General features: G+C 49.7%; 10 protein-coding genes across 20 annotated transcripts in view; 7 read left to right on the top strand and 3 right to left on the bottom strand.

The window, feature by feature from the left end:
- Window positions 1–4,820: 4,820 nt before the first annotated feature.
- XYLT2 (xylosyltransferase 2) lies at window positions 4,821–25,469 on the top strand. 4 transcript variants are annotated; one of them, XM_039846307.1, is made up of 11 exons: window positions 4,821–5,038; window positions 10,331–10,823; window positions 11,101–11,276; window positions 11,556–11,758; window positions 12,191–12,271; window positions 12,439–12,655; window positions 12,744–12,920; window positions 13,174–13,436; window positions 13,721–13,916; window positions 14,575–14,908; window positions 23,112–25,469. In XM_039846307.1, exons 1-11 carry the CDS (start codon window positions 4,904–4,906, stop codon window positions 23,114–23,116), a joined length of 2,280 nt encoding a protein of 759 aa, XP_039702241.1. In that variant the 5' UTR covers window positions 4,821–4,903; the 3' UTR covers window positions 23,117–25,469. The 4 variants fall into 4 exon arrangements, with proteins under 4 accessions (XP_039702241.1, XP_039702239.1, XP_039702240.1 ...); XM_039846305.1 differs by lacking the exon at window positions 23,112–25,469 and adding an exon at window positions 22,573–23,098; XM_039846306.1 differs by lacking the exon at window positions 23,112–25,469 and adding an exon at window positions 22,420–22,566.
- MRPL27 (mitochondrial ribosomal protein L27) lies at window positions 23,578–28,689 on the bottom strand. The gene is made up of 4 exons (XM_039846311.1): window positions 28,537–28,689; window positions 26,349–26,480; window positions 25,869–25,936; window positions 23,578–23,991 (listed from the first exon to the last, which is right to left on the bottom strand). The coding sequence occupies exons 1-4, from the start codon at window positions 28,574–28,576 to the stop codon at window positions 23,785–23,787; spliced, it is 447 nt and encodes a 148-aa protein (XP_039702245.1). The 5' UTR covers window positions 28,577–28,689; the 3' UTR covers window positions 23,578–23,784.
- On the top strand, window positions 28,574–35,231 carry EME1 (essential meiotic structure-specific endonuclease 1). Of its 2 annotated transcripts, XM_039846308.1 has the most exons (9): window positions 28,574–28,684; window positions 29,974–30,785; window positions 30,871–30,998; window positions 32,348–32,437; window positions 32,531–32,652; window positions 32,857–32,983; window positions 33,219–33,334; window positions 34,089–34,278; window positions 34,524–35,231. In XM_039846308.1, the coding sequence occupies exons 2-9, from the start codon at window positions 29,999–30,001 to the stop codon at window positions 34,698–34,700; spliced, it is 1,737 nt and encodes a 578-aa protein (XP_039702242.1). In that variant the 5' UTR covers window positions 28,574–28,684; window positions 29,974–29,998; the 3' UTR covers window positions 34,701–35,231. The 2 variants fall into 2 exon arrangements, with proteins under 2 accessions (XP_039702242.1, XP_039702243.1); XM_039846309.1 differs by lacking the exon at window positions 34,089–34,278.
- Window positions 34,990–47,881, bottom strand: LRRC59 (leucine rich repeat containing 59). The gene is made up of 7 exons (XM_039846310.1): window positions 47,551–47,881; window positions 45,770–45,829; window positions 43,936–44,094; window positions 43,603–43,707; window positions 40,413–40,485; window positions 38,120–38,293; window positions 34,990–36,964 (listed from the first exon to the last, which is right to left on the bottom strand). Exons 1-7 carry the CDS (start codon window positions 47,653–47,655, stop codon window positions 36,720–36,722), a joined length of 921 nt encoding a protein of 306 aa, XP_039702244.1. The 5' UTR covers window positions 47,656–47,881; the 3' UTR covers window positions 34,990–36,719.
- An 8,276-nt stretch (window positions 47,882–56,157) lies between these two features.
- ACSF2 (acyl-CoA synthetase family member 2) lies at window positions 56,158–79,652 on the top strand. The gene is made up of 16 exons (XM_039846312.1): window positions 56,158–56,410; window positions 66,652–66,847; window positions 67,210–67,338; window positions 67,608–67,661; window positions 67,995–68,113; window positions 68,250–68,415; window positions 68,985–69,080; window positions 69,221–69,378; window positions 69,674–69,765; window positions 70,050–70,126; window positions 76,430–76,537; window positions 77,733–77,884; window positions 78,682–78,823; window positions 78,919–79,029; window positions 79,173–79,241; window positions 79,502–79,652. Exons 1-16 carry the CDS (start codon window positions 56,301–56,303, stop codon window positions 79,550–79,552), a joined length of 1,830 nt encoding a protein of 609 aa, XP_039702246.1. The 5' UTR covers window positions 56,158–56,300; the 3' UTR covers window positions 79,553–79,652.
- CHAD (chondroadherin) lies at window positions 70,333–75,260 on the bottom strand. Of its 2 annotated transcripts, none has more exons than XM_039846314.1 (4): window positions 73,426–75,260; window positions 71,439–71,602; window positions 71,032–71,177; window positions 70,333–70,763 (listed from the first exon to the last, which is right to left on the bottom strand). In XM_039846314.1, the coding sequence occupies exons 1-3, from the start codon at window positions 74,197–74,199 to the stop codon at window positions 71,036–71,038; spliced, it is 1,080 nt and encodes a 359-aa protein (XP_039702248.1). In that variant the 5' UTR covers window positions 74,200–75,260; the 3' UTR covers window positions 70,333–70,763; window positions 71,032–71,035. The 2 variants fall into 2 exon arrangements, with proteins under 2 accessions (XP_039702248.1, XP_039702247.1); XM_039846313.1 differs by having other exon boundaries at window positions 70,333–70,855.
- A 1,327-nt stretch (window positions 79,653–80,979) lies between the features above and the next one.
- On the top strand, window positions 80,980–89,759 carry RSAD1 (radical S-adenosyl methionine domain containing 1). The gene is made up of 10 exons (XM_039846316.1): window positions 80,980–81,294; window positions 81,713–81,846; window positions 81,946–82,150; window positions 84,227–84,592; window positions 84,796–84,859; window positions 85,279–85,426; window positions 85,628–85,682; window positions 86,405–86,508; window positions 86,697–86,848; window positions 89,633–89,759. The coding sequence occupies exons 1-9, from the start codon at window positions 80,995–80,997 to the stop codon at window positions 86,812–86,814; spliced, it is 1,494 nt and encodes a 497-aa protein (XP_039702250.1). The 5' UTR covers window positions 80,980–80,994; the 3' UTR covers window positions 86,815–86,848; window positions 89,633–89,759.
- Window positions 89,760–100,353: 10,594 nt separating this feature from the next.
- On the top strand, window positions 100,354–117,692 carry MYCBPAP (MYCBP associated protein). Its single transcript, XM_039846315.1, has 19 exons — window positions 100,354–100,662; window positions 105,880–106,007; window positions 106,678–106,837; window positions 106,980–107,083; window positions 107,941–108,124; window positions 108,376–108,491; window positions 109,043–109,193; window positions 109,467–109,582; window positions 109,668–109,783; window positions 110,277–110,388; window positions 110,918–111,107; window positions 111,584–111,771; window positions 112,828–112,974; window positions 113,465–113,875; window positions 114,255–114,376; window positions 115,036–115,151; window positions 115,615–115,757; window positions 115,888–116,058; window positions 117,513–117,692. The coding sequence occupies exons 1-19, from the start codon at window positions 100,590–100,592 to the stop codon at window positions 117,612–117,614; spliced, it is 2,850 nt and encodes a 949-aa protein (XP_039702249.1). The 5' UTR covers window positions 100,354–100,589; the 3' UTR covers window positions 117,615–117,692.
- Window positions 117,693–118,812: 1,120 nt separating this feature from the next.
- EPN3 (epsin 3) lies at window positions 118,813–129,692 on the top strand. 2 transcript variants are annotated; one of them, XM_039846340.1, is made up of 10 exons: window positions 118,813–119,273; window positions 122,362–123,062; window positions 124,019–124,137; window positions 124,831–124,911; window positions 125,120–125,245; window positions 126,182–126,269; window positions 126,695–126,964; window positions 127,115–127,231; window positions 127,359–127,586; window positions 127,783–129,692. In XM_039846340.1, the coding sequence occupies exons 2-10, from the start codon at window positions 122,501–122,503 to the stop codon at window positions 128,115–128,117; spliced, it is 1,926 nt and encodes a 641-aa protein (XP_039702274.1). In that variant the 5' UTR covers window positions 118,813–119,273; window positions 122,362–122,500; the 3' UTR covers window positions 128,118–129,692. The 2 variants fall into 2 exon arrangements, with proteins under 2 accessions (XP_039702274.1, XP_039702276.1); XM_039846342.1 differs by lacking the exons at window positions 118,813–119,273; window positions 124,831–124,911 and having other exon boundaries at window positions 122,501–123,062; window positions 127,783–128,117.
- Window positions 129,693–132,382: 2,690 nt separating this feature from the next.
- Window positions 132,383–136,473, top strand: part of SPATA20 (spermatogenesis associated 20) — a 7,867-nt gene continuing 3,776 nt past the window's right edge. For 2 of the 5 annotated variants that reach the window (XM_039846335.1, XM_039846339.1), the window contains exons 1-12: window positions 132,388–132,500; window positions 133,039–133,336; window positions 133,454–133,633; window positions 133,730–133,794; window positions 133,981–134,135; window positions 134,212–134,355; window positions 134,437–134,638; window positions 134,997–135,127; window positions 135,228–135,332; window positions 135,548–135,622; window positions 135,720–135,929; window positions 136,020–136,212. In XM_039846335.1, coding sequence (XP_039702269.1) covers window positions 133,260–133,336; window positions 133,454–133,633; window positions 133,730–133,794; window positions 133,981–134,135; window positions 134,212–134,355; window positions 134,437–134,638; window positions 134,997–135,127; window positions 135,228–135,332; window positions 135,548–135,622; window positions 135,720–135,929; window positions 136,020–136,212 — 1,537 coding nt within the window. In that variant the 5' untranslated portion in view covers window positions 132,388–132,500; window positions 133,039–133,259. Of the gene's footprint in view, window positions 132,501–133,038; window positions 133,337–133,453; window positions 133,634–133,729; window positions 133,795–133,980; window positions 134,136–134,211; window positions 134,356–134,436; window positions 134,639–134,996; window positions 135,128–135,227; window positions 135,333–135,547; window positions 135,623–135,719; window positions 135,930–136,019; window positions 136,213–136,473 lie in introns of all 5 variants that reach the window. The other 3 variants (XM_039846338.1, XM_039846337.1, XM_039846336.1) reach the window with 3 other exon arrangements.

The following is a 136,473-nucleotide window of genomic DNA, read 5'->3' on the forward strand; positions in this document are numbered from 1 at the left end:
TTGGAATATAGAGGGTGCGTCAAAGCATGAACTGTCCAACCTTCCTTTCCTTAGTGTTTAAGTCACTTGGAAATGAAGTGTCTACTTCTCACAGTGGAAAGCATACTAACAGAGTTTGGGGATGAAAGAGCTGAGCGCTGAGACTACGACGCTGGAAGTTCAAGTAATGGGCTTCGTAGGCTGGGCAGGGATGTAGACGGGACCAGTAAAAGCCCGTTTGGGCAACTCCTAATGATGTGCAAGCTTGCTACAGCGACCCCATGTGGCAGTAAGATGATTTGCAGGAGTAGAATATTCCACCCTCAGTGCTCGCGTACAGTACTATTGAAAGCTCCTCTGAGGCCTTCTTTGTGAGTGCCATGTGTTCACCACAGGCTTTTTAGACGACTCAAGAGGACCAAAGTGGAAAGCTAATACTGCATAAAGGCTCCCAGTGGGCTAAATAGAAAAATAAGCAAGATGTGACCCTTTGTTTTCAGAACAATTCATACTATTGACACATAATATAAACAAAATAACTGAGAAAGAAAAATAAGAGAGACGTAGTAGCATATTTAAATTTTTCTCCAGAAAAATATTCATAAATTTCAACATTCACCCAAAAAAGCGCAGAATTCCGAATAGACCAATAACCAAGAAGGGAAAAAAAAAAAAGAGGTTACCAAAAACATTAGCTCCCTAAAGGACTCCAGGGTTAGATGCTTTTGCTGGCAAATCTTTTCTAATATTTAAGGAACAGCAGTGTCTATTGTTGTACAAATTATTTCAAAACACAGAATAAAGAAAGAATATTCCTCAATTTGGATTGCAAATTGGTATAACTAATTCTCAAAGCTGCTAAAAAAAATGAGCAAAGAAAACCATAGACCCAGGTTTACAAGTGTCTATAAGAACTAGAAAGTAATACAAATGGATGAAGCTGATTGGGTGTGAAATTACAGGAAATAGTGGGAGCTACAGGAATTGAGAAGTGTGTACCCGCTTTTCACTGGGAATTCAAAATCAAGCACTTCAAACCCTAGGCCGATCAAATAAATAAGTCCCATGAGTCACCAGTTTGCAGCCTCTGGTGTAGGTCAATCTTTATTGTAAACATAGATGTAAAAATCCTAAATAAAATACTAGCAACTTCAATTCAACCTAAACTACTATGACCAAGTTACATTTACCCCAAGGGTTGCAAAAATGTTTTAATATATGAAAATTATTTTTTAAATTATCCATCATCTCAAAAGATCACATCAGGAAAACCCATATGATCATTTCAATAGATGTTGGAACTTACTTCTTGACAAGCAGAGGCCCAGGGATCCAGAGCTGGGTTGGGTATGGGCTGGCAGAGGGTGTCCCAAAGGTAGCATCTAGGGGTAAAGTCAGTGCCAGGCCCGGCAGACAGCCCAGTGAACTGTCACTCCAAGGAACTGAACAGAGAAGCAGAAATCAGATAATCAAATAAAAGTGAGAAGACAGAGCCTGGGGAGATATTTGGAGGCACAATCTTTGGGCTGACTGTGGGGGGGCCTCTATGTCCTCTGGTCCTGAGCCAAGTTTGAGCTCTAGCTGCTGAAAATGCATTTGAAAACATTCAGCATCCATGCCTCATGAAATAACTCTAAAAACTAAGACTCTAAGGACAATGCTTTCACATGAACCATTTTGTATTTTCAAGACTTTCTACAATAAAGGGGCGGGGGGGGGAGGAGTTGTCAATTAAAACACAGGGTTTGAATAGTGTGGGAGCAATGAACTTGACTTTTATGTGTGGTCAAATCAAATCGTCTATTCATGTTATAATCAATGACATCAAATTTGTTTAAAACAAAGTAAAATTCCCAATGAAAAGCCAGAGGACTAAAGCTCATAAGACCTCCACACCCCTGTCATAATGAATGCAAACAAATTCAGAGTTGATTTAAAGACTTAAATGTAAAACTGTAAAACAAAAATTATAGGAGAAAATATATGAGACCATAAACCCCATGCAAGATCGGGAGATATACTAAACCAAGTCAGAAAATGAGAAACCATAAAACAAAAGAACTATTTTATTTCCAAAAAAAAGTTTAAAAATAGAAAGGCCTTAAGTCAAAGTGCAGCGATAAATTGAGGGAAATTTTAAAAAGATGAAAAACTCTTAAAATCAATAAGAAAAAGACAAATAATGCAAAAGCAATAGATAAACTCTTGAAGATGGTGAAGAGGCCGTTCTTGCAGGAGCAAATCCAGTCAAGAAACCAATTAACAGACATTCCCCAGCAGAGAACCGCAAATTAAAAAACCAAGGAGGTCACTTCTCACCTATCAGATGAGCAAAAATTAAAAATGGCAATAACACCTGCTGATGGAAGGGATATAGGAGAATAATACTCTCATACGTTGCTCTTAGAAATGTGAATTGTCACAGCATTTTGGGAAAGCAATCTGGCAATAGCTATTAAAATAAAAAAAATTCCCTTTTCCCTGGTAATCGCATTGCTGGGAAACTCTACCATAGAAATAAAGGCTTCAGTGTATAGGACTATGGGTAGGACCATGTTTACCAATAGCCTTGTGGTTGTAGCAAAACCCATTCAAGAAGGGAGTAGAATGTTATGCAGCCATTAAAAAGAATAAGTTAGATCTGCACCACTCAACTTGGGGGAATTTCCACTACGTATTCTTGGTTAAAGGAGACAAGCAAGATGCACGGTAATGTTTGTAATATGATTCAACTTTTAAATATAATGACATCTATCCCCCCGCCCCAAAAAACTCTGTGTGTGCATGTGTGTGTGTGTGTGCATGTGTGAATTGTTGCAGAGAAAGGTATAAGAAAGCTAGGAAGGAAGAAAGCAAGCTAGCTAGCAAAGGCCATTAATATGAATAAAAGGGGAAATACTTAAAAATAAGTTTCTATATTTAAAAACCATATGTGTAATGTGACCTCATCCCTGCAAAATTGTGTGTACATATAGATATGGGGGAAAGGAAGGTCACCAGAATATTAATAATGATTATTTCAGGGGTGGGCTTGTAGGTGACTTACTTTTTTCCTTATTTTTTTTTCTGTGTTTGAAATGTTATATAATAAGTGTATATTGTTTATATAATCAGTGGAAAACGAAGCTATTTTCATGGGTGGGAGGTATTGGCAGGTAGTGGTCCCCAGGGGACCTGATTTAATGAGCACAGAAGATCGATATTTAATTAACATATCAATTGCCAGCATGTCAACTGAAGTTTTCCAAAATCCTTGAAGTGTAGGTTCTCTTAAGTAGCAAGCTGAAACATTGTTCACAATCCTCTCACCTAACTAAGACTGAAGAATGGAGCAATTGCAAATACCAAAGGGGCAGAAGACATTAAAGGAGGTTTTATTTAAGTGCCATCAAATAACTGGATCTCCTCTACCGGTCACAGTGCAGAATTCCCTCTCCAAGCTAATTTCCTGGCAACTTCCAAATCCTTTTATCATCGCTTTCCTTTTTTTTTTTTTAACCATTTTTTTCCAGACCTCTCTATAGCTGTTCTTAAAGTTCTCGTTTTAAATCTTGAGTCTTGGCTTTGCTGTTTGTATTACTTCCTTCTCACGCTGCTTGGCTTCCCTGGACTGTGCATGCGCCTTGCTTTTGGTGGGCACTGCTTTCTCTCTTCTCCCCTTCCCTCTCTTCACGCACCTGCCAGGTTCGGGGGAGGGCTGCAGGTGTTCAGACCTTGTCCATGCTGAGCTTGAACATGCCAGGCTCTCAAACAAAAACAAAAACAAAAACAAAAAAAACCATTAGGGTCAGCTGATTAAACAGGACATTTGGCTTCTCATGCTCTTTCTTTCATAACACTTATTGAGCATTGCTGGATGTCCAATGCCTGGCTAAGGATTCAACGGTGAAGAAGGTGTGAAGCCGGAGAAATCACTACCGGAGATGTGATCGGTGCTCGACTGGACAGCGCTGGGGAAGCACTTTGAGGGGATGTCGTTGGCAGGGAAGGGGAGGGCGTTGGCGGGGCGGAGGGGGTGGGGTGGGTGGAAACAGCTGCTAGGACTTGGCAAACGGAACAGCATATGCAAAGGTCTAGTGGTTCTCCAAGTGTGGTCCCAGATGAGGAGCGTTGGCATCACCAGGGGACTTGCTGAAAATTCTGATTCTCGGACCGCACTTCCGACCTACCAAAGCGAAAGCTCTGGGGGTGGAAGGAACCCAGCAATGTTTCGTAAAGTCTTCCAGGTGATTCTGACGCACCCTAGAATTTGAGAACCGCGGCTCTAGTAGAGGCCTGAGTGAAGGTTCTTAGATGAGAGGGCGAGGAGAAAGGAAAGGAGGCTTTGTGAGGGCCTCCGATGCCAGTCAAGAGAGTTAAACTTTGCCCTTTAGGTGCTGCCTCCAGGGTCGCGACAAAAGCAGGGGCCTGTGGCACTTATACAATATCTCCCAACTCGGCGTTTCTAAGAGCTCTGGCATTCTCTGTGTACCCTGGAGCCGAGGGCTTATCCGCGCGGAGCTGAGTTCCCCGCCCACCACCACCCCAAAACAAGGCAGTGCGCAGGAGGTCAGGCCTCAGACCTCTCCGCACCGCGGAGTCATCGGTTTACGATCCTGGAGGAGGTGAGCACACGCAGGAGCTGGGACACGCATGGAACCAGGGAAGATGCGCCGGGACCGAGTCCGGAGGCAGGAGGGCCGCGCCCCGCCCCTCGCCCCGCCCCTCGCCCCGCCCCTCCAGGGCCTGGCCGGCGGCCAGACCAGCCCAGGCTCCGCCCCTCGTCTGCAGGGCGCGGCGATTCAGGCCCGCCGACCCCGCCCTCGGCCCCGCCCCTGCCCAGCGCGCGCCGCGCCCGCCTCCCGTAGGGGATGCCGTTTGGGCCTGCGCGCGCCCGCGGCCGGGTTGCAGGGCTGGGTGCGCGCTCCGCGTCCAGGGCAGGAAGATGGTGGCGAGCGCGCGGGTGCAGAAGCTGGTGCGGCGCTACAAACTGGCGATTGCTACGGCACTGGCCATCCTACTGCTACAGGGCCTGGTGGTGTGGAGCTTCAGCGGCCTGGAGGAGGACGAGCCAGGCGAGGTGCTCTGACGGGCGAGCAGGCGGGCAGGCCGGGCGCGGGGGCGCGTCGGGTCCTGGCGGGGCTGTGGGCGGCCCCGGCTGGCGAAGTGGGGCACTGGCCGCGTGCATGCCGGGCGCGGGTGGGCGGTCGATTGAAGCAGGGCCCCCGACGCGTGGCGCCCCTTCCTAGGCGAGCCCGGGGGCTGCACGCGGGGCCAGTGCGTGACCCTGAGGCCCGAGCCGCGGGCTAGTAGGGGGCTGGAGCGGGAGAAGCGAGTCTTGGTGGGTGGTCTCCGGCTCAGGGAGCAATGAAGGTCAGGCTCCGGGAGCGAGGCCAGGAGGCGGGGCTGGGCCTGAGCCTGCCGCGGGGTGGGGAGCCCCAGGCCAAACTTTCTGAAGTTGGGAGGGGGCGGGGGTATGCGCGCCTTGGGCAGAGGAGTGAGGCCGAGGGACCCCAGGCACCACGTTCAGCTGCGCCTCACGGGCAGCAGCTGGTGAGGGAGTGGTGCCCCGGGTAGAACACAGTCCAGCAACTGAGGGAACAGGGAGTGACCCTGAGGGAAAAACCTGAAGTGTCCTCGAGGCGTGGCTTTTTTAGCCAATCCACGCCAGGTGTCTGAAGAACCTGTACGGGTCTTCAGGAGGAGATGGCAGGAGGAAATGAACTGGCGAGTTGGCCTCAGGACATTAGGGAATTGAGGAAGGGGCCCCCTCTGGGTCCAAGGGAATGGGGACAGCAGCAGCTGGTTTAGCAGAGCCCCAGGTCCTGGAGCAGACCCTCATCCTGCTTAGTCTCCAGGTGTCTGCCCCAAGGGTCTCAGTCACTCTTGGCCGACTTTGGTTTCAGCTGGAGGCCTTGATATGTCTTCCCCAGTGTGGTCAGAAAGAGTCCATTGGGGTCTGGGACCATCCTGGAAGGTGGGGAAGGGTAGGCCTAACCCTGGCCCTAAGCTGTTGGCCAGAGGGCAGGGGCTTTCCTGTGCCCGCCCCACCACCATGAGTTCCGATGCCTCTAGGGCTCTTAGTCAGACGCTCTGCTTGCCATGTCCTCTTGGGCCTCTCCACCTAGCAGGGTGAAAGTCGAGGGAACCCTGATGTCTACTTTCCTTTTCTGCTTGCATCCGGGCAGTCTGGAAGGCCTGGTGTGGAGACTGGCAGAAAAGCTACATTTGCCTTTTTTGGGAGAACCAAGAGGTTGTGATGGTGCGGGGAGCTGGAACATAGTCACGTGAGACCATAACTCCTCAAGGAGCTGGGGGTGGGGTTGTGGGAGGCTGGCTCTGTGTCATCTGAAGGGAGTGAGCTTGTTCTGTGTGGACCACTAAGAAGGAGGAAGAGAGTGTTTTGGGCTCGGTGTAAGAAGACTCTTTGGGCAGATGAGACATTCTAAGATGGAATGGGCCACCAGGACAGTTAGGGAGCCCTCTGACCCTGGAGTATGTGAGCAGAGGCTGGTGACCTCTGGGGAGGAGCGAGGCTTCTGAGAAACAAATGGCCCTATCTGCTGTGTGGCTTCGTCTCTGGATGGGCTGACTTTTGTCCAGGCCTCAAGGTCCCTGCTGCCCTGCCCATAGCATGGGGTGGAGAACTGGGGCAGTAGGGTGGTTGGAATCCCATCCTAATGGTTGGAAAATCCATGGACTGGAATGGAAAGTGATTCTTGATGACCTAAAGATTGTGCAGTACAAGCAGCCTTCAGTGCTTGGACCCCCTCAGCAGCCACTCCATCAGACCTTAGGGTTGCCAGGCAGCATAACAGTGCTTAGGAAGGTGAGCGCTGAAGGTGGACGACTCCACTTCACCATCATGTCCTATTCCAGTACTGCTACTAAGTAGCACTGTGACCACTGACAAATCACTTAACTTCTTTCCATGTACTCCTCAGTATCTCCTCCCTGCATAATGGGGATAATAATAGCACCCCAATCACCTCTCTTGGTCAGTGATTGTAAAGATTAAATGAAAATGATGTCTGTGAAGTGTTTGCAGGACTTCCTGGCATATGCTAAGCCATCAGTAAATAACTATTATCTTAGCGCTCTGCATTGGGAATAGAGATTAATTAATTCATTCTTTCAGTCATTCATTCAACAAATATTTAGAAAGTCCTACTTGGTACCAGGCCTTTTGCTAATACTAGGGATACAGAAATAAATAAAATAAGGTCTCAACCCTCATGGACAGACAGTCTGCAAGGAGAGACTGACAGTAAAGGAAACTCAATAGAATAACAAGGGGCTGGTTTAGATCAGGTGGTTGGCGAAGGCTTCTGCAGAAAGTGGCATGTGAGCTGAAGGAGCCAGTCAGCCTGGGGAAGAGGTGGGCAGAGTTCCTGCAGGAGGCCCTGAGGAGAATGGGCTCAGCTGGGTGCCTTCAAAGAACGGAAAGGAGGCTATGGTATGTTCCTTGGAAGAAGGTTCAAGGTTTAGTCTGGGGCAGTGAGGGGCAAGGGTTTTATTCTGAGTGCAGTGAGAGAGCACCAGAGGGGGTCACACAGTGATGGGACCAGATGTGCATTTAAGATGCACACTCTGCCCCATCTGTGGAGGGGGCTAGAGTGGAGACCAGGGATGATCAACATCCAGAGAGCCACTTTATCGTTTTCAAAGTTTTCACGCTGTCTTACCACTTACGTTGAATGCAGTCTGAGAAGTCCAAAGGAGGTGGGGTGTGGTTCTGTGTTCTCTGTCTCCCCAGCTCAGAGGGTTCCGAAAAGTTGCCGTAGAGCCAAGAGGTGGCATTGGACTTCAGATGCCTCCTCGGTGGGGAGGAGGGTGCATTGGAGGCCAGAATATATCCAGGCCAGAAGTCAGAGGGCCAGTCCCCACCCTCAGTAATCAGAGGGGACCCTGACCTCAGGGACTACTGGGGGCAGCTCCTCCAGGGGCACAAGTATGGGGCCCTGCTGCTTCTCATATGAATATGCTTGGGAGGGGGCAGAGCTGAGGACTGGCTGCCCATTAAGGACCCTCCCATATCACCCATTCCTCACTGCTGCCTCCTGGCCCCCCAGCCTCCTCTGGGATTGTCCTTCTCAGGGTCAGCCAGCTCCCTGCTGCAGTGCAGGGCACCAACATGCCATCTCCTCCCACATCCTGTTCCCCACCGCGGCCAGCCTGGCCCTGTGCCCTGGACCCTGCCCTCCTGACCAGCTTCCTGACTCACTGATAGTGGATTCCACCCCAAAGGCCCACAGCTCCTCTGCCACCTCTACTCACCTAAGCTTGAGAATGTCTTTCTTTGCCTGCTGTGTGGCCAGGTCAGACATCACCAGGTTGGCATACACTCAGCTCAGTGGAGCTGTATTCATCTCTCCCTGGGGCTGACTAGTCCAAGGTGCCCTCTCCTACCCTGCCTTCGCTCTTGCAGGCGTCTCTTCTCAGATGGGGTTAGACACACCCAGCTCTCATTGGGTGTCTCTCAGGAGAACAGAGGGCTAGGGTGGAGGGGTGGGGCTCTGGCCTTAAAGTGGCTGTCAGCCTGACATGTGAGGTGCCTGCCATGCTCTGATGGGGGAGAAGAAGAAGGTCCTAAGGAGGTGAGGGGCAGAGAAAACTCAACCCAACAGAGTCCAAAGTGTCTGAGGGCCTTAGACCCTCACTTGATTTCACATTTGACTGGTTTCTACTCCCCTTCCAGTAGTAATAATAAGGATGTCAGCATTTATTGAATGCGGAGCCTATGCCAAGAGCTTCACATCCATTCATTCATTCATTCGTTCATTCATTCATTCAATACTTATTGAGTGTCTACCATTGCCAGACACTCTTGAGCTCTTAGAATACATAAGTGAACAAAATAACAAAAACCTGGAACATTTGAGATCTTGCTTCCTGGCAGTTGTCTTCAGTTTTGACTCAAATAAACCCTTATAAAAAAATTTTTTTTAAAGCCTTGTCCTCATGGAGCTTACATTCTTGTAAGGAGAGAGACCCAGAATAACACAATGTAAATACACTATAGGATGAGAGAAGGCGATAAATGCTGTGGGGAAAATAAAGCAAAGGGTGAAGGAGGGCTGGAGTTTTAGTGTTGCGGTGGGCCTTACTGAGAAGATGCGATCTGAGCACAGAATTGAAGGAGACGAGAATGAGCTGTAGGGACAAAAACAAAAAAAACAAAAAAAAATGGACATCTCGGGGAGAGCCTTCCAGGCACAGGGGTCAGGCAGGAGTGGCAGTGATGGAGGCAGTGAGAAGTCATCTGATTCCAAATGTACTTTGAGGGTAACCCCAGCAGGATGTCCTGATGATGGATTGGATGTGGGGTATGAGGAAAACAAGAGTCAAAGATGACTTCCTAAAAGTTTCGACCTGATCACCTTGAAAGATCGAGTCACCATTCACTGAGATGGTGAAGACTGGAGTAGGAGTGGTGGAAGAGGAAGGTCAGAAGTTCGCTTTTGGACTTGTGGGGTTGAGAGGGCTATCAAGGGAGAGGTCAAGGGGGCAGGCAGTTTAACACCTGAAGGTTCAAGGGTGCAATTCACGCCAGATGGAGAAACTTGGGAGTGGACGGAGTTCAGAGACTGAGCTAGGACCAGGAAAGGCCCAGGGTCGTCTTGGGAGATGAGGAAAGCTTAGCCAAGAAGGCTGATGAATGGCCACAAGGCAGTGGAAACACCTGGAGGGCATTCTGGGAACTAGGTGAGGAGGGTACTTCAAGAAGACGTTGGGGTTCAGTAAGTCATGCTGCTGAAAAGCCAGGCCAGAAAGGACTTGTGGTACTTGTGGAGTGGAGGGAGTGGCCTGTGGAGGGGGTTCGCAGAATGGTGAGAAAGGAATGGGGACCACCGAGGGAGACAGCTCTTTCAAGCTGCCTTATCTCATGCCCTACCCCATTGGAACACTTCTGTATTTTCCAGCTGAGGGAACATGCTCAGAGAAAGGTGACTGCAGTTCCTCCTGGCCTCTTCCTAGTCATGCCAGGGTGGGGGTGCTAAGTGGACACCCTCGTGTCCTCTGCAGGGTCTGCGCACCCTTTTCTTGTGATACATGTGAACATTTATTTTCATATCTGCTGAAAAGAAACTTGGTACTGAGTCCAAATCACAAAGGAGACACAGTGCCCTATGATTTGTGCAGTAGTGGGGATGTGGGTGCGATGGTGCCATGGGGGGAGGGTGACGCTGCTCAGCCAGCTGGTCGGGGAGCACTCCCGGCAGAAGTGCTGTCTGTGCAGAGACCTCATGTGAACAGAACTTCTGTAGGTAAACGATAGCAGAGGCTTCTAGGCCTGAGGCCTGCAGGGAGCTAAAGGTGCAGTAGGAAAGTGACTGTCCCAGTGACCTGTGTGTCTGCCTGTCTTTTACAGAAAGGAAGGCAGAGGAAGCAGAGGCCACTGGACCCCGGCGAGGGCTCCAAGGACACAGACAGTTCAGCTGGGCGGCGGGGCAGTGCTGGCAGAAGGCATGGGCGCTGGCGGGGCCGCGCTGAGAGCCCAGGCATGCCCGTGGCCAAGGTGGTGCGGGCAGTAACCAGCCGTCACAGAGCCAGCCGGAGGGTCCCACCTGCCCCACCCCCAGAAGCTCCCGGCCGCCAGAACTTGAGTGGGGCGGCAGCCGGAGAGGCACTGGTTGGGGCGGCTGGCTTCCCACCACATGGTGACACAGGGAGTGTGGAGGGCGCCCCCCAGCCCACAGACAGCAGCTTCACACCCAAGTGCGAGATTGTGGGCAAGGACGCACTGTCTGCACTGGCCCGGGCCAGCTCCAAGCAGTGCCGGGAGGAGATCGCCAACGTGGTATGCCTGCACCAGGCCGGGAGCCTCATGCCCAAGGTTGTGCCCCGGCATTGCCAGCTGGCTGGTAAGAGACAGGCATGGGTGGAGAGATAGCAGTTCCAGGAGGTGATATGACAGGGATCCCACCCCCGTTTCTCAGTGGAGGACAGCTTAGAGGTGCCACCTCTCTTGCTTAGTTGGTGATAAGTGCACTAAGTGGCAGAGGCGGAGCTGGGACCCAGGGGCGTTGGGCTTTGACTCTAGGATTCTTCCTTTTGAAGGCAGGCAGCCCCCTCTTCCCATGTGACCTCCACCCTGTGGCCCAAGGAGGGGCCTCACCGATACCTGTTTTCTTTACTCAGGGAAGATAAGTCCAGGCATCCAGTGGGACGAGGCCCAAGCCCAGCAGCCCATGGATGGCCCCCCAGTACGAATCGCCTACATGCTGGTGGTTCATGGCCGCGCCATCCGCCAGCTGAAGCGTCTCCTCAAAGCTGTCTACCATGAGCAGCACTTCTTTTATATCCATGTGGACAAGGTACTGTGGGGTGGGGGAGGAGATCAAGGGGGTTTGAGTGAGCAGAGCAGAGACCCAGGTCACAGATAGGCTCTCTGACCTCAGGTGGCCTAGAGTTAGGGAAACAGGCCTAGAATGGTGGAGCAGCCAACACAAGGTGACATGGCTCTGCCTTGTGCTCTCTCCATTCCATGTCACTTGTACTCTGTCCTGAGTTTGGGATAGGGTGGGGAGGTTGTAATGCTGAGGGTCCACCTTCGGCTGATGAGTATCTCATCCCCACCCCCACCCTCCGCACAGCGCTCTAACTACCTGCACCGGGAGGTGGTGGAGCTGGCCCGGCAGTATGATAATGTGCGAGTGACGCCCTGGCGCATGGTCACCATCTGGGGCGGGGCCAGCCTGCTGAGGATGTATCTTCGGAGCATGCGGGACCTCCTGGAGGTGCCTGGCTGGGCCTGGGACTTCTTCATCAACCTCAGTGCCACCGACTACCCAACCAGGTGTGGGATGGTGCTCTGAACCCTCCAGATGAAAGGGGGCCCATCTAGGCACTCAGGGTTGGAGGGTCCTGATAAGATTCCTTCCTGTCCCGAAGGCCTCATTCTGGGACCCAGACATGGTCCCTTGGCCCCAGCCATGTTTTAGGGGAGGGGTTGGTGAAAGATGATGTAAGGATTGAGAGTGGCAAGAGATGGGAGAAGCCAGAGGTGTGTATCACAGGTGCTGGGTCAGACAGCAAGGGGTGGAGGAAGGATGGGGTGGTCTTCCTCAGGGGCCTCTCAGGTGCTCACCACCCTAGAGCATCAAATGGGGGTAGAGCACATGGCCAGGAGGCCAAAGAGTATAGGTGAAGTATGCTGGAGAGAGTCTGCTCTGGGACAGTGACTGAGCAACCCCTCACACACCCTGCCCACACCCCATTCCCTCTCTAGGACCAATGAGGAGCTGGTGGCTTTCCTGTCCAAGAATCGGGACAAGAATTTCCTCAAGTCTCATGGCAGGGACAACTCCAGGTGAGGGGTTGGGGAGGAGGCCCTGACCCCGGGGTTTCATCACAACCTCTCCCACATAGGGGGCTCAGGGACCCGGCCAATCACAGATAGAGGAGTGCTGGTTCCTAGGCAGATGGGAGAGTCTGGACCCCACCCTGCATGACCCTCAGCCTGTCTGCCACCCACAGGTTCATCAAGAAACAGGGCCTAGACCGGCTCTTCCACGAGTGCGACTCGCACATGTGGCGCCTGGGTGAGCGGCAGATCCCAGCAGGCATTGTGGTGGACGGTGGCTCCGACTGGTTCGTGCTGACACGGAGCTTCGTGGAATATGTGGTGTACACGGACGACCCACTTGTGGCCCAGCTACGCCAGTTCTACACATACACGCTGCTCCCAGCTGAGGTGGGTGACCCAGGCCCTCACCGAGGCCTGGGAGGGAGCATGGTTGGGTACCCACAGCTCACCCTCCACCTTGCCCTGCCACCTGCAGTCCTTCTTCCATACGGTGCTGGAGAATAGCCCCGCCTGCGAGAGCCTCGTGGACAACAACCTTCGGGTCACCAACTGGAACCGCAAGCTGGGCTGCAAGTGCCAATACAAGCACATTGTGGACTGGTGCGGCTGCTCCCCCAACGACTTCAAACCACAGGACTTCCTACGGTTGCAGGTGCTTCCTCCTGACCCACCCAATAGCTGCCTCACCCCGGCCTTTCACCAGGGTCAGAAAGGATTCAGGGTGGGCCAATTAGGGAATCTGGGGCCTTCACTTGGAGCAGTCCTCAAGGCTCTAGGGCTGCAGTGGCAGCAATGAAAACCCTGGAGGCTGATCTCTGGGCAGTGCTGGGAGGGACCCCTATCCCCCTTCCCTGCCGTGCTTAGACCTCCAGACCCCTCCATCCTCCTTGCCTCTCTCACTCCAGCAAGTCTCCAGACCTACTTTCTTTGCCCGGAAGTTTGAGTCAACTGTGAACCAGGAGGTTCTGGAAATCCTGGACTTCCACCTGTATGGCAGCTACCCTCCTGGCACACAAGCTCTCAAAGCCTACTGGGAGAACACCTATGACGTAGCCGATGGACCCAGTGGGCTCAGTGATGTCATGCTCACCGCTTATACTGCCTTTGCCCGCCTCAGCTTGCGCCATGCCTCCACCACTGCGTCCCCGTCAGCCATCCCACTCTGCAGGTGAGACCTCCTTCTGACATACTGCAGGCCCTCAGGGTGTGGTGTCCTAGGGGGAGGCTAATCAGAAGGAGACAGCTCCTGCCCCCCAGGGAGCCCAGAGTCTGAAGCAGGGGAAAATGCAAATAAAACAAAGATGGCAAGAGCCAGGCACATAAGTGCTATGGGTGTGAGATTTGGGGCAAAGGAAGTGCTTTGGGACGTGACTCCTCAGAACCCCTCCCTGGGACTCCAGGCCAAGTTAGATGTGCTGATGGCATCTCCATTTCTCCCTGCTGAAACCTTAGGTTTGAGCCCAGGGGCTTGCCGTCCAGCGTGCACCTGTATTTCTATGACGACCATTTCCAGGGCTACCTGGTGACGCAGGCGGTGCAGCCGTCAGCCCAGAGGCCAGCAGAGACGCTTGAGATGTGGCTGATGCCCCAGGGGTCCCTGAAGCTGTTGAGTCACAGTGACCAGGCCAGCCGGCTCCAGAGTTTGGAGGTGGGACAGGTCTTCCCCTTGCTTTCTCCTGACCCCCAGCAAGACTCAGGGTAGTGGGAAGGAAGGGACAGTCAACAAGGGAGGGCCAAGGACTGGGTTAGGCCTTTCAGGACTGGGTTCATGGGCTCTTCTTTCCTAGTGATGGCAGCTTTGCCAATGCCCAGTGCACATGCCTTATGTCACCCCTGCATGCACATGTAGAGGAGCACCTCCCACTTGGGGTGCACAGAGGACATGCAGTGACCATGGAGAGGACTGTAGTTCCACTACAAGTCAATCCTATCTTCTACACTTCAGGGATTCTCTCATAGAGAGATGTGGACATTCCATTCTGGCCATAGGCTAGGCTTTTGAGTGTCTTCTTGATCTCCCTCTCAGAGGCCTTGACTTCATGTGGGGATGGTCTCTGGGCAGGATCTTTAAACTCATCTCTGCCTTTCTGCCCCCACCACTACAGAGCAGGTCAGAACGGAAGCCCAGAATTAATCTCAGGGCTGGGATATTAAAGAAATCCTAATCCAAGCCTTTCATTTTGCACATGGGGAAACTGAGGCCCAGAAGGAAACTAACTCGAGGTCACACAATGAGTTAGAGGTAGCAGCAGATTAGAGAGGATTTTCCCTCAAGGCTCCTGCCCAGCTGCCTCTCCTCCCTACAGGTTGGCACCGAGTGGGACCCCAAGGAGCGTCTTTTCCGGAACTTTGGGGGATTGCTGGGACCCCTGGACGAGCCTGTGGCTATGCAGCGCTGGGCCCGGGGCCCCAACCTCACAGCCACTGTGGTGTGGATTGACCCCACCTTTGTGGTGGCCACATCTTACGATATTGTGGTAGACTCGGAAACTGAGGTCACGCAGTATAAGCCCCCACTGAGCCGGCCCCTGCGGCCAGGGGCCTGGACTGTTCGACTGCTTCAGTTCTGGGAACCCCTGGGTGAGACCCGCTTCCTCGTGCTGCCCTTGACCTTCAACCGCAAACTACCTCTCAGGAAAGGTAAGGATCTGGTTCCCAAATGATGGCCAGAAGGCAGACAGAATGCAATTTGCCAGGCAGGTGATCTAAGAAACTGAGCCGACCCCTATCACTAGAGTAGGGGAAGGGGTAAGGTTGGAAACTTGATCGTCTGTCCCTTAGCATCCCAGGGCCCTGCACTGTGATATGGGAGAAAGGGAAGCTTTGGAGTCAGGCAAACTTGGCTTTGGAAGATAGTACTGACACTTTGGGCTTTTATCCTTGGCAAGTTACATGACCTTTTTGAGCTTCAGTCTTATTAGGTATAAAGTAGGAGTAATACAACTAATGGAGACCTTGTGAGTGCATCGAACACAAATCCATTCAAACTAGCTCAAATAAAAAAGAAGGTAGTGGAAGAATGAGGGCTCTGCCCCACAGAACCCAGGAAATGTCTCAGGTCTCACTGGGAACCAGAGGCGCTTTTTCTCAGTCTCTCAGGCCACCTTGTCCTTCATCCTGTCCTCTCTTTTTGTCAGCCTCAGGCTCTGGCTTTCCAATACATGATACATGGCCTCTCAGTGCAACAGAGACTAATGAGGGCCTCTTGGTCTCCAAGTTCCACATTCTTGGGACAGCAAATCTGATTGGCCATCCTAGTCCACTATGTGGCCAGGTGGGCAGGGTCACCTGGCCCTCCACCCACTTGGGTGAGGCTGAGGGAGCAGACTCTGAACACAGGCATAGGCTGAAGGTCTCTGAAAGGTAGGCCTAATACAAGTTACTAGCCCCTGGGAGACATTCGGGCCGAGTTATGTGGGTAAAAGAGGCTGGCATGCAATAGGTACTCAGTAGGTAGAGAAATGTTTCCTTCCTCTAGTTATATCCTATCACAGAGAGGGTGGGTCAGAGCGAGTGGGACCCAGAGGAGGATGGGGTATGAGGAGGAGGCTGTGGCAAATCCAGAGCAGGCAGCCGCACCTCTCCTCCCCTAGGACTCACAGCCCGATGGAGGGAACGGGAAAGAATGGAGGCCAGCTTTATAGCAGGCCGGTACTGGAGCTGAGCCTTGAATGAGCTGGATTTTTATAGAGAAGGGTATTCTAAGCTGAGAGAACAAAGTTGGCAGGTGTCTGGTGCATGAAGGGAACTGAGGATGGAGGGAAGTAGGATGCAGGGGATTGGCAGGAAGGGAGGCTGGCAAAGCAAGCAGGGCCCCACAGCTGGCGGGTCTGAGTACGAGGTTTCTGGAAGCTCTAGGAACCACTGGAGATGGGCATGGGGGACACAAACCATACCATTACAGGAAAGTTACCTTATTTACTAAAGTGCCTCAAACCCAGTGTTTTGCTTCATCCTCAAATTGGGAATTCAGAGATTACTGTGTTGATTTTATAAAACTAATCATTTTACAGGCACAGAAAATTCTGCGCATTAGCCCAAGATCATAGGTCACTTGGCAAGATGTGACTCACTGGTAGAGTTGGGACAGGAATGGGTGCCCACACCTGACGCCCTGGCCCTGGCCTTCATGTGATCAGTTAGGCAGGGTATGCTGACTGCCTGCTCTGTACCCCTAGATGATGCCAGCTGGCTACATGCCGGGCCCCCCCACAACGAGTATATGGAGCAGAGTTTCCAGGGCCTGAGTGGCATCCTGAACCTGCCTCAGCCAGAGCTTGCGGAAGAGGCCGCCCGGCAGCATGCGGAGCTCACAGGCCCTGAACTTGAGGCCTGGACAGATGGGGAACTGAGCAGCTTCTGGTCTGTGGCTGGACTTTGTACCATGGGCCCCTCCGCGTGCCCCTCCCTGGAGCTCTGCAGACAGACCAGCTGGAGTTCTCTGTTCCCTGACCCCAAATCGGAGCTGGGGCCTGTCAAAGCAGACGGGCGACTCAGGTAGCAGGGCCCCAGGCAGTACCTCCGGAAGACCCGGGGAATTGCACCTTACAGACAATGGAGGGATGTCCCCACCACAGGCAAGGACCAGAGGCCCAGGCAGCACAGCCATGTCAGCCATCAAGAACCCGTACAGATGGCAGGGAAGGTGGACATAGTGTTTACTTCTGCTAATGGCTCTGCTGGAGACCAGAGGGTAGTAGGAATGTGGGGAGAAGGGCTCCAGCTTCCACGTCCTGCTCTTCCAAACCTTCCCCTCTAGTTTTGTTTAAAAAAAAAAAAAAGGGTGATGGGGGGAGGAAATGGAAACAAAAGATGTGCAATAGGGCTCAGAGCAGCCCCAGGAAGTGGGCCATGGCTCTGGGGAGTAGGGGCCTGATAAGCCCATCTGCTATTACTCTGGAGGAGGCTGGGGCTGCCTTACTCTCCAGGGTCTCATCCCCCAGCCTGGGCCTGTGGTGCTCATGACTGAGACTCTGTAAGTGCCGTGCCAGGCTCTGAGTTCCAGAGAACAGGAGATTTGGGGGAGCACTGCAGAGCTGGACTCTCATGGGACAGCCTCTCCTCTTGTAGCCAGGGGACTATAGAAGAAGGGGTGAGGCTGGCTCTGGGGCTTTCCAGCATACCCTGCCCCTTGATGGGAAAGGGAGAGCACCAGGGCCTACTGAGACCGATGCAGAGTCTCCCAGGTACTCAGAACTGCAAGCAGGGTCTGGGCTCCCACCCTGGAGGGGCGAGCCCTCATGAGCAGCGTGGGAAGAAGACTCTGTCAGGGCTCTCAGAAGAACCTGGAGCAGCATTGTGCCTGAAGCTCAGTGTGAAGTCTGAAATATGCAACAGAAGAAATATATCTCTATCTCTCTAAGCTGAGCCGGTGTTTTTCCTCCTGGGTGTTGGGAGCCATCACCTAAAAGTCTTGGCTGGTCCTTTGGCAGCCATGAGGTGAAGGTCTCATTCCAGAGTGGCATCAGTTTAGAATACATTTAAGAATCAGAAGTTGATGCAAGAACCCATCTAATCCAGCTCCATCTTTCTGAGGGGTAAAAAGGCCCAGAGAGGCTCAGATTTCCTTGTTGCCACCCAGTAGGCCAGCAGGAGAGTCCTGATCCATCACTTCTCTCCTGCTGCCGTGCCAAGGCAGATGTTGGCTGCTCTGCCTTTGGCGTCCCAAGGGCCTATCCCAGAAGCCCTCCTCACTCTGCTTTCCGCCAGCCCTGAGTCCCAGAGCACCCTCATAACAGTGGTGATCCCGAGGCCTTCTGGTTACCTTTGGAGCTTGTATCTTTAGGGGAAGGAGCAGCGGTGGCTTCGGTCCCTGGCCACTGCCCTAGGACGTGGGAGAGCTATGTTGGAAAGGGTTATCCAGCTTCCCTCCTTTTCTCAAACCACTTTTCCGACTCTCCTGCCATTGTCAGCAAGGACTCAGTGTCAGTCCTTCACACCTTACTTCATGTGGTAAGGGTGAAGGGTTCTTAGACTTTTATCAGCCAGTCACACTGGCCTGGTCAGCTCAGCTTGGAGAACAAAGGGCTCAGTTCCTGTCTAGGCTGCCACATGTCGTTTTCCTGGCTGCCAGGAGAGGGCACCCCTGACCACCGATAGCATTGGATGTTTAGCCACTGAGCTGACCCTGCAGGCAACATATCTCATTTAATCCTCACAATCCTTTGAGGCAGACACTTATTCTCTTCATTTAGCCCATCAGGATGCTGAAATGATGAGCCCAAAGTCACAGCTATTAGGTGGTAGCAGCAGACTCCAGATGGAGCAGGACTCCATGTCGCTGTCACTGTATTCTGCTCTCTAAAGGGCAGGGACCCAGGAAAGAGCTTACAAAACTCCAAGGAAAGCATGTTTGGGTTCAAGGGCTAAGATGACTGTTTCTTCTGGCTCCTAGTTTAGTGATTGTCAGAAGTTCTACTCTGGTCCCCTAGAATTTTGTTTTTTACATCAACTCTTAGGTAAATAAAATGAAAAATTAATAACTGGGTTCAGCATATTAGACCAAGGCAGTAAATATCAGAATATTTAGACTGCTGGTTAAGAACTGACAGACCAGCCTTCAGGTTTAACCCAGCTGTGGCTATGCTATTGTTAGGCTAGCATAATAGTTTTCAGTCTTATTTTTTGAATTTGGGTAGGACATGCACTATCTGGTTCAACTCCTGCCACTCTTACCCTGTCATACTAGGTCCTAGTTACTCATTGCCACCTGCTGGGAACACTGCATTTGCACTTTTAGCCCAGTGGATCATGATCCTGAGAGTCCTGAGTTGGAAACTCAATTGGTCTGAGGTAGAAACAATGGTATGGGTTCAAACCTCACCCGAGCGATTCTAATTTGCAGTCTCTTGAAAACTACAAGTCCAGCCCCACTCCCACTGCTCTGGCTGCACATCTTGGCCCCATGAGTTAGAAGCACTGCAGACCAGGGAGCAGGCTCCACAACTCCTGACGGGTTCAGAGGGCAGGCTTGGAGGGGGAGGCCCTCTTCTCTCCAGGTCACTGAGGCAAGTGTTGAATGAAGCTTTTCTGCTGACAGTGTTCCTTCTCCATCCCCATCCTCTGTACACTTAGCTCAGCCTAGGGACTTGGGCTTTTTAAGGCTTCTTTGAAATCCTCCCCTGGCTGGGCCTTTGGGGTCAAGACCAGGATTTTGACAAAGCTAGAAGTGCGACAGGAGTAAGGGGCTGGTTGGGGAAGGCTGGGCCCCTGGAGCTGCACAATAATTCCTTTGGAAGGAGAGGAGAGCCTGAGTGGAGAGGCTTTTGTATTTTGTGGCCTGTGTGTGCCCAGTTTCCAGGGCAACCATGGGCATCTCGGTTCCATTAGAGGTGGGAGCCAGACCAGAGGACAGCCAATTGGCATTCAGAGCCCAGTTACCTAGGCCAATGGGAAGTGGAGAGGGGCAGAGTCTGGCTGTAAGTAGAGAAGTACAGAGATCTGGGAGAGTTGGAGCTCCCCTGGCTGGCTGTCGGGTTTAGCAGAAGCTAAGCCTGTTCTCACCAACCCCTTCTCCTGAAGGTTCAGGAGGGAACCTCGTGGCTGCCAGGCCTGCAGAGGGGAGTACCGTCTATGGGACACACTAGGTCATGGCGTTCTATTAACCAGGACAAGCAGGGGCAGAAGCTGAGAAGCTGGAATGCTGCTCACAGATATTCAGACTCTGAATGAAGTTGCTCCTTTGGGCCAGGGTTCCTGGGTTGGGAGGTGTGGGGAAGAGAGCCAGTCCTGTGGCCCTGGCTGTCTCCAAGGTTGCTCAGTGCTGATGTCCTTTCTTGGCACTCCTCTGCCACTACTGCTCCACATACAGAGACCACCATGGACAACAAACAGCCTCATAGCCTTAGGTGTGGCTACTGCTGAGTACCTACTGCCATCCCAAGTCCCACTGTTGGGGCAGATGCCCCTTGGCCCCTCACCATAGACCAGAAGCCCAGCTTCTTTATAAGAGCCAGCCACTTGAGAAGAATGCTGTATATGGTTGGTTTGTGATCACTGAGGTCCCTGCCCTGTTGGCACAGAGTTCTGTGATGCTAGTCTGTGAGAATGGAAGAGGGGCTGGCACAGGAGTCTGAGTTCAGATTCTTGAGTCCTCCCTGCCTCCTCAGATCCACTGTTTCTAAGGGTGTCTGCCGCTGCCACAAGGTCCTTCCCCTCCCTAAGTCTGCCTCTCTGTAAACTCCCTCGCATACATCACTCCTTCCCTGGGCTGAAAGAAGAGATGGGGTAAAGCTACTCTGCTTTCCCTCACAAATCTCTGCCACTGTTTATACAGCAGCAAAGAGGGATCTTTCTGCACCTCAGTTTCCCCTGCATGTCAAGCTGACACTAGACCCAGCCAGGTCATTCCTACCCAACTTCTGGAGTGGAATTCCAACCTGGGGAGGTGAGATGGGCCCAAACAGGCCAGATACAGGCTGAAGCCCTGCCTCTGCCTCTGGGGGTGATGGTAGTTTCCTCCCTGGTGTTCATCCTAGCTATCCTGCTGCTGCTGCTGCTGCTGCTGCTGCTGCTATATCAGCATGAGCCCAGTGCTGCCAGGTCCTCTGCTCCTGCCACTTCTTCTGAATCCCCAGCCAATACATAAGCAACCTGACCCAACAACTTCCCTATACATGCCCCTACCCCATCCCAACAAAAGGACACCTGCTTTCCATTCAGTATAGAGGGGCCTTTGGAATCTACTCTCTCAACTGCATCTTTTAGCCTCAGTTCCCTCTAGGCCGGGGCAGCAGTGTCGAAAGGGTTAATAACATCCTGGCCGGCATCCTCCATGGCCATTGTTAAATAGGACCCAGTAGTGGGAGCTGCTGATGAAAACAATGGTCGTTTCCAAGCTCTCCAAGCAACTGGAGGCCCACCCTCTCTCCCTAGCTCCCAAGGGATAGCCCAGAGCCCTGGCTTCTGTGTGTGTGGTGGGGGAGTGATTACTACAGTACTGTCAGTCCTCTCCCCAGGCATGGGCACCATGTGGAATCCTGAGTACAGAAAACAAAATCAACCTTCTGACCTGCAGCCTCCCCAGGCTCTGACTCCCTAACTTGGCACCAGACAAGAGGATGGAGTGGGAGTAGAGGGAGGTCTTCTCTGACTCTTCCTCCAAAAGTCATTAGAGCTAGTGGCCAGAAAGGAGTGGAATCTCTCTAACCTGACTGCATTGCAAATGCTGAGGGTCTGAGCTTTGGGCCTTGGACTCCGTGGGGGGAACTAAAGGGATGGGGAAAGGGACATGGGGACAGGAGATTTGGGCTCTGCTCTCTTGCTCGCTGACCTTAAATCCTGAGTCTTACTTCATGGTCCCCAGAACTACCCTCCTCCCTGCTCCAGCACCATAGGATGCCCCACTGAGGTCCAGACAATGCAAAGGTGCCTAGAATCCTGGGGGATGCAGGTGAGGGAAGACTCTTGGGGGCTGCCACCTGGGAGTTGGGAGTGAGTTGTGTGCCGGGGGCCAGAAGCCAGGCTAGGGGCCTAATGTGGCTAGGGGAAGGATGGGGTGAAGCCTAGAGACTTCTTGCAGAGGAAGGCATGTGGTACCCCAATCTTAGCCTCCCTCTGGGAAGAGGGTCCAGCTGGAAGCTGGAGAAAGGTGTGTGAGACTGCATGGCTCCTGTGGCTTTTCTTGGTCACAGGGCTATCCCAAGGGGGCCAAAGTATTATGTGGGGCTGCCCAGCAGCCACCAGCCCCTCTGTGGCAGCAAGCTCGCCTGTTTAGCTATGACAGTGTTTGAAAGAATCTGTAGCAGCAGATTCACTGGCTGACTGCACAGTGCTTCAGACTCTGGCCTTGCAGAGAGGTGAATGTTCAGTCCTTTCAGCACTGAGTGCCCTTAAGAACTGAGCTTTTATCTTAATACTTTTACACACAATGCCCTTGGGCCAGGACAAGGAAAGGGCCACTGATGGAGCCCCCCAGGAATTGGCTGGAGGCCCCACTGTACTCTTTTGTGTAGAGGGAAGGATGGTAGACCCAGCCCAGGGAGGCCTGCCCCTAGATTCAAGACAGGTTCTTGCAAAAGAGTTTCTGTGGAGCCGACAGCTCCAGGATTCAACTTGTTCTCAGAAAAGGCTGTCACTGGGGGAAAGGAGACATGGAAAGAGGGTGTGTTTGTGAGGAAATGGCTAATGCCTTTGCTTTTCTACCCCTCCAGCTGCCACTGAGCTATGAGGAGGCCCTAAGGTCACTGCCTGAACCACCACCTAACCGTAGCTCTGTTCACCCAGCCTAGGAAGCAGCACCTTCCCTGCTCAGGGAAATACCCCTGTGTAGGAGGGAGCAACTTCCTCTATCCTGCCCCTTCCAGCTTCTCCAGAAGACTGGCAGGGATACCACTGAGCCTGTGGTGATGCCCCCACCGACCCTCCCCAGCTAGGCCTTGATATGTGAGACTTTATGAGAAGGAAGCCAAAGTGAACCTCAACAAACCATAGTCACCTTTGCCAAGGATCTGCTGGAGGTGAGGAATCTAAGGTCATCCCCTGAGAGAACAAGGTGACTAGTTCAAGGCAGAGGAAAGTCCTTAGAAAGAAGCCACTGGACTCTACAGGTCCCTCTGGGGCTGCAGCCAACACAACCTACCTCCAACGGCCAGGACAACCATCGGCACCAATTGAGACTTCCTTCCTGGCCCTTCCACTTGAAGCCAAACCTCTAAAGGTCTTAGGTGAGGTTGACAATGAAGGCCTGCCCCAGCCCACTCTAGGTCCAGACTGAGATTCCTAAAGCCAGATTTTTTTGCTGCTGCTTATGGTTTGAGATAAACCAAGAACCAGAAAGGAATGTGAGCTTGGTGTACCTCACATTTCTGGTATCACCCACTCCTGTTACTTGGTGTCTTTCCAGGTTAGCAGGAAGAAGCCCATTTGTCACCCACTCTGCCTCATCACTGGAAAGACCTCAGTATTCCAGGGCAGATGGGGCCTCTCTGCCAGGACCCGCAGAGGCAGGAAGAGTTGTGCCATGCAGCCATTTCTGGGGCCGCTGCCCCAGCTTCCTCTGAAGAGGAACATTATCTTTTGCTTCCTCTGTTGGCCCCTCCCACCTACTCCACAGAGGGCCCAGCTGAACTTCTGTGGGATCCTAGAAGGGAAATAGCAGCAGCACCCATAAGCATAAGCTCTCCCCCTTCCTTCCCCTCTGGGGGATGGTGCTAAAGCAATCTTCTCCTCAAAGTCCCCTTTTATCATTTCCTCTGACTGGATTCTTTTCCAGCTTGAAGGCTCTCCCCTGATGTGCACTAGAGAACATGCAGAAAGACCAACTAATCAGTAGGCAGCTCCATCTAGGTTTGTCCTCAAAGAGCACAGACTCATGACTCTAGCTAACTTTATTTCTGGCCCCAGGTCAGGTCTCTCCAAGGGTTTCCCAGCCAGTCACTTCACAGAATCTCCTGCAGTCACCATTAAGTAGACTTCTTCCTCAGGAGGCCTTGTCGTCAACCCAACCCTTGATTTCTGGTATCACCCACTCCTGTTACCTGGGCTCTACTCTCTGTCCCATGGCCTCAACCAGGAGCTTAAAGCATAGCTACCAGTTTGAAGGTGCCCTCAGGCTTGGCAGGAACCACGTGGACAAAAGTCTTATAGAGCACAGCACCCTTGGGAAGCTTGGTGACCAGATCCACAGCTTCTGAGTTGCTAGGGTGGGGCACGTAGACTTCTTTCGTGAAGCGGACGACCCCCTCTTCCAGAGCATACAGATACTTCTTCTTCCCTAGCCCCACCTGCAACATACAGAACTGCTCAGCTGCAAGGAAAATCAGGTGGTCCATCCTGGGGCTACAAGACAGATCTCTCACAAGAAGTCAGGCCCTGGGACCAAAGGGGAGGGTTCAGAAAGCTCCATTTTGAGTTCCCTTTCCCATTGCTTGATACTGCCTTGCTTTCTACTTCTTTACCGACTCTATGACAGAGGAAAAATTTAACAGCCACCCAGTTTGGGTGGTTACTCAGTCTCCAAGAACAGTTACCAGCTTCTCCAGGAGACTGTGCAGCTGGCCAGAAGCCACACCAGACAGATCCCCACACCAGGCCCGGAAAATGCCCCTACTCACTGCCCCTAGAAGCTTGCTTCATTTAGATTTCAAAAACACTGCAGTTGTCATATTAAACACTAGTTTGAAATATATTTTCATTTATACAGTGCTCTATCAAGTTTAGGCTCTAAGGAAAGTATAGACCAAAGCTATTTGGACAATGTGTATGCTAATAAAACAACAATAATGATATTAGATAATACTTATATAGTGCTTACTGTGTGTGAGCACTGTTCCAAGCCCTTTTATAATACTGATATATAATAATAAAGCCCTTTTATATCTATCAACTCATTTGATTCTCACCTTGTTTAGTAGGTACTATTTCTAACCCTGTTTTTCAGATATGAAACACAAGCAAAAAGATTAAATAAACTGTGTGTTGTGTATACAATTTTTAAACTGTATATGTTTTAGCTTTTTTTCTTTTAAAACTTGAGATTGGATGTGTGGTGATTTTTACCCAGGCAGTCCAGCAATAGCCAATATTTCTCTGATTAAAAGAATGGACTCTGGAGCCAGGTTGCCTACTTCAAATCCCAGCACTACTATTTACTATTATGTGATCTGAGCAAGTTACTTTACTTTACTGTCTGTTTTTTTCATCTGCAAAATGGGGATAATATGAACTACTATATAGGGAGGGTCACCTCAAGGATTAAACGAGTTAACAATCATAAAGAGCTTAGAATACTAATACTGTTAGCTTTTATTATTGTCATCATTATTATTTTAGCAAGTCCCAAGAGTTAACACAGCCACATAGCCAATGTCTCAAGTTCTAAAAGATAAAACTACTACAAATGCAATCAATTCTCTTACAGATTAGCATTTCTGAAATAATTATAGGTTACTATCAGTCTTTCTGTTCCTACTAAAATTGCCCAAAAAGCAGTGGGGTATAGGGAGTATGATTCTAAAAGAAACTAAACTAATAGTTAAAATAATGTGAAGACTACAATGTAGATCTGTGTTAACAAAAAACTTTCCTACCTCAGAAAGTAACCCCAGCTTGCTGAACTGAAATTCCTGCCTGGTATAGACGTAATTTCTGATATACACACTCAATTCTATTGTATTAAATTCAAGCTAAATTTCAACCATCTAAGAACAACTTTATGCAAAGAAGGAATTCTTTGAAATAAAGAAAAATGAATAAATTGAAATTAGTTTCCCAAGACTCAAAAAATATCTTAAATCACTAGGCATCTTTTCCTACAAGAACTGGAGTTAGAAAGGAGACCTAGGAGAACCAGGTTAATACTATACCAAGGCAAAGCACAGTGATTTTGGGGGTCAGACAGACAAGGTTCAAATCTCAGCTCTGTTACTTGGGCCACAATAAGTCTCTGGCATCTTACCTTAAAAACAGATACTTACCTTCCTCACAGGGATGCGGTAAGGATGAAATGAGATAATGTAGGCCCAGGAATCAGCACAATGCTTGGCATTTGGTAAGCACACAATAAATGCAAGTGTTTTACTATTATCACTAGGCTTAGGAGCATGGAGACATGGTCCTAGAAAAGAAATAATGGGGCGGGGGGAGGCACAGAACAACTCACATGGGCACCTGGGTGCCAGCGGAAGTGGCGCTGAGTCGCAAGGATGTTACCAGCATGAACATAGTGGCCTAGAAGAGAAGTCCGTAAGTGCACTGACTCTGGGCCCCAGTGATGCGACAGCAGAGCAAACTGCTAAGAAAACAGCTCTTGCTGTCCTGGCCTGAATGCTGCACACCAGCCTCTAAGCCTGCCCCTGGATAAAACCAACTCCCAGAGGGTCCAACATAAGCAGCCACCTGTCCCCACCCAGCAGGCTCCTGTCTCCAGTCGCATGCCCAACGTTCATATTATCTGCTCTTGCAAAGGTCCCTGACCCCGCTTCAGGTATTATCTTCCTCTTTAATCCGGAGCTAAATGCTCTAGTGAGCTAAGGAGAAAGCACAGGATTGGGCATTTGCATGGTTTTCCTGCTCTTCAGAGAAATGCCAGGGGCAGAAGGTAGGGTACAGCTGAGAAATGAAAGCCAAGGCACACCCGTACCCTCCATTTTCCTGAGGCCAAAGCGTTTGCCTGGTGACTTCCCACCAAGGTTTTTGGAGCTGCCACCCGTCTTCTTGGATGCAAATCTGACGGCAAGAGCTGCAGCCTGAGGGGGGCTCAGCAGGGCTGCAACTGCAGAGAGAATGGAAAAATTATTCAGACAGAGAGCCTTCCCAATCTGCCTCAGTGGGCCATTTGCTAAGCTAAGAGGTGGCAGAGGACAGTGACAGGGGAGAAGATATGCGAGCAGAAATGCCACTTGACTGTGCTGGTTTTCAGGGAGTGTCTGGAAGTCCCTGGCCTTCTCCCATGGCAGGGGACAAGTCATTCCTTGTATTGTCCAGGGTATAAGCACTGCATGAGATGTGTGTGGCCAGGGGACTGGGTGGGAGGTGAGGCAGTGAAATATTAATGGAAAATAAAACAGAACACCATGTGCCCTGGGTCCTAACACATTCAGCCCTGTTGATGGAAAACAAACACCACAGAAAGAGAAGCCAGCAGGAAGACACCACAGAACTGCCTGTTTCAGCCTCACTCACCATCATGCCCTCAAGGCTCCTGGCACTGTGGAGGGGCCAGACCACAGAGCCCAGCAATAAGACAGCCAGAGAGGTTCCCCATCGACCACTTTTTTTAGCCATCCACTACACACCAGATACTTGTAAACAAAAAGGGCAGCTTCTCTGAGGGTGGCTCCCATGGGCTCTAGCCATTTCAGAAGGCCCACCAAGCACAGGTCCAACCAAGAAGACTTGACACCCTGTCTCGTTAATGACCTCTTTATACTTATTCCCAAGTACTCAATGGAATTTATTTTAAAAAGGAAAGTGAACCAACATTCACACTAACCAAGATGGTAGCACCTTGCTATCCAAGCCCAGGGCTGGCAGTCCTCACCTTCAGGTCTTCAGATAGCCATGGTTAATCAGGGCCATCCCAGGGTCTTTAGAGAATCCTTGAGGGTCTCTGAAGCCTATAAGTTCAGAGTTCCTGAAGCCTAGGTTTCTGAAGTTTTAATGAGAATAGAGACTAGCTGGGGCACAGGACCAGATATAAGAACCTAGAGAGACAATGTATTAAATGCCCAGCACCAGGGTCTACTTACTTCTAAACACCTATTAATACATTCATTCACTCACTTATCGAGCTCAGGAACCAGGCTTTTGCCTTACCTACATTATCTCATTCACAAATCTTTGCCTTTCACCCTACTCCCTAGTATTCTCCTCAAAGTGACACTACCACATATGCAGTTGCTCAGGCAGAAATCAAGGAGTCATTGCAGATCCTGTCTCTTTGCTCACCTCACATAGCCAATTATCCAACAAGCTCTGTGGGTTCTATTTCCAAAACAGATTTCAAATCCATCCACTTCCCTCCAAGTTTACTAACACTATTAACATCTTGGTAAATCATCTCTCATCAGAGGTACTACTGCAGCTTCCCATCTGGTTTCCTCATTTCCACTCCTATCCCCTTTAAATTCAAATAAGAGCAACAGTTTGCTTCTAAAAACTTAAAATTGAGTCAAGTCACTCCTACAATGCTAAGCCTCCTGTCATCTTTCAGGTCCTAACTTAGCTGTTGTTACCTCCTAAGAGGGCTTCCCTTGACCATCTAAACTAAAAAAAGACACACACGCACACACACACTTTCAAAGCACTTGTCACAATTTACAACCATTTTATTTATGTGCTCATTTACTGGCTTATCCACTAGGAAGATCCGTCCAGGAGTTAGAGACTGTCTTCTCCGCTGAGCCCCCCAACAATGACTGGCACAAAGTAAAACTTCGATCTGTTGAGGTTAACTCGAACAAATTATGTTTTTGAGCTCCAATGTTAGTAATCCATTTTTATAGATGAAGGTATCCAAACAAACCCAGAGAAGGAAAGCCGCGAGCCCACTTCACCAACCGCTAGGGAAGCTGCACTTGCAAGCCAGGCAGAGGAAGGGTATATGTTCTTAGAGTCACCCACGGTTCGGCGCCCTAGCTATGTCACCGCATTAGCGACTGCCGTCCCTCAAACCTCGTGGGCTCTTCACACTGTCTCCCACGCCCCGCACCCGGGGTCCTCCACAGGGAGCGGCCGTCAACCCCCACCCCTCACCCCCCCAGGCTCCCTGCGGGGTCTCCACTCCGCCTCCCGCCCTCGCCCCTCCAAGGCCACCGCGTCTCGGTTACCAGCTGCCTGCGTCCTCAGCGTCAGCGCCGCCAACGCCATATTTGCCGTGTGTTCGCTTCCGGTCTCAAAGAGCTTCTACTTCCGCCACCGGGCAATTTACTTCCAGGTCCTGCGCGGTAGTTGAAAGAGTAGCGGGAGAAGTTGCAGGTGAGTCGAGCGAGCTGGCTGCGAGTGCGGGTGCGGGTGCGGTTGCGGATGCGGGCGCTGCGCGGCCGGGCTTCACTTCACAAGGACCTGGTGGCCTGGGCGTCTGGGGCCTCTGCCGCGGGATGTGGACAACTGAGGAGCGCACCTTGCAGGGCCCGCCTGTCCCACTCTCTCATTTTGCCGGAGTGTACCAAACTCAGCGAGGGGACAGGGATGAGATCTCTTCCTAGTAATTTAGCTTAATTTCTGGAGCTTTTACTCTGTGCCAGATACTGTTCTAAGCGCTTTAGATGCATTTCTTTTACTTCTTACAAATGAATAAAGTATTATCCCTGTCTTACTAAAGAAAAGGAGACCCAGAAAGGTTACATACCTACAATGTTAGTAAATATTCACTCAAAGAATGACTCTTGCACACCATCGCTGGGTATATCCTTACACTCCTAGGACATATGCAAGAGAACTGAAAACATGTCCACACAAGAACTTGTATATGAATGTTCAATGGTAGCATTATTCATAATAGTAAAAAAATGGAAACAAACCAAATGTCCTTCAGGTGATAAATGGATAAACAAAATGTGGCATATCTATACAATAAACTATCGTTCATCCATAAGAAACAAGTACTGAAACATATAACATAAATGTTGCTTGAAAACATGCTAAGCGAAAGAAGCCAGTCACAAAAGACCACATATTGTATGATTCCATTTATATGAAATATCTGGAATAGGCAAATCTATAGGGACAAAAGTAGATCTGTAGTTGCCAAAATCTGTGGGGTTGGGGTGGGGTAAATGGACAGTGACCACTTAATGGCTATAGAGTTTTTTTTGGGGGGTGGAACGTGATGAAAATATTCTGGAATCAGTACAACCAGATTGTACAACCTTGTAAATATACAAGAACTGCTGACCTGTACGCTTTAAAAGGATGAATTTTATGGTATGCAAATCTTTTAGTTTTTTAAAAAGGATAACATTTGTCATCTCCATTTCAAATGCAAAGATCAATGGGGGAGGGCTGAGTCTTGTTACTATCCTGTTAGCATTTTGTATTATTAAGCACTACTTTGTTTGTATCTCACCTTGACCTAGAAAGGATTTGAGGAGGGTTCCTATTAGACTACAGGTGTAGCTGTTCTGAGTTCCATATTGAATATGTTGGGGCCATGTCCTATTTCTCTGTTTCTCTGTGTCATATTTATCTCCATCAATCTCGGCCATAGAACATGTCGAGTGGACTAAATTGAATGCTAAAATATGTTTCATCTTTCTTTGTTTTAGGGAATTAATTTGATAGCACATATTGATGGCTCTAAAGAAATCATCACTCTCACTGGATTCCAGTGAGAGTGACTCTGAGGAGTTGCCAGTATTTGCCTTTCTGAAGAAGGAACCATCTTCAACAAAGAGGAGGCAGCCTCAGAGGGAGGAGAAGATTGTAGTGGTTGACACCTCAGATTCTAAACCCTCCTGTCTTTCATCACCAAGGTTAAGAGATCCACCACCTGTTCCATACACAGGTGAAACTGTTACACAAGCACAGCCAGTTAGGGTGCTAAGCAGTGGAAGTGAGGATGAGGAGGAACTTATTCCTCTGGCTGAGAGACTTACATGTAAGTTTCTGACCCACAAGCAACTGAGCCCTGAGGACTCTGGCTCCCCAATTAAAAGCATTTTGGATCATCAAAATAATGAAGGAGCATCATGTGACTGGAAAAAACAGCCCTTTCCAAAGATCCCTGATGTTCCCCTCCATGACACCTCAAGGAGGTGGGCATCAAATAACAAGGACCTTATGGTAAACAATCCATGCCATCAGCTTCCAGCCTATCAAGCTACCTGCCCTGTCCAGAACAATGGCTTGACAGTAACCAAAACAAATGCTGAGGTCCCCCTGCCTCAGAAGCGAACCCAGCACAATCAGAAGGTCCAGAGGAGAGACTCACAGAGATGCCAGCTGCGAGGACAAGCAAGCCAGAAGGAACGCACCCTGAGACAACAGGAAAGGAAGAAGGTGGCAGCACTAGTTAACAGGCCAAAAGCCCAGAAACCAGAGGAATGCTTAAAACACATCGTTGTGGTGCTGGATCCAGGTCCTCCTAGCATCTGTCTTTACCCTGTGCTGAATTATCTGCTTTCCTGGCCACCCACTGACTGCCCCTTTCCCATCCATTGCAGTGCTTTTACAAATGGAAGGTGGAGGCCAGATCCTCGGAGCACTGCAGTCCATGGAGTGCTGCTGTGTGATTGAGGCGCAGGCCGTGCCATGCAGCATTACTTGGAGGAGAAGGGCCGGGCCGGCTGAGGTAGGGATTTTCTGTGTCTCTACTCCCCCACGTCCCCCTAGTATAAATCAGTCAAGGCCCTAGCAGGAAAACAGATGGTACACTCAACTTAGGATAATTTGAGGAGGATTTAATAAAGGGTCTGTTCCAAACGTGGGCACAGTACAAAGAAACTACAAGAGACAACACAGTCCTTCAGGGTAATAACAGCATTAACTCAGGGTTTCTTCACCTCAAGTACTGTTGCCATTTTGGGTCAGATAATTCCTTGATGTGCTGGGCTGTCCTATGCATTGTAAAATGTTTAACAGCATCCTTGGCATCTATCCACACTATATGCCAGTAGGACCCTTCCCAGTCATGATAATCAAAAATGTCTCCAAATATTGCAAACATCCCTCGTGGGGAAAAATCGCCTGGTTGAAAACCACTGGTATAGCCATTATCATGCCTAGGCCTGAAGGGATGAGGGGAGAAAGTAGTTACTAGAATCTGGAAGGAGAGAGAAACGTAGCACTGCCTTGAGAGAAGCTTGACCTCCAATATAAAAGTGTGCAAACCCTAGGTGACCCCGTTGGGAGGGAGCCAGGGAAAGAAATATCCTGACTTCATTCTCATCCCTCCCTCTAATCTCCTGCTGGGTTCCCCACTGGCCCTACTCAACCAGAGGGCATGCGGACATTGTGATGTGGTCTGAAGAATGGATCTGTGGGGCAGAAGGAAGATAATCTGCACAGGATTTCTAGTTCTCTCTAACTGGGCTTTGGGAATGGGCGGAGCTGTTTGAATCCCAGCCTCATGGCTTTATTGCTGTGATCCTGGACAAATTATTTTGTGTGTTTGTGCCTTGTGTATAAGATGAGGACACTGTTACATTCTTTTCAGCACCACCACCCTCCCTCTACCCCCCCACCCCCGCCCCATTCTGGAGGCTAAATGAGATAACCAAGCACTGAATACATAGTAGGCACACAATAATTGTTCCTTCTTGGCCAGGACTCCCCAGGTTACTACAGCTCCTGTACCTTTCACTCTTCTTATCTGCAAATCCAAAATACTCCTCCCTGCAGTTTTCAAGAGTCTATAGATGGAACATTAAGATTTTTTTGTCTCATTTGGACTTCATGATTTTCTCAGTACATTTCACCCTGCTAATGTTCCTTCCTTATTCATCACTCTGAGGCGTAGTACACCAAGGCTGAACAGTTGAAGACAGGAGGGGCAGAATCATGGGTTATTATTTCTTGCCACTATGACTTCATTCCAGAAGAAAAAGCATAATACAAAATAGACTAGGCCTGGGTCTTTCTCGCAGGTGCTGAGCACCTACTGACCTATTTCCCTCTACTGGGTTCTGGGTGCTTTGGCAGGATGGAGAGGAGGGCTGGGTAGAGGAGCCAATGGCCCTGGTGCTGCTCCTGGAAGAGGTTTTTATGTCCATGATCTACAACTTCAAGAAGGTAGGCAGAGCCAGAGGGGTGAGTGCTGAGGCATGGGACAGAGGGCTGACCTTGGGGAGCAAGCATTAATGCAGTTTCTGCCTCTTCACACAGGGGAGTCTGGGCAGCATCGAGAAAGGGAAGGAAACACTTCGAAGCTTTGTAATGGACATCACAGCAAGGACAAGGGGAAAGGCTCTGTCACTGGTGATTGTTGAGCAGGAGAAATGCTTCAGGTTTGGATTTGTCCTTGACACTTAGCATCCAAAGGGGCAGCGCTTGGGTCAACAGGGGTGAATTTATTCATCCCAGATCTGGGTCCCTCTGCCAGATAGTGTCCCTGCCAAGCCCTCTGGGATGCTCTGGTCCAGTCTACTTGCCCCTCTTCTGCCTTAGCTTAGCCTGGAGCTGCTGCCCTTTGATTTCCTCCCCTGCTCCAGTGCTCGAAATCCTCCAAGGAGAAGGAAACAGGGAGTGGCAAACAGAGACCAGGCCAAGGAGAAGCAGCAGCAGAGACCACCAGAGGCCAACACAGGGCCCGTTGTGTCCAGGGTAGACATAGAGGAGGTAAGAATGTTCTGTTGCCTGAATCAACTTGGGCACCCACTCTCACTTAACCCGATTTGCTATTAAGAAAGAGTAAAATGCCTGCTGGCCAGTACTATGTGTCTTGGTGGTGAGTAGGAGATAAGGGGCCAAACAGGAGTTAAGGGGCTGGGGTACAGACTCAATAAACAGGAACGGGAGAACAACTTCAGACTAGTCTCTCCACCCTTCCCGTCCACCTTCCTTTGGGTTTTAGGCATTGGTGGATCTGCAGCTACACACACACGCCCAGGCTCGAATTGTGCAGAGCTGGAAAGAGCTGGCTGACTTCACATGCACGTTCACGAAGGCCGTGGCTGAGGCCCCTTTCAAGTGAGTGACCTGGCAAGTCGCGGCTCCACTGCTGGGTCTTGCCCTTTACAATGGTTCTGGTACCCAAAAATGTCCTGAACTCTGCTGTTGGTCCATCATCTCTCAAGCTTGAAGCCGGAGCAGACCTCACACGGGATTCTTGGGAAGACCTTAAGCCCAGTCCCTTTAAAATGTTCTCCTTTAGTTTGTGTTTGTGTTCTGCAGGTTGGTACTGGGTCACCAGATGGCCAAGGTACCAGGATTCATTAGTCAGGTCACAATGTGATAAGCCCTCAAAAAATAAAAATTTTAGCCTACTTAGCTCAAGGAGTGTTCATAGTCAGAATTTAAAATTAACGAGACCTCAGAGACAGTCCAGCCTAAGTCCCTCATTTTATACCTAAGGGAACTGAGGCCTGAAGAGACTGACTTACCCGAGCTCTTAGTAAGTTAGAACCAGAACTAGACTCCGCATTGCCTGATACCCAGTCCCTGATGTCTGACCCTATTCATGACTCTGGTCAGTACAACCCAATGCCAACAGAAACAAGATTCTGGTACTTTTCTGGTAACTTCTCTTTTAACGAAAAGGACTAAGTGTCATATTTAAGGGAATCAGTAACTAGCACTGCTTGACATCAAAGTGAGCATTCAAATAAGCCAGACTGTAACATTGTGCCCACCTCTTCTGAGGTCACTGGAGGGTTTTTAAGTTCCAGTTAAGGGGCAGGTACAGGACAGGTGACTCACAGCTCTTCATCTGTGCTGTTTGCAGGAAACTCCGAGATCAAACTAGTTTCTCTTTCTGCCTGGAGAGTGACTGGGCTGGAGGGGCAAAGGTGGATCGTGTTGGCAGGGGACTTGCTCAGGTCTGGAGGAGACAGATTCAGCAGCTGAACCGGGTCAGCCTGGAAATGGCCAGTGCTATTGTGGCCACTTATCCCTCCCCACAGCTCCTAGTCCAGGTATGCTGCTCTAGAGGCCACTGCCCAGCGCCTTTAGTGGGACTCCCAGATGGTTTTCATGGGCAGCACTGGTGAGAGCCCAAGAATGCCTCATAGGTCAACCGTGCAGGTCTGCTAAGATCCAAGTTAATGCTTACCCAGGGTGGGACAGGTTCTCACCCCCCAACCTAAGTTTACCACTTCCTTGTTCATGGACAAGGGATGACTGGATGGTATGATATTAAGAGAACATATACTACTTTTAGGCTTATAGGCGGTGTCTTTCGGAGCGAGAACGCCAGAATCTGCTTGCAGACATACAGGTGCGCCGTGGGGAAGGAGTGACATCTACCTCCCGCCGTGTTGGACCAGAGCTGTCCAGGCGTATCTACCTTCAGATGACTACTCTGCAGCCAGATCTCTCTTTAGATGCAACAGACTGATGCTGGCCCTCAGGGACAGAATGAAAAACTGGAGACTCCTACCTCACTCACCTCGGAGCATGACTACAGTGAAGAGAGTAAAGTGCTCCCTGAAGCACAAACCTGGGTTGGGCCCACAACAGGCTTTCCTGGGTGTAATTATTTGTGAGTCTCCCTGTCAACTGACTGAGATACTGGCATTTATCTTCACCAGCATTGTGTTCCTCTCCTGGCAAAAATCAACTGCCATGCACGAGCTACCCCCACCCCTGCCCCAGCCAGCCCTCAAATCACCAAAGAAGCACACACAGACCACTCAGACATGTATTTAATCATTGAAATCCAAAAGAACCTCAGCATCAAATCTAGGGATCATGAGTGAACTGCCCTCAGCGGGTTGGCTTTACTAGGCTGGGTGTGCTCCAGCCTTCCTCTCACCCACTGAGGCTGCCTCAACCAGCTAGGGAATGGGGTTTGATCACTAGGCCAACTTCTGTATTCTCTTATCTTACGTACTACAGGTTTAGTTTCAATAAAGCATTTGTACCAATGGCTCTGGAGCTTGGAGGAAGACAAAAAGAATGTGTAGTGATTAAGGTGTGGGCCTGTGCAGCAGATATATCTTTGGGGGGAGTCATTTTTTCCAGTATTCAGGACAGTCATGAGTGGCAGTCCTATCTCATTGGGCTACTCTGGCTAAAAAGCTGGACTCCATCCTTTTTTTTCTCTGAACCATGACAGGTTCTTTTTCTCCTAGGGGAGAGGCAAGGAGCTTGCAATTGGGAGATTTCAGAGAATAAGCACCATGACATGGCCATTTCTGATCCTTTCACCCAGCTGTTGTGAAAAGATGAGGCAAAGGAGCCCACTGAGCAAGTCAGCGTTTACTCTGGCAGACGGAAAGGCAGTTATGCCCTTATTTGCACTAGTCACTAGTTCCTGCACCATTTTAAATGTCATGATACTACTTGTTACCCTTCACTGCACAGGTGTAGTTCTAGGTTTAGAATCAAACAATTCTAAACCTGTCTATGACGCTCAAGTTTTCAGGTTGCCTTTGAGGTATTTAGTCATCTCAACTACTAACAGAGCTGTCACAGACTGGCTTTGCAAGGGTCTGCCTTGTTTATTGATAGTTGGGGAGTTAATGCTCTAAAATTAAGGATAAGAGCCTGGACCATTCCTGTTTTATGGAAACCACATAATTTGGGGTGGGACCCCACAGGAGCTGACCAAGACCCTCATGGCTGAGATTTCTATTTGTGGGTCATGAATCTGTCTACATGAAAGATTCTATACTCTGGCTGAGGGGTACTCAATTCTCATGTGAGCTGTTCTCTCAAGACATTATAAGGAAGGCAAAATGATGGGAAGAAAAGGATGCTGGAGTGGGAGTCCAGCTCTACCTCAAACTAGCTGGGAGACCGTAAGCATGTCATGGGAGGCCTCAATGTCCACATCTGCAAGTGTTCTATTGGACTGGATTGTCTCGAAGTCCCTTTCTGAGCCTGAGATTTTGTATGTTCATTAAAATGTCTGAATGTCTAAGGTCCTTAAGAAAATAGGTATGCCCCTCCCCCCCAATTTAGGCTGGATTTGCTGAGTATGGTGTTCCCCTTGTCCCCAATAACACACTGCCTCCTGATCTGCCCCGGCTACCCAGGGGGGAATGAAAGGGTTTGTGACATACAAAAGTATAAATGTAGTGACAGCTGACCATTTAGTAGAAATGAGCCTTCCCTTTACACAGCTTTGTATAACAACTAGAAAAGGCTATGTATTTTCCTCTCCCCACCCCCAAGCCTATTCCTTTAGGCATGCAGGTTTTTTTCCTTTCCCCACCTCCTACTTCTTATTCCACCAGGGAACCCTGACTAAGGAACAAAGAAGTCCTACAAAGAGGAGGTCTCAAGTACCAATCAGCAGCCATTTGATGATGGCAGGTAGGCCTGACGCTAAAAAGAGGTTGTGTCCAGCAGAACCCAATTCCATAGGAATCCAAGCTCCAAGGCTGGGAGGCAGCAGGTGTTGAGGACAAGCTCACTGCTGAGAATCGGTCTGCAGGACCCACTGGAGGATGTCGTGGCTGCGCAGACCCTGGACTGCATTGTCGTAGATGGTGTTCACGCTGGTGCAGAGTGGCTGCTGCTGCAGCTCTGTCACCCGGCAAACCACCAGCCCGCTAGCCACACACAGCAGCAGCAGCAGCAGCAGCTTCAGCACAGCCCAAAACCGGGTATGTTTTCGGGGTGGCGGCTTACGGGGCCGAGAGCCGGACTTAGATTCTGGAGGGAAAAGTCAGAGTAGACAAAAAAGTTCAGTCAGTTTGAAGAGATCTACACTCTAGCAATCAATGCTAGTCTCTTCCATGCAGATCCACTTACACTCCTCTTCTCTAATGAAAAGTCCCCAGGCCCTGAAGGAAAAATGTTTTAAGAACATCTGAGCTCTTAAAAACTTTGCTATGCAAAGACTGAAATATATACACCTTCTCCCGAGATCTCAGAGGAGGACACTGAAAACTAAAACTCATTCTGGACGTCTCACACGGCACACACAGTCCCCAGGGTCCTAAGTTTTCCTCAGTAACATGGCGATGATCCAGGCCCCTTGGGATCAGGGAAAGGGCTTATTAGGAGGCATCAAGCTATGAGTTCTGCCCATTTGGGGAAACAGTTTTGAGATTTATTGTTGCTGTCATTATTATTATCTAAGATGCAAAAAGAAAAGCCTGGAAGGTAACATACCATATCATTAACAGTGATTACTGCTGGGAATGGAGAATTAGAAGTGACTGCCATTTTCTGATACATATAGAGAGAACATTTCTAAATTCTCTGCAATGAACGGATATATTACATTTATAATTAGAAAAAAATGGTTTTGAGATTTTGAGGCAAAATATTAAAAACTTGATGAGCACCCACATGCCAAGAACCACATGATCCTGTCACATAGATTTTCTCAGTCCTATCACTACCCTGTAAGGAGGTATGATCCTCATTTTATACAAGGAAACGAAAGGTAGTAAAAGGTTAGGCAACTTGATCAGGGCCAGCGAGGGCAAGCAAGGACAGGGCCACAGGCCTCCACCTCACTCCGGACATCCTTCCCTCTCAGGTGCCTCTCCCTCAGAGGCCTCTTTTGCCCAGAGGGTATATAATCCTCCCCTGTACATGGAGCCACATCACCACACAAATTCAACTGGACACAGGCAAAACACTTAACACCTGCACACAGGCATGCGGCTCTGGGAAAACAAGCCAGGCCGGCACTGACTTTCTAGGAGAGCCCCACATTCCCTCCGAGGTATTCCCAGGCCTTTCACTGTATCTGAGCAACGTGCGAAGTTGCTCAGTTGCTCACTCATCCATGCTGAACACATACTTGAGTCTCCCCACTGCGCCCTGTTGAAACCTCACAACTGAGAGAAAACTTACTTGGGGCCTGATTTGTTTCCTTCTTGGGTTTCTTCTCCTGCTCCCGCTTGGACGCTTTCAGGGCATCATACTCCTTTCTGCGGCGCTCCTTCTCTTCCGCCTTCTCCCGCTTCCGCAGCTCCCGCTCCTGAGCCTCCTTCGCTCGCTGCTTGGCCTCTCGCTTCTTCTCAGCCTCTACAAGAAAAGAGACCCTAAAATGCCTTCCCTCCCCACATACCTTCCGGTGTGCTTTCCTGAGTAATTAAAAGCATGAATTCAGCCCCTTTTTCCCTATGCCATGGATCACATAAGATACAGAAGAGGAAAAGAGCTTTCTGCCTTCCCTAAAATACAATGAGCTGTTCTCGGGGTTTGCTGAATGGATCCTTATTAAGGGGTTTCTAGACACAAGCAGCAGGGAGATTAGGGTGAGGTAACAAGAGGAGCACAAGAAAGGGATGGGTGATGAGTCTGGTGCTCCTCTAGAACTAGGTACTGATTCAGAAAGCACAGCAACTGACAGCCTCGTACAACTAAGCTCTGAGAAGAAACAATGGAGGTGTTGAGTCTATGGGATTCCTACCTTCCCAAGCTTCAGAAATGAATGTGACATGGGGAGAGCAAGTCAGAAGAGAAAGTGAGCACTCAGGTTCAGGGTTGGAGACGATGGAAATGTTTTCCTGAAAAAGCGAGACTAATAGTTTGTAATGTCTGGCCTTAATGCAGGAATCGTAACACACTGGGATTTACTTCACAGTTCAAGGAAGTTTACACGCAGTACCCAACCTACAAATTATTGGGTTCTAAAAATGCATTTCCAAATTAGTTATTTGGAAGTCTGAAGTATATTTTTCCAAAGCCAGAATGCCACAAATGGTGGTTAAGTGTCCTTTAGGGCTTAAAAGCCCATTTGAACCATCATGTAGCTGAATAGTAGTACTATAAGTACTGTAGCTTTCCACTGCTTCTCTATGAACAAACAAGCGCCAAGTTCCAGCTGGGCACTGAGGATGCCAAGAACAGACTACACTTGGCCTCAAGAGAACATGTGCCATCAAGAAGTAAAAGCAGCAATGATCAGAGTAAACACAGGCATCACGGTAGCTGTGCACGTATAAGGGACGACTGTAACTCAGGAGTTCTGATCTCAGGGACTGTTTGTAATCAGTATCACATAAATAAGTCCCCCCTCTAACGACAGGAGCCCTCCGGTAAGGGGCTCAGGAGTCAGCCAGCCAGGTGATAGGGTGCCTAGTGTGTGCCAGGCCTTGATTTAAGTGTTCAGGATATAGCAGTGAAGACAAGGCAGGTTCTAGTGCTCGAGTCATTTACTTTCTAAAGAAGGAGACAAACAATAAACAAGTGAACAAATAGTAAAATAGATAATGATGTGTGCTATAAAGGAAAGAATAGAGGATGTGATGGAGAATGACAGGTGGGAAGGCTTCTAGTTTTGGTGGTTCTGGAAGAGTTAAGGTTACCCTGAGGCAACATTTGAGCAGAGACATAAGGGATTACACAAAGCCAGCCATGGAAAAATCTGAGGGAAAAGGAAACCAAGCAAAGCCCTGAATTTGAGACTGTACTTGTTGTGTCCAAACAAAAGCAAGGCTCGTGTGGCTGAAGTCAACTGCATTCTCCCCTCTTGTGTGGGACAAGGCCAGAGAAACAAGTATGCTTCGGCCATGGTGAGCCTTGTCGGCTATGTTACTAAGTTTGGATTTTATTCTACATTCAATTAGAAGCCATTAGAAGGTTGTCACCAAAGAGCAACATAATTGACTTGTGTTTTAAAAAGATCTGCCTGGCTGTTGTGTGAAAATTGACTTTGAGGAGAGGGCACAAGTATAGAGACAGGTAATATGACAGTCCATGAAATGGAAGCTTCGTTATGGCAGCAGCACAGAAGTGGAGAAAGTCATGTTCAGGATGTGCTGACAGACTGGATTTGGGCTTAACAGAAGGAAAGAATCATGGACAGCTTTCTAATTTCAAGCTTGAATGGCTACAGGGCTGGTGATTTCCTATTATGGAGAACACTGCAAGGGGCTGAAGGGGATCTGTTTTAGTCATGCTTAATTTGAGGTGCCTATTAACCCTCCAAGCAGACAGAAAGATAAGCAGTTGAACATGACTTGGGAGCTCAGTGGAGAAGCCAGGCCTGGAGAGATTCATAAGATGTAGATGATACCATCTAATACCACACTGTTCCCCAGTGCTCTTCATGACCCCTCTACTGGATTCCAGCTCCTGAAGCATGAGAACCAGCTGCTGGGATAAGGACCAGAAGATGACTAGAGGGATGGCCACCCACCTCGTTCTACTTCCAGCCGCCGCTGCCTCTCTCGCTCCTGGTCCGCCTGCATGGCCTTCATGTGCTGTAACACCTGCAAAGGCAGAGGAGGGTGCTGAACTACTCCATGCAGCAGTCATCACAGCTCACATGTTTGCTCAGGGGAGTCTCAAGAGACTGTTGTCAGGATCCCAGGTCACCACGGGGCCCAGAAGCTGTGCAGAGCTAATGGAGTTAATCCTCTTTGTATGCTAACTTAGTGCTGAAGCTCAGTTACAGAAGTCATATGAACCCAGTTCACTGAAGCTGTCAAGAAAAAAAGTTTGTGAACACAACACCAACTGGAGTCTGTAAAAATCCTGCCATTTATAGTCACTCCACATGCACGATTGCATATAATTCTCCCAGCAGCTCTGTGATGAGCAGGAACAGCATTTATTCCAGGACGTTTTCCTGACCTCCCTCCTTTGGTTATCTCAGGTTCCTCTCACCCCAGTCCTAGGGCGTTTTCTTATCTAGCTCAGTTAGGAGACTGTGAGGTAAGGGCAGGGGCTATTGCCCTGTCTGTAGGCGAGCACAGAGCTTAGCCAATTATAGGTGCTCAATACATGTTTGATGAACAACTGACTGGATTCTATTTCAAAAGAAAGAAAACTGAGACTCTGATCGGGCGATTTGTCCATGTCACATGGCTAGAAAGCAGCACAGCTGGGAAGGAGGTCTTCTGAGTTCCCAGAGCTGGTTCCACTCCTCTTCATGCAGAGGCAGGAGAGCGCTAGGAGAAAAGGGAGGGGCCATCTGCCAAACACCACAAGACACACGGGCGCCCTGAGTCCCTCGACTTCTCATCAACTCAGTCACGGTTGGCCTCTAACTAAAACAGCCAGAGATTCTCACTATGGGCATGGTTAGGATAAGATGTAAGAGACTCTTTCAGTTTTGTTTGCACTTTTTAAAGGCTGGTATTCTTTGAATGTAGAGGACAGAATGTAAGCTCGGAGCCCAACAATTCTGATTCTACCACTTACTAACAGCATGAACTTAGAAAGTGACTTAACCTTTCTGAACCAATTTCCTCATCTGGAAAACTGAGGTAAGACTTCTCTGGCCTACTGCAAAGATTAAATTACATAACTTGTACCAGCTGCTTAACATAATCCCTGGCATTATATAAAATAATCTGTTTTTTTTTTTTTTTTTTTACTTCATTTTGACTGCATTAACGAGAGGAAAACCTAAACTATTCTAAATTACAACAGCAAATTGTGTTTCGCTACCTCACTAGACACCCTGCAGGACAGAAATGTATTCAGATGGAATTATTTTACTTCATGGAAACTTCAAACATGCAGACACCCACCATGAGAAGTTCAGCAGCAGGCCTGCAAAAGCAGCTCCAAGAGCCTGGTTTGAAGCCACAAGAAACCCTGTCCTGAGTAACCCAGGATTTGAACCTGCCAGCACTTCTTCAAATGGAGTTAAGCTTCCTAAAAAAATGGCTGCTCAACAAGAAACTGCCTCCCTCCTTTGGAGGAGAGTCAAGCATGATGGAGACAGGCAGCCCAAGTTCAAAGTCCCTGTGTCACTCTGAATTTTAAACAAGCACCAACCATTCAGTTGGTTTTAGGGGGTATAGAGCTGGCTAAATAAAGAGCTGGGAGGTTTAAGAAACATCCCTTTTTGCCTTGGCTATAATCAGGAGTGAATTATCTGCAAACACAGCAAACTCAGACGTAGGAGAGACTCCTCTAGTCTAGACTGTGAGCCCCTGGAGGGTAGACTTTGTCTGCCTATCCCAGCCCACTGCATATAGTAAGCACTTGTTGAACACCACTGAACTCACAAATTATTTTTAAAAGGTGATTTACTATGCACCAAGCTGATCAGTTACTATGACTAACCCATACATGGTCAGAGCTGGTGAGACCTAAAATAACTCCTGGAGACAAGTAACCTCATTCTGACTGTCTCATGCCACTCCTCTACAATGTCCGAAGGTATGCTGCAGGAGACAGCTCTAGGGAAATGGTACCAGGGAGCATAACTTTAGTTGCCACATGTGCTACCTGGTCTGTCTAGAAGATATATATGAGTACTAAAGACCTTTGCATGCAATGAAAATTATTCTGATAGGACAATAACTATAGAATATCAGCAATTTCGTATGGTTCAACATATTAATTGTTGAATGAATAAATAGATAAATGAAAGGCCTGTGAACAACGAGGGTTTCTCGTGTCAGAGATATAAATACCTACTTCCCAGGGTTATGAGGATTATGAGATGAAACATGTAAAGCATGTAAGACAAAGGGAGAGGAGCGGTAGCTACTGTTGGTCACTCGGAATAGACATCGCTCCTAACACTACAGAATTTCACTGATCACTCGTACTGTTCCCAGCTAAGGGCAAAGTGTTGCCTTGACTTTGTTCTTGGATTCTTACAATGGGTGACACAGATGAGACTATATAGAAAGCCCTGAACTAATGATAATAAAGGCCATTACTTTTGAGATTCATGTAGAGACCCAATATACACACACTTCACTTACATTAATTCTAACATCTAAAGTCCTTTTTGTCTACCATGGTCCCTAAACATAGCCAAGTAAGTCAGCTGTTACTCTGCTGAAGCAGCAGCTATCTGTTCTAAAGCTCGAGGAAAAAAAAAAATGACTATCGTTAGAGTTTTTGAGAGATGGGTATAGTGCTGTTCTTAAGAACAATGTAAGGCACCTTCAAGGTTACTGGTTTGCCTTCCATGCAGACTTTATTTCCTCATTATGTCACATGATTCAAATGAAATCAAATGCCAGATCTGCAAGGGATGTATCTGTTTAGCTATAAACTCACAAAATATTAGCACCTTTATTATCTAAATTCCTACAATAACTGTGACTCAGAAAGGCCACAGACCCTAACCCTTTTGTGCCATCCAAATGGTTGACAATGAAATGCTAGATCACGGAAGGTCCTGGTTTCTTGAGAATGGAAGTCCTGTAGTAGAGCAGAGATAGTATTATTCCACTAGTTGTAAAGTAAACATAGAAACAAAAGTCCCTTTGCTTGCCACGCTCATGGTAGACATATGTCACTGAGACCTTAGAGCCTTAATCAACACACAGCCATAGGTGCCCTGGGAGGAAAAACAAGAGGCAGAAGCAAGTCCCAGGGAGGCGTATAAAGGAGACCCCGGGGAGCTTCGTGCTTACCTTGTTGGCACACTGCTTACATTGCTTTTCATCCAAGCAATCCCCTGCCACTTTGGCCAGGACAGGATCCAAGGGGTTATCCTTCAGGTCCAGCCACTTCAGGCTCTAAAAAGAAGGGGCAGAGAGGCTGGCTAAACTCAAGTTCACACACACAGTCCTTCAAATTGGAACCAAATGAGCAGGAAGAGAGCCCCTCTATGTCCCAGCCACAGGTAAAGCATGAGGCAATGCCAATAAAGTAGTATTTCAATCAGCCTTTCTCAAAGCCATGCTCCATCAGTTCGTGAGACCTCTGCCACATCTGGCCATGTACACTGGTTCATGAATTGTTACCTTGAGCTGGGCAAAGCTGACAGGCAGGGTGACCAGCCTGTTGTTGAGGAGATCCAGGTGCTGGAGGTTGACCAGACGGCCAAAGTCAGCCGGCAGTTGCTGCAATTTATTCTTACTCAGGTCCAGCTTCACCAGGTGTGTAAGGCCACAGAAATCCGACTAGGACCCAAAGAGAGAACACCTAAACGTGGGGCTCACACACTTTAATGGAACAATCCAGTAGCCCCAAGTCAGAGGCACCTGTGCATAAATCCTGACTCTACCTCTTATGAGCTATATCTCCTCAAATGATAACAGGCAAAACAAGCATCACTCCTGGTGGTAAATAGTTAAATGTGCATGCAAAAGGGCCAAGCACAAACTAGGCGTAAATCAGTGTGGGTCTCTTCACGCTGTTCTTCCTCCAATCCATTATTCACATTGCTACGGGTGTGATTACGGACCCATTCTGTCCTCTCACACTACCCTATGTCCACCTTTCATAGGAGCTGTCAACATAGTGAGACCATCCATTTTCCTAAGATCAAGTGCCCCTTGAGTTCTCAGTGTTATTTTTTGTTCTTTGCAGCACCTAGCACAGTACTTAGCACAGGTGCTTCATGAGTGTTCTTTGAATGACTGACTCACTGCATGGGCTGGGGCCTACCCTACCCACATCCTGGCTCTTCTTCAGCACAGTCCAAAACAGCCTTCTTGTCATTCAGCCTTTGCTCAGCACCCATTTAAAGTGAAGCTCCAACCTGAGCTAACGAGGCACTATTTGTGTTCTCTGGAGACTTGTAAACGCCAGTGGATCTGCACTGCAGATGAGGCCATACAACTGAACAGACTGAAAAGTACACGGCGAGGGTCGGGGGGAGTACTGAATAATTATCTGACAATGTGTGCAGCAGATGTCAGGCTGCAAGGAATTGCTGCCCTTCTTTAATTAGACACAAAATACTTCCTGAAAGAAGTAGAATCTCAGATGCTTTTCTTCAGTGTTAGAAATGGTTCTCGATGAGCTGCGAGAAGATGCTACAGACAGTGAGTGAGGTCCAGAAGAATACTGAGGGGGGAATGGACTAGTGATCCAGTGAAGAAACTGCCAACTTCTGAGACTCAATCCCTAAGCCAGAGCCCAACAGAGAATGGCAAGGAGTGATCTGACCAGGATAATGGACAGGAAAGGCAACAACAACAAACTTAGGCCTGACAATGAAGGAGCACTACTATGGAGGGGAGAGCAGCTCTTATCCAGAAGAGGCTGAGGGGGCTGAATGACTCTAGCACCTACACAGATGGAGAAAAAGGAGAATTGAGAGAAGTCGTGCAAGAAAAATAAAAAAAATCTGACCGTAGATTGGATGTGCTGAATAAAAAAGTATCTCAAGTAATTAAAGACTGGGAGGATAATGATACAGTGGAACATGAAACCACATTTTTTCCTGTTCCCCATCAAACGATGTACAAGGAGAGTTTATAAATAGCTTTCTCCCTGAAATCCAGGGCAATTTACGAAGGTCTCCTGCCTCTTCCATGCAATACGGAGGTAAACTATTTTTCAAATTAATAAGGCAGAAAAAGAGATGAGCCCAATAAGTTGACTCGGCCAGCATCCTATTGACTTTAGTTTTCTGTGGTCTGACTTTCCCACTGTTCTAAAGAATAAGACCTCTACCTTGCTTCCTTTCCCACTGAGACAAACCACCCACTCTACCCCAAACACGCTCAGATTTAGCTGAAGCTTGACTGCAGGCCTAACATGAAATTACGCCTTATGACACAACTCCCCCAAAGAGGAAGGAGAAGCATCAGGGCTCTAGAAGGAATTGTGTTTGCTTGCCATTCTTACCGGTAGAGTAGACAGTTTATTGCAGGACAAATCCAGTACGGTGGCCTTTGGGAGGGCAGCCTAGGAAAGAGAATGAGAACGAAATGTCAGACCAACACATGGAATGATTCAGTGACATCTGCTAAGGAAGCATTTTCTAGTTCCCACAATTAGGAAAGGACTTTTTAAAAAAATAGCATTAAAGTGTAATGTTTCTAGGCATAGAAGAAAAAATGAGCCAGTCAACCACAAGATAGGGAAGAATGCAAAGAGTAGGGGTTTTGCTGTGGAACATCCAATAAAGGAAAACAAATTCTTAGAAATTCTCCCTCGCACTTCTAATATTTTCTCCAGCACTCCTCCTTATTAGGTTTCAAGGCAGGGGCTGTATCTAATATAGCTTTGCGAGTTCCATATTCCCCAGTTCAGGCTTTCCAGGCACTCAATATACATGTTGGCTGATTCATGACTGACTGAATGAATAAATGAGTGAATAACAGAGTGAAAATAAGGCCCTCATGGCCCATTTCCATTTCCCCCTGGTGTTCAGGGCTGGAGGCTCAGCAAAACTGACCCTTCTTTCTCCCTAGGGGCAGTGCTGTGCTGACCAGATGCCTGGAGTAAACGGTTTCGGACAACGGTCCTAGAGCTGGGTATAAACAAGGCTGGCCGTCTTTCTGGGATAGAGAAGAAGCCAAAAATTCAGTTAAGGACCCTGGACCAATCTGCACTTGCCAATTATCAGAAAATCCCAAGAATGGAGTTTGAGCACCTAAAAGAGTTATTATAGATATTACAATAGGAAGAACGCCATGAACAGCTAGATGCACCAGCATTTGCTACCTGCCAGATGTTTCGCATTACAACTTTATTAAATCTTCATAACAACCCTATGAGATGGAAACCATTATCATCATTCTATAAATGAAGAACTCTAGAAATAAAGGTTAACTAGCTTCCCAAGGGCACTCAGCTATTAAGCAATGGAGCTGAGATATGAACTGGGAATTTCTTGCTAACCTCCAGACTACACAGCCAAGGAGGATGGAAGGCTGGGCCAAGTGCCAAAGGCAGTGAGAAAAGTATAAGTCATTCAAGGCAAGGGCAGGGGTGGGGAACCAGGTGGGAAAAACATAGATGTACGATCTTACTGCACCTGTGCAACAACTAGTTATCTTCCAGGGGCCTCAGGCTTCAGTTCCCTGGGTGCCAGTGTGGTAATGTGAGAATACTGGCCCGGGCAGTGTGGGATTCCTGCCAGTTTCAGACAAGTAGGCAAGAGGCCTTGCCAACCAAGCAGTGAAACTTCACCTTCTCCAAGGAAGGACACCTCAGGGTTGGGGTGCCCAGCTGGGATTGATGGCTTCCTAGAAAAGCCGGGTTCTGGGCCATACCCAGGCCTACCCTAAGGCCTACTTCACAGACCTAGTCATTCATTCATTTGTTCATTCATTCTCCGAATACATCCAACAACCGTTCCATGGGAGCCTACTTGGGATCAAGCACGGAGCTGAGCGCTGTGAAACGCCCCCAAATGGGGGTAGAGGGAAGATTCACTCTTGACTCCTAAAAAGCCCGTGGCCGGACAAGCAGCTAACCCCATCTTCTGGAATTGCGCCAAAATGACACGTGTACATCCCAGGAAGAACACTGAGGCCGGACGCGGCGTCCCCGGAGACTTGGTCCCACTCTCCCCACCTTATTTTAAGACGTGGAAACTGAGGCATGGGAAAGGAGGCGGTCCACGCAAGAGCTAGCGCCAGCCGCGGGTGGGCGCCTGGGCCTCGCGGGACTGTACTGACCAGCTCCTTGACTGGGACCTCATTCAGGTCGCTGAGGCTCAGGTCCAGCTCGTTGCCGTCCAGCTTGTCGCGGAGGTTCCCGCCCTTGCTACCGGCCTTGGTCATGGTGACGCCGCCTAAGCGGGGCCCGGCTCAGGGACTCCGACCGGCAGGAAGCCTGAGAAGCCGCTCGTCGGCTCAGCGGACTCGCAACCAACCGACAACACCTGCGTCCTCCGCCACCACAGGTGCGAGACCTCTGCCGCCCGCCGTCCACACTCTGATCCCCGCGCCCAGCTCCCACCAGTGCCGCCGCGACGACGACCACTTCCGTGTCCACGTCACCTTCCGCGATCACTGATACAGGCTGGGCCAGAGCGGCCAGAGCGGCCCGAGCATGTGCCGGAGCGCCCTCTGGCACCAAGGTTGGCGCACTGCAGTCGCTGCCCGCACCGGAGGGTAAGAGTTCAAGGCTCCGAGTCCCTGGTGACGTTAAGGGGCCCTACCGCGGCCATCGTCTCTGACAGCGCCAGTAGGCGAAAGGGCAGGGGACTACGAGCCAGAGACCTAAGTTGCATCAAACACTGATCTCATGAGATCACCTCCTGGATTAGGAGAAGAAACTGCGTGACCTTCATAATTGCTCCCTTTTCTCTATTTAACAATCTCCAAGCCAATATCCGGAAAACTTAACCTCTGAATCTTTCTTATCTCCTCCTCGCCGCCCCATCCCTTGTCTAGCCCACCATTTACTCGTACCTGAGATTACTCTGAGTTTCTCTTCCTCCCACCCATCTCTACCCAACTGCTCAGGTGATCTAAAAATCTAGCCAGGTCTCTCCTCTGCTTAAAACCCTTCAAACTTCCAGCTACCTCTAGGATATGGACCACTCTCCTTTCTAGACCCTTCTGCAGCTTCCTCACAAGTCCCAGTCCCTGCCTGGGATGCCGTGTAGACTTCCAGGTGGCCTCCTCACCTTTCCCTCTCCTGAATGGCCCTGCTTTGCCCACGCTTCTATTTAGTTAATTCTCAGTCCTTCGTGAAATCTTCCCTGACTACAGTGAACCCCAGACTGTTAGGGGTCCCTCCTTGGGGCTCTGACGATCCCCTGTGTCCTGCTTATTATCAGAGGTGGTAAAGCTTGGTGGCTAAGGTGGGGCCTCTGGCACTGGGCCGATTGGGTATTAAACCTGGCTCTGCCTCTTGCTACTTATAAAACCATAAGCAATCACTATGCCGTATCTATGGATTCATGAGAAGTGGGCATAATAATAATGGGGAGGACTGTGTTTTATTTAAACACAGGAAGAACTTGCCACAGTGAATGGCACTTAGTAAGTACCCAGTAAATATTAAGCTATAATTCATAATCTGCCTTGTGTTATACTTATTTTTGTGTCTACCTTTCACTCTGGACTATGAGGGGCAAGGATTTTATCTTTGTAGCTCCAGTGTCTCAGTGTCTGATACATGGTGGTTGCTCTTTCAAATGTCTGCTGCATGAATGAATAATGCACTTACCCCACTCCAAACCTCACTTAGCTCTTCTTTGAAATGGGGATATTAAGGCTTATCTCAGAGGGGAAATGTGAAGACCGAATGAAATCGGTGCAATAGCCTACTCATTTAATAACTCTGTGTGCACACTCTTTCTGCTCCCAGCAAGGCATTGTGCTAGGCTTCTGTGGAATAGACAAAGGCAACTGAGTAATAAGACATTAGCACTTGGCAATCTCTAAAGCTCTTGAGCATCTTACTTTGATAAAGTACATGAAGAGACTAGAAGGCATAATTTATTGTGTATCTCTCTTTTATGAAGAAAGAAACTCAAGGAGAAAAACCTTGTCCTCAGTCACATAGCTGGTTGAGGGTCAGACCCAAATCTTTTGATTCCAAATCCTGTTTCTTTTCACTACACAAATAACTATTATAAAACATAGAAAAAATAAGCATCTGAATCCATACAAGTAAAATCTGTGTGTGAATGTACACGGCTGTATGGGTGTATGTCCGAGTGTGATAATCTCAGATTAACGTATGTAGGCACATTTTATGTCCTAGGACTGTGATTTACATATATTATTTCTCTTAACTCACAACAACTGTGTAGGCAGATATTATTTCAGTTTTACAAAGGAAGTAATTGAAATTCAGAGAGGTCATTCATTTTAGAACAGTCATGGCAAGTAAGTGAAAGCATTCCAAGGAAAGTGAGTCATACCTGGCATGGTAGGGAGGAGGAGCCTAGGAAGAAAGAAGAAATCAGGAAAGCCTCCATGGAAGAGGTGGAATGTAAGTTGGGCTTTGAAGAATGGGTTCAATACAGACAGGCAAAGGCACAGCCTTGGGAAGCTGGGCAGTGAAATGAGGGATTAACAGTAGCTGTTCACTTTGAGAAAGATTTTTTAAATCCCTAAGGACGGAAACTCACGGCTTCATGAGAAAGTGAAACCTGTCATCCACTGGCAGCTTTTTCCTTGGGAACAATAGACTGGCCCTGTGCTGCAGCCCCCAAACCAAGTGCCACCTTGTACCTGGATGTTGAGGTTGTTTGGGGAGCTATCAAAGAGAACACAAAGTACCACAGCCCTTGAGAAGCCAAAGATCAGGACCAAGACATGATACAACTGCTTCTTGGGAAAACCTTGGGCAAACCTTTATCCTTGTAGCTCTAGTGTGATCGTGGCAAGTCATCCCACCTCTCCAAACTTCTGTTTCTCCTTCTGCAGAATGGGAATAATAAAATAGGAAAGCGTGTCAAGGACTCACAGAGAAGGAGCCGACTAGCACTACGCAGCATGAGTCAACCTTTCTAATGACGCTGGGCCCTGTTCACAGTTTGTCATTACAGCCAGAAGTGGATTGAAATACAGCCTCAGATAGTCCTTGAAGATTGGAGCCCCCAAAGTACTTTATAATGCAAATGATCTGTTTATATAGTTTACTTGTTTATATGGATTTGCTTTAAATTATTCCGAATGTAGAGAGATATACCATGCTTCTGTAAATCGGCCTGTCTCAAAGTAAACTTCAAATTTAAAGCAACTGCAATTAGAAATCCCAACAAGATTTTTGTTTTGTTTTTGGAACTAGGTAAAAATGATCTTAAAATAAATATATGAGGAAAAAATCTAATTCACTTGAAAGGATAACTGTACAAGAATTGCCAAGAATACTTCATGAAATTTTTAATAAATTGCCACAGATATCTGCCCAATCAGATATTAGTCCTTATAATAAAACTTAAAACAGTCTAGCATTGTCATAGGCAGGTATCAATGAAACAATATAGTTTGGAAACAGATACAAATATATGTGAGTCATTAATATATAATTGAGATTGCATTTAAAGTCAAATTCATCACAAGGGGTATGGCTGAATAAATTAGAATATGATTAAATTAAGGATATTGAAATGGAGAGATTATCCAGGATTATTCAGGTGGGTCCTAAATGCAATCTTATAAGTTTCCTTATAAGAAAGGCAGAGGGAGATTGGACATAGATGAGGAGAAGGCAATGTGACCATGAAGGCATAGATGAGAGTGCTGTGGCCACAAGCCAAGGAATACTTGGAACTGGAAGAAACAAGGACTGATTCTCCCCAGGAACCTTTAGAAGGAACCAGCCCTGCCAACACTTTAGTCCCATAAGGCTCCTGACTTCTGACCTCCAGAACTGTAAGAGCATAAACTGTTTTAAGCCACTAAATTTGTGTAACTTATTTCAGCAGTAATAGTAAACTATTACACTACTCATTTCTCAGGGCTCAGCTCAGACCTCTAGGAGACCTTCTGTGACATGCTTAGAGTAGGTAGGTGCCTATCCCCTGTGCCCCCTCTCCCACAGCACCGGCCACACCATACTCCATTGTCAGTCTCAGGGTTGGTGTTCTCTATGACCCAATGAGGGCAGACTCCCTGTCTCATTCATATCTCCATCCTGAGCACCCAGCATTGTGCCTAGTATCAAGTGAGCACTCACTGAATATCTGTTGAACCAATGAATGAGGACAGAGAGATAAATTAGATTTGGTCTAAATTACCAAAACACTGGGTCTTTATCCAAGACTTTACAGTTGACTTTGGCTCTTGACTTTGACTCAAGAAAAGTTAAAAATGACATCATCCAAAGAAGGATTTTTGTTTTACACTCTTTACAAAAGCAAGGCTTTTACAACGTTTGGCAGCTGCTGGGAAGCTTATTTAGTTTTTCAATTTGGAGCTGTCAGCAAGAAAATATTGATTAAGATCACATCTGCCTGTGTCCACCATCAATTATTAGTTGCGATCGAATAATTTTACTCTACACAGCAGTTCAGAAACAAGTTCCTTTTTTCACTTTCAGTTTGAAAATCAGAAACATTCATTTTTAGAACAACTTTTGTCAGCCTTGGGTTTTTGGGTTTTGTTTTGTTTTTGATGTGGGCTACTGTTTTGTCTTATTTGTCCTTTTTTGTTTCGTTTTAGTATTGGATCTAATTGGCAAAGTATAAACATCATGTTCTAAGTCACTGTCATCTCTTTTTTCAAAATTAAAATTCCCTTCCTCGTCCTCCTCTCCTCTCTTCTTCATATGGCTGCCAGCAGTCTCCTTTTTTCCTACCTCTCCTTCATGACTGCTGCATTTCTTATTAGACAGCCCCCTTCTCAGACATATAATGAAGAACATTTTTTTTTTTGAGAATTCTTTAAAAGGGACGTTTTTCATATACTACTTGGAAACAATCAGTTACGACAGAGCGTTAAGAAAAATTACATCAGAGAGAAAATATGTGCTCAAGATCATTGAGAGAAAAAGAAGCAGAGCTTGATTCTTCCCAGACTCTGAGACTGTAACCCTTTGCAATCGTTGCTTTACAGTGAAAACCTTACAAAACACACTAGTCCCTGTACTCGATCAACGGTGCTTGTCAGGATGCCTCCCTTGTCCAATTAACAAAAAATTTATTAAGATAAAACATGTACACTGTCCTAGGAAAATAAAACAAGGTAAAGGCTTTCTAACCAAAACTAGTTCTCTGCTCTTCCCCTCCTCCCGGTCCTATGCTTCAAAGAGAACCATGCTTTTTGATTGTGATAAAATAGACATAAATAAAATTTATCATTTTAATAATTTTTAGGTGTACAGTTCAGTGGCAGTAAGTACATTAAGTGCAACCATCCATCTCCAGAACTTTTTCATCTTTCCAAACTAAAACTCCATACACTTAGGTCCCTATTCCCCTAGCCCTTGGCAACCACCTTTCTACTTCCTGTCTCCATGACTTTGACTACTCTATGTGCTTCATATAGTGGAATCATACAATATTTGTCCTTTTGTGTCTGGCTCATTTCACTTTAGCATCATGTCTTCAAGGTTCATCCCTGTTGTAACATGTGTCAGAATCTCCTTCCTTTATAAGACTGAATAATATTCTATTGCATATATATACCACATCTTGTTTATCCACTTATCTGTGGACGAACATCTAGATTGTTTCTGCCTTTTGGCTCTTGTGAATAATAGTGCTATGAACATTGGTGTACAAATGTCTGCCTGAGTCCTTACTTTCAATTCTTTGGTGTACATACCCAGAAGTAGAATTGCTGTATCACATTTCGGAATTTGGTTTTTAATTTTTTAAGGAACTGCCATACCATTTTCCATAGCCACTGCACCATTTTACATTCCTACCAACAGTGAGCACACAAATGCTCCAATTTCTCCACAACTTCACTAACACTTGTTTGTTTGTTTTTTTGATAGTAGCCGTCCTAACAGGTATGAGGTGGTATCTCACTGTAGTTTGGATGAGCATTTCCCTAATGTTAGTGATGTTGAACATCTTTTCATGTGCTTATTGTCCATTCACATATCTTCTTCAGAAAATGTCTATTCAAGTCCAAAGGGGACAATTTTGAACTATTTTAACCATATCCGTTTTATCTTCTGTTATTTACCTCTAAACGAAATACTTTTTCAGCCATTTTTTTATTTTCTGTTCAATAGGTAAGGATATGCACTCTCGTCTCTCTTTCCAAATCCTCTTAAATAGTTTCATTGTTATTTTGTGCATATACTGGTTGTCTTTGTAACTTTAAATAACATACTCCTTTAATTCATGTTTCATCATTGGTAGATGGATTTCTTGACACCTCGATTTACAAGGTAAGGATATTTGCCTTCACTCTCCATCTCCTGTCCCTTACTTCTCAACTACAGCCAGGTGTGATGTCCCAGGTTCGTAGCATTTACTTCTGTCTCCTAACTTCGATGAAGTCTTCTGAACTTTTGTCATAAGCTGATACTAAGAATTTTTAAAAATCAGTAAGTGGTACTTACAGTTTGAGCACATTTTTGAAGCACAGATAGGAAGGATATTGGTGAAGGGGAAGGACTAAGGGCTTTCCTTAGGTAGCCAATGGCATGAGCAAAATCACAGGGCCCGTGAACCATGAGAGTCATGTGCAGCACAAAACAGATGTGTTCGAGTGCAGTTCAGGCAGAAACCTCTTGGAGAAACTATGAGGAACTGAGTTGAAGAAAAAGGAAGGCAAGTTAAAGAGCCTGGATGGCCCATGTGCCCTGTTCCCCACTCCTTCAAAGTGACCCAAGAATTCCAGTCAATACGATCTGATACCCAGATTCAAGGACTTCCACATCAGGTATCTTCACTATTTTTTCTCCCAATCCTTCTCCCTCTCCATGGAACCATGCCTACCTACCAGGACTCTCAAGGCTTTGCAGAGTGAAAAATATTTCCTCTTCCTAAAAATGGTTTCCAATACCTAACACAGAGGAAGGTCTCAGAGTGTAGACGCAGGAGGAAGGAGAGGATGGAGAAAGAAACTAACAATCACCAAAAAATGATCGAGTACCAGTACTGTGCCACAGTACTCAATTCTTACCCCACTCCTCTGCATGAGGCTGGTACTATTACCCCCATCTTAAAGAAAGAAGACAACTAAAGATGGAGAGGCTCTAAGACTTATCCAAAGCCACAAAGCGAGTATAGGCAGACACCTGGCCTGTGCTCACTGTGCCCTCCTTGGCCTTGGACAAGTAGCTGAACCTCTCCGGGTCTCAGTGTCTTCATACATAAAAACAGAGACACATTCCAAGGCATGACCGTTCCTTGCAGAGTAATTGTGGGGGTCAGAGATAATATCCTTTAAGAGTCAGGCTTGCGGGAGGTATCCTGAAACTGACAGCTATGATTCCATTGCACCTATGTTTGGTAAGGCAGAGTAATCCACTATGTGGAGGGCCAAGGCTTGAGCGAAGTTCAAGGAGGAATTAATCCTTCTCTTCCCCTAAAACTGACTCTCAAACTAGTAAAGAAAGTGAAAGAGTCTGCCAGACCAGTATCCACCCCTCACTTCACAGGCCCAGAAAGGGGTCACCAGACTTGAGGTACTCGCCAGTGCCCCACATTCTTGGCTGGGCTATCAGAGTCAGTGAGTTGGTCTCACCAGGAAGGCATGACCTCGCAAGCCTGGCTCCTCATAATCTCTCTGTTCCTCTGTCTTCCTTCCTGCTCCATCCCCACACAATCTGAAGTGTGGAGACCTTCCCTACAAGCCAGGGTTTCAGGGGGATCTGAGATTGCTCTCTCGCTCTCGGCATCATCAAGAGGAGCTGCATAGTCTCCTTCTCATGACTTTAGTTGAGCCAAAGTTCCCGGATAAGGGCGAAGGCCTTGTCAGGCCGGACCCCACCCTTAGCTGCCTCTTCTCTCTGGCCCAGCTTTCGTCACTGCCTCTAAGCCATGAGAGAGCAGGTTACCCTGCCAGGGCCTTTCTCTCATTGCTCTCCCCCTCTTCCTCTGGAGGAAGGGTCAAGGCTGGAGACAGACAGTGTGGACCTGGCACACGTGCCACTCTGGCGCCTATTGCCACCTTTTCCAGCCAGGACCAGAAATGAGCAATGTCACCCTCTCTCCCTCCTGCAGCTGTACCTGGGGTTCCGGTGACCATAAAGAGGAGCTAGAGAGAGAGTGAGATTGCTTTCCATATATACCTGGGGCAGCTCACGGAAACTGTGCTAGGGCAGGCAAATAAGGGACGGTGACGCACATGTTCAATCCTTGAGGCCACCTCACTGTACCGGCAGGTGAAAGCAGAGGCCTAGGGGGAGCCATGGGAAGCTGCCGCTTGGAAGATGGGGGTACGAACTGGTCTCTCTTCTGAAGCTGACATCTGGCTTCAGCTGGGACTCTCTCACCGGTGGCACCCTTCGTCCCAGTGGCCTCCCCGCACCCTAGCAGGACCTATGCCCCAGCTGGCTTGCCTTGGGGGCACTTTGTATCGGCTCCCTGGTCTCTGCCTCACAGCCCTGCGGGGGTGGGGAGGGGAAAGGGACGGCACATGACGCGCGTCCAGGAATGGAGGCTTCTGGGCTTCGCCATCCGCACCGCATTCACGTACTACTGGCTTCCTTCTACGAAATCAACAAGCTCTTGCGCCTCAAAACCTAGGGGTCTGGTGGTTGGGAGTGGAGATCTGCCAAGGGAGACGTGCAGCCGAGGACTTCAGATCCAGCGGGAAACCAGGGCAATTCTTCGAGGGTGGAAGGGGGCGGGCCGCGGGTCGCAGGGGAGGGTGGCCGCGCGCAGAGTGGCCTTACCCTACCCCGCCCCGCCCCAATTGTCCGAGTCGGTCTCACTCCACAGGCAGAGGCGAGCTTTACCTCCTCCCCGCTAGCTTCGCGCTCGCCCCGCTTCGATTCACTTTAAAAGTTTCCTCCGACCAGGACACCTGCGTGGAGAGCCATAGCTGTCTGCATCGGGATGCTGCGTCTCGGGAGGCTGTTCGCCGAGAGTCTGGGAATGCTAGGAGTCCGCTCCATCCTCTCTCGGGGTTGTCGGGAAGTGAGGTTGCAGGGTGTCCGTCCCCTCAGGTACGGGGCCTGGGGAAGGGGCGGGCGCGACGGTCCTGCAGAGCTTCCCTGGCGGCTGATCCCACTGCGGCTGGGAGGCCCGCAACTGCTGCACCTCGGGGTAGTAGGTACCCTGCACTTAGCACTTAGGCAACAGGAAATACTGGCTTAGCCGGCTCAGAATGGGACTTGGCTGGTGGCTGGCAGTGACCCCGCACTGACTCCAGGTTCTGGACTCTATAGATTCTTACATTCATGTGCACGCAGAGGACCAGCATTGGGGGCCTTTAGCAATCTAGCCCCAGGGAGAGGGGCAGGAGCAAGGTCTGGACTCTGTCCCCAGAACACTGCCTCTGAGCTGCACGCTCTTCAGGGAAAAACTTGGGGGATTTTCAGCCCCATCTTGCCCACCTCAGGCTACTAAACTCCGCAGTCTCCCCTCTCCTCATTAGCTACTGACAAACACTGCTTTTGCTCCTTGTATCTACTGGGCCTGTTTCCTTCTGTCCCCATTGCAAAGGATGGAGTGGGGGCCGGCAGGTGAAGGCTGAACACCTCCAGTTGCTTTGCTCTCTCCATAGCTGTACAATGCTGTTGTTATCAGTGTTGTTATGGTGGTTATTTTCAGCAAGCAGCAGGGCAGAGGTCTGGGCACCACTGAGCCTGTCCTGCCACCAGCTGGGCTGGATATTAAGTCTGGGGTAGGACCTGGTTTTGGATACCAGATGGGATGTGGGCCTGGACGTGGAAAAGGGAGGAGGAGCCCAAAGAAGCATCTCATATGAGAGAACTGTTTGGTTAAAAAATTTTTTTGGATGATGAGAGTTAGAAGAAGATGCAAACTCCTCTTTTGGCTGGAACTCCAAGATCACAATGTTTTGAATTTGCTTTAAGATTACCATACCTAATTTTCTGAGGAAACCCACTGGCTCAAGACTGGTCGGATGGGATTCTGGTGAAAAGAGCTGGGTTCTCTACTAGCTGTGTCCTTCACTACCTCCCGGTGCTCCCTAGGCAAGTTCTACCATCACTATCCCCTGGCCTCCAAGCCCCACCTCTGGGCTCCTGGGTGCCCTCTTAGACTGTGAGGCTTCTAAGGAAAGTTATCCCCCCAAAAATGTACATGTTTTCTAATACTAAATCAAGCCACCTCTGGCCACATGGCAACAATCCTGACTTTTGAACTTTTTTGTATGTAAACAAAACAGGTCACTCTCCTGCTACAGGTCTGTGACCTCAGAGAAGGGCCACCAGGCCTCCGAAAACTCTGTGTCCCGAAAAGATCTATTTTTCCAGAGAGAGAAGATTTCCTGAGCATCTGTCCTAATTCCCTCCCATCCCTTCCACTCCAACTTTCCCTTTCAGAAACCCTCAGAGTTTCAAGCATTGAACAGACATTTCTGAGAATGTCATGTCAAGCACCTGGTGGGTGCTGTGACTATGGAAGCCGTAGGATCTTTTCCTCCAGAAGTTTGCAATCTAGTGGGCAAAATATAAATCAGGATGATCGTGACTCTGTGTTCCAAGTCAAATGTGTGCAATGTTCTTGAACTTTTTTTCTTTCCTCTTTCCGATCTGGTCCCACACGGCCTGCTTTCTTGATGCCTAACATTCCAAGCCTATTAATTATTTAGGAAGCTTTGAGTTACAGCCCTGAACTCCACCTACTCGCTGCATGACCTTAGGTACATTACCTAACCTCTGAGTCTGGTGACATTGTCACTAAGGTACATATTTGTTGGATTGCTGAAGCCTTGCTCTTCTCAGACTTTCCTTTGGGGCAGAGCTGGTTTTCGAGAACCTTCAAATGGTGTCTGGGAATTCCAACTGATTTGAAAGTAGGAGAGGATCTCCACTCAGTGGCCTTTTTCTTGCACCCGAGTCTCTCTCCTGGCCAGTCCTTGGATCTGCTGGACACTCCCTTCTCCATCAAAGTTGGGGCTGTCCAGAGCCTTTTTTTTCCCCAGAAGAAAATAAGAAACTGTCAATTGCTCTCCAGATCTCCCGAACCACCAACTTCTTCCCCTTGTCCACATATTTCCTTCCCCAAGGAAGACAGATGGGCTAGTCTGGGACTTTAGGAAGCCCTGGAGGGAGAAATCTAACACTTTCTCCTTGATGAACCTGAGATGCCCAGGCTTCCCCCAGATCTCTAAGGCTTACCTGTGATGTTGTCACATCCATCTGGGGTGTTGTAGTCAGTGAATCATACACATTGGTTTTAGTTACCCTTTCCTGCCTTGCAGGAAGTAGGTATACAATCTACTGTGGAGGGTGCAGTGGAGAATACAAAGATGAATAAATCTGTTTTCACTGAGTTCTTTGCCTAAAAGGAATCTGCAGATGAAGACTATAGACCCACTGATTCAAAGCAGAAAGGGTGCTCCCCCTTAAAGGATGTTAATCAAAGCAGGAGAGAATCTAATTGCTGGAAATGAGATTAGGGAAGGCTTCCTAAAGAGGCCAGAACCCTTCGGCCATAGGACTGTATTGTAGTTTGAAGTATGACGCCTATAGACTTATATGAAATCTTGCTTGTGCTTGAACTCTTTTGAATCCTGGATATGGAGCCCTCCTAATCTCCCCAACATTATTTATTCAAGCTACAGACAGAAACTTTAGAGTCTACCAGATCTGGATTCAAAGGAACCACTTTCTACCTGTTAGCTCTGGGGCCGAAGTTGAACTTGACTTTTTTCATGTGTAGTGTTGTTGTGAGGGTTAAATGAAGTTACATGAGAAAATTCTTAAACCACAGCCTGGCACCAAGGAAATCTTTGCCAAGCAGTAATAAGCTTTTATACAGGTAGTGCTTGTGTAATAATGATTTCGTATGTTCTTTCAACTCCAACAAAACCACATTTTAATATTTTCGTGTGGAGAGGAAGAAGGAAGCAGTTCTGGCAGGGCAACTGCCTAAACCAAGGCAGGGCTGCTTGAGATGTATCGACAGGTCTGTGCTTATGCTAAGTGTTTGGATTAAGGACTGCTTTTTTTTTTTTTTTCCTGGTAATATGCTGAACAAACCAAAATACAGGATGTTTTATATCCTGACTGGACTTTGCTAGGGGAGTATAGTGCTAATATGTAACAAGTACCAGCAACCTTGCCAGGTTTGCCTCCCTTCAGAAATAAAACAAATTGTGTTTCTAGCTGACGAAACATGTTTTTTGAACCTTGTAGGTATGCTTGTATTTCTCAGTTTCAGTGTCAGATGACAGGAAAGCAAATCCTAGCCCACTCACTTCTAACTCAGTATAGCTTTAAGGAAATCACTCAACTTCTCGAGACCTTGGTTTCTTTGTAAAATAGGCCACTTGGAAAAGAAGCACTCTACATTTCTGCAGATATTCTGTGATTCCTAAGGTGGCTGGTGTTTGAACCTGATTCCTGAATCCAAGAGGGCTATGGTCGAAGTATGAAGTATTCATACTTACATGAAATGTTACTATGTGATTCTCTGTAGTCCTAGGTGAGTGCATACAAAACATCAAGGGTTTTGACCCTAGAAAGCTAAGATCCAGACCTATAGGTACCTTAGTGATCCCATCAAGGGTTGGGTATCCTGAATCAGCCCCCCACCCCTACCCCGATTCCTGTGTGCTTTCTCTGGGGGCCCCATACAAGTAGCCCAAGGGAAAATCTGAAGCATGGATGCCTCCCCACCATGAGTAGTTCAGGCATTCGACAATGTTCTCTGTCTTCTTGAGTTTCCTGGACTCAGTAAGTTCCTGCATACTTTCTCTACATAAGCATAAACACAGATATACCAGTGGTTTTATTCAAGATGCTAAAAAATGAAAGTTTCCACCAAATGTAGAGTACCCTGCTCAAATCTTATTGTGACTCTTACCACTTGGGAGTTCTTTGTAGTCTCTGTCCTTTGCAAGCTGTAGTCTCATTCAGGAAGGATATGTTAGGTGGTGAAAAGATCATGGGGCTTTATGGTATAACTATATACAGTAAAATGCCCAAATCTTAAGTGTACAGTTCAATGAATTTTAACAAATGTACATACCCATTACTCAGCATCCAAGGATATGGAACTTGTCCATCACTCTAAAACAGAATAGAAATATATTGTGAGTCACATATGTAATTTTAAAATTTCTAGCAGCCGTATTTAAAAAGTAATAAGAAATAGGCGACATTAATTTTTTAAATTTTAAAATTTTATTTATGTTTATTTTCCAATTACAGTTGACATTCAATATTATATTTATTTCGGGTATACAGCATAGTGGTTAGATATTTATATACTTCATGAAGCGATTCCCTTGATGTGACATTAATTTTAATGTTATATTTTCTTTAACTTAATATAGTCAAAATAGCATTTCAGCACGTATTCAGTCTTTTAGAAATTGCTAATGAGATATTTTACACTTTTTTTTTCATATAATCTTCCAAATCTGGTATGTATCTGACACTAACAGAACATTTTGAGTCAGACTGGCCACATTACAAGTGTTCCACAGCTGCATGTAATTAACAGCTATACCGTATAGACAACACAGTTCTAGAAATTTCTCTCATGCCCCTTTCCAGTCAATTCCCTTTCCCAACCAGAGGCTACCACTGTTCTGATTTCTAATCTCCTAGATTAATTTTACCTGTACTTGAGTCTCTGTGCCGGGCTTCTTTTGTTCAAAAACCAAGGGACACTTTTGAGAGGAGCGACGCATTAACTTTGACAAAAATTCATGAAAGAGTGTGTTATACATAAAACAGTTTAGCTTTCCTTGATAACCGTGGGCAAAGGACACTGTCTCACCTGCGCAATATTTCACCTCTGTGGCAGCAAAAAGGCAAGCTGAGAAGTGGGGACCCCAGAATAGGTCTTTTTTTTTTTTTCTAGAGTAGGTCTTATAAAAGTGTCAAGGGGCTGTCCCAGCAGAGAATGGTGAGGACAGTGTAACTTCCAGGCCCATTAAACTGGGCGGCCTGGTTTTACCTTGTGGTCTCTATATTATATAATTTAAGAACTTTTAAAATTAAACTTTTATTTTGAGATACCAACATTTACATGCAGTTGTAAGAAATAATAGAAACAAATCTCATATACTCTTTATGCCAGCGGGCCCCAATCCCTGGCTCCACTGGCAAGGATGAATGCTCATTTAGCTGAAACTGCTTTTTGGTATTGCCTATGAACAGTCTTTGACAAGAATACCTGTCATGGAATTTTGAAATTAAACGTGAACTCTAGAAAGACAGCAGTCTTTGGTTTGGGCAGAGAATTTCTGATTTGTTATATTTTCCCCTCTAGTGACTTTTAATTTATTAGAGTATCAAATAGAATTTGATATTATAATTTTTGGAATAACAGCTGTTGGACCCAGTTACATAACAATCCAAATAAATGACCAAAAAGATTGAATTTGGAGTATCAGCTGCTAAAGGGTCAGAGAATAGGTCTCTCCCTCTGCCTTACTCTATCCTTTCTCTCTACACACACACACACACACACACACACACACACACACACACACACACACTTTTGGCCACCATTTGAAAATAAGTTACAAACATCATAATACCAGAATTTTCCATCTTTGCTGATCTCTTGGAGAACAAATTCCTCGTGATCGTTTGGCTTTGATTTGTGACATCGACATTGCTGGCCATTCATCTTCCTTCATCTGTGACTTTGTGGCAGATTAGGTCATTATTGTGTTTCATATGTCAATATTACTTGATCTGTTTTACTGGAAAGGTTTTTGTGATCTGATTGGTGAGGCTGTTTTAATCAGCTTTTATTGTGGTATCTCGGACAAGTTGCTTAACTGTGTCACTTTTCTCCATTTGTAAGACAGGCATAAAAGCACCTGAACAATTTGCCTGTGAAGGCTGCATGACAGCTTTACAGAGAAACTGCTCAATGTTCCCTTTCTTCCTTCAGTGCATATACCGTGCAGGGGATTACCCACCTCCACCCTTCACCACTGAGAGTCCCCATCTTGTTCATAAATCAGAATCATTACATTCCCAATTTGTCATTAAAAGTCTCTATAGACATTCCCGGAAATGACTCGTAAAGCAGATAGTTAACAGGTGGATTCTAGTTTCCTACTGGAGCAGTATTCCAGTCGGGGCTGCCTTCTGGACCAAAGCCTCGTATCCAGTATGACATGTTTTAAACAAAAGCAAAGTGTCATGAGCCGCTCTGTGCTCTTGAATCTGGAGAATATGCATCCATGTATGAAAGGGGTTGGTTGAGCCAGTAATCACAGGATATCATGAACTGTACAGAAGGCGCATAAACTATTTTATCCATTGGAACCCTCAGAAAGAAAAATCCTGCTACATTCAAATTAGAGATTATTTCTTTTTTAAATTAAATTTATTGGGGTAACATTGGTCAATGACATAAGTTTTAGGGGTACAACTTTATAATACATCATATGTATATTGCATTATGTGTTCACCACCCAAAGTCTAGTCTCTTTTCATCACCTTATATTTAACCCCTTTTACCCTCTTCATCCTCCCCTCACTCCTGTTTTCCTATGGTAACCACCATACCGTTGTCTGTGTCTATGAGTTTATTTGTTTGTTTTGTTTGTTCATTTGTTGCTTTTTGTTTATATCCTGCATATAAGTGAAATCATATGTTTCTTATCTTTTTCTGTCTTACTTATCTCACTTAGCATGATACTTTCAGGATCCATTCATGTTGTTGCAAATAGTAATATTTCATCCTTTTTATGGCTGAGTAGTATTCCATTGTACACCGCATATTGTTTATCCGATCATCAGTCAAAGGACGCTTAGGTTGTTTCCATGTCTTGGCTATTGTGAATAATGCTGCAATGAACGTAGGGGGTACATATATCTTTACAAATAAGTTTTCAAATTTTTTAGGTAGATACCCAGTAGAGGAATTGCTACCTGGGTCACATGGTAACTCTATTTTAATTTTTTGAGGAACCTCTATACTCTTTTCTACGGAGGCTGTACCAATTTACATTCCCACCAACAATGTATGAGGGTTCCCTTTCTTCACATCCTCTCCAACACTTCATTCCTTTTTTATGGCTAAATAATATTTCATTGTATGGGTGTTCCACATTTTGTTTATCCATTCATCCATTACTGGACATTTGGGTTGTTTTCACTTTGGGCTACTGTGAATAGTACTGCTGTGAACTTTGTGTATAAGCCTTTGAACACCTGTTTTCAATTCTTTTGAGTTTATATCTAGGAGTGGAATTGCCGAGTCATATGGTAATTCTATGTTTAACTTTTTGGAGAACTGCGAAAGTGTTTTTCACAGTGGCTGCACCATTTTACATTCTCTCCAGCAATGCACAAGGATTTCAATTTCTCCACATGCTGGCCGACACCTCTTATTTTGGTTTTCTAGATTATAGCCTTTCTAGTGGGTGTGTAGTGGCATCTCATTGTGGTTTTACTTTGCATTTCACATGCTTGATGTCCATTTGTATATCTTCTTTGGAAAAATGTCTGTTCGAGTCCTTTGCTCATTTTCTAAATTGGGTTGTTTTATGTGTTATTAATAATTAATTCACTTGATTATTCAGTTGAACATCTCTAACATTCCAGGCACTGTGAAGTACTGGGTATAAAACCAGGAGCACATTAGTTGCCAAAGTGAGAAATCAAGAGAGTTCTTTTTAAAAAAAAAAAAAAAATCCTTGTGTCTTGAGTTATGAAATCAGATTTAGCAGCAGATCTGGGCCTGAAATCTCATGTGCAGATTCTCTGAGGGCACCCCTGCGCGTGGGGCTTTACTTTGTCATGGCTCTCACCTGACTGATTTACACATATTCATTTCTACCTGGGGCTTGTATTTTGCACTATCTAAGGCCTTACTAAATATTTATTTTAATTATTTGAGTTAGGAGCAACTGGAGCTGCTGGCTGTCCTCCTCCAGCTTCAACACATTAAACAAACAAACAACTTTTCCTAAAACAAAATCTTTTTTATTGCCTTTTTCATGTTTAAATGGAATACCTACCACTTTAAGAATAGAAAAAGAAGTGGCTGCCCTTTTTGGCCAAGGCCTTTGGGTTGTGTTGAAGGAAGGAGAGAGAATCAGTTCTGTTTGTGCTTGGACTTTCAAAATGATAGGTGGTTCTGACATTTATGAGCAAATTGCATTGATATGAATTTCTAGAACTCTTAAGTTCTTTGAAGGAGCCACCTGATTCCACCTCAGCTCTGCCCTACTCCAGTCCTAGTTTCTTGGTTTCAATTAGTAAACAATGGTGGAAAAAATAAAATTGAGATTAGATAATCTCTCGTGACCAGATAAGGGATAAACCCAAAATCTAAAGAACAGAATTACCTATCCCACTCCTTTTGCCCCAATCGAAGTGGGTTATGTGGCTGTAACTTTGGGCTCAGCTCTTTACCAGCCCAGCAGTCCACTAGGCTTCTCCATACTTCAGTTTTTTTTTAATTTGTAGAATGAGAGTTCACAATTCCTACCTAGGAATTTTAGGATTAACTTCATGTGTATCGGAGAAACCCACTCTCTCGTGGCTTAAAGGAGATGGGAATTTCTTTTTCTGGGAGATAGCTAGTCTGTAGTTGATATGGTACATCCTGCTATCAGACACCAACCCCCTCTGTCCTGCTGCTCTGTGGAGTCCAAGTTCACCAAGTGGTCCAAGATAGCTGCCATTCTTTTCCTGTCACAGGCAGCATTCTAGCTGGCCCAGAGAGGAGAAATCCTGTGTCTTGATTTGGATTCCCCTGAGAACAAGGACTTGGGTGCAGGTGCTTTTTTTGTGACCCTAGGAAGCAGAAGTGAGGGAGTGGGAAGAGGAGACAGAAAGAGCAGCCAATATTGGCTGTTACTGAAGTTGTCGCCCCAGGTAACCAGGGTTTTACCCGCTAGAACCTCTGAGGAGGTATAGCTGCTAACCAGAACTGTCAGGCTGCAGAAGAGGAGGCACGAGACGTCCCTGGCCAGACAGACCTCCCCACAGAACTGTCCCAGCGGCTGAAACCAAAGGTGCTCTGAGGAGACATAACGTGGGGCACTAAAAGTGTCCGCAACGGTCACCCTCCCAGCAGCATGCCAGCGATGAGACCTCAGAACCCCAATCCCAGTCTGCTGCTTGCTTGTTCCCTACAGAGCTTCAGCAGTCCCCCCACTATGTGAATCATCCTGGCCTCCCCAGCTATAGCTTCAAAGTCAAGTCAGGGCCACCTCCCCATCAGCTTGCATTGTGACTTGCCCACCTACAAGACAGAAGCAGTCTCCTCTCTCATTTACAGGGAAACCCAGTTTTGCTCTCCTTTGCCCTGCAGACCATGTTCTTCCCAGAAATTCTCCCCTACAAGCCATAAACAATAGGCATGGTCTTTTTAGCACAGCAGCTGCAGAATTGAATTATTAGAATTGGCCCTTGGGGGACCTACTCTACTCCACCCAGTGGTGGCCTGGAGGTGACCTGGAAGGCTGGAACCTGGAGCATATGTTTTCTGATGGGAACAAGGTCTGAGACCTGTTACACAACCATGTGGCCTGGGTGGGAGCCTAGCAGTTGTCCAAATTGGGCAAATGAGCACAGATAGGCCTAAGCGTGTAATACCTGGACTTCTGGAGGCCTTTTCTGGTTTTGCTTTTTTAAATTAATAGACTTAAATTTTTGGTACAGTTTTAGAGTTTCAGAATAACCGAGCAGGTGGTACATAGAGTTCCACAAACTCCTCCCACCCCACATGCAGCTTCCTCTATTATTAACATCTTGAATTAGTGTGGTACATTTGTTACAATTAGTGCACTGACATTGACATATTACTATTAACTATAATACATAGTTTACATTAAGATTTAGTCCTTGTATTGAACTATTTTATAGGTTTTGACAAATACCCAGGGGCTTTTTATCAGGAGGATGCAGTATCTAGGATGAGGCCATTCCTAGCCTTCCTAGGCCACCTGTCTGCTTAGTCAGAACACCATGATTTGCCTCGGTTTCCCTTTCTAAGGTTTCTGCACCAAGCCTCCTGGCCACTGGCACTGAGTGGAAACTGGGGAATAGGTTGGGGAAAAGAAACTTCTCCTATTAAGGATAAGAAGTCGGCCTCTGGTCTGGGTCTCCCAAGGGTGAAGTAGCCCCTGAGTTTAACAGCTGTGGTTCCTCGGGATAGGGCAGGCTCAACAGTTTCTGGAGTAGTCCCTAATCCATTGTAAGCAGGCTGCCTCCCAGCTGGGTGTGCCAGGCCCTTAGTGCCAGGGAGGCCTGGCCTGGTGCAATAGAGCCCGTGGCACCTCTCCATGCAGTTCCGAAGAGGTGGATTACACTGCTACCCTGCCCATTGGAGGCCTCAGCTATGTCCAGGGCTGCACCCAATTGCCTCTTATCAACAAGACTGTAGGGAGTTGCCTGGATGCTACAGCACAAAAGTTTCCGGACCGAGAGGCCTTGGTCATCGTCCATGAAAACATCAGGTTGACCTTTGCCCAGCTTAAGGAAGAGGTGGGTGCTAACCTTGAACCCTCAAAGTGGGCAGGTACCAGCCCCAGGCTGTGCTAGCTGGGCGGAGCTACAAGGGGAGCAACTGACTGTGGAGCAGGGTGCTGGGGCTGCCCGAGAACCCGAAGGGGTGTCAGGAGATGAGGACAGGGCTGAGGCAGAGGTGACCTGGATGCCTCCTGCATCAGTCACTCCTAGGGAACTTGTTAAATCTGTATATTTTAGGCCCCACCCCAGATTCAGAGGCCTGTCCCTTGTTCCCAGGTGGTTCTGATGTGAATCCTCAGGCCAAGGGCTGAGGTGGGAGTCATGGCCCCTTCCTGCTTGCCCTCATCTCATTCTTGTGCCTTGTATGTTTATACCAGGTGGACAAAGCTGCTTCTGGGCTCCTGAGTATTGGTCTCCGCAAGGGTGACCGGCTGGCCATGTGGGGACCCAACTCATATGCATGGGTGCTCATACAGCTGGCCACAGCCCAAGCAGGCCTCATTCTGGTGAGGAGGGGCTTGCCTGGCAAAGCTGGGTATATGGGGGGAGGGCATTATTCAGAGGAAGCCCCCCCAGCTCCTTGGCCCCAGAGCAAAACCAGTGCCTGCCTGGTTTCAGACTGGGTAGTGATTTCTCCTGAAGCCACCAAGGGGCTTTGCAGGGGCAGGCCGCTGCCTTTGTCTGCACCATGTTTCTGAACCTCTTGAAGGAAGAGGGGCAGCAAGAGGGACAGGGTCTGCCCAGGACACTGACATACCCTTGCTGTCTCTACCAGGTGTCTGTGAACCCAGGCTACCAGGCTTCGGAGCTAGAGTATACCCTCAAGAAGGTAGGACCCATTCCTGGGGTGTGGGGCCAGGTGAGCACCTGGCACAGAGGGCTGATAGAGTGGGGAGGGCATGCACAGATGGGTGATACCCAAAGTCTGTCATTCTTTAGGCTGTGGGAGGGGGTGGGAGGAGGGGGTGGTTGGGCAGATACAAGGCTGGTGTATGTATGGGGCTGGTGCATGCATGTGTCATGGTGGTAGTGTGTGTGTTAAAGAGTAGTGCATGTATATGTCAGGATGTACGAGAGAGAGCAACTGTTAGTGTGAACTCCACCAGATTCCCAGTCTGGGGCTTCCTGCTGACTGTGGATGGGGTGGACTCCCCTTCCACAGGTGGGCTGCAAAGCCCTCGTGTTCCCCAAGCAATTCAAGACCCAGCAGTACTACAACATCCTGAAGCAGATCTGTCCAGAGTTGGAGAAGGCCCAGCCAGGGGCCTTAAAGAGTCAGAGGTGGGGCTATCCCAGATGGAAAAGGGTACATCGTGTGGCATCCTGGCTTCCTCATTCCCTACTCACCCCCAGGATGGAGGCTGGTGTCTCTCTGGGCCCTCCCTCAGCCATCCTTCACCACCCTCCCTACCTCCAGGCTCCCAGATCTGACCACAGTCATCTCAGTGGACACCCCTCTGCCTGGGACACTGCTCCTGGATGAAGTGGCGGCAACTGGCAGCAAAGAGCAGCATCTGGCCCAGCTCCAGCACACCCAGCAGTTCCTGTCCTGTTATGACCCCGTCAACATCCAGTTCACTTCGGTAGGGCAGAAGTCTCCAGGCCCCAAGCTCAGGCTGGCATGCTATCCCCTACTTGCCCCTGTGACTCTTCCGCAAGAATAAGGACACAGCTGAGGAGGTCAGGAGTACAGACACTTCTCCTGCGGTTTGCCCTAGCTGTCCTCTCTGGCCTGGAAAACATCAGCAACTAGTTTCCTTGTCACATACCCCCCTCCCCTGCCCTTCTTGTCCGCAGCACAGGCAGATGTACTGTGCCACCACAGGTCCGAGCTGGTAGAGCCTGCCCCCTCATTTGGCAGATGAGGAAATCGGGGCCCAGAAGGAGAATTTGCTGCTGGGCCACAGAGTTCTCTGAACCACTTTACGAGTGGCATGAGGATAGAGACCTTATCTCTTGCATCTGCATCCTAACACCTGGCACCATGCAAGCACGTGGTAAACCTTTGTGAATGCATATTGAAAAAAATGAATGGATCTGGGGCAACAGTCCCATTCTCCTGACTCCCGGTCTAGTGCTCTTTCCTGCAGTGGCCCAGGGAAGAAAGGAGATAGGGAGAAAGGGGCTAAGTGTCACCTGTTTGTCTTGTCAGGGGACGACAGGCAAAGTCAAGGGGGCTACCCTTTCCCATCACAACATTGTCAACAACTCCTACTTCCTAGGGAAGCGCCTGAAAATGGACCTGAAGGTGAGAGGATGCTGGTCTGGGATTACTGGAACCCTGCATGGGTGGGGGTGGGGCTTGCTGGGCTCCCCTGCTGGCTAAAGGAAGTAGCTTCTAGGGCTTCCGGCTCCTGTGTTGACCCAGCCTCCTGCTTCCATCTCCAGACGCCAGAGAAGTCACGGTTAGTCCTGCCCAACCCCCTGTACCACTGTCTGGGTTCTGTCGGGGGCGCAATGATGAGCGTGATGCATGGTGCCACCCTCATCGTGTCCTTTCCAACCTTTGATGGCAAGAAGGCGCTGGAGGCCATCAGCCGAGAGAGGTGGGCATCAGTGGGCAGCTACCCGCAGGCTCATGAGACCCTCCTATTTCTCCCTCCTGGGCCTTGATTCCTCTCCAAGATGTCTCCTCCCTCCAGCCAGGAGAAATGGAAACAGAGTAGTGGGGCACCCAAGGAGAGCACCAGTTCCTTCTCCAGGACTTTCTCTTGCCTGTTCCCCACTGTTGTAGCCTTGGCCCTTACTGCAGGTTCAAGGTGGGGTGGGTGAGAAGAGGAAGTTCTCTTATACTTCCAAACCTGAATTTGAGATGCCACCTTCCCAACCTCCCTTATACAGAGGCAGCTTCCTGTATGGAACTCCCACAATGTTCGTGGATGTTTTGAACCAGCCTGACTTCTCCAGTTACGACATCTCAGCCATGTGTGGAGGTGGGAAGGGGCCAAGGGTGGCCAGGCCAGGACTGGCCTGGGTGAGCTAGATGTACATCCAATCCTTTATTTAGGGGGCAAGAAGTTCACTGTAGAAACATGGGTGGGAGGGAGGCAAATCCCAAGCATTCCTGGACACCAGCCCAAGGCCAGCTGCCAGGTGTAGGAGTGGATCCAGGGTCAGGGGAGGGAGCAAATGTTCTACCCTAAAAAGAACTGCAGGCAAAGGGGGTCCACTGGGCCTGGAGGAGGGGGAAGCCATGTCAGCCCTCTCTTTGATTCAGCTGTGATTGGCGGGTCCCCTGCACCTTCAGAGCTGATCCAAGCCATCATCAAAAAGCTGAACGCACGGGAGCTGGTGGTGAGTGGTGGCCGGAGCTGGGGCTATGGGTGGGTGACAGGCCAGGACCGGGATGAGAACAGGTGGACGAAAGTGGGGATAAGCCCAGGCAAGATCTCCAGGGAAGATCCTCTCGGCCCACCCTCCTTCCAGAAATCAGATGTGAGAAAATGCAACCTGACCTCATCAGCAGCTGGCGAGTCATAGAGATAGGGAATGGGGGTAAATAGTATACATACATAAATTTATTTTCATAGAAATCTGGGGAAGACATGCAGCATGGAGAGATATGCGGCAAAGCACCGGTGTCCTGCTAGAACATCCAGGCAGGGGGGAGCTGGCGGAGTTGGGGTATGGGCTTAAGACCCTTTCTGGAAACAGGGGGTGGGGGCAAGGATCTGATGTTGGTTTTCAAATGGCAGGGCAAGGGGAGCAGAGGGAAGGAGGATTCTGGAAGGTGGCCATCCTGATGCCCACCCAGTTCTGGTTTTAAAGGACTTGGGGGGAGTCTCAGAAACAGCTTCTCTGAGAGGAGCCAGGCGGAAGGGCCAGGCAGATGGAGACCTCACCATCAGGTGGACCTGGGCTGGTGCTGGAGTGCCCGAGTCTCCCTGCCAGGACATGTCTAGGTGTGGACAGCTCTGTGCATCAGCAGAGGCTGTGGAAGAAGATGGGGGTCAGAGGTGGGAAGGTCAGTAGTTTCTCCGGCAGAAGGCAGAGGCCAGTCACCAGGACCGGCTGGGTCAGGATCTGCAGTGAGGCAAGAATCAGTGTCAGAACTCCAACAACCCAGGTCCTCCCCTCTTCTCCCTGCAAAATTGGAGAGTCTGCATGTCTCTCCGTGAGCAGGGAGGACCTGGGACACCCTCCTCACTTGCCAGAGTCTCCAGAGAGGGGAATGAGGGACATGCCTGCCTTGCTCCCACCTGTTTAATGGTGTCCAGCTTTCTTGGACCTCTTAGTGGGGAACTTGCAGCTGCGGAAGGCGTCTGTGTCACGGATGTGCTGGCCCTTGAACTTGGCGGGTGAGGCACAAGTTGCATCAGGACGAGAAGTCTTGGCTTCCAGCCACCTGGAAAAACAGAGAGATGCTAAGGTTGGAGAAGAGATGTGTGAGTACTAGAGGAGGGGACAGTGAGCCATGAGGCCAGGATTGCCTTGGCTCTAGGATAGTCTGGAACTGTCATCTTCATTTTATAAATATGAGAGCTTGCAGGGTCCCACACCTGTTAGGGAGCAGATCTAGGACACATGACAGATGTCTTAGTGCAGGGCAGTGTCTCGCTGCATCACAGGAAGGAGGGTTCTGGGGGTGGCATGGGGGTGCACTTACCTCCGGAGGCCACGGAGCTGGCAGGTACACTTCCAGGGGTTGTTGGTGAGAGTGAGGGTCTCCAGGTTGTCAAAGGGGAAGTTGGAAGGCAGCTGGTTCAGGCGGTTGTTTTCCAGATGGATGTGTTTTAGTGTGGTAACACCCAGGAAGGAAGCATCGGAGAACTGAGGGGCAAGGTGGGCATCAGTGAGCACCCCAGTCCCGGTGTCCAGCCTCTCTCAGCTCTATGGCCCCAGAGGGGCAGGATCCTTCCCTGGACACAAGCAGCAGCGCCTTGAGGAGTGTCACAGTGTGACTAAGTTGTCTCCAATGATTTAATCCATACAACCACATTTCGAGATAGCTGGTATTATTTGCGCAGATGGGGCCGGGGGAAAGTTAAGTCCCTTGTCCAGGGTCATACTAGGGAGTGAACAGTAGCTAAAGGACCACACCCAGCTCCTCTGCCCTGGCACAAAACTCCCTACACAAACACTGTGACTGCGAGGCAGCCGGAGTTCGGCTCCAGTGGCCCAAGCTGGCACATGGTAAACCTGATCAGTGTTTGGTGGGATGGGCAGTGGGCCCAGGCTTCCCACAGCCCCAGGGGCCTGGGACTTTTCCCCAGCTCTGTCCTCACTGTCTGCCAGAAGCTATTTGTGGAACCTCCTTGGTGGAGGCTTTGGCCAGGTTGGATGGCTCCAGAGGAAACATTCTATTGGTGCCCACATCTTGGCCCAGGCGTCACAGATCCTGCTTGGCCTCCCCTGGCCCAGATCAGCTCCTGCTTTCCTGCTCTGCTTCCCACTGAAAGGCTGCTCTGGCACTGGTGGGCTTAAGCTGGGGAGGGGCCAGACTGCAGAAGGGCAGGCTTGGACAGGCTCCATCCATGCAGACAAAGGTTGGCTGCCTTCCAGGTACGATTCTGCCCTCATCGCCATGCCAGTGGCGAGAAGGGGTATGAAGTTCTCTGGTAACCAGACTGTTCCGATGACCATCTCCCCCACCTTGTCCTGGTCCCTGCCCAAACCTCCTGGCCAAAGCCCTCATACCAGAACGATTTTTCCAGCCCCAAGGAGGGATTCTGTGCAGACCTAAGGCCGAGCACTGGGCATAAAAGGGGAGGAAGGACTAGATGAGGTTGCAGCCAGGAGATGGGTCTGGGGTGGGCAAAGGGCAGTCAGTGGTCTGTCTGTGGGACAGCGAGGTACAGCCAGTCTTCCCTGTGGGGAGACACCTGGCGACCTGTGCCAAAGATTGATACGAGTGTGTGGCTCTTGCCTTTGTCCCTTCATAGAGCTCATGGGTGCCATGTCTGCAACCCATGGAGGAGCCTCTGGTCCCTGGTCCCCACTCAGTTGAAATGGACCTGAGAATGCAGTGGAATGTGTATGTGGACTGCAGGGGTGGGGTGGGGCACCTACCATGGCCTCTGGGGGGCATAGAGGAGGTTTTCCTTTGGCATTTCCTCTACTACTCCTCCCAGCCCCCCACTCCGCATAGAGCACCTGTAAATACCTGCACCCCCCCAACCCCCCAAACCCTCATCAGGAACAGGGTCTCTTTGTGGACCTGATTCGCCTGGCTCCTCTGGAAGTCTCCTCAATAAACAAACCTTCCTTTATGGGGTAGTAGATTTACTGGAGACGGGGAAAAAAAAAAGCAGAGGAGAGGCAGAAGGCCCGACAGGAAGAAGTGGCCGCTGCCCACAGCAGAGGGTTTGAGAGCACTGGAAATGCCTCCTAGGGGCCATTGGTGGGGCCAGGGTGGCCCCGGCTCTGTTTATAAGTAGGAATGCTAGGAGGGCAGTGGCTGAGACTAGGAACAGGGACAGCAGGGCAGGGATTAGGGTAGGATGTGACGAGACAGACAGCTAGCTCATCACCTCGGAGATAGCCAGAGGAACAGAGGCAATTTTAGAGAATGGCGCCCAGCCGTGGCCTTGGATCCCTGGGCTTCCAGGCTGAGAAGAAGGAGCCAAGACAGAGCTCTGCAGCCAGGAGCTCACCTTCTCCAGGTTGGTGTTGTCCAGCCAGAGGGTCTCCAGGTATCTGCCGAAAGACTGGAAGGCATTGTCGGGAATGCTCTTCAGGGGGTTGTGGGACAGCTTCAGCTCCTCCACCACCCGCAGCTTGCTCAGAGCCACTGAGGGGTAGCTAGACAGCTGGTTCCTGTCCAGATGGAACTTAGCGAGGTTCTCCACATCGTCCAGAACTCCGGGCTGCAAGGAGCTGAGTGCGTTTTCCGACAGGTAGAGCCAGCGCAGGTCCTTGGCGCCCTGGAAGGCGCCTGCACGCAGCTCGCGGATCTTGTTGTTGTTGAGCTGCAGGATGAAGAGGTTGACCAGCGGGGAAAGCAGTCCCCGGGGAAGCTCGGTCACCTTGTTGTGGTCCAGATAGAGGTAGGTGAGCTCGGTCAGGTCCTCGAAGGCACCGACACGCAGCACGCGGATGTCGTTGTGAGACAGGTACAGGTAGATGAGCTGCTTGAGGCCACGGAAGGCCCCGGCAGCCACCTCCCGGATCTGGCAGTGCTGCAGGTGCAGCGACACAAGGTTTGGCATGGCCCGGAACGAGTTGGTAGCCAGCACTGGGAAGTTGTTGCGCTGTAGGTTGAGCAGTTTGGTCTTCTCTGACACCTTGGGGATCTTCTGCAGCCCCACCTTGTCGCAGATGACGTGCTGCAGATCGCCGTGGCAGTGGCAGTTCTGGGGGCAGGCGGCCAGCGCCGGCAGCAGGCCGGCCAGGAGGCCAAGGCTGAGCAAGAGCATGGGGTGGGCCATGGCCAGGATGCCTGGGGCCAGGCAGGGGGCAGCTGCACGACGGCAGCGGGGCGCGGGCAGCGGGAAGTCCTCGGCGCTTGGGTCTCCTGCCCTATTTATACGGTGGCCCTGACCACAACTAGCAGCCAGAGCCAGCTCCTACGTGGAGCATCGAGGCCACCGGGCTTAACTTCCTCCCGCCCAGAGATGCGCCCCCGCCCTAGACAGGGAGGCGGTGGGGCCCCTCCCCCAGCTGGCGACCTTGTAGGGGCTGGGACCGTGGCCCTCAGCCTTGTCCCCTGCTCTCAGATCCAGCTTCCCTGAAGACCCCTAGCTCCTTTCCTCATGCTTTTATTTATTTTAGCGGGGGCAGGGGAGGGGGCTGCGGTGAGGCGCGTGTCTAGAGCCCTGAGACTACACCGCAGAGCGGGAGGCGTTCCATGAAAGTATTTGTTTGCTCAAGATGGAGCCTCCAAGCTGCCCCCGCCCACCATTACACACTGGGCCGGGTGCCCTGGACCCGGGGAGGGAGGAAGCCGGGCCGGACAGCCGGACGCGAGTCTCGCCGCGGTTGGCCAGGCGGCGGCGCTTTAATGGGGCTCCTGTGCGGCGCCGGCCCTAGCGTGCTAGTCGCCCTGACGTCGGGCTCCCCCTTCCGGTAAGACACTCAGCCAGCCCCAAGGAGATACGAGCTCCTTCCCCACCCTTGGACTTGCCTCTGGCCCTTCTCTCCCAGCCCGAAGCTTGCTTGAGTTTCCCTTGCAACCACTCTCCCCTTTTCCCGTGGCTGAAGACTAACCAGAAAAGTGGGTGGCAGGGAAGGGAGTGACCCGCAGGCCTCGCAAACACATCCGAAGACCACAGGTACCAGAGTCAGGGCAACTGAACAACCATAGTCCCACCTCCCTCTTCTTTAATCTCCCTAAAATATCCCATCCCCTCATCCCCACCCCCAGTGGTCAGGACCCAACCCCGAGGGGTCTCTCAGGGTGGTGGCCAGAGTGGCGCCAAGATGTACTTGGCAGAGGCCACCCCTGGGCAGTGGCCCCAGGACTGGGAGGGTGGGTGAGGGGCCTGGGTCTTGGCTACAAGGGACAGTTCTGGACAGCTCAGGTCCTGTGGGCGGCCCCTGTCCCAGCCGACCAGGTCTCTGTGTGTCCACTTGCCAGTCACTGTGCCCAGATTCCTGTGGAAAAGGGAGGATGGGAAGTCAGGGTCTCAGCTCTGGGCTGCCTAGCAGGGAATGTCCTCTGTGTTGGGAGGTAGGTGATGAACCGGACCCCAGGTCTCACCAGACCACAGCTGTGCCTGAGCTATGCCAGCTGACACAGAGGAAATTGGAGGAGGGTGTGAAAGACAAAAGTCTAGTATCTTTGCTGACTGGTAGGGACCTAGAATACAGAGCAGCTAGTCCCTCTCCCCTCACCCAGTGCTCAGATGTGGAGGCCTGCCCTTCTCCTAAGCCCCTTTCACCCTAGATGAGGGATGCCTCTAAATGAGGGTCATACTTGGCCTAGAACATTCCCCGATGGTATTTAGGCTCCTCCAAGGCTGGCTTCTGGTTTTCTATTGCTCAGGATATTCCAACCACTAGAAGTGGTGTGGGGGCAGGGAGGCACCACTGGCTTTTTAAAATCCTTGCTTTGGCTGTATTTTTATTTTGATGGAAATAAAATTTACAGGAAACTCTCCAGAGCTTGGGGGCACTCACCCCAATGCCAGGCACTTGTCCCAGGTTTCCGTGGATGGGGTGGGTAGGAGTAGGGGTGGGGGCTGTGTCTATGCGGCATCCAGATGGGCCAAGGCAGGCTGGCTTTCTCATTAAGTTTATGGGACCTTCCGCTTGGAAGGGAGGGGCAGGGGATGTTGTGGCCTGAAATCAGGAAATGGGGGGCGCTAAGGCAGCCTGGGATGGGGATAAGAAGGCTGGGCATGGTTAACACTGGGAGCCACAGGCTGAGGGTTGTGGCTGCTCCAGGGAAACAGAGAGACTGAGAGCCTTGGCTAGAAGAGAATGGCTTCCCTGCTCCTAATTTTATTTCACAGCCGGGGCCCTTGCCAGTTGAGTTAGTCAGCTTAATGTCCCAGTGCCTCTGCCTCCTGACCCTTGACCTCTAACAACTGTGTCTCTTTTCCCACCATTCGGTTGCCCTCCACTTTCCCCTGAGTTCCTTTTATTCCCTCAGGGTAAGTCACCCCATCCCTCTGCAGTCCCCCAGCTCCCTCCAAACATCCTTTCTGGACCCTCTAGGTTCTTTATGGAAGCACAGAGAACAGTCTTGTGACCTTCATGAATTTTCCCACGGACACTTTGCAGCAGAAGGCAGAAAGTGTGGGTAGAATCATGCCTCACACAGAGGTAAGCCCCACAGCAGAATCCCTAGACCCCACCTCCCACAGACGCCTCTACCCTTCCCTGCTGCAGAGCTTTCCCTGGGCCTGTCTCGGGACTTTCTCCAGGGGCTGAGGCCTGAGGGGAAGAGCTGAGTGGTGGTCAAGGGCAGCCGCCAGCTGAACTTCTCCACAGCCTTCCTTCCTGTCTGAGGTGTGTTTTTGCCAAGCCCCACTGTCTGTTTCGGCGCAGCCAGCACAGCCTCGAAGAGGAGCCAGAGTACAGAGATGTTTCCTTTGCAGCTCTTTCTCTCCCATAGGCCTCCTATCCTCATTTCAGCAGAGTTCCACCTTTTGCTTGGTGTAAACACTGAATCTCCCAAGCAGCCTGTCCCTTTGGGGGTCCCTTGTACCTGAAGGCTGACCCAGATCATCTCTCACTCTCAAATTCTCAGCTGTGACTCCTTTCCTGCTCCAACGCTGATGCTTTGTGCCAGCCTGCACCTGGTTTCCCCTTGCCCCCTTGTGCCTTTGCTTCTCAGGGTCACTGCCAGTGTGCCCAAGCAGCTGCTTCCCCTGGGGCCAACCACCATCCTGGTTCAGATTTTTCCTGTCTTCCTCCCTGGAGTGAGTGTGCATTAGCCCCCTCTCATGTGTCCAATAGCCTCACTGCCACTTTCTGTGGGATGCCTCACTATGAGGTAGATAGGGATTAGCTTAGTTCTCCCCATTTCACAGGTGCAGACACTGAGGCACACAGAGGCTAAGCCTGCCTTGCATGTGGGCTGCAGCTCATTTCTCCTCTAGGCTTTCAGGCTTTGCCTCTCTGCCGCCTCTCCTCTTCAAATGGCCCTGCCACATCACCCTCTTTGGCTTCTCTGTTTGCTGCTTAATAGGAAGAGGACACTCCCTTTTCTTTCACACAATTTGTAATTCTTCAGCCGGCCTGGTCCTCCACAGCCCTTCTCTGCAGCAGCTCCCATCCACTCCATTTCCTCAGCACCCCTGGCCTGGGCCTCACCTTGTTCTTGTGTGCCCAACTCAGAAGTCTGACTGATGATGAAATCACTCTAGTCTTTGTCTCCCTTCCCTGGCTCGAAATGGGCAGAGCCAGGGGGCCTTATTATTGGGAGGAGGTAAGGCAGAGCTCTCCCCCATTCCTGAGGGACCCCATCCTGAAGTGAGAGGGTGGGAGGCATTAGCCTGAAGCTGCCCTGTCCCAGGCCCAGATTGTGAATATGACGACGGGGAGGCTGGCAGAGCTGAATGAACCTGGAGAGGTGTGGACCCGAGGGTACTGCGTCATGCTGGGCTACTGGAACGAGTCCAAGAAGACTGAGGAAGCAATTACCCAGGACAAGTGGTATAAGACAGGGTGAGAGGGCAGAGTGGGGCAGAGGTTTTAGCTGCTGAGGGGAGACTGGGGGTCCTGAGGCTGAGCTGGGAACATTAAACCAGAAGAGGGAAAACATGTGTGTCAGGATGGCCCCCTCACATCTTGGAGACTTAATTCCACATTGTGAAAAATGGGGATGTTCAGTCGGTACATAGGGCTTTGGGAGAATCAGACGCGGTACTGATGAGAGTGCCTAGGCAGTGTACTCCACCAGTGTCTGCAAAATTGGAGCCAAGATTCAGTCATTCATTTGTTAATTCAACAAATTTGTATGTACCTGCGATGTGCCAGCACTACTCTAGATACCAGTGGTCCAGTGGAAAGCAAAATGAGAAGGATCCTACTCTTACTTCCCACATGTCTGGAGACAGATACAAACAAGATAATTTCAGACATTGGTAAAAATGAAGAAAATAAAATACCATCAGAGGAGAGAAAGCGGCTGTCGTAGGGAGGGGAGCTTCTCTTAGATTGGGTGGTCAGAGAAGACTTCCTTAAGGTGGAAACGTTTGAGCTGAGACCTGAACTACAGAAAAGAAGCCAGCCGTGGAAAACATATGTATAGATATATTGACAGAGAGAATATGTTATAGGTATTGGTTTGCTTTTGTCTGCCTCCCCTGCTAGACCGTAAGTTCCAGAGATTATCTTGTTCATGCTGTATCGTCCAGAGTCTAGAGCAGGGCAAGGCACGTAGGTGCTCAATAAATGTTTGATGAATGGGTGAGTGAGCCAGCCAGCTGAGGCAAGAGGCCATTCCTGGCTTTTCCTTGCAGAGACATCGCCACGATCGACGAGAAGGGCTTCTGCAGAATTGTGGGCCGCTCCAAAGATATGATCATCCGGGGTGGCGAGAACATCTACCCCGCAGAACTTGAGGACTTCTTTTACACACACCCGCAGGTGCAGGAAGTGCAGGTGAGGCACCCAGTACAGGTAAGCACAGGTGATCCCCCAGGAGCAGGAAATGGGTGGGGATGGTGATGTCTGATATCTACCTGGGATACTCGAAGGTGGTGGGAGTGAAGGACTACCGGATGGGGGAGGAAATCTGTGCCTGCATTCAGCTGAAGCAGGGGGAGGAGACCACGCCTGAGGACATCAAGGCTTTCTGCAAAGGGAAGGTAGGAGCCTCAACTCACTACAAGCTGATGGTGTTTGGTTCTTCAACTTCCTTTCCCTGCCAACTACTCAGCCCACTGTCCCCTCACTCAACCCTATGACCCCTCCAACCCAACCTCATGCTTTATCTTCCTCTGGTCTGCAGATCGCCCACTTCAAGATCCCCCGATACATCGTGTTTGTCACCAGCTTCCCCGTTACTACCTCAGGAAAGGTATGTAAGGTGGAAGAGAGTAGGGAGGGGCAGGGTAGCCTGAGGCCCAGGTGCAGAAGGCCAGGAGGCCCCACCTCTGTCTCCCTCAGTGATGGGTAAAAGTCTGGCAGTAGAGTGACCAACCAGTCAGCTCATCCTGGTTTGTCCTGAACTTTCCCAGCTTTAGCCTAAGAAATTCCTCAGTCTCAGGCAAACCAAGACACTTGGTCACCCTAGCTGGCAGAGGCCCCAAGCCTGGCTCTCCTTTCTCTTTCCTCTAGATCAAGAAATTCGAACTTCGTGAGCAGATGGAACAACGTCTAAACCTGTGAATAAAGGGGAGGAGTGTCCTCCAAGGCCCTCCCCGCCCTTCCCCCACATTCTCCTCCTCGGTCTGTGATTTGGCATAAAGAGCTGTTTTCTTCGGCTGGTCTCTTGCTGGTGTGCATTTTCTATTTAATGTAATCCTCACTCAATCCCTTTGAAATATCGATAGTCCAGTGGAGAGCAAAATGAGAAGGATCCTACTCTTACTTCCCACATGTAATCCTCACTCAGTCCCTGTGAAATATCAAAGGGACTGAGTGAGGATTTTTAAGACTATACTCATTTCTTTTTCACATTGTCAGATTAGTCCAACAAGACTACAAGTACAAAAAAAATACAAAAAGTATTCTTTTTTTATAACAGCTTTATTGAAATATAATTCACATACCATCCAATTCATCCATTTAAAATATACGATTCATTGATTTTTAGTATATTCACAGATATGTGCCACCATCATCAGTCAACTTTAAACATTTTCATCTTACAAAGAAACTCCATACTCTTTAGCTATCATCCCACATCTCCTTACTCCTCCATCTCCTCCTCAACCAACCCTATATATATATATTCCATTGATAAGCGTGGAGAAGCCAGATAAAGCAAGCTACAGCTTGACTCAAGAAATAAAAACAGCTCCTCCTGTTTGCGGTCCGTACCTCCCAGTGTGTCTGCCCCAGGAGCAACTGCCTTCTCTTTACCTTTTAGAAAATGAAGGTAAGTTTAGGAGATTCTGAGGCACTATGCTAGGTGCTTTCATATACATGCTCTCTTGAAATCTTCCCAACAAACTTGTCAAGTAGACGTTAGCCCCATTTCACAAATGATGAAACGGAAACTCAGAGAGGTTTGGCGTCTTGCCCAAGGTCATGCAGCTGGAATTAGAACCCAGCTGTCTGATTCCAAAGCCCACAATCTTTCCACTTCATGGGACAGTTCAGGTGCCTGCTTTCTCAGCCCCTCACCTGAATCTTGTCTCTCTACCAGATACTATCCATGACTCTCCTCCCAGCAGGTGCAGGGGAGGGGGAGGGAGGGTTGGCCTGTCTCCAGAGCAAGCAGCTTCCCCTGAGATTTTCTGCTCCTTCATTGTCTAAGTGCCCTCTCCTCCCATACTGACTCCACGGCCCTTGTAACGACTGCCCTACATCACAGAGCTGATTGGCCTGGTATCCACCACGTGCTGAATTAATATCTGTTGGCTACTGTCTCTTCTTGGTTTGACTCTCTCCTATCTTATGCACCTGTACTGTGACCTGGTCTTATGCAACTGGATTTCCCCAGCGCCTAGCTCTGTGCCAGGCACATAAAATGTGAAGGAGTTCAATGAACGATTTACGAATTCCTGGAACTGTCCCCTCAACTAGGTGCGAAAGGAGTGCCCGTGGCTCCACAACCTTCTGGCCACCAGCGAAAGGAAAGCCGGGCGGTTGCGGTGAGCGCATCGATGCCCGGCAGGTGGCGCCGCACACCTGCGGCCCCGAGCCGCGCCGTCACGCAGCCGCTCTTCCTTCCTCAGGGGCGGCCCACCAATCCGACTCTGCGCACACTGGGCGCGTCGCGGGCTCGGATCTTCCCCCGCGCACCAGGCTGCCGACCCTCAGTGCGTGCTATGGTGCTCCCTGGGGTCCGGGCTGGTGCCGGGGCAGCAGCGACCAAAATGGTCCAGATGCGCTGCCGCGTGGATGGCTCGGAAAGATCTCAGAGTCCTGGGCCCGGGACCCAGCGCGCGGCGGTTTACGTCCACGTGAGTGGGAAGGAGGAGGCGCAGTTCGGGGGACAAGGCCGCGCCGGCCGTAACCCACATAGTGACTTTTCGCCCGTGAGCCGACATGCCTACTTTCCTCACCCCTAGGCGAGGTCTCGGATAGGACCTGGTGCCGTGGCAGGGAAATGTCTGGGTCCGGGGACCTGAAGTCTCTGGTGCTCACCAGCTCGGTTACCTTCACCATGTGAATTTACTTCTTAACTTCAATTTTGTCCTATTACAGTGGACATAATAATCCTTCCTAGTCGGGCCTCCGTTGGGGAATTGTGGCTCTCATGGTGTAGCCACCGTTGATGGATCTGGAATGGGGATGGGGATGTGTGCGAGTGAACCCCGGAACTGGCCAGGGCAGCCCGCGGTCACCTCTCGCCCCATTCTATACACCCCCTGTTCCCAGTGGCCCTACTGTGAGAAGCGCTGCAGCTACTGCAAATTCAACAAGTACATATCCCGCGGCGTGGAGGAGGCTGCCATGCGGAGCTGCCTGGTGACTGAGGTTCAGACGCTGCTGCAACTTAGCGGGGTGCGGCGGTGGGTACTGGGGTCAGATATTGGGGGATGTGGATAGGACAGGTGCAGGCATCCCAGAGCGCTCCCCCAGGTCTCATTTTCTCCATCCTCTTTCCCCAGGGTGGAGTCTGTGTTCTTTGGTGGGGGCACCCCTAGTCTAGCCAGTCCCCACACTGTGGCTGCTGTCCTGGAGGCAGTGGCCCAAGCAACCTACCTGCCTACACACTCCGAAGTCACATTAGAGGCCAACCCCACTTCGGCCCCAGGTTCCAGGCTGGCAGCATTCCGGGCAGCAGGAGTCAACAGGTTGTCCATTGGCCTCCAGGTAACCGGTCTTACCCACCCCATCCCAGAGCACCCAGCCTTTCAGTGCTGTCTCTCCTCTGGTCACATTCATTTATTGGGCAAACATTTATTGAGCTCCTCCTTCTGGGTGCTAGTAGGTACTGAAAAGTGTATGGTGACGTTTTTATAACTATGTAATTGTTTGCTTTTGCGCTAGACCACAAACTCTATGAGGCAGAGATCATGTGTGCTTTTTTTTGTTCATCACAGTAGTCCAAGCACCCACCACAGGGCCTGACACATAGTAGATGCTCAAAAAAGATTTGTTACGTGATTGGAGACCAGGAGGAAGCAAACAGGTGGTCAGATCATTGCAACCTGCTAAAGTCTCTACAAAAGGTACAGACTGAAGAGAATCTCAGTCTGATGAAATCGTGGAAACCTTCCTGGAGAGGTGATGTTTGAATGAGGAAGAGGGTGTGGGAGGAAAAGATACAGGATATGGAAGAGCCTTTCATGTTTTGGGGGAGCTGTGAGTCATTCCTTCTGATTGCAGAGGTTGGAATCAAGGAAGCCTTCAGCACCATTCTAGGGAATTTGAGGTTTTGCCTAGTGATGACAGGGGAGCCATTGAAGTTGGGAAAAACATATTCCTCTCAGGTTAATCCCTGGTATTATTTCCATGTCCAGTATTTCTCTATCCATTGCCCCCCCCACACACACACACCCACCGCCCTTCTAATACATGTACCACTTACCACAGAGTTTAGGGTCAGGGCCTTGTCCTGATGGGACATACTGAAAGGGACACATCATTTCTGAGATATTCTGCCCCTAATGCATATATCTTGAATCTATTGTGAGGAAACCTCAGAAAAACCTAAGAGACTTAGTGTGTATGTGTGTAGTAAGAATAGGTAACATGAGATCTATCTTAAATCTTTTCGTGTACAGTACAGTATTGTTAGCTATAAGCACAATGGTGTACAGCAGCTATTTAAGACTTATTCATTAAGAGACATTTTGAAAATCAACTAGCCTTTACTCTTCAAAAATGTCAGTGTCATAAAAGACAAAGAAAGAGAGGATCTAGACTAAAGGAGACTGAAGAGGCAGTGAGAGCTGAGTGCAATGTGTGACCCCAGTTGGATCCTGGGTTGGGTTGGGAAGAGGAAATTACTACAGCAGACATTACTGGGACAGTTGGCCAAATTTGAATATGACTATGTTTTAGATAATGGCATTGTATCAATGTTACATTTCCTGAACTCTGTAATTGGATTGTGGTTATGTAAGAGAATGTTCTTGTTGTTAGGCAATACACACTTAAGTATTTAGGGGTTAAAAGGTACAGTATTTAAGTTAATTAAATTTAAATAACTACCAGGCAAGTGCTCACTACCGTGTGGCCAGTGGCTACCATATTCTACTAAAATATCCTATATCTGCACTGACCACATACCAGTAAACACTTGGAATGTGATTATTTTACTTTAATTATCATAAAATTTAAATAACCACATGTGGTTAGTGCCTATTGTATTGGACAATGCAGGTATAGAACATTTCCATCATCGCAGAAAGATTTTTCGACCGTGCTGGTCTTAACTTCCTGTCAAATGATTCAACATAATAATAATATGTGTGTATATTTGCAGAGAGACAAAGGAAATATGGCAAAATGTTAGTTGGTGAATCTAGATAAAGGTATTTATTGAATTTTTCTTTTAACTTTTCTATAGGTTTGAAATACTGCAAAATAAAAAGTAAAATTAAAAGACTCTTGGCTTTGGAGTCAGACAGCCCTAAATTCTAGGTCCGACTGCCAACATATGACCTTGGGCAAGTTACTTAACATCTCTGAATGTCAGTTTTCTCATCTGTAAAATGGAGCTAATGTTGGAGGGTTATGGGGACAAATTAGATATTGCATAAATATTCTCGGCACATAGTGACCCTTCAATGCATGGCACTCTTGGTACTGGTTTGACCATTTGCCTTCCAGCTCTCTGCCATGTTTTGCATTTTCACCTGTGTGTCTCTATTAAGATTGGTTGGGTGTTTTTGTTTTCTTCTGAGCTGGCCTGTGCACTTACACTGGACCCTCTCTCCCCAGTCCCTGGATGACACTGAGCTCCATATGCTGGAGCGGACACACTCGGCCAGCGATGCTCTGCAGACACTGGCAGAGGCCCGGAGCCTCTTTCCTGGGCGCGTATCTGTGGACCTGATGCTGGGGCTACCAACACAGCAGGTGGGGCCGTGGCTTGGGCAGCTCCAGGAACTGCTGTGTCACTGTGATGACCACATCTCCCTCTATCAGCTGTCCCTGGAGCGGGGCACTGCCCTCTTCGCCCAGGTGCAGCAGGGTACCCTTCCTGCCCCTGACCCCGAGCTTGCTGCTGAGATGTACCAGGAGGGCCGGGCAATCCTTCGGGAGGCTGGCTTCCGCCAGTACGAGGTCTCCAATTTTGCCCGGAATGTAAGTCCTGGGGTTGGTGGCTGAAGGCAGGAAGTGGGCAGGCTGAGGCCTGACCTGGGAAATGTGGCCCTATGGGGAGAAGGGTCTCTGCTTGGTGCTCTGAGGCCTGAGGTAGTGGGACATTATAAGTAGGTGCCCCTTACCTGAGTAGAAATGGGGCCACCTTCTTTGCTCTGCACTGACTTTTCTCTCCCTCCCCACAGGGGGCACTTAGTACCCACAATTGGACTTACTGGCAGTGTGGTCAGTACCTTGGCATTGGGCCTGGTGAGTCCCCTGTGAACTGTAAAAGGGATGACTCAGGAGTAGAATGTCATGGCTGTGTGATCTTGGGCCATTTATTAACATCTCTGAGCCTCCGTTTCCTCATATGTAAAGTGCAGCAAAATATGATGCTGTAGAGCCGTCAAGTGTACATTTTGAGGTGCTTGATAGAGTGTCTGGCACTGTGGTCCTCAGTCTTTAGCGTGCATCAGAATAACCTGGAAGGCTTGTTAAAACCCAGATTGCTGGGCTCTACCTCCAGAATTTCTGATTGGACAGGGCCGGAGTAGGGCCTGAGAAATTACGTTTCTAGCACATTAGATTCTGTTGATCCAGGGACCACACTCTGAGAACCACTCAACATCTAGCAGACACACAGTGTTAGCTGCTATTAAAGTGAGGGTGGTTATTGATGTTGTCAGGGGCCCATGGGCGATTTATGCCCCAGGGGGCCGGGCGCTACATCCGGGAGGCTTGGATCCAGACCCTGGAGCCTAACAACTGGATGAAAGAGGTGATGCTGTTTGGTCATGGCACCCGGAAGCACACCCCGCTGGGCGAGCTGGAGCTGTGAGCATCTGAGGGAACAGGGTTCTTCACCCGGGGTTCCCCTGTACCCTTAGAAACCTCTTTATTTCCTGCCCTGCCCCACACTGCATGACCCTCATAAGTAGCCCCTTACACACCTATCCCAGCATAGGGTTTGAAGACTGGAAGACTGGAAGAAGCACAGGTCTCCTCTCCAAGACCCTTTGATGGTTTTCTTTTCAGGCTAGAGGAAGTTTTGGCAATGGGGCTGCGCACAGACGTGGGGATTACTCACCAGGTAAGGGGTCAAGGGCCTCTGGCACACTACTTCCTCCTTCTAAGTCATGCAGAATCATTCTCTCTCACACTCTTTTCTTCACACACACACACACACACACACACACACACACACACACACACACACACACATCGTTACCATTCCTCTGGGGTTGGCAGCTGGAGGTTGGGCTTTAGTGCCTGATGGGCAATGGGGTGCAATGGTGAGAACCCTAGACTAGGGCTGCAGAGACCCAGGCTCTCTTTCCTGTTCTATTGCAACCTTGGACAGATGTCCTTTCGTCTTTGAACTTCAACTTTCTCAGCTATAAGGAATAGACTAGATTAAGGGTTTTCAAATGTTTTTAAACAGTGCAGAAAGCTCAGATAGGAAGTGTACTATATGATCGATCAAACTCTGAGCTGCTCTGGCTGAGTCAGGGCCATAAAGCCCTGGCTGGGGCTGGCCGTACCCTGAGCAGCAGGGGGTGGTGGGTGGAGGATTGAAGGGAGACCTGGCTTGGTTGGGAGCCGGGTTTTGACCTGAACATGGAATAGGAGTGGATGTGCCCACCTCCCTGCTGTCCCATGGGCCTGGACCTGGTATGCATAAGAGTCAGTTACTGAGCCCCCTGTGCTGGACTGGACCCTCCATCACCACACTTCCAGACCCGTGGCCCAGAGTAGCCCTGCCAGCTGCCCACCCTGTGGTCCCTGCACCTCTGACCCTTTTGGTCTCCCCAGCACTGGCAGCAGTTTGAGCCCCAGCTGACCCTCTGGGATGTGTTTGGAGCAAGCAAGGAGGTGGACATGCTACTGGAGCAGGGCCTGTTGCTGCTGGATCACAGGTGTGTTGGGGTGGGAGTGAGGGTAGTTAAAGAATCCCAGGCCCCGTATGTGACTACAGATCACATATTTGGGAAAAGTGCAAAAGACCAATGAGGAGAGGCCTGTGGGTTCTGGGTGACACTGGTAAAGAGTGGGGATTGAAATTGGTAAGATGCAGCAGTCATATCCAGGCTTCTTGATTTCCCAGGGGTCTTCGGTGTTCCTGGGAGGGACTGGCTGTCCTAGATTCTCTGTTGCTGACCCTTCTACCTCGACTCCAAGAGGCCTGGCAGCAGAGAACCTCCTCATCTGTGCCAGGAAGATGACCAGATGTTTCCGTATCCCAGGACACTATGCCAGGTAGGCTTGGAGGCTAGGGCTGACACTACAGGCACTTCCCCTGGCAGGTGCCATCTCAGCTCTAGTCATCGCCTGGCCCTGGCATCCCCAGGGAGCCAGCTACAGTGAGATGAATGGGAAGACCTTTCTTGTCTGGGAACTGGCATCAAATGTACCCACCACTGCTAGGGAAGGAGTAATGGTTTCTGCAGGTGCCTCTCACTAGTGACCTCTAAAGCAAACCCTGGCTGGCAAGAGATTCTGAGGAATTTAGCTCTCAGGCTTCCAGCCCCTACAACATAGGACGGAACATAGAAGGGACTGAGGTATGCTGTTGGGCCCATGTGTGTATCCAGCACAGCAGCCTGCTGGCCTCTGAGAAGAGTGAGAAAGGTCTGAGCAAGCCTTGTTCCTTCTGTTTTGACAACCAGGATGTGTTTGGGGTGTCAGGAGCCTCACAGACCCTCCCGAGTTCCCTCTCCCAGTCCCCTCTCTCCTGCAGCCTTTCCCTTGAGAGAGTGAAGGTGGGGGAAGCAAACAGGGAAAGGAGAGGGGAGAAGAATTCAGAAAGACCTGGAGCCTGATAATTCTCCCCTGGCCTCTTACTTGCAGAAATGGTTTTATTTAAATAATGTAATAAGACCATCTGGAGCCTTCCTTGACTATGGTCTTCTGCTTTGTCTGGGTTCCTTCGTGCAGTGTGAATCCCGATTTGGGGGCTAGAGGCTTAGCGTAGGCTGAGATTTCTTCCTGTTCCCTGACTCTTATTGACGCAATGATTTTAGCATCCACTGATGATCCTTGCCTAAATCAGTGATTAGAGTGAGGGTTGCAAATGTTGATTTCTGACGCTGTCATTCCATCTACATTCATTAACTGGCATTCATCCACATAATAGAGCTTTTCCTTTTTTTGAAGGGCTGATAGTCTTAACTTAGAAATTGTATGCAGGGCATGTGTATATGTGTGTGTGAGAGAAAGGCATTTGCCTGTGAGGAAACTTCATAATTTTTCATATCAAAGTGTATCATGATACCAAAAGTAATTTAGTACCCCTGCAAATCGGGGCATGCTAAGCTCAGCCTGTAGCTAGCTGGGTGACTAAGGATAGGGTTCCCCACCCCTCAGAGGTGAGCACGTGTACTTCCTGTGTGCCTAGTGAGTGTGAATATCAGTCCTTTTGTGACCTTGTGGTAATGTGGTAAGTGTTACCACCTCTCATTTATTCATGAAATATTCAGCAAGTACTACTGGCGTGCCAGGCACTGCACCGGGCACACAGAGAGGAATAGACCTGTCGCAGCCCTCAAGAAACTCACCTCCACATTGGTAGATGTGTAAAGAGATAAATTTCAGGCTTATCAGTAAGGGTGTGCAGGCAGACTTTAGAAGCCTGTGGCCCATTTGCTTCTCAGGCACTGGGAGCAGGAAGGGGGAATACATTTTTCTTACTACCTCCTCTGGCCCTGGTGCAGTTTGCAGGTGACCTGTGCTGCCTGGGAGAGCCTCTCTTGTGCCTTCTCCTGATCTTGATATTCAAGAAGTGAACACAGGGCCAGAGCAGGTGTGACATCAGATAACCTGGGCCCACTCAAGTTTCTCCCAGCGGCCAGGGCTCGTGCCACCTGAGATGCCCAGGCCCTCCCTGCAGGGCACCTCACGGGGCCTGTGCAGACAGCCTGGACAGGAGACAGGGCCTGGTGTGGGTAGCGTGGATCAGCTTCTGTTACTCAGCCTGGTCCCACCCCACCCTACCCGCCCCCCTCCCCCAGATGAATCAGAATCTCCCGAAGGCGGAGCCAAGGAATCTAGTTTTTAAATGCTTCCTAAATGGCTCTAATGATCAGGCCAGTTTCAGAAGCCCTGTCATCTCCTGCCTTGCATCCTGAGAGGCCAGAGTCAGGAGGAACAAAGGAGACACAGCCTACCTCCAGACATGACCTAGCAGAGTGGGGTCCTTCTCTGAATCCAGGCCTTCCATGGCTCATTCATCAAAGGAGTTCTCCTTCACAGTGAGGCTTTTATTGTCATTTTTCACCTGCCCTACTAAAAAGTCCATGAACACAAAAGGAATGACTAAGCTACTTTGGTGATAAGAGGAGTTGGGGAGATGTAATATGTGTGAGTGTGTGGTTACAGCTTGAAGGACCAAACCTTCTGAGTGCAAGGCCACTAACAATTATAAAGCCCTGCGATGGAGTCTCTCCCCTTACCCTACAAAATATTAGAAGTAGGCAGGACAGCTTGTGTAATTTCCATTTTACATATGGAGCTATTCAAACAGACCCTCTAACTGGCCTCAAGTCATATAAATAGTAAGTAGCAGCCTGGCATAACATTTCTGTACATCCAGAACTGTCTGTTGCATCTTCATATTATACTTAACCATGGGTCCAGGTTGACTTATCTCTTAAATTTGGGAAAATCCTGACCTCTCTCTGGCCCCTCTGCCTCAGGCTTGAAGCTGCCATCTTGGCCTGGTGCTGCTAGCCCAGATTCGGTTTCTATATTTTCCCTCCTGAAAGGCCCCAACAATGAGAACTCTCATGTACCATCCCCATGAGGCCACCCATTTCCTGGGACAGAAATGCATTTTGCAAAGAAAAGGACTTTAAATCATAGGATTGCTATAGAATGAATGTTTGTCCCCCCCCACACACACACACACTAGTACATATGTGGAAACATCCCCAAGATGGGGCCTTTGGGGGTGATTAGGTCATGAGGATGGAGCCCTCATGAATGGGATTATTGCCCTTATAAAAGAGACTTCAGATAACTCACTCTGCCTTTCTACCATGCGAGGTCATGGAGAGAAGACAGACATCTACAAACCAGGAAGCAGACTCTCACCAGATACTGAATCTGCTGGCACCTTGATCTTGGACTTCCCAGCTTCCAGAACTGTAAGAAATAAATGTTTGTTGTTTAAGCCACCCAGTCTGTGGTATTTTTGTTAAGCAGCCCAGATGGACTAAGATAAGGATGAACTAACTTGTGTGGTAGATTGTATTATTGTTCAAAAGGTTTACCACCCTTCCTGGAGTGCGCCTCCCTGAGGGCCTGTGGGGTATTACCTATCCCTGTTCTCTTGAATTTAGGAAGGACTATGAGACTTGCCCGCACTGACTGTAAGAGCCAGTGGGTGGTCCACCGTTTCCTCTCTCTGCCACAGAGACTTGCATTGTTCACACAGAGATTGTGTCCGGCAGCGGAGCAGCCGACCACAGTGACGTGAGGAGGAGTGAGAAATTCACATTTACCGTTATAAACCAGTAGATTTTGGGGGTTATTTGTTACTGCAGTATAACTGAGGCTAAACTGACCGATACAATTTGTAATCCCACCACTCAAAGTTTAATCGCTGTTAAGATTTTGGTGTATATCTTAGCAAAAATTCCTATATGCAGATAAACATATTTAGGTATACAATCTTAGAAAAATGAGATAATATGCATCTTTCTTTGGAGCCTTCTTGTTCTAGCTAATATGTGGTAGGCATCCTTTCATATCAAATCTGTATCTACATCCAATTTTTTTTAGTGTAGCTTTGTAGTGTACCACTGCATGGTTATACCAAAATTTAGTTTACCAATTCCTTTTTGGTGAAACTGAGGGTTTACTTTTTGATTTTTATAAACTCTGCGATGAACATCTTATGTAAATATTTTCATGCACTGGCTTGATCATTTCCTTAGGTTTAGGATAAATCCCAACAAGTGGGATTGCTGACTGGGGATACTCACATCCTTTGTTTGGATACATGATGCCTAACTACCCTCAGGAAGCCTGCATAGTTCACACTCTTGCCAGCTTGCCGGTGCTCATTTCTCTACGGTCTTGTCAACACCAAGCATATCCACTTTTCCAAATGATTCCAATCTGGAGAGCACTATTAACCCTAGCTTTATAATCAGCTAACATACTGCTTCCCCAGCTTTGGCAACTATTTTGTTCATCTGATTACTCAAGTCAGAGAGGAAGGGGGACACAACCTTTGGGGCCACCCAGGTAGAAGACCAAACTGAAAGTGTTTGCCAGTGTGTTGCTTCTGAATTTCTCTTATCCAGATCCCCCTTCTGGGAGAATCTCAGATCTCCCTTCTATTTTATCTTTCCCTGCTCCCCTTTCTTTTCCCTGCAGGAATTTGTAAAGCCATTCTTTTTTTAAATTACACAAACAGCATAATAGGAACAATTCTAAATGAAAAAAAATAGAAAGAAACAGACACAATCAGTGGCCCCAACAAATTAAGCAGTCTTTATTTGCCCATATTCCCTTCCAGTTCTCATCCAAATGCATGCAGGACTTTTGCCCAGTTGTGCTCCTGGCACAGATCTCATTTTGCATTCTGCCCCTTTTGCTCCTCATTCTGCCATAATCATTTTTCTATGTCGTTAAATGCTCATCACCTTGCTCATTTTCATTGTTGCACAAAGTTCCAATCAGTGAACAATTTAATAATTATTACCCTAAAGTAAGTCACTTAAGTGGTCCCCCCATTTTCCCCTATTATAAATAATGCTGTAGTGCATGTTTTATGGACATAACTTCTTCCTTCATTTGAGTTATTTCCTCAAATCAATTCCCAAGAGCGAGATAGCTAGGTCAAAGGGTATGAATGCTTTAATAATACTTGGTGCGAATTGTGATGTTGTTTAACAAAGGGCTTTTCTTTTTTCTTTTTCTGCTCAAATTTCAGAATGCTTTTTCTTTTTCAACCATATAGACGAAAGAAGAATTCTACCCAGAAATTACCATTACTAACATTTGGATAACCATCCCTCCAGACATCCCTTGATGCATAGATATAGATGTGGAAAGGAAAATAATTTTTTAGAAAAGGGATCATACTCGTGTGCCAATTTTTCAACCTGTTTTTTTTTACTCAACAACATGTTCTGAGCTTTTCTAATTGGTTCTGCCACCATCGGTGCCTATGCAATAGCATAATATAGTACAGTAATAGCTGTAAGCCAGGCACGTGCCAAGAATGTTATCTACATGAACTCATTTAAGCTCCATAACAACCCAATGAGATAAGTTCTATTATTATTATGTCCATTTTGCAGATCCCAAACAGGAATTCCTGGTGCCTGACAAGGCAGAGAAACCTGTTGTTTCCCTGTGATGCTGAAACTTGTCAGTAGGTAACCCTGAGCTTCTGGAAAATTTTCCCCCAACCCAGTGTAGAACTTGCCACCTCCCAGGTACCTGGGAGGGTTTGTGCTACAGGGCAGACTGACAGCCTCCAGGCAGCAGCACCCAGGAAGGAAGGGCCCCTCACTAGGTGACACCTCTTACCACCACTCCTTGCTCTCCCCTATCAAGTCAGACAGGAATGGCACCATTTCTCAGGTGGCTGACCTGTGCAGGCAGAGACCGCCCCATCTGCTTCCCAGATCCCTAACACCTGGGACACACTCCCAGCATGTGCCTTTCCTTTGCCCCCACCTCCAGATTAGGTCTCTCCTGGTGCCCGTTGCTCCTCATCCTTCCCTAGACCTTGGGCCTCCTTACCTCCATTCCTGCTGTGCCTGGCTCAGCCTGCCCTTGAACCCGACCAGCTTACACAGGCCTCACTTGCTTTGCTCACCTTTCTTACACTGATTACGACTGCAGTGAGGGGCCAGAACCCCTTTCCAAAAGACTTGGCAGCACTGATGGGGGACAAGGTGGGCAGGGCCTCAGCTGGGGGTGGGGTGCTGCTTTAGATCAATGAGGAAGTTGCTGTGGAAACGCCCCTCCTCCCAGTCCCCACCCTGAACTAACCCTTCAGGTGAATTTACGAACAATACAAAATGAACTATGAAAACTGTCAAGCAGGTTGCTTGAACAAGGTCTGAAGCTCAGAGGATAATTAAAAAATCCTACTCATGCATACCAGGTTGAGCACCTGTGAATTGTTCTGGCCTGGGCCCTGGAGTGTAAGTGCTTGTACTCAGATCCCAGCTCTGCCTCCTGTTAGCTGCTTAATCTCAGGCAAGGTGCTTAACATATCTATGCCTCAATTTCCTTATCTGTAAAATGGGGATGCTGAGGATAGTCTCTATCTCATGTGGTTGTTGTAAACATTTGAGAAGACAACTAAAACAACCAAGAAAAGTATACAAATTGGGTTTCATCAAAATTTAAAACTTTTGTGCATCAAATACTGTCAAGAAAGTAAAAGGAAACCCCACAGAAAGGGAGAAAATATTTGCAAATCTTAGATTTGATAAGGGTTTAATATCCAACATATATAAATAATGCCTACAATGCAAAAACAAAGATAAACAACCTAATTAAAAATGGACAAAGGATGTGAATAGACATTTTTCCAAAGAAGTTATGCAAATAGACAACAAACACGCGAAAAGCTGCTCAACATCATCGCAGCCATTAAGGAAATGCAAATCAAAACCAATCCATACTCACTGAGGTAATTATACTTTTTTTAAAGAAGGAAAATAACAAGTGTTGGTGAGTATGTGGAGAAATTGGAACCCTCATACATTGCTGGTGGGAATGCAAAATAGTGTAGCTGCTGGTGAAAACAGTCTGGCAGTTCCTCAAAAAGTTAAACATGGAGTTACTATATGACCCAGCAAGTCCAGTCCTAGGTATGTACTTAAGAGAATTGAAAACATACGTTCACACAAAAACATGTACATAAATGTTCCTAGCAGCATTATTCACAATAGACACAAAGTAGATGCAACTCAAATGTCCATCAGCTGATAAATGGATAAATAAGATGGGTATGTTTATACAATGAAATACTATTTGGCAATAAAAGGAGATGAAGTATTGATACATGTTACATGGATGAACCTTGAAAGCATTTTGCTAAGTGAAAGAAACCAGACACAAAAGGCCACAAATTATATGATTTCATATACATAAAATGTCCAGAATAGGCAAATCCGTAGATACAGAAAGTAGATTATTGTTTGCTAGGGACAGGGGAGAAAAGGGAATGGGGAGTGACCGCTTATGGGCATAAGGTTTCTTTTTGGGGCGATGAAAATGTCCTGGAACTAGCTAGTGATGGTTGTGCAACCTTGTGAATATAGTGAAACACACTGTATGCTTTAAATGGTACATTTTATGTTATATAACATTTTATGTCATGTGAATTATATTTCAATTTTTTAAAAAAGTACACAAAGTACTTAGAAGGCTACTCAGTCCATGATAGGCACACAGTACAGTTAGTTGCCATTTAATTTAAACTCCACTGGACTTGCGTATCGGTCTGGATCAGGCAGAAGAAAAAATCCTAAAAGGCACATTGCCTTTAGAGATTAAATTCACAAACTTAATATATGTTGGAGTGTGTTGTAGCCGCCAGCCCCCGATAGACACACGGACCACCAGAAACCAGTGAGTTATAGGAAACACACTTTTTATTCAACCAGCTGGGTCTGCCAGGGGTACGCAGAACCCAAATTAAACAGCCCCGAAATGTAGAGGTACAGGGTTTTTAAGCCCTGAACCCCATTCCTCATTCTGTCTGAACACAAAAGTCTATTTTTCTTCTATTTACTAACTGTCAACCCACAGGTCAGTGGTGCAAGCGGGGGTACAGAAGCAGAAAGCTTATTGTTAGAATGTTATGTTCCCATGGGCTATAGCCAAGCAGTAATTTTCCAGCCAGCACAAGTGTAGTTTTTTGTTTTACTTGCTTTCATACTCAGATTTGATTTTATATACTTTATACGCACTTATACATATATAATATATAAACACGTGTGGTTATTAAATTTTATTTTCATGATCACTTTAGATATTTTTCAGGTATGAAATGGGTTCCCAAAGTCCAAATTGCATTTGTTTTTGAAGCTTCAATTGGGTCATAGGTTCAGGGCTGCCATGTGGCTCAGCTAATCTACTCAAGGTCAGGCCTGTGATGGAGCAGGATGTTCACTGACCTGGGGTTTAAAGATCTGAGATTGAGGCTTAGCTCTTTTGCTTACAAGATACATGACCTGGGACAAGGCGAAGCCTGCTAGATTTAGCAAAGAGAAATATAGACACTCATTTACGTTTGAATTTCAGATAAAACAATAAGTATTCAGTGTATGTCCCAAATATCACACGGGACATACTTATACTAAAAAAAAAAATTGTTTTATTTGAGATTCAAATTTAACTGGGCATTCTATATTTTATCTGGCAATCCTAGACATGATTCTTAATTTCTATGAAAGGAGTTTTTGAGTGGAATCATATATAATTCTCACAACTCCCCATTTTTGCCACAGACGAGACTGACTCAGAGAGGTTATGTTACCTAGTCTGAGGTCACCCAGCCAGAAAATTACTGAGGTTTGAACCTAGGTGTGTCAGGTTGGCATGCTCTGCTAAAATGGAACTCAAGACAGATAAGCAGTGATCTACTTAATGATAACATAGGAGCCCTGAGCTAACCTGGTAAGGACAAGATCTCCACAGAAGGAATATTGAAAAAGAATTGGAGAATCAGATTTGAAACTGTTTATATCATTATCTGTATTGATAGCCTATTGTTGTCATAACACATCACCATAAACTTAGTAGCTTAAAGCAACACAAATTTATTATCTTACAGTTTTGGAGGCCAGAAGTCTGAGCTAGCTAAAGTCAAGGTGTCAGCAGAGCTGTATTCCTCCTGGAGGCTCTAGGAAGGAATCCATTCCCTGCCTTTTCCAGCTTCTAAAAGCTGCGGCATTTCTTGGCTCATGGCCACATCACTCTGACCTCTGTTTCCATCATCACATCTCCTTCTCTGACTGTGACCCTCCTGCCTCCCTCTTACAAGGACCCTTACGATAACATTGGGCCCATCTAGATAATCCAGGATAATCTCCCCATCTCAGCATCCTTAATCACATCTGCAAAGTCCTTTTTGCCATGTAAGGTAACAAATTGACAGCTTCCAGCAATGAAGATGTGGACATCTTTGGGGAGCCATTATTCTGTCTATCACACTATCTAAGGGAGAAATTATCTAGTGGATTTGAGTGTTCGGGCCTTAGCTATAATCCCTTTCATCTGTACAGTTTTCAGAGTACTTATACATCTTTTTTTTTTTTTCTGTTTGCATTGATCCTTGGAAGTCGATGAAAGCATTGAAGCCCTTCTGAAAGGGAAGTAGATGGGATTCGGGGTTGGGGAACCAGTTCCTGGGTAACACAGCTAGACAGAGATAAGGGCCCAAGGCTTTTAATTCAGCATCTTCCCACCGCATCCCCTACCGCCCCCAGTTCCAAGCCATGTTCCAAGAGAACAATGAGAACTTTGGTAGGACAGGGCAATTCCTCAGTTATCCCTACAATCTAGAAAAAGAAACCCCAAGGTAAACCAGCTCCCTTGGCTCTGAATCTGCCCTCAGCAAGCAGCCTTCTCCTGACCAGGACAAGGAGGGAGGGACTGGCATGTAAGAAGAGAGCCTTCATTTTAGGGGAGAGCCTCAGCACAGAGCCCCAGAACTCAGTGTCCATCCACCTCAGCATGTCCTCAACAGCAGCCCAGGCAGATGATCCCAGGGCCTGTGCTGGAACTCCTGTACCAGGAGGGCACTCTGATTCTTAGAAGTCTTACAGCAAACCTCCCAGGTGGTTCATAGTTTTGCCCTTGGGTGCTGCACAGAAGGAGCTAGGCTCTTTCCCTGCCCGCCCCTGCAGATATTGGAAGGCAGCTACCATGAATCCATTGACACTTCTCCAGGCTTCCCCCCATCCCTATCCATTATTGATGGCCCACGTGTGCCAGATACTATTCTAGGAACTATGATACAGCCGTGAATCTGACAGGCAAGGCCTCTGCTCCCTAGACCTTATGCTTTAGTCAGGGCAGACAGACAGACTGTATGGAAGTATAGGATAAGGATTCTGAGCATAGCAAAACAGGATGAGATGACAGAGGGTGACAGTAACTCTGTGAGATTGGCACTCCCCCCACTCTACAGAGGGACATGGCCTAGGAAGGGGCAACACTGAAAGGCAAACTAACATTTTGCTCCAAAGTCCCCATTGCTCCTACCCCTATTTTATGTGGCCCCTAAAATCTCTCTCCTTGTGTCCTTCTCCAGAAGAGATTAAGAGCAATTTGCATCTAGGGGTGGTGCCCAGAGTCTGCATATCACCCCCGAGGCTGAAGTCAGGCCGTTCTGAGAACAGTGTCCAGCTGTGGCCTGACTTTAAGGCCAAGAAGAATGGAAGATTCCTGCTGCATGTTGAGCAAAGGTCTAAGAGTGTGATGTGTCATTAAAGGGGGAAATGACCCAGATGTGGAGAGTGAGCCAGATGTGTAGGGGGGGACAGTACAGACAACATGGGAGAGGGCCAAGTGTGTATGTGGAGATGAGACAGAAGTGGCAGGATAAACTGGGAGGAGGGATCCAGACATGAAGGGGTGAATTAGCTGTGACAGACTTGAGAACAGACTATGCTGGCCTCAGGCTTTGGAGGGTGGCTGTCCCTGGAAAGGGATGATGCAGCCTGTGCAGGAAACACACTTTCTATTTAGGGAGGCTGTTTAGCCTCTGCAAAGAGGAGTTGACAACGTGCCCAGCACCTGGCTGGGTGGAAATAAACAGAGACATGAAGCAATAACTGATGTCTTGTCCTCTGTCAACCCAGCCACCTCCTCCTCCCTGAGCTCGAGGAGGTTACTCAGAGTTGCCAAGTCGGGAGAAGACTGCTAAAGCTGTGGTGGCTAAGTTTGTTCCCCAAACTTGTGCCTTATCCCTTCCAGGCCTTGGTTCCCACCGAGTCCTTCTCGGGAGTGCCTGCCGCCCGCCCTGCCTGTTGAACTCTTACCTTTAGTGGCCCACCTCAGATGCTCCTCCTCTAAGAAGGCTTCCTTAATATCCATTCTGCCTTTCCCAAGTCACCAGTAATCACTAGCCCTTGAGGACTTACATTAGAATTCGAAACCCATTTTCAGGTGAACCAGCTCTGTGCCTAAGGCACACTGATGATAGCCCACCCCACCCCAGGGGCACACAAACAAACTTCAGAGAATCCCTGGAATTCAATGCAAAATCAAATGTGCAGATGAATGGATAAACAAAATGTGGTATATAGTGGAATATTATTCAGCCATGAAAAAGGCTGGAGTACTGATACATGCCACAACATGGATGAGCCTTGAAAACACTACGCTAAGTGAAAGAAGGCGGACACAAAAGGCCAAATACTGTATGATTCCATTTATAAGAACTATCCAGAATAGATAAATCAATAAAGAGGGAAGGTAGATTAGTAGTTGCCAAGGGAGTGAATATTTAATGGATACAAGGTTTGATTAGGGATGATGAAAAAGTTCTGGAACTAGACAGTGGTGATGGTTGCACGACACTGTGAATGTACTAAAAGCCACTGCATTGTATTTGTTAAAATGGTGAGTTTTATGTTATGTGTATTTTACTACCATAAAAAAAAAATGCATATTTCTGGGAAGGTTTCCTGGCTTCGATCAGATTCTCAAAGGGTTAAGCAGCACTAATCTGGTCTAACAACTTCATGATGCAGATGGTGATACGAAGGCACAAAGAGGGGATGAAACCTGTTCAAATTCACTGAGGCTGGTAGCTAAGCCCCGCCAGGTTGTGTGTCTGCCTAACCAAGTGCCTCTCCCACTCCCTCCTTCCCTCGTCTTTTAACCTCCACTGAATCCTCCTTAAACATCCCCCAGGCCTCTGTCCTGCCCCAGCCAGGTTTCCCACAAGCTGTGCAACTTCCCAAAGGTAAACGCCCTCCTGAAGCTGGGCGAATGGATTGGAGTTTCATGAGTGTGTGTCTTCTGTTCTATCTGAGCTCCTAGAGGGCTAGAGAAAATATTTATTTTCCTCCATATCTTGCAGAGCTCCTGTGGCAGCCATGGTCATGAGTTGTTCCTATCTCCCTTCAAGAAAGACCTTACAGTTAGCTGACAGCCCCTGAGGAACATTTTCTGCCCCAGAGGTCCACATGGAGTTGGCCAAGACTTTGTCAGATCTGCAACATAGTCTGAGGCTCTCCCAACCCAGTCCTGCTTCTTTCCCTTTCATCTTTCATGGGCCTTACAGTGAGAGCCCCTAGTGCTCCTGACAAAAAGCCTCTTGCACTATTTCCACCATAGTGACTGTCTACAGTTCCCAGCCCGGTGTATCATAAGTGCTCAGTAAGTGTTCATGGAGTGAACTGAACTGGGGACTCCTTGGATGGTGGAAGGAGGTTGATGCTTGGGCCTCAGAGGGCAGGAGAGGAGGAGCTGCCCGTGGAGGATGTCTCAGTCGTAAGAGGAGTGAAGGTCTAGGGGAGCATTGGGAAGGAGCCATGCCTCCGGGAGATGCCCAGCAGTGGAGAACACACAGGGAGCACCAGGATTGGCCAGCCCTCCTGGTATCCTTCCTAGTTCCCTGTCTGGGGCAGACTGCAGCAAAGCTCAGAAATGGCCCAAGAGATAAGGCCTTGGACTTGGTAGAACCAGGTTCAAATTGTGTTCCTTGCTAGTCAGGTGACTTTACATGCTTCCACTCTCTGAAGCTCCATTTTTATCTGTAAAATGGGTACAGAGTGCACCTGCTCCCCCAACCCCAGCATAATTTTTGAGAATTGATTGAGAAGACATTACAGTTTATGGAGGGCACTATGTTGGGTGGTTTAAATGCAAACTCTCAGTTAATCTTTACAGTGGCCCTGTGTGGGCGGCATTATGACCTCCATTTTTTAAGTGAGAAAGCTGTGGCTCAGGTCACAGGACAAGCCCAAGCACACACAGCTAGCAAGGAGGCAGAGGTGGGATTGCAACTCAGTTGTGTCTGGCTCTAGAGTCCCTTCATTATTCCACATAGAGTGACCACTATAGGCTAAATTTTGGGTTGAGGTAGGAACAAGGGACAGGCTTCCCTGCCCTTAGGGAGTTTACATTGCCTGACGACAGTGAACATGGACAAACAAAATAATCCCAGAATGCGTTAGGACTCCGGAAAAATAAATGAACTGGGTGCAATTATAAAGTTGAGATAACAAAGGGGCTACTTTAAAGTGGGGAACAGGAGTCAAGGGCAATCTTTCAGTCCGAAGGCTGAAAGCAGCAGTATGAGAAGGCCCCAAGTCCTTGGGCAGGAGGGGAAGGAAGCTTGACCGGTTTAGGAATTAGTGGAAGACCAAAGCGGCTGCAGCGTGCGAGGGCGGGGGAGGTCAACAGGCCCATCCAGGTAAGGGACAGGCAGGGGGTCTTGGGAAATGAAATCCTCCGGAAGCCCTCCAGGGGTTTTCGGCGGGAGGTGAAAGGAAGGATCCTGTGGCGGCTATGTGAAAGGGCAGAGGGAAGGCAGGAGGTGGGGCGGTCAGGGCAGCCGGACGCACCCTCGCCTAGTGCGGGGAGGAGCGGGGCGGATCATGCAGCCCTCCCCCCACCCGCCCCCACCTCCCCCCACCTCCCCCCACCTCCCCGCTCTTCCCAGAGGCTTCGCTCCACCCACGCCCCTCCCGGCTGGTGACCTCACGGGAGTAGCCAGCACGGCCTGTGACGTCACGGTCGGGCCCCCGGGTATTTTCAGGGTTCGCACGAGGAAGGAGCGGCCCTTGGCGGGCCCGTTGGGGCGACCGTATGAAAAAAGTGGCTTCCAAGCAGTCTCCGCCCAAGTTGTTCGGTGGGTGCGCGCTCCGTCGCGGGGCGCTGGTTGCTATGGACGCAGCTGCGACCAATGGCGGGCGGACGCGCGCGGGGTCGCCTGGTGGGGTGACGCACGGCCAAGTTATCCTGGGTCCCCGCGACGTGGGGCCACGCTCTCGGTCCGGGCGGCACCATGAAGTCTCTAAAGAAGGAATCCCGCCTCAGAATACCAAGCAGATTCTTCGAGGCCGCAGAGAGCTTGAAAGGTCGGCACTAGCTGCCTTGGGAACTAAGGAGAACCTGACAGGGCCAGGGGTTCTTGGATAGGATTCACGACACAGGGCCTGGAGGATAGGGGTGACATCAGGATGGAGGTAAAGATCATGGAAGGATGGAGTACAGGGCAAGGTGTTCCCCATACCTTAGGGGTAATGGACAAAGTGGAGACCCCATAAGGAATGGGGCACAGGGCACTGGGGCCTTGAGGAAATAGGGAACTGACAGAGGCCTCAGGGATCAATTGTTGGGGAGATGGCCTTGGCCAGAAAGGCACAGGAGACCCCTACCTGGAACCATATCTTAGGATGGGACTCAGAAGGCAGGATCCCTCTGTAGGGGAGTGTGGTTGAGCCAGAAAGGAAAAGTTCAAGACTAGAAGGGCCAGGATATGAGGTGCTTGGGAAAAGAAATTCAGGAAAGAATGCAAGAAACATATTGAGGTGGTGAAACCAACAACCTTGGTGGGATTCTTTGGTGGGGTGAGGGAGTGGGGTTAGGGGTCACCTAAGTAAGAGTCCTGCTGGAAAAATCAGAAGAAATGCCTAACTTGGCTCATTCTGTTTCTACCTTTTCTTACCACATGCCCTTTCCAGCTAGGTGACACCTGTCCTGCTTTTTTAACCTGGAGACAGTCACTACACAAGACTGCTTCTTGGCCTCTGCAGCTACCCTCTGGTTGCACATGGGAGAGCCCTGGGGTGCCTGACAGCAGACTGACCCCACGGACGTGCTCCCATTTGCAGTTTACACTCTCTTCCATCTTTTTTTGCTGTTTCCATTTATTGAGGGCCTGCAGTGTGGGCACTGTGCTGGGCAATGAGGGTATTAGTATTAACTGTGTGATCTCAGCCCTCAAGAAATGCAGTTTGGTGAACTCCTGCAGGAGTAACCAGACAATATAAATGCTGTGATATAAGCTCCCATAGGCATTAAGGACTCAGAGCACCTGACCCAGGCCTTGGGTGGTAGATTTTGAGGGGAAGGTTTTCTGAAGAAGGTGACATCTGTGGCTCAGCAGAAAAAAACAGGCGAGGGGAGCAATTTGCTTCTTCAGGTCTAGGGAGCAGCAGCGTGAGCTGAGGCATGGAACTGTGAAAGTAATATGACCTTGGTGGCCAGGGCAGAGGTGGTGAGGGTGGAGGAAAGGGACAGGAGCCAGAGGGACCTGCACAGGTGGGCAGAGGTTTTCCAGGAAAGGGCTTGCGGTGCTAGGTCAGAAAGTGTGGGTGTGCCCTTGCAGGCCCTGGGGAGACCCAGCCCAGAGTCATGGGGAAAGCACAGTGTAAGCAGGGGGGCAGGCCTGGAGTCAAACTAACCGGAGCTTAGCTACTTTTCAGTATGGCTTTCTTTAATGCTTCTTTATAGTATGAAAGTCCGATTTAGACTGCACCGCCGAGATGCTGTTTCATGATATGCTTTTTAACAGTTAAGAAAGGGAGAAGATAGCTGGTCTCCTTTTCCAAGGGTAGTCAAGGGCTTTCCTAGCTATCTCTCACCTAGCTTCTGGAGATCTTAATCAGACTTAAGCAAATCAAGGAAAGATTTTTCACTGCATATTTATTTTTAGTAAGGGGAAATTGGGTTTATTAAATAGCCCTTGAGTTAAGAACGTGCGCCAGGGTGAGGAGTTAAAAAAAATCAGTGTTTAATTTAGTTTTGCATGCGGGATACCTTTCTCCCCCTAAATATCTCAGGGGAAGCCTCTAATGTTGTAGGGCACTACTTCCCCCCTCCCCACTATAATACAGCTAATCAACAAATATAATCTTTTAATCTTGTGCTGTGTTTCTCCAAGGTCTCTGAATTATAAGCAAAAAGGCAAGCAAATATTGTGACCGTAAACCTATTTAGAGATCCCAACCCTTTTGACTCCCAGGTCTTATTGCTAAGAAATGTGGGAGACTCCCTCCCAGCAGTACCAGATCCCCCTCCTACATCAAGTAAAATAGCCCTGGTAGGAACAGCCCATCCCTGCATTCCCCCAACGCTACCCTGAGGTCAGAATTTCCTGAAGACTTTAATCAACACAAAAAAGAATAACATTTAAATAAAGCGAGGAGCAGAACAAGAGAGTCCAGGTTTCTTGTCCCTCTATAGCTGTCTTCTCTCCCCAACCCCCTCCCCACCCTACCCCACCTGAATACCTTGCTTCTAGTTGCCTGACTTAATTCCAGCAGAGGTGTCACCTGACTGCCCCATACAAGGGGGCTGGTCTCTGACCACCTTGCAGCTGTCAAGATTAGGGGAGAAATGCCGGCCGGCCGTGTGCTCACCAGGAGCCCCACTCAGCTTGGGTTTTCAGACCAAAGAACAGGAAATAGCTGGGCCTCTGCAGGCTCAGTAGTGAGATACACTTTGACCCTGTAGAGTCTTCATGAAGGTCCTGAAGTGACCCTCGTGAGATTATCCTTCCTCCCTGGTCTCCCCAACTTGCCTCTGCCCCTCCAGTCCACCTGGCTTACCCTGACTGGATGAATCACTCTGAAATGCTTTCATTTCACTCTCCTGGACCAAACCTTCTTCCTGCCGACAGAGGAAGATCAGATGCTTCAGCTTTACTTTACAAAGCCCTGGTTTTCCTCTTATCCCCAATATCGCCCCCACCTCCCCAACAAGCCTTCTGTGACACCATGCCTCACATACGTCATGCTCAGCCCTGCTTCCACCTTTGCTCCAGCGGTGACCCCACCTGGAACACCTCTGTCTGCTGCTCCGTCTGTGCAAAGTCTTCCTGTCCTCCAAGGCCTAATGGCCTGTGAAGCTGCCTCTGACCCCTGCAACTGCTCTTCTGAACCTTTGGTTAGAGCCCTAAACTGTATAATCCACATCCATCTGCTCCTGCTTTGATGTGTAACCAAACCCATTGCCTGTTCCACTAATTTTAGGCTCTTATGTTATAATTGGTGTATGTTAATGTCTGCTGCATTTTTCAATTCCTCAGGAGAAAGAGCCATATCTTAACCTTTTATACCATTTTCTCTGTAGTTTATAGCACATAGAAGATGCTTGGTAAATTTAGGTAAATTCAAATCATCTAGGGTGATTCGAAGTTTAAAATGTACATATCATTTTTGTGAATATTATATTAACTCTGGAACACACCATTCCCTGACTGTATATTAAGATGACCTTCTCAAAAAAACCTCAGACCAGAGTTTCAGTATTTCAGAAATCTTCAGCAATGTTGAAAGTTTATAAATTCACCGTGGTAATTATACACCCATAAGTAAAAAGCTCAGACCTGGAGATGTTTAATCCCTTGAGAAGATGTAGAAGCAGCCAAGGCGATGGGCAGAGGGAGAAGATATCCTAGAAAATAGAAATAATACAAAAATGTTTATAAAGGCAGACTTTCAACTGATACCAATTGTCTCTTGGGCTGCCACCAGTTTTAGTGACTGTAGAAATCAAAACCTAAGGCTGCATGTCCATGCGTGGCAATGGATGGGACCAGAGCCATGCGGTTAAGTTGATGATGCTCCTGAGTTTCCACTGACCCCATCGCTGAGGAGATGGACTCTGGCCCATAGGCGGAATTTAGAGTTATGTTTGGAATGATTCTGGCTTAGGCTTGTTTGTTTTTTTATTTTGTTTCGTTTTGCCACCAATTATGTGGGTATTTCCTAAAAAAAAAAAAAAAAAAGAGTTTGATTTGGGTAACCAAAACACTTGCTTTGATGTTCTGGTGATACTGCTTCTGCAAAATTAGAGTGCTGTGAGACGCAGTGGACAAAACCAAGTTCTGTTTTAAAGTTCCTGAAGTCAGGACTCAAAGTTTTCTTTTGATTATTTTCTGTAGGGCCTTACATCAGACCATTCTAAACCAGAGGGCAGCAGACAGGAGTCTACTAGCCAGAGAAATGAGATGCATTTGAAACTGTTAACCCACCTCTGGAAGGAAGGCAGAGAGTGTTTCCTCATTGGAGAATGACTCGCTTCTGCACAATGAGTTCTCAATGCCATGCTCTGGCATGGCGCATGAGAGAAATAGGCTCAGATCTCTCCACTTCTCTTCCAGTTCCATAAGCCATTGTCGTCAACCAGTGTTATTACTGTAGTAGACTCCTCAGTGATCGCGCCCCCTAATCCATTCCTTGCCATGAGATGGCCCATGGCGTGAAGATTGAAGTCCTTTACATGGCTCACTAAGCTCTTTGTGATATGGCTCCAACTTCTTTTTTCAGGCACTGCTTTCTACCTCACACCTCACTACACTCCAGCTATTTTAAAAACTCATACTTTGAGTTCTAGGAGTGTGCACCATCCTCTTTTGCCTCTAGGCCTCTTCACGCTACTCCTGTTCCCCAAGCCCTTTCCCTTGTCTATGTTCTCTCCATTCTTCAGCTCTCAGTTTAAACATCATGTCCTTAGAGAGCTTTCCCTGACTAGCCCACACACTGGGCTAGGCCCCCCAGCCTGGCTGCTCCCATAGTAACCCTAGTTCAGCCTGACAGCCTTGTCACCCATGGGTGTGTGCTCTTTGAAGCCTGAATCTCTTGCTTTATGTCCCCAGAGCCTAGCACAGTGCCTGGCACATAGAAGATACTTAAATAGTATTTATTTAATGAAAGAACATGAAATAAATGGTCAGCTGTGAATGTTCTGCTTCCCTCCAGAGCATCTGTATTTTAAGCAGTGTCTTAAAAAACCTGATGCCTTCACCCAGAAGAATGGATGAGTGCCAGCAATGGAGAAAGCTGAGGAAGCATCTAGTCCAGGCGTCCCAACCTATTGACATTAGAAACACCTAGGAAGTTTAAAAAATACGATTCCCCAGGCCCTGACTCCACGCAGGAGCCAGAAAGCTATAATTGTAAAACTCCCCAGAACACTCTGAGGCAGACATTTGAATACTATTTGAGAACCACTGATTTAGTCCAGCTCCCTCTTTTTACAGAAGGGAAGACTAAGGCCGAGAGGTTAAGTGATATATCCAAGGTCGTTCAGCTTATAAGTAGCACAGCCTGGAATGGAATATCTTCTGATCTCAATTCTGGCTACCTTCAGTTGCTGTGGTGGGCCAAGGGCAACGGTAGGGGGAACTTTGAAGAGAGAACTCCTGTCACCCCAATCAAGTACTGCCCAGGCCACCTTGGCAGCCTCTACTGACCATCCAGTTGGCCAGCTCTTCCCCTGCCCGCCCCTGACCATGGAGTCAAATAAATACATACATATAGCACTTGTAATCTTCTGCTTCTCTTTAGAAAAGAAGCGGGCAAAGGTATCTGAACAGCCCACACCCCCCATTCAGGAAGAAACTGAGCCTGTTAGCAATGTCCTACAAGGAGACGACATTCTTGCCTTAGCCATTAAGAAGGAAGACTTGAAGAAGGTAAGGATGAAGTCCAGGAATCCCTTCCTGCAGGAGTTTTTCTCTCCCAGCCTGTGTGGTCTCGAACATCAACCATGTCCACCATCTCTACTCATAGGGAGTGTCTAATTCCATAGAAATTCCTAACTTCAGCTTCAGCTGAAGTTAGGAAGACACTATAAGGATACAAAGGTGCCTCGAGGAATCCAAAGGCAAGAATGTGTCTGGCCAGAGAACCCAAAACACGGTTCTTTTCACTTTTGCATCTAAAGGAATTTATGGTTTGTTTTAACATTCCTGAGATTTAGAACCACAGAGGAGTGAGATGATGAGGCATCTTGCTTCCCATGGAGGCAAGAGCCATCATCCCTATTTCACAGAAGGGAAAATGAGTTTAAGAAGCAAAGTTACAGATGTGGATAAAGCTGCTAAACCCTAACCCCATGCCTTACCTGGAAGAGTTAGCCACTTCTCACCTAAACTGTCTGGAGGTATGTTATTTTTTTTCCTTCCAGGACGTTATTACGTCTCATGTCTCTTGCATGGGCATTTCCTCATCAGAACATATGGACAGAGCTGGAAAAACAAATTTGTCAGCCTTCAGGAATTCCACGAAGAATTAGGACAGAGGAGATGGGTGGTGTTTTTCCTCCTCCTGATCTCTGGAATTCTCTCTTTTGTTTCTTTTTAGCAACACATTCCTCGCTTTACTGAAACAGAAGATAAACCTGTCATTACCCAGAAATTTATCATCCGTAAACCCAAACCCAAGGATCCTAGGAGAAAGGTCTGCCACTTAGTAGCACATCCTGCTACTCCAGATGCAACCACAAAGCCCCTGGACTACTCTGGTATGCCCAGCTTTGGCCCGGGTCTCTGAATTCATGGATCGGCCTTGAAAGAAAGCGGGGTCTCCATCAGAAAGTAGCCCCCTTGAATTGTTTACATCGGCTAGCTCCAGCTTGTTTTTCTCGCTCCTCTTTTGCCCACCAGGTCCGGGTGACTATTTCCATGGTAGCGACCAGATCCTGTCCCACCACATCTTGGGGAGTCTCCAGGACTTTAAGAGAATTGCAGTTGCTCGAGGGAACACCCAGGTTTGTTTGCACGGAGCTGCCGGGACAAGAGAGGTCACTGGTCATTTCATTCTCACACTTGGCAGAGTCAAGCAGGCCCCGGGTTAAAAAGACAGTCCAGTCTCTGGGCCCCAGAGTCTGAAGTGATAAGTGACCTTCCCCCTGAAATAGTGAAGCCAACTTAAGTTAGCTTCAGCTGAAGTTAGGAAGTCACTATAAGGATACAAAGGTGCCTCGAGGAATCCAAAGGCAAGAATGTGTCTGGCCAGAGAACCCAAAAAGGCATCGGGGCTCCGGGCCCACGCTCCCTCGCTGCCCTCTGCTCCTCTGTGCACCGGCTGCATTTTCCCTTCTCCAAAGATTGGCCTTTTCTCCTCCTATGTCCACATGCTGGAGCCCAGCTCCTGGGGCCACATGAATAGTCGGCCTGTCTTACTGTCTTTCCCATCCTGCAATGCTGCTCGCTCGCTCTCTCTCTCTCTCTCTCTCTCTCTCTCTCTCTCTCTTTGCTTCTCTGGTTCCAGGCAAAGACTCTCTGATTGGTCAGGTGCTAAGAGGCCTGGAGTCACATAAAAATGTCTCCATCATCCTGCCAGTGAAGGTGTCAATTAACAACAGTTGTAAGGAGAACAGACTCATGGAAAGATTTTGACCACAATCTTAGAATAGAGGTCCCCATTCTGGGGGAGAGGGGTCTGATTAGTTTCCCAGGCAGTCTGGTTCTGTGATTTTTCCGCCACTCACTACCTTTGGGTCCTGAAGAGGAAGGATCTTCAACAGAGTAGGAGGACATCAGGGATTTAGGCCTGAAGAAATCTCTGCTCTGCCCGTTTAGTGTCTTCTTGCCACCCTCCACACACATATGCTGTACTTTTCAGTTAGCCGAGCTGATACACACCCCGCCCTGTCTGATGAACTTCATCTCAGCTACAGAAGAGCAGAAGCAGAAATCCCCAGAAGAAGAGAAGGCACAGCCCTGGTCCCCACCTCCTCAGCACAACTTTCTGAAAAACTGGCAGCGCAACCTAACCCTGCGGAAGAGACAGCAGGAAGCTCTCAGTGGTGAGCAGGTGTATGGGACTCCCACCGTACCTCATCCGACATCCAGGCTCTGCTGCTGTTTGTTTTCTCTCCCTCCACCTGTCCAGAGCCTGGATTTAGGCTGAACATATTTGTGCCATTCACTACCAGTGCTTCTTGCTCTTAGTGGGTTCTGAAATTAGCCCAGGGATGAGGCTGACCAGTGCCTAGTGCTGAGTTTGTTTGTTCTGATTTGGTAAAGGGGCTGCATTCTTGGCTCTCTCTTTCTCTAGAACGCCTGAAGAAGCCTGTCAGCCAGCTGCTGATGCACATCGGGGAGACCTACAGACAGATCCAGGAGGAACGGGAGCTCATTGACCGAACACTTCCAACACAGCATGATGGGAAGGTGAGGACAGCATTCCCAGGTGCCCTATGAGGAGGGGGTCTGGACACAGGGATGTCTGCCTCAGTTTGCACAGTTGGGGACAAGACAAATCTATCCATCGCAAAGCATTGTTAAGCCCTCAAGCCCTTTACTAAATTATATTATTGGTCCTATTATTGGTCCTATTAACAGAGACTGGTCAGTTAAGTAATTTAGCCTATGGTGGTCACTGGTAGTTAATCTGAGGAGAAAGATAGCACAGGCACTGTGTTATTACAATAGTCTTAGTGTTCTCTCCTAAAAGCTAAGCTCATGCTTTTGGATGACCCAGGGCACCGTGTTGTATCTGGTATGTTAGCACAGCACCTCCATCACCCACACTGTCTGTCTGAGACTGGGTAAAGGCTACAACAGGGTATCCTGAAAACAAGAAAGTGGGGGCTTCGTCCTTGGCAGCAACGAATCCCCCAGAGCAAGCATCTGTAGCCTGCGGTGCTCTTGTCTCCCGGGCCCCCTGTCAGCCTCTCTCCAAGGTGTCCAGGTGATCTGACTCATCTGCCCTTCCTTGCCAGTGCTGTGAGGAGACCAGAGGGTTCTGGAGTCGGCTGGAATACTTGGGAGATGAAATGACGGGTCTGGTAATGACGAAGACGAAAACTCAGCGTGGCCTTCTGGAACCAATCACTCATGTCAGGAAGCCGCACTCTATCCAGGCAGAGATGGGTGAGGAGCGGGGCAGCTTGTAACTGATGTGGATGTGGGACAGCACGGCCCTGGTGGGAGACTGACCTGGGTTCAGGTCCCATAGCCCTGTGGAGGTCCGGTTTCCTCTTCAGTGAGACAGTTACAGAAGAGGTGCAGCCCAGCTGCACAGGGCAGCTGTATTTTCCCCTTTCCCAGAAATGGTGCTGAGATGAGTATATTCAGAGCCATTTAGGTTGAGTGGGGAAGGGGCATGGCAGCAGCCTGTGCTGAGGGTCCTTGACCCTGCTCTAGGATTGTTGGACCAGAAGGACGCTTGGTACCGCTACACCTGGGATCGGAGTCTGTTTCTGATCTACCGACGCAAGGAGCTGCAGAGCATCATGGCAGAGCTGGATTTTAGCCAGCAGGTTGGTAATGCCTCCGTGCCCAATCTGAAGCCCCTTAGGGTGGCGCTCATCTTCAGCTAATCTTTCCTTTCTTGGTTTCTGTAAGGATATTGATGGCCTGGAGGTGGTGGGCAGAGGGCAACCTTTCTCAGCTGTTATAGTGGAAGACTTTCCAGGGTTTGAAAGGAGCCAGAAAAGTTCTTCTGGAGACACGATAAGCTTGTGAGTTGGACCTGGACCCTCGGGAGAAAGATTGGAAGGTGGGGCTCCCCCCAGTGCCCACAGTATTAAAGGCAGGCATCCCTCCCTGAAATCAGGATGCCTCCATCACAACCTCTCGCTAGTGACTGCCACCCCCTTTTCTAGCCCATTCCAAAACATGTGCCAGCTTCTCTCTGGACATCTGTTCCCTCCCAGCAACCAACTCCTAATGGGGGTCTCCCAGACAGTCCTTCGCTGGGTAAGTGGGGCCTCTCCAGACTTTCCCAGGGCTGCGTACACTGAGTGGCTCTACAAGAAGAGTCTGTGTATGTCCAAGACTCTTCCACCTACAGGAATAGAGCAGGACAAAGCTGAGCTCAAGTGGAGCTGATGATATTCCATTGGGGGGCAGAGCCAGGCACCTCTCCAGACTTGCTGACAACCATTTCTGTGGCTCCATGTGGCGAGACTGTGGCAGCCTCAGAAAAAAATATGTCATTGATTTTTATTACAGAGACTTATTGACCGATTACCCTGATACAGTTCCCATGCCTATTCTTGGCCCTTCTTTGCTCTTCTGTGGGAAGCCAGCTTGCTGGATCAGAAGCAGTAACCCACAGGACAAGGTAAGCCTGCCTTTACCCTCACCCACCTGCTGGATGGGTGTCCCTCGGGTGCAGTCCCAAGGTGACTGTGGCAGTCACAAGGAGCTTGCAGTCTCCTATCTGGTCATGCATTCAGCATGTCTGAAAATGGTAACAGCAATGCTAACTTGAGCCAGAATAAAATCACAAGGCTGAAAAGAGAGTGTCACAAGCCACTCAGTTTGTACCTAGCCCCAATCATGTAAAAAGCAAATCTTCTCAAACAGGTGTGGCTTTAAGAAGGCTCTGAAATATTCTTCAGGTGCTAAGGAGCAGAAATGGTCATCAGATATAAAATCTGCTTTATCTCTTATTACGGTTGATGGCACCTCAGAGATAGCCACTATCGGGGTGTGACACCAATCTGTCTGAGAGCAGCCAGGCCCTGGAGGCCTGGGACATGAGACTTTCAGTGCCAAACCTGGAAAAGTCCTGGGCACACCAGGATGAGTTGGTCACCCTAGGCCAGGGCCTCCCCCAAGGACGTTTCTCATACTTCCTCCTTCCTCAGAAGCACATTGGAATTGCTGTCCGCTTGACCTTCGAAACTCTAGAAGGGCAGAAAACATCTTCAGAACTGACTGTGGTCAATAATGGCACAGTGGCCATTTTGTATGACTGGCGGCGGCGGTCCCAGCTGGACTCTTTCCAGGAGCTGAAGAGAAACAGGATGGAGCGGTTCTACTTTAACAATCGGGAAGGTACCTGGCAGAAGTGGCATTGCTCACAGCTCTCGTCCTTGATGTCTGAGAAGCCATGTCTAGCTAATGGCCAGCTCCACTTCCCTGCCTCGTTCCCCATCCACAGTTTCTTCTGTGGCATGTGTCATCTCCCAACTATTCATGTCTGTTGGGGGAAGGGTGGAACTCTTTAGAATACAGATAGGTGAGCTACCAGGGAGCAGAGGCATTCTAGGGGTTCAGTTACCTATAGGCACAGGCCTGAGGCTAAGACAACCAACTGTCCCTGTTTGCCTGGGACTTTCCTAGTTTTAGCACCATAAGTCTCACATCCTAAAAACACCTTAGTCCTGGACGAACCAGAGCAATTGGTTACCTTACCTGGGGCTCGGTTAAATGTATCTGCATGGGCTTAGGGCTCAGTTAACTTTAGACATGCAGGTTTGGGGCTCGGCCAGCTTCTCTTTATTGAAAACCTCCATCTCTATCCCTCTCAGGTGTGATTCTGCCTGGAGAAACTAAAACCTTTACCTTCTTCTTCAAATCTTTGAATGCTGGGATCTTCAGGGAATGTTGGGAGTTTGGAACCCACCCCACCCTGTTGGGAGGTGCTGTCCTGCAGGTCAATCTCTACGCAGTCTCCCTGGCCCAGGATATTTTTAGGAGTGAGAGGAAATTACTGGAGGTAAGAAACTCAGGATCTCGGCCCCTGTGGATACCAGATAGGTTACCCTGGTGAGCTTCCTGGCACTGCCTATAGAGATCTTGTTTCTGCCAGATACTCTTGCTCAACAGACACTTTTCAGAGCTTTGTGTTGGAAAAGATGGGTGGGCAGATGAGAGGAGGGGCAGCTTTGAGCTCCGCCATGCATGTCTCCCACCGCCAGAAAGAGATGAGACTAGGCCTTAAGATGCAGCCTGTGGGGAAGTATGTATTTGAGTACATATAATGAATGATGTCGTGTCCTGGTGCTGTATTTGTTCACTGCTGTCTGGTACCAACCAGTGGAGTTGCATTTAACTGGCAGGACTTCAAAACCAGGCAAAACTAGAGAGAACAATTTAACCAATAGGGTGGCACCCAGGAGTGAGTATGAGGTGGGAATTGGGGCTCTGCCCCTCGAGTCAGATCCAGACCCTGGCTACCTGGTGCTGTGCTCTGTGTGACTCTGTGGAAAGCCATGCTTTTTTATTCACTAGCCAGAGCTACTTCAGCTGGAGTTCAACCTGTGCTAATCAGAGGTAGTTTGGACAAATGCCATATCTGCTTTACTTGTGACCATAGGCCTGACCTCTCTGTGGAGATGCTGTTCCCCTGTTTCTGTGATACTGACTGTATGGCTAAGTCACATTCTCAGGCCCAAACCGTGTGGCCCCTGGCCCTTTTCCCTTCTTCCTAGTCTGTAGGAAATGCTGACTATGTGACCTCTTGGCCCTATGAAGGAGCAACTTTTCTAGAACTGGCCCTTCCTTGGGGTCCTTACAGCCTCTTTTAGGGAACAAAGATGTTTGGGGCAGACCCAGGGGGTTTTAGTCTAGGAATAGGGGTGTGTGTGTGTGTGTGTGTGTGTGTGTGTGTGTGTGTGAGAGAGACAGACAGGGCAAGAGACAGAGACAGAGACAATGGCAGGAACTCCACCCCTAGGAAGGCACAAAGTCCCCAGGGATCTGGCTCCCCTCCATGATGCAAATGAGTTTCGGAAGCCTGAGTTGCTGTCTGGTGCCAACTTTTCTTCCCCAGAAAAATCTGGCTTCCAAGGAAGCAGTCAGCATCGTGCAGAGCATGCTGCAGGAGGTGCTGAGGGGGATCCTGACCCCGGAACGTGCGCAGTCACCTGTGGATGCCTACCTCACGGAGGAGGACTTGTTCCACCACAGGAATCCTCGGGTACAGGCCCAGCACTGGCCCCTGTCCCTCTGGCTTGCCCTGGGTAAAAGGAATAGCAAAAACTTCCAATGTGCCAGAAGCTGTTCTGAGTGTCTTCCATGAGTAACTCATTTTCTCCTCACGGCAGCTCTGTGAGATGGGCACTATTTATATCCTCACTTTACATGGAGGAAACTGAGGCCCAGGGAGGTTAAGTAATTTGCCTAAGATAAGTAGATGCTTGGCAAGAACAGAGCTTCAGGAACTCCTTCATTCAAACCCAATCTTACTTTGGAAGCCTACAGGCAAAAAATGCTTTAAGTTGGAGATGCTCAGGTTGAAGGGGAAGTGGGGATTCCCGCTGGTCACAGCCTCTCCTGCTGGCTTCCTCCCTCCCTCCTTCATCAGTGCCCTCAAGGGAACAAACAGAGAAACCAGAGTAGGCTCACAGGCTCTGGGTGCCCCATGCCTGGCCTCCCCATCACGTGTCTTCCCTTGCACCTGCTAACAGCTGCATTACCAGCACCAAGTGGTACAAAACCTGCACAGACTGTGGCACCAGTACATGATCCTGCCCTCCAAGGCTGAGGAGGCCGGGCCAGGCGAGGAGGAGCACCTCAGCCCCAGGGCCCAGGCGGTCTATTTGGACAAGACAACGGTGAACGTTGAGTCTTCGGCGTACTTTAAGAACCCAGTCCTAGAATCCCAACTGCCTCGGCAGGAGCATATGGCCCTCGGGGACTCCCAAGATTCTTTCAGGTTCCAGAAGACTGGAGTGAGGGTCAGGAGTCCTCAGGGGAAGAGCATCATGGAGGAGATCCTGGTGGAGGGGAGCCCGGACCGGGAGAGCGCCAAGAGCCCCTGGGAGCTGGAGAGCCTTTCCCCTCTTGAGTGGAACCTCTGCATGGAAGACTTCAGAAAGGTGCTTGCCTGCCCCTGAAGGGATTGGGGAGAGTGGCCCTGGCCCAGCCCGGTGAGAGAGGGCCCCAGCAGTGCATCTTTTCCTCATGGGTGAAGAAATGAGGGCCCAGGGAAAGCAATTTCTTGGGTCATCTCTTTTTGTCTCAGGTGCGTAGGCCACTATGGTACAGGAGGGGCTCCCTCCCTGACCCTGGCAAACCCTGGAAAAGGGGCTCATGGGTACAGATTTCTGAGGGAGGTCCCAGGCTCCCACAGAAGGCACACCAGACAGATTCTCCATGGCCATATCCCCTCACCACACCACACACATCACTAGAGGACATAGGGACCTTTGGTGTCCTGGGCAGAACAGTTACTCATGGTACCTGTGACCCTGCCAGGCAGTGATGACACTCCCTGAGGAGAACCAGAGAGAAGATGCCCTCATCAGGCTCAATAAAGCAGCCCTGGAGCTCTGCCAGGAGCAGAGGCCATTGCAGTCCGACTTCCTGTACCAGATGTGGTAGGTGGCCCAGCAGGAGAGCCAGCCCCATCTCTTCTTGGTGGCTTCTGGCCAGGGGTTCTGAGCAGACAGTCCTAGGACTCAAGGGGGCTAAGCTTCGCTTGAGCTCAGGTTGCTAAAAGATGCTGCAAACATTCCATGCTTGGCACCTGCTGCAATGGCCCCTGAGCTGCGGTCACAGCAGAGTAAGCACCTACCCCTTTTTTCCTCTTTCCCTGTTCCTTCTCAGTGAGCAGAGGGATGAATAAGAGAAACCAGAGGGCAGCGAGAAGAGGTGCATATTCCATGAAAAGACTCGGTTGTCAGCCTTCCCATTGCCTATTTGGAACTTGCTTGGATAGGCCTGGGGGGATAGGTTGTGCCAGGCCTTTAGAAAACATACCAGGGAGCCTCATGCTGGAGATCTTGTGCAAGGTCCAGTTTCAAGCTTGGATAGGCCTGGGTGACTTTTTCTTGGCTGCCACCCAAAAGAAGCCAGATTCCCACCTGAGCGCTTGCACAGGTGCAGACAAGGATGCTGGCTGGATGGGGTTGTGGCGTTTCTATGGCAGTGCCTGGCCTGGCACCAGTGTCTTGGAAGGATCCAAGCTCTGCAGATTCCAGGGCAAATGAGGCGTGATGGCTTTTCTCCCTTTTCTCCAGTATGTCTTGCCCTCTAGTTTGCAGCTGTGGCGGGATGTGATTGACAGCATGGTGAGCCATTCCCTGTGGCTGAGGGCTCTGTTGGGCCTGCCTGAGAAGGAGACCATCTATTTGGACGTGCCAGAAGAGCAAGGTCAGACACTGTGCAGCCATGTCTCCACGTAGTCTTCCTTATACCTCTGCCCAGATAGCAGTGGAGACTCAACCTTTCACATCCTTCCGGTGGGAACCTCCATGAGGCTGATATATAGAGTAGGCCCTGCTACCGTTTTATCTGCTGCCAGGATTTGGGACCCAAAAGTGACCTTAGTGATCACCTTAGTTCAGTCCCCTCATCGTATAGGTGGAGTCTCGGAGAGGTTAAATGACTTGTCTGTGCCAGACTTAGGGGGGTGACAGAGCTGGGTCTAGAATCAGGCCTCTTGCCCCTGGCTCGCGGTCCCTACGAGATCACGAGATCACGTACCTGAGCCAAAGACTCTACTTAGTCCATGCGAATTCTCTCAGAACTGCTGACAGCGCTTTGCTCTTCCCAACTCCTCCCTGTGGGCTCAGCTAAGCCACAGGCCACATTGCCTTCTATTCACCTTCCTTAGATCAAAAATCACTTCCTGTCATGGAAATAAAGGTGACGTCCGCCAGAGTCGGCAAGGAGGACCGGAGAGGGGCAGCCCAGGAGAAGAAGCAGCTGGGAATCAAAGACAGAGAAGATAAAAAAGCCAAGCTGCCGGGGAAAGAGGCATGCTGGGACACGGTCCAGCCCGGGGTGGGCCGGGCAGGGCACCAGGGGCTGCAGAAGGCAGGCGGTCACTCCGGTGACCTCCCTCGGGAGCTATTGAAGGCTGTGTGTGTTTTATCTCTCCAAGCAGGACCGTTTAAACAGCAAGAAGCACAAGGCAAAGGACGACAAGAAACTCGTGAAGTCTTTCAGTCGGGACAGGTTTTCCTTGGAAGACCCTATCCCTGAAAGCACCACCCCTTTTCAGGAACCCATGGATCCCCTGGTCATGGAGAAATACACTCAGAGGCTGTACACACAGGTGAGGGCAGAGCCTGGGCACTCGGCCCTCCTCTCACCCCTACTTGCCCTGCACTCCCTCATTCATCCCACTTGTTCCACAAAGGATCGGCTCCTACCGCATTCACGATAGAAACAGAGCGGCCCTCGCGAAGGGCATCCCAGTGTGTGAGACAGACTTCGTGAATAAGTAACGCGTCGGGTATATTAGGCGATGAGCACTAAGGAAAAGAGAGACCAGAGCCACGGGGTCGGGGAAGGCCCAGGTAAGGCAGGTGGGCCTCATCGAGAAGGTGACATCAGAGACTTGAAGGGAGGTGAGGGGTGGCCATGTGGACCCCTGAGGAAGAGTGCCCTAGGGCGAGGGAGCAACTGAGGCAGGAGAGGGAGTAGCCAGAACAGAGGGCAGAGAGACTACCGAGAGGGAATAGGCCATGTGTGGGGCTTCGTAGGCAATGTGAGGACTTGGGGTTTTTCTGAGTGAAACGAGAAGTCATAATCCCTGGTTTTGAATGGAGGGGTGACATGGTCTTGACTTGTGCTTTAGAAAATCACTCTGGCTGCCGTTTGGAAAATAGACTAGGGGAACAGAGCTGAAGCCCTTCCCTTTGTGCTGCTCCTGCTTCCACTCTGTGTTAGATGCATCTTGGCATCTAACACCATCTAACACCATGTGGAGTGGATTTCCAGCAAGTATAAGGATTTTGAAACACTGGAAAGACTTCATAATGATGAATTCCTAAGCAGTAGGTCCTTAGAAACTCACCCAGGTGTTGTGTTATCGTTGCTATTCGTTTTGGAGAGGAGGTCTAAGGGCGAGGCCAGTCTAGTGGTGAGGCTTTGTCTTCCTCTGGCGCGGACAGCTGGGCAGCTGGGATTACATCATGCATCGTGGTAACACTGGATCTCATTCGATTAGAAGCTTCATTGACTGCTGGTAACATCACTGAGATTTCTGAGGGTCAGTAGGGTCTCGAAAGTCATTATAGGGCTCTGAGGACTCATGCAGTGGACTCTTCTTTGGCTTCCTGAAGTTAAGAATCAACTTGCCAAGGTTTGTGTGGTCCAGCCCCATTGAAGGCACAGTCTTGGAGATATTTCAGTATGTGGATCTGTAATCTTACAGGAAGGAAAGTTGGCCTCCATGAGGCCAGAGTAGATTTGGGCCACCCCAAGGGGCTAAGTGGGCACTGCTCTCTGGCCTCCCTGGAATTGCCCCTTTAACCATGGTGGGCTCTAATGTCCCCATATGTCCTAGGGGCCAGTGCAGGATTACCTCCTCAGACTGGTTTGAAAAATAAAACGATTTGCAAAAACAAAAGTTCTACAGAAACTCTCACCACTTTGGTTTTATCCCCTTTCCAGCTGTTCTCTGTGGTGTAGATATGTCCACCCTTGTAGCACAATGGATGCTCCCTTGTGTAGGTACTTGCACAGAGCAAACCTTTGCCGGTGATGTTCATCCCATTCTTCCAGGTGTACGAGCTGCTGGACACCCTGGTGACTGACCTGATGGCCTTGGCTGACGAGCTCAGCCCCATAAAGAATGTCGAGGAGTCTTTCCGTCTTTGCACATAACTCGTGTGTCCAAGCAGCCTTCTGGGTAACTGGTTAACAAACAAATAAAGAACCTTCAGGTTCCTACCATTTCCATTATGACTAGTGTCTTGAATACCAGCTTTTGATGAGGTCAGCTCATAACCCAGGTCCCCCCATGTCCCACCTGCCCTCAGATCCCCCCCACCCACCACCCTGTCCCAGTTCCTAGAGTCATCTGGCAGGAGAGAGAAACACACTCGGGGAAGTGATGTATGGGATAATGAACTGAAGAGCAACTGGTACCAGGACGAGGAATGAATCAGGTGACAGAACCAATAGCATCACCCTTCACAGTTCCTGCCTTTGGCCTTCTTTGGCCCACACTTTCGGGGCCCTGCTTCCTGGAGCCAGGTCTTTTCCAAGTGTCATCACCAAGTATGACAAAGTATGAGACAAGGATAACTAGACCCTATGGGACCTGGCTCCCTGAGATCTTCTCACTTCAGTTGGGGTCCAAGGGCCCTGTCCGTGTCTGAGAATCATGCTCATGACACTCTTAACCTCTAGAGGATGGATCCCTTTGTCCTCAGCCAGAGGTTATTAGTTTGGATTCCAGTCTGTCATCCCCCTCCTCACATCAAACCATCTGACTTCCTTGAGCCATTTTTATGCCTTATAAAACCAGTCTCTGGACTTTATGCCCCTTCCCTCGCTCAGAGAAATATGAAGTGGGTAAGAGATAGCTTTTGGAAAGAAAGGTACTGTCAGCTCAAACTCAGTACCATAATTGTTCTCTGTCAGCAATTGTCATTCTGGGCCAGACTTCCTGTGTGGAGTGAGCTCCAGGCTCCCAGAGTTTGAAGAACTTTGCTAATGGTGGGCTTATTGCCTTAAGTGCTGATGGAGCAGAAGTGTGGGTGGGAGACTAGGGGAGTGGCCACAGTCTTCTACCCATCTGGTTTTGCATTTGGTGCCTCTGATAAGGACCTCATGGGCCTTAAGCATCCTTCAGTTGAGATGGGAGGAGGTTTGGAAAGAGCAGAGCACTTTGTGTTGGAGAAGCAGAGAGGGGGCTGAGCCTTCGGTCCTGATGCCCCTGTCAGGGTGGCCAGCTGGGAGCCCACAGAAGGCAGTGACTCCACCAAACCGCCAGCCCCAGGGAATGGTCCTCCTGGGGGAAGGGGAGGGGTGGGGTGGGTGTTGAAGCCCTGTGGCCCTGTTTCCTGTTGAAGAGGCAGAGGAAGGGTTAACTCACTGCAGGGTGGGAGCGGGCTACCCAAACAGGCTCTGGCTTGGCTCTGGATGTGCACCTCCTGGGGACAGCCTGTAGGCGAGCCTCCCACCTCTGAAGGTGCGGCCTGCCTGGCCAGCAGGAAGGGGTTAACACGCCCTGCGCTTCCTCCTGTGTCCTGTTACTGCTGAGGCAGACCTGCCCGGCCAGCTGAGCAACTTTCCTCCCGAGTGCTGCCTGCTGGCTGGGCATCCAGGAGACCCGTGGACAAGAGGCAGAGCTACAGCCTGTTCGGGGACCCTGCCGCCGCCCTTTGGAGGGGACTACACCTCCTGGGAGAGGGTTTGTGGTGGATGGCTCTGGGGGCACTCCCGCAGCTGTGCCGTCCCAGTTCTGCACAGGTCGGAGGGCCACTGCAGAGGTCGTTCCTGGTCCTGGGTCTGGGGCCAAGGGAGCCTGCACCGGAGGTAAGCTGGCCCCTCCCTGGTGGTGGTGGCGCGCTCAGCATGAAAGGCTTGGGGCTTAATCTCCCTTCCAGGTTCCCAGGGAGAGGGGAGAGGAGGGCTGAGAGGTAGAGTGGGCTTATTGCCTCAAGTGCCCCTCCTGCCTGCAGCCCCTCCCTGCTACCCCCTGGAAGGAAGACTGGGGGCTTGCTTCCTAACCTGGGACCAGCATCTTTAGTGGCATTCCCCACAGACTCCTGCCCATCTCTACAGACCCCTTCTTCTCAGCCCCTGATTCACCCCTAGCCTCAGGGCAGCCCCCCACCCACTCTAGTGCCCTCATCGGATATCTACCTTAGGGATGACATAAGCTTAGAGCCAGAGTGCACTCCCCTGTCCCTTCAACAGCAAGAGTTAGGGCACTGCCACACCCCACTGTTCCTGCCGGACCTGATGGGGGTGGAGGGCAGGTGCTGGAGCCCACCTTAGCAGAGGATGGGAGAGACACGCACAGACTTTTGACTTGACACATCCGGTTTCTTTCTATCTCCCTGAACCCCCACTCTGAGGACACCATCTGCTTCCTTAGTCCTGACAGTTCCCCCAGTCCTCTGGGCCCTGAGGAAAACAGCCCCCTCCCCTCTGTAAAGTTCTCCTTAGGAGAGTGCTGATACCTAGCCAGTCCCAGCCCCTGCCGGCTCTTCTCTCATCCCCTCCAGCAGATTCCTCCCTCCGGCACCCATGCCCTCCTGCCTCTCCGGTTTTCTCCCCCATCTCTGAATTGGCTTCTCAGGCCCTGCCTTCTCAGTGTCCTTCCCTCCACCTGACAGGGTCTGGCTCAAGGTCACTGCAGTAATTCCATACTCAACTGCCTGGGCTGCCGCTGCCACTGCCGCTGCCGCCTTATCGGCTGCTGGGTTCTGTTTCAGTCCCTTTTATTCCTGGGCATATTGTGTTCAGTAAAACCCTTTGCTTGTAACACCACTGGCAGCACTCCCAGCCGCTCCCTCCTGCGTTCCTTCCTTTCTACCTCCCTCCCCTCCATGCTCCCTGGGCCTCACCCTGCCCCCTCTTCCTCTCTTTCTTGTCCTCTTAGGTGTTTCTGATCCCTCCCTTTCCCCAGCTATGGTAGAACTGTGCAGAGAAGGCTTCTCCATGCCCACCTTCCAGGAGAAAAGTCCAGGCAGGGCCACAGGGCCCACACTGAGGGCCCCTCCCACTACCCCAGATTGGCTGGAGGGCCAGGTAGAGCTCCTACTGGAGTCACGATGCCTGACTGGTTCTGCTGGTTTCAGTGGCCAGCACTGGGAGGGATGTGCACTCTGGGAAGGCTTTGGGGCACAATTATTTCTCATCTTGACTCTTGTCACCCTCCAGCCCACTGGTTAGAGACGTAAAGATAGATCTGAGTCACTAGTGAGGGGGAGGGCAGGAGTTAAACAAGTATTGATTGTGGCATCCCCACAGAACGCCTGCAACTAGCTGGACAGAAAGACAGCAGACAGCAGGTAGGCAGCACTTTCGGCCAGCACTGTCCATTTCTCCGGGTCTCCCATGGGACCCCCACAGGAGCCAAGTCTGGGCAAAGCTCTCGCAGGCACCTGAGCTCTGAAAAAAACTGCGGAGGCCTGCGCGCCAGCCACTTTGAACTGAGCCCTGTGTTGGTGTTGGCAGAACTGGGTGGAGGGAGAGTCGAATTTGGGGAATGAGGGGCAGGACAAACTCCTGACTCCTGCTGAGTCTCAGGGTAGAGGTGAGTGGGGCAGTCACTGGGTGCTGGTGCTGGTGGGGGAAGCGGAGGCTCCTCAGGTCCAGCCAGCTTGTGTGTGTGTGTGTGTGTGTGTGTGTGTGTGTGTGTGCCCCTACCGAAGGAATGGTGATGGCAGGGGAACTGCAATTTGGGTTTCTGGTAGGGCCCTGGGAGAACACTTCTCTGTCTTTGGCCTGGGTTCGCTTTCAGCAGATGGCCTGGTCCTGCAGCTGTGGGGAGGGCATCGGGCTGGTCCTAATCACCCCGCAGGTGAGGTGTCAGAGGCCTGCCACGTGTCCTGGGCTTTGGGGGCTTGGGGAGCCCAGACTGGCCTTGCCTGTAGGGAGCTTACATTCTGGCTGAGAAGGGGCTGAGGCAGTGAAGCAATCAGATGAATTAATTATGAAACCGGTGACACTGAAAATAAGTATTGAATTAGTTGTCTGTAGACCTAGGTGTTAGTCCCAATTCTGCCACCTACACAGTGAGTGAGCAGGCCACATCCCCTCTCCGGCCTCAGTGCTCTTGTTTGTATAACTGGTGGTAGTGGCTAGATCTGTCTGAGAGGCAGCCTCCCCCAGTGCTCCTTCCTCTCTCACCTGGCCCAGCTCACAGCATTTCTTCTAAGCTGCCCTTCCTAGACTTGCTGGCTCATTCCTCCTCTCCCTTTCCTTTGATCTGTGATCTCACTTCAGCTGTCACCTCCTCTGGAAACTCTCCCCTGATTTTCCTCTGTACCCCCATGCTGGGCTGTGATTGTCTGTACCCTTTCAACTGGACTTGGATGGACCAGGACTTGTGCCCTGTGCCTGCCATAGTGCCTGGCTCAGAGGAAGCCCCAGGAAACAGGCATTGAATGAATCAAGTTACAAAATTAACAATATGAGAAGAGAAGAAAGCGAGGCCTGAGAAAGTTACGAAGGATAGGTTTTAAGCTAGATCCCGGCAGAAAGAGGAGAGGTAGCCAAGCAGAAGCTAGTCAAGTAGGCCTTGCTGGAGGTCATCGTGGTGTCCCTTACTAAGGGCAAGGACTGTAGGGTGTGAGGGCCGAGTTAATCCTGGCTCCTTACTTACCGGCTCTGTGATCTTGGACAAGCCATTTAACCCTTCCCTAAACCTCCCTTTCCTCTCTGCGAATGGAGATAATAATAATAATAGCGTCTTTATAGTGCGATGATGATGATAAATGAGCATGCAAAGCTAGAAGTGCCCACTGAATGATAAGTAAAATAAGAAAAATAAAAAATGCCTGCTGAAGGCTATTCCTAGCAGAGGGGATGCCCTGGTCAGGCCTTAAGTTGGTCACTGAGTGGCCACTGAGGTGGGCCATTTCCCCTGAGTTCCAGACCCTCTCTTCCTTAGACCCATGTAGAACCCAAGGACGCAGCCGCCCTGCTGAAAGCACGGCGGCCCATCATTGGAAATCGTGACCTCGAGACGGTGGCCCTCAGCCCTCCACCTCCGGCTGGGGCGGGAGGCGCCCATCTCCAAGTCCCCAGCCATGACGACCTCAGCGCTGCGGCGCCAGGTGAAAAACATCGTACGCAACTACTCCGAGGCGGAGATCAAGGTGCGAGAGGCAACCAGCAATGACCCCTGGGGCCCGCCCAGCTCGCTCATGTCGGAAATTGCCGACCTGACCTTCAACACGGTGGCCTTTGCTGAGGTCATGGGCATGCTGTGGCGGCGGCTTAATGACAGCGGCAAGAACTGGAGGCATGTGTACAAGGCGCTAACGCTGCTGGACTACCTGCTCAAGACAGGCTCAGAGCGAGTGGCCCACCAGTGCCGCGAGAACGTCTTCACCATCCAGACACTCAAGGACTTCCAGTACATCGACCGTGATGGCAAAGACCAGGGAGTCAATGTGCGTGAGAAGGTCAGGCAAGTGATGGCTCTGCTCACGGATGAGGAGCGCCTCCGGCAGGAGCGGACCAACGCCCTGAAGACCAAGGAGCGTATGGCACTGGAAGGCATGGCCATAGGCAGCGGACAGCTGGGCTTCAGCCGTCGCCATGGCGAGGACTACAGCCGCTCCAAGGGTTCCCCATCCTCCTACAACTGTGAGTGAGTCTAGAGGTGTGGCTGGGGGCGGGGATGCAGCCTGAGTTCCAATCCTGGCTCTACAACCTCAGAGGAATGTCATGAGGATTCAGTGAGATAAGGAATGTAAAGTTTGAGGCGCTATGCCCTGCACATAGTAGGAGCTCAACCAGTTAGCATAAACAATAATATCATTATACGTTCGTTATTATTACTGTTAATTCTCTGTCAGGTAGGACAGTGCGGTGGTGGAGGCATAGGAGTCCAGCAGCATTGCTCACTCTGCCCCTCCCAGGCTGTGTGATCTGGACAACCACCTCTCTGACCTCAGTTTCCTCTTCTATAAAGTAGGGATGATCATATCTACTTTGATTGTTTGATGTGAGAAGTCAAGAGACCAGGCCCAGGAATGCCCTCAGCCCTGCACCTAGACACATGGCACACGGTGCATTTCCCATAATCCCCCAACTTGAGGGACCTGTTCTAGAACATAGGGACAGCTGATGAGCAGTTCTTGACTCTCCTCCCCACCCCGATGGGGGCTTCCCTGATCTGAGGGAATGACCCTCCATTCATAAAGCACTTGACAGTGCTGTGGGCTGTGAGAGCTGGGACCTTGATTATTTGAGCCTCTCGCCCTCTTACCCTACTGGATCCCAGGCTGGAGGGGGCCCAGCTAGAAGAGTCAGGGGCTAGAGTCAGGTGACCTGGGTTTAAGTCTTGATGCAGGACCCTGGCCAGGAACCCCTCAGAGCTGTTCGTGGGTCTGTAAAGGAGGGATTAGAATCCTTATCATGGTGGAATGGGAAACCTTATAGAAAGTGCTAAGCACATGGCCTGGCCCCTGGGGCCCTCGGCTGCCTGTTGTTCTCTTCCCTTCAGTTTTCCTCTCTGAGCCTTGGCCTCCTGGAGGAGATGGGGGTGTGGGAGCCTGTGGGCACCTGTGTGGTTACAGAAGCCATGATGGTCATTGCAGCTTCCTCCTCATCCCCTCGTTACACCTCAGACCTGGAGCAGGCCCGGCCCCAGACGTCAGGAGAAGAGGAGCTGCAGCTGCAGCTGGCCCTGGCCATGAGCCGAGAGGAGGCTGAGAAGGTGAGGCCCCTTCCTGGGGCAACCCAGGAGGTCCCACAGCTGGGCTGGGGGTAGCATGGAGAGGAGACTGAAGGAGGAAGGAGAAGTGACTAGATGTGCCACACCCTGACTCTTAGGCTCCCCTCTGGGCCCCAAAGCCCTAGTCTTGCTCCCAAGGACAGCACGGGGCCTGTCTGTGTGCCTAGGATTGTCCCATAGGGACTACCTCCCTGCCTTCAGTCCTCTCTGGTTAGGCCTGGAAGGACAGTGTGTGTGTAGTGTGGTTGGAGGTAGCTGAGTGTCATATGGGCCTGCTGTTGCCTCATGGAGGGGAAAGGAATGAGTGTGCTGACAAACACATTCCTAGGAGACAGAGACATGCTGCTACCACCCCTACTCCCACAACCCCCATCGGCTATCCTTTTGGGGGGTGGGGACAGCCCCTATGTTAATATTCTTTCTGCTATCACTTCTGTGGATTCAGGTAGACTGGGCAGGATGCAGCTGGGCCTCACATAGCAGGACTTGGGGAGACTCAGGGAACCCAGAAGAAAAGGATCTATCTCCTTGATTAAACGGCATCTCAGATCTGGACAGGGAGAAGGCCACACCTATATGGCTGTCTGGGGTGGGCATTTCTCTCTCCATGCCCCTTTCTCCTATTCAGGAGTGGGAGTGCTGGGCCAAGTTCACTTCTCTCTTCCTCCCTCACAGCCAGTCCCCCCAGCCTCCCACAGGGATGAGGACCTGCAGCTGCAGCTGGCTCTGCGTCTGAGCCAGCAGGAGCATGAGAAGGTAGTGGGCCAAGCCTCTGTGCTGGTGATGGTGAAGGTGCTAAATTGGCACTAACCAGGCTCCTCCCGCTTTATTTGGTGGTCCTGCTGTGCCTAACCTCTCTCGCCAGGCAGCCTCCCGCCCTGCACTCCCCTCGACTCAGCTCAGGTCCCCTCGAGTTCAACCTGGGCTGCCCATGCTCTCCTCACTCCTTCCGTGCCTTCTGCAGGAGGTGAGGTCCTGGCGGGGAGATGACTCTCCCATGTCCAATGGTGCTGGGGCTACAGTCTGCCCTCGGCGGGACAGAGAACTTGAGAGAGAAGAGAAAGAGAAGGAGAAGCTGAAAACCAGCCAGGTAGGGAAGGGACTGGGGTGCGTGGGCTGGCAGAGCCTGGGACGTGAACTGAGTTTATATTTGTAAAGTGCAGAACAGTGCTTGGTATACAGTAGGCACTACTTAAATGTTTATTCAAATGAAAATGGAATGGGGGAGTACAACTGGTCCCATACTACATAGGCTGGTGACCGAGGTGATGGCAAAGTAGGATGCAAAGAATCCTTATCCGAGACCCCTGGAGTTGGGTTCTGGATTTGCCGCCACTTTATGAGTCAGGGCATATCATTATCTTGGCCTCAGTTTCCTCCTCTGTACAGTAGTCTTATTAAACATTTCTAGCTCTGACATGCTAGGATTATGCGATGCTGTAGACCAAGACTGGAGGACGACTCAGGCATATGGTGCTGAAAACATCCTGGGCTCATATGCATGCTTTCCAAGAGAGGGAAGCAGGTAGCTTCTGGGAGCAAGGCCCCCCTCCGAAGTTATCTATACTACCCCTGTGGTGTCTCTGTCCCCTTCCTGCCCATGTTCACTATGGCCAGTTTCATTTAGACGCTGACTAACAGAGGTAGGCTCATCATAAAACCTGCCTTGCCACTGATGGGCTGAGGAGCTGGACAGCTGAGGAAGGCCTGGGTTCTAACCCAGCTCTGCCTCTCCCTAGCTGACTTTAGGCAAATTATTACCTCTCTCTGGGCCTTAGCTAGCACATCTGTCAAATGGGCACATCACCACTTTCTGTATCTCCTACACAGGGTCGTTAGGAAAATCAGGCACTAAGTGGATGAGGAAATATAAACTGGAAAGCACTGTGCAGAGACGAGGGATAATTACTAGATGTTTATGGAATGCATGAAGGAGAGAATGAGCTAGTCAGGATGACAGGTCAGGGCCCACCCTTCCTCCATGCCCCGCCCTCCTCTGAGCCATGGCTGCCTCTCCCCTTCACAGTCCTCCATCCTGGACTTGGCGGACATCTTCGCACCCACCCCGGCCCTGCCCTCCACGCACTGCTCCGCTGACCCATGGGACATCCCAGGTGGGCATGCAGGGCTGCAAAATCCTCCCAGGCTGGCCTCAGAGAGCCCCTTCCTGGCACCCAATGACTTAAGGTCATTGGGCAAGTCACTCATGTTTCTGGGCCTCAGCTTCCTCTGTGACATGGTGTCATAGTCAGGAAGAGGGAACACCTCTGAAGAGCCCAGCTCGTGGGAAATGATCTGAGAAATATGTTCTTATTGCCCCTGGTCACCCTGGCTTTCCTGCCCCAGCCCATCCCTGACTGGGAGGGCGACTTGAGCTGCCCATGCTGGATACGGGCTCCAGCTTGTGAGTGGTTCTGAGTCAGTATCCTGACTGTGAAATGGGTCCCTTGGCTTCCCAACTTGGTCTGGGTAACTGGGAAGGCCCTGAACTGGGGATAAGTGTGAGCCCGAGGTCATGTCTGTGCTTTTCCCATTTTAGGTCTCAGGCCCAACACAGAGGCCAGTGGCTCCTCCTGGGGGCCATCAGCAGACCCCTGGTCTCCAGTCCCCTCAGGAAGTACCCTATCCCGAAGCCAGCCGTGGGACCTGCCCCCTATGCTCTCCTCCTCTGAGCCCTGGGGCCGGACCCCAGTGCTGCCTGCTGGACTCCCCAGTACAGACCCCTGGGCACAGAACTCCCCCCACTACAAACTCCCCGACACTGAGGCCAACCCTTGGGGGGCCTTGGTGGAAACCTCCAACACACATGGTGAGTGAAGGGCCACAGGCTGTGGTTGAGGGTCTGTTGGACTTCTGGGTCTCCCACCTCCAGGGCCAAGGGACAGCAGATACTGTCTGTTAGGAGACCTGCCTGCCTGTTTTGCCAACCCATCTCATCCCCATTTTCCTCCTTGGCTAGCTCTAGGCGGTACCTCGACCTTTGACCCATTTGCCAAACCTCCAGAATCCGCAGAGGCTAAGGAGGGGCTGGAGGGTGCCCAGGCCCTGCCCTCTGGAAAGCCCAGCAGTCCTGTGGGTAAGCAGGAGGCAGAGGATGATGCAGCTCTGCAGAATGAGGGGCCTACCCAGAGCGGGCCTCTGCCCTTTTCCTCCCAGTGACCAATCCTTCTGCCTAACCTTGTGCTCTATCATTTCTATTCCAGAGCTGGACCTGTTTGGAGACCCTACTTCCAGTTCCAAGCAAAATGGCACCAAGGAGCCAGATGCCTTTGACCTAGGTGTAGTAGGGGAAGCGCTAACCCAGCCCAGCAAGGAGGCACGACCTCGCACTCCTGAGTCCTTCCTGGGCCCCTCGGCCTCCCCCTTAGTCAACCTTGACTCCTTAGTCAAGGTGCCCCAGGCTGCGAAGACCCGGAACCCCTTCCTGACAGGTAGGACATCCCCGCGTCCCCTGCCAGGTCTCAACAGTGGGGATCCCCTGCTCTCTCTGCGTCTCTCCTTTCAGAGCCCAGCCCCTAACCTAGAATCTTAATCTTCTTCCCTATTTCTAAGACCCCAGATTGTCTTCCTATTTTAGTGCTCTGTCCCCTGCCGGTTCCAAACAACCCACCCACTCTCGTTCTGCAGATATCAGCGCTCCATCTCCCGCCAACCCGTTTGGCTTGGGAGAGCAGGGGAGGTCGACCCTGAACCAGATGCGCACCGGGTCGCCAGCGTTGGGCCTGACGGTCGGCGGGCCAGTTGGGGTGCCACTGAGCTCCATGACCTACAGTGCCTCCCTGCCCCTCCCACTCAGCAGCGTGCCAGCCAGCGTGACCCTCCCAGCCTCGGTCAGCGTCTTCCCGCGGGCTGGCGCTTTCACGCCACCTCCCGCGAGCCTGCCGCCGCCGCTGCTGCCCACGTCAGGCTCGGCCGGGGTGCTCCACCCCTCCCCACAGCCGGGAACCAACCCTTTCCTCTGAGCCCTGTCAGGCCCGGCCACCCGGCGCGTGCGCGCTAGGCCCGACCTCCGGAGCGGAACGCGCTAGGTCCCGCCCCTAGGGCCCGCCTCAGCGCGGGGCGGGGCTTCCACCAGGGCCCGCCCCCGGAGTCCCAGAACCGCTGAGACTCCGCCCTGAGGCCAGTACGGATCCCGGTCTTGGTCTCCGCCGACCCTCTGGAGTTCCTGGAGCTGGAGACTGACGACTTTCCTGGGAGCCGAGAGCACGCCCCCGTAATAAAGACTGGAACCCACGGCCTCGGCTCTCATCAAGTGGACTTTTGTGGGACGCGGTGGCAGGGCCTGGACCACAACGTGAGACACCGGCTGCCGTGGAAACAACTGCTACATAATGTGGAGCACAAAAATGCTCCCACTGCTCCCACACAGCCCGATCAGCCTGGCACCTTCGCTTCCAGATACTCCCCATGCTTTCACTCGTTCGATCATTTCATTCATTTATCACACATAGGTGCTGGGGATGATCTAGTAGCTAGGAAAAATAAGCAGTTGTCCTCATTTATTGCACACTCGTTATGTGCTAAGCACTTTAGACAGATTTCACTTAATCCTTGCAACAACCCTCTGAGGTACTGGCTACATAATTTGTGGGGGCCCTGAAAATGCAGGGCCCCTTGTTCAAAACTGGGTTAAGAATTTCAATATGGGGACAGCAGAGCATTAAACCAAGTGCAAAGCCCTTGGCCCTGCTCCCATTTTATAGTGAGGAAACAGTCTCAGAGAGGTTAAATGTCATGCTCCAAGTCACAAAGCTAGCTGAGAAGTTGGGGTGGGATTCAGAGTAGATAGCTTTGAGCTCATATGTAGGCTGTGCAGCAGGTTTAATTTGCAAATATTGACTGACTGCTGTGAACAAAGTGCTATACTCACCTGGAAGGGAACCAAGAATTTGCTAAGCCCACAGCCTCCAGCAGCTCAGAACCCAGTAGGCAGGCAAGCCAGGTACAGGAGCCCACAAGCTCCTTTGTTGTACTGAGTCATCTTAAATCTGGCTCTACCCTCCTCTCCTTCCACAGGGCTGGCAATAAACTCAACCTGTCATGCAGAGGGGATTAACGTGGGGTCTAGGAAACTAAGGAGAGAAGCAGGGCTTGGTACCTCTTCCTGAGGGCCACCATGGAAACCTTCCCTCCTTTTCTACTGAGAGCTCTCTAACCACTAGACACTGATATGTCCTCAGTGTCAAGCAGCCTGCAGGCAGCCTGCTGCCAACTCTACCCACTTTTGGGGAGCTGGTAGGAATGGCTTTCCATAGGCCAGAAACACCAAAGTTGGGGACTCTCCTTCCTAAGGCAGGGGTGGAGAAAGGAGCTGCTTTGTTGTTTTGGAAGGAGGGAGGGAGTCCTATCTTGGCTGTTACATGCAGGATGGACAAGAGCACCTACTTAGGAGTCAGAATGGCAAAGTTCAAAACTCTGTTCCAAGGTTTGCATTTAATAGTAATGATGATGATGATGATGATGATGATAATAATAATAATCACTTAGTAATAAGTGGTTATGCTCCCTGACCTTGAGTAAATTACTTAACCTCTTTATGACTCTGCCTCTGTTTCCTTGTCAAATGGGAAGAGTTACTTCCTTATGAGGTTGCTATGTGGCTCCTCCCAGGCCACTGTCCATTTGGCCTGGGACCACCTTCTTCAGAGACTAACCATGAGGAATGAACCTACCATATCCTCTTATTCCTGGTTTGCCAGACACTGCCCAGAGTCCAGCCCTCATCTGTCTTCTGCCACACAAACATGGGAGGTCTCCATCCTTGGTCACTGACCCACCCTTCACCCCTCCCCGACTTGGGCCCTCCTCTTCTTATAAAATGGCTCTCTGTCCAGACATGGCTTCTTTGACCCTCTCTCCCAAGAGGTTTTGTTTTGATTTCCACAAAGAAGTGGTTGGTAGCCTTGCTCTCCATAGCCTCTACCAGACCATTTTCGTCCTTTAAGACCCCTCCTCCTCGGAGGCTGGAGCCACTAGGCTGTTCTATCTCTTCCCTGCCTGGGGCTTTGTTCCACTTCATTCTTGCCATGCTTCAGTCTTGGCTCAGAGTCTCTTTTGACCCAGATCTTGCTCAATCCAACGTGACTCCATTGTTCAAGAGGATGATCTTACTGCCCCTTGATCTCTCAGCTATCCTTGCTCATGGTCACACTTTGGGGGCTGCCATCACCCCAAATTCCTCCACATTCAAGGCAGATTTCCCGTTCTCTAATTTTATTCTCATTCCTTTCGGGGAACACCCACCAGACTAATCCTTTTGCCATCTCACCACCCTACCCTCTCAGAGATCTCCTGTCTCTTTCACATCATCAATTGCCTTCGCTCAACCAGATCCTTCCCCTAAGTATTTGTCATAATTAGCCTCAGCCGTCTTGAAAGTGTCCTTCTCCTTACATCAAGTGCCCATCTTATCTCTCTCTATCCCCTTTCCTTCCCCTCCCCCCTCAACTCACTCCACCAGCCTCTGCTGACAACCTCACTTCAATGGAACACTGTCCACCAAGACCACTAATGACCTCCATGTTGCTGAAACCAGTGGACCTTTTTCTGTCCCATACCAGTCTGGCTATGGGAACCCGCCCTTGCTACAACTCTCTGTTCCTTTGCCTCCAGGGCACCACCCTCTCCTGGTTTTCCCTTGACGCTCTGGCCATTTCCTCTCTGTGTCCTTCACAGGTGCGTTCCTGTGTTCTCCGAGCCCAGGCCTGAGCCTGCGTCTCTCCTCTCCCTGCAGTCTCTCTGGATGATCTCTCCCACGTTCTCACTGTGTCCACACTGGACACCCCCAGTTCCCCTCTCCCACCAACCTCTGCATTCTAGAGCCTTGTAATCTTCACATGTATGTCTCAAGGGCGCCTCAAACCAACATATTCAAAAATGACCTCATGAACCTCCACCCGAGCCTCTTCCTGTGCCCCCTCCTCAGAAAATGGCCCCACCATGCAGCACAAATCCCACTCTGCAAATCACTCTTGCCATCTTCTTCCTCACCACCAGTCTTGGTAATGCTTCCTCCTCTTTGGACCTCAAGCCCATCCCAATCTCTCTATGTCCACCTCTACCTGGTGCAGACCTCCACCAATTCTCCCAGTCCTACTCTGGCCTCCTGACCACTCCTGTTACCCCTTTTCCAGCCCATTCTCCACCGGGAACCTAAAGGGATTTTTCCAAAATGCAAGGTCACTCCTCTGACTATAAAACCCTCCTACAGCTTTCTTCTGATCTCATTAATAACCAAAACTTCTCACAGTTCATGAGTCCCTCCAAGACCTGGCCTCTGCCCTCCCCACCAAACTCAACCTCATCTACTGACACTCTTCCCTTTGCTCTGTCCTGCAGCCAGGCTGGCCTTCTGCAGTTCCTCAGCCTTGATTTACTGCTATGTTACAGGGCATTTGCACATCTGTTCCTCCTGCTTCCCCAGCACTCCCTTGTGATGCCCTCTACAGATTCCATCCTCTAGATGGATGCTACACAGATGTGATTTCCAAAGGGAAGCCTTCCCCCTTTGCCATTCCCACAAGACCAGGTTCCTTGTTATACTTAGTCATGGCTTTTCTCACAGTGGGTGGTTGTACATTCATTTGTATTGCTGTCGGATTAGTTTCTACCTCCTTCATCAGACTCTGAGCAACATAAGGGCAGGAGCCTAGTCCCTCTGCCCACCATCATATCTAGGAGAGTGTCAGGCAGGCAGTGGGCGCTCAATAAATATCGGCAGCATGTAACAAATGAAACAAGTAAGTAAAGTATATGATAGGACATAAAGTTGGCTTCATCATTATTAGTCAGGGAAGACTTTCTGGAGTGGGTGGGATTTGAGCAGAACCTTGAGATGGGAAGCACATAGGCAAAGCTCACTGGCTGGATGGGCCTGGATAAGCCATACCTACTGTTCCAGTCTCATTTCTCATTTGTAAAATGGGCAAGGGTTGGACAAAATAAGCCGAGGCTCTGGCATTCCATGGCCCTGGAATCTTCACAGACCTCCATGTTCTCCTCACGACGGTTATTCTCCCTCAGGCAGTTGGTTTAGGTCCAGCTGAGTCCTTCCAATTTTGCGCAGAGACCCGGGTCCTCCCAAGCTCGGGTCATCCGGCCTGCAATCCCGCGCTTGGCCACAGGGTGACGCTTGGAGACCAGCCACCGGCTCAGAGTCTGGGCGAAGACCCGTCCCGGGTTGGGTCGGTGCCTGGGCCCGCCCCTCGCGGCCTCCCACCCTACTTCCTTTCCAGTAGGCGGCGCCCAGGCCCACGGCCTGGAGCAGTCATGCTGGGCGCGCGCGTCTGGCTGTGCCGCAGCCTCCTGCTGCCCCGCGCCGTGCCAGGCCTCGCCACGAGCCGCAGGTACAGGCGGGCGAGTGGGCTGCTGCGGCGGGCCTGCGCCTGCGGGTCCCCAGGGCCGGACATCCGAGCACGGGTCCTCAGTCCCTGCCCAGCTACTCCCTCATACCTGACCCCACCCGCCCCCCTAATCTGCTCCTGGCACTAGGCGGTAACGCTGTCCTGCCATTCTCTCCTCCTTTTCCTTCCCCTCTGGCTGCAGGGCTAGCTCCCTGGGATTCTGTTCTGACATCACCTCCAGTAAGCCTTCCTTGAATCCCAATGCTGAGCTAAAGGGTCCTTGTCAACAGCACCCTGTCGCAGTCTTAATTGCTGCAGGGACCTGTCATTAGTTAGGTCTGCCCCTCATCGCCACCCTCCTAGGCTGAGCACCCTGAGATCAAGGCCAGTTTCTGATAACCTGGAGGATTCTGGAGGTCTGGTACAGGACCTGACCCAAAAAAGTGCCCAGTGGGTCAGTGTTGAGTGAGGGTGTCCCCTCTGTTGATTTTCTTCTCATTGCCCCTCACCTGGTTCAGTCCAGACCCAACTCTTCTTCCAGCCACCAGCAGTGAGTGGCCTTCCTGCCCTGATCACGCACTCGGTCATGCCAGAGAGACACCTCCAGCGCCAACACCCTGGGGAGGGGGCCCAGTTGAGGGGAGAGAATGGAGCCTAAACCACCATTCTGCCCATTGTGACTCACCCTGACCTCACAGTCATCATCCTTCCCACCGCCAGGTCTGAGAGGTTGGGGGAGACTAACCTGGCAGGGTGCCCCCAATGAGCCACCTTTCTTCACCCCCCCCCAAACACAAGGGGGAGCACAAAGGCCACAATCTCCCCCGTGGTTCAGAAAGGTAGGTTGAGTTGGGAGCAAGGGGTTCCAGGAGGGGCGCCAGAGGGCAGGGTAGAGTGGATTGGGCCTCTGGGATGGTGGGGGAAGACCCCTGGCCTCACCTACCTGCCCATGCCAGGGGTAGTTCTTCCCGGGACAAGGACCGAAGTGTGACGGCCAATGGTTCAGTGCCCATGCCTGCTGGAGGGAAGGGAAGTCGCACCAACTGCTCCCAGTCCATGCCCCAGAAGGTCTCCAACCGCCTGATCAATGAGAAGTCACCCTACCTCCTGCAACATGCCTACAACCCTGTGGATTGGTGAGTACCTCTCCTGAAACACTTCCCGGGGCAGCTGGGCTCTCGGTCCCTCTTACGACCCAGGCCGAGTATGATGCCTCACCCTGCTGGGCCTAGGTACCCCTGGGGACAGGAAGCCTTCGACAAGGCAAGAAAAGAAAACAAGCCAATTTTCCTTTCAGGTAATGCACCCACCACCTTCCTTGGGGTGCGGGAGGGTAGTGGTAATGGATAGGGTAAGGGTGGTCCAGGCCTGGGGCCTCCCAGGAAACCAGAGGTCAGGGCCTCTTTGGTTCAGCTGGGGCCTCTTGGCTGGCATCCCTCTGACCAGTCACGGTGCCCCCGGTGGTCCCATGGCCCCATTCCAGTGGGGTACTCCACCTGCCACTGGTGCCACATGATGGAGGAGGAATCTTTCCAAAATGAGGAGATTGGCCGCCTGCTCAATGAGGACTTTGTCAGTGTGAAGGTAGATCGGGAGGAGCGGCCAGATGTGGATAAGGTGTATATGACCTTTGTGCAGGTGAGTGGTCTTCCCATAGGGAGGATTGTCTCTGCATAGCGGACTATGCCCCTCACCTTCGTCCTCTCTCTGCCAGGCCACCAGTAGTGGTGGGGGCTGGCCCATGAATGTGTGGTTGACTCCCAACCTCCAGCCCTTTGTAGGGGGCACTTATTTCCCCCCTGAGGATGGTTTGACCCGAATTGGCTTCCGCACAGTGTTGCTGAGAATACGGGAGCAGGTAGGTATCTTTGGGGTGGGGCAAGGGTCAAGGGCGAGGGAATCCCATGCTGACCTCCAGGTCTGCCCCTGTCTCGCTCAGTGGAAACAGAACAAGAATACCTTGCTAGAAAACAGCCAGCGTGTCACCACAGCTCTGCTTGCCCGGTCAGAGATTAGTACCGGTGACCGCCAGCTGCCACCCTCCGCTGCCACCATGAACAGCCGCTGCTTCCAGCAGCTGGATGAGGGCTATGATGAGGAGTATGGTGGCTTTGCTGAGGCCCCCAAGTTCCCTACACCAGGTCAGTGTCCCCACCATACCCACCCCACCCCAGTCTGGCCTTCTGATGCCTGTCCTGGTCAATAATTTTCTGACCCTTGGCTTGGTCATTCGTTAACCTATTTTCCTTTCCACCAACCTGTCAGTAGCTATCTAATGAATATCTGACTTCTGGTCTTAGCGGTGACCCCAACACTGACCTGGATATTGATCTTCTGTTCTCTGGGTTGATCACTGACCTCCTGACCCTAAGCCTGTCAGAGACTGCCTACTGAGTGAATTCCTAACCCCGGCCTGGCCAAAGGCCTGCTGACCACCCAGATCTGTGGCCCTTGCCCCCCACTTCCGTTCTTTCACCCATGTATTCTTGGTGCCAACAGTGATCCTGAACTTCCTGTTCTCCTACTGGCTCAGCCATCGACTCACCCAGGATGGCTCTCGGGCCCAGCAGATGGCCTTGCACACCCTGAAAATGATGGCCAATGGAGGCATCCGAGACCACGTGGGGCAGGTGAAGGGGGCTAGGCACTCCTTGGAGGGGGCAGCAGGAGGCAGTGGGGTGGGGGCAGAGGCTGGGATCGGCCTCCAGCCCCGTGTCTCACCTGGTATAGGGCTTCCATCGCTACTCCACGGACCGCCAGTGGCATGTCCCCCACTTTGAGAAGATGCTGTACGACCAGGGGCAGCTCGCAGTGGCCTATTCACAGGCCTTCCAGGTGACCCCTGACCCCAGCCTGTCTACCTACCCATGGCTGCCCCTCCCAGGCCCTTCCCAGTGACTTGTGGTTCCCCCTTGACCTCACCTCTAACCCCTTCCTATATATGCCCACTACCCAGGCTGCCTCCCCACCCTCCTGGGAGAACGTTAACTGCCCCCTCTACCTAGGCCAACCCAGGGACCTCTGTTGATAGCCTCCTTCCTCCTCCTCAGATCTCTGGTGACGAGTTCTATTCAGATGTTGCCAAAGGCATCCTGCAGTATGTATCTCGGAACCTGAGTCACCGGGTATGTGTCCATTGAGGCAGGCGGGCCTGGCTGCGGGAGGGCTCGGGGACTCCACTGCCCAAAAGACGGGGGCCAGCCAACTCTCCCCTCCCCACAGTCTGGAGGCTTCTACAGCGCAGAGGATGCAGATTCGCCCCCAGAGCGGGGCATGCGGCCCAAAGAGGGCGCCTTTTATGTGTGGACAGTCAAAGAGGTCCAGCAGCTACTCCCAGAATCTGTGCATGGCGCCACCGAGCCACTGACCTCGGGCCAGCTCCTTATGAAGCACTATGGGCTCACGGAGGCCGGCAACATCAGCCCCAATCAGGTGAGGATTCCTGGGGATACTGGAGGGGTCCTGAAGCCAGACAGGCGTGCAGGCGAGTGGACTCTCTCAGACAAGGGCTGTTTTCCTCAGGACCCCAAGGGGGAGCTGCAGGGCCAGAACGTGCTGACTGTCCGGTATTCGCTGGAGCTGACCGCTGCCCGCTTTGGCTTGGATGTGGAAGCTATACGGACCTTGCTCAATACAGGGCTGGAGAAGCTCTTCCAGGCCCGGAAACATCGGCCAAAGCCACACCTGGACAGCAAAATGCTGGCCGCCTGGAATGGTGGGGCAGCCGTGTCTGAGGCCTGATTCTACTTATAGAATTTCCCTTCACAAAGTCTCTTCTGTGTGTCAGGCATCCGCTGAATATTAATTCTTCCTTTATCAGATTTTTTATCTCAATTTGCAAATGAGCGAACTGAAGCTAAGAGAATTTAAGTAACTTGCCCAAGGTCACACATGGGCCAGGAGCCCAGTCCTGTCTGGTGCTAGAGTCCAAGTCGTACTCAGTCACCGCATTGTTCCAGAGAGGCACTGAGACTTA

Source organism: Pteropus medius, unplaced genomic scaffold (genome assembly GCF_902729225.1).
Source record: "Pteropus medius unplaced genomic scaffold, Ma_sr-lr_union100, whole genome shotgun sequence".
NCBI classification, from domain to species: Eukaryota; Metazoa; Chordata; class Mammalia; order Chiroptera; family Pteropodidae; genus Pteropus; species Pteropus medius.

Coding starts and splice junctions, on each gene's coding strand:
- XYLT2 (XM_039846304.1), top strand. CDS start 4,904: ATGGTGGCGAGCGCGCGGGTGCAGAAGCTGGTGCGGCGCTACAAACTG. Junction 10,824..11,100: donor CCGGCATTGCCAGCTGGCTG/GTAAGAGACAGG, acceptor TTCTTTACTCAG/GGAAGATAAGTCCAGGCATC. Junction 13,917..14,574: donor GCCGGCTCCAGAGTTTGGAG/GTGGGACAGGTC, acceptor TCCTCCCTACAG/GTTGGCACCGAGTGGGACCC.
- MRPL27 (XM_039846311.1), bottom strand. CDS start 28,576: ATGGCGTTGGCGGCGCTGACGCTGAGGACGCAGGCAGCTG. Junction 26,481..28,536: donor GCTGAGGACGCAGGCAGCTG/GTAACCGAGACG, acceptor TTCTCTCTGCAG/TTGCAGCCCTGCTGAGCCCC. Junction 23,992..25,868: donor GCTGGCACCCAGGTGCCCAT/GTGAGTTGTTCT, acceptor TGTATGTTGCAG/GTGGGGCTAGGGAAGAAGAA.
- EME1 (XM_039846308.1), top strand. CDS start 29,999: ATGGCTCTAAAGAAATCATCACTCTCACTGGATTCCAGTGAGAGTGAC. Junction 30,999..32,347: donor GAAGGGCCGGGCCGGCTGAG/GTAGGGATTTTC, acceptor GTGCTTTGGCAG/GATGGAGAGGAGGGCTGGGT. Junction 32,438..32,530: donor TGATCTACAACTTCAAGAAG/GTAGGCAGAGCC, acceptor CTCTTCACACAG/GGGAGTCTGGGCAGCATCGA.
- LRRC59 (XM_039846310.1), bottom strand. CDS start 47,655: ATGACCAAGGCCGGTAGCAAGGGCGGGAACCTCCGCGACAAGCTGGAC. Junction 45,830..47,550: donor AGGTCCCAGTCAAGGAGCTG/GTCAGTACAGTC, acceptor TCTCTTTCCTAG/GCTGCCCTCCCAAAGGCCAC. Junction 44,095..45,769: donor ATAAACTGTCTACTCTACCG/GTAAGAATGGCA, acceptor TTTGGGTCCTAG/TCGGATTTCTGTGGCCTTAC.
- ACSF2 (XM_039846312.1), top strand. CDS start 56,301: ATGCTGCGTCTCGGGAGGCTGTTCGCCGAGAGTCTGGGAATGCTAGGA. Junction 69,379..69,673: donor GAGGCCATCAGCCGAGAGAG/GTGGGCATCAGT, acceptor TCCCTTATACAG/AGGCAGCTTCCTGTATGGAA. Junction 79,242..79,501: donor CCGTTACTACCTCAGGAAAG/GTATGTAAGGTG, acceptor TCTTTCCTCTAG/ATCAAGAAATTCGAACTTCG.
- CHAD (XM_039846314.1), bottom strand. CDS start 74,199: ATGGCCCACCCCATGCTCTTGCTCAGCCTTGGCCTCCTGGCCGGCCTG. Junction 71,603..73,425: donor ACAACACCAACCTGGAGAAG/GTGAGCTCCTGG, acceptor CTTGCCCCTCAG/TTCTCCGATGCTTCCTTCCT. Junction 71,178..71,438: donor CAGCTCCGTGGCCTCCGGAG/GTAAGTGCACCC, acceptor CTGTTTTTCCAG/GTGGCTGGAAGCCAAGACTT.
- RSAD1 (XM_039846316.1), top strand. CDS start 80,995: ATGCCCGGCAGGTGGCGCCGCACACCTGCGGCCCCGAGCCGCGCCGTC. Junction 84,593..84,795: donor TCTCCAATTTTGCCCGGAAT/GTAAGTCCTGGG, acceptor CCCTCCCCACAG/GGGGCACTTAGTACCCACAA. Junction 85,683..86,404: donor ACGTGGGGATTACTCACCAG/GTAAGGGGTCAA, acceptor TGGTCTCCCCAG/CACTGGCAGCAGTTTGAGCC.
- MYCBPAP (XM_039846315.1), top strand. CDS start 100,590: ATGAAGTCTCTAAAGAAGGAATCCCGCCTCAGAATACCAAGCAGATTC. Junction 106,838..106,979: donor AAAGCCCCTGGACTACTCTG/GTATGCCCAGCT, acceptor TTTGCCCACCAG/GTCCGGGTGACTATTTCCAT. Junction 111,108..111,583: donor CTACTTTAACAATCGGGAAG/GTACCTGGCAGA, acceptor TATCCCTCTCAG/GTGTGATTCTGCCTGGAGAA.
- EPN3 (XM_039846340.1), top strand. CDS start 122,501: ATGACGACCTCAGCGCTGCGGCGCCAGGTGAAAAACATCGTACGCAAC. Junction 124,138..124,830: donor GCCGAGAGGAGGCTGAGAAG/GTGAGGCCCCTT, acceptor CCTCCCTCACAG/CCAGTCCCCCCAGCCTCCCA. Junction 125,246..126,181: donor AGAAGCTGAAAACCAGCCAG/GTAGGGAAGGGA, acceptor TCCCCTTCACAG/TCCTCCATCCTGGACTTGGC.